A 123,925-nucleotide genomic window follows, 5' to 3' on the forward strand; every position below is an offset into this window, starting at 1 on the left:
CTGCTCCTATGTTTTCAAGCTGGTAGAATTGAGTGCAATGATATGCACTCTGACTGGTGGCATTACTTGTTTTTTTGAAAACAAAACACCAAGGGAATAGAGGGTACAGAAAGAACGAAAATCTCCCATGGAGGAAGTATTTCATTGTTTTTTTTTGCTGCAACTTCATCAGTTCTGCAAGGCTGGTGCAGGAGAAGCACAGAGGTGTCGAACCTCGGAGGAAATGACTCATTTCCTTCCTGCTCTTGCTGGAGGGCACCTAGACCAGAAAACCTTTCACAGAGCTGCACTCCCCCTTTCCATGCGAGGGAGGCCCAATTCGTGCATCTGCAAGCAGATGTGCCGGTGGAAACAATACACGGAAGTTAAAAAACTGAACGACAGAAGCACTATTAGCATGAACTACTAGGATGTCGTCTGCTCAGAGTCTGTGGTCTGCAGAACAACCAAAGACAATCCTGGAGCTGTCATCTGGGCCTTGCCTTTGACTTTGTGGCACAGGAGACACCTCCCTAAGGTCCCCCCCATCCACCTAGTCCAAATTATGCTGCCAGTTACCCTTTGCCCACCTCATCATCTTTTAATCCTGAATAATTCATGCTCTCCCATCCTCTTACCCAAAACTATCCTTGACTGAGAGGCTAGTGGAGCAGAAGATATGACTCCCTATGGACAACTCATTCCTGCAAAAATTCACTCAGATCTGACACATTTCAGCTTATATTAGCCATAAACCTCATCTCCCTTTAGATCAAAGGTGAAAAGGGCTGCTCTGCAGAAGCAGGAGACAACCCAACAAACCAGTCTTGGATGCTCATTGAAGTTTCAGCTGAAAAGTGTTGCAATAGCGTGGTGTCTCAGCACATGAAAATTGTGTTGCCAGTTTGACATGATGAGACATGTTCTCTGCTCTACACCTTACAGTCTTCACCCCCACTGAGGAAGCAGACCTGGCCCTTATAATTTAAAGGTGTCAGCTGCAGCCTAGGCTGGAATGGGTTTTTGAAGCATTTTGCTGTCTTCCTAGTGCACCAGGAAAAATGCTGGTACTTTGGAACTTGCAGGTGTGTATATTTTTAAGGCCAACTGCATTTAAGGAAAGGATTTGCCATTTTTGCTGAGCATAAAAAATGAAGATGAATTCTCCCAAAGCTACCATTTTTTTTCTTGTATTTCAAAACTGGTTGTTTCAGATCAAAACACTCTAATAGATTCCTTACTAAGCTGTAGTACCAAGGGTCAGGTCATGCTTCGGTTGCTAACATGTCATTGATACTCTTGGGGAAAAAAAAAAAAGTGCTGCTGCTTGAACTTAAGGACTTTAAGAGCAGTTCTCAGCTGCCTAAACAGACACATCTAGTGTCATTTCAAGACAAGTGTGATGTCCTATCTGGTCTTCAGCTTCCAATTCATAAGATTGGAAGCTGAAGAGATTGGCTTTTGTTTTCAAGAGATCCTGTGTCAGTATCTGCCTGGCCTTTGCAGATGTCCTGTATATACTTGGGCTTACCTGACAGGCACCTATGCATAAGCAATTGTAGGGAATGCTGTCCTAAGAAAAAAATCTTTCCTTTGAGAGATCTTTCCTTACCTGGAACCTTAAGGGTGCTCCTATGTTAGAAACAAGCTGAGAAATGTTCAAAGACTATTTAACTAATTCCTAGAATAACTTGCCTATAGATATTTTATCATAAAAAGGCAAGTAAGAAGCTTGATGGAAGAGTTATTAGGTGCAGTTTAAAGCAGGGCATACTGGGGACGCCAATAGTCATTCTGTGACCTTCCCAATGGTTAAAAGTCCTTGTCTCGATGGCCTAGGAGGGCCATTTAGATGTCAGTGTTTGAGAGTAAACAGAAACACACCTCTTGCTTCATGACTCTCTGGGCACAGTTAAAGGTGCCCTGCCAGCCTGGGCAGAAAAGAAGATGCTGATTTTCTAGGCAGGTATCAGATCATCTGGCCAGAGGCCAGCAACATTCATCACAAGCTCCAGTCTCCCATGCCAGTGGGACAGATTTTCTTGCAGAGCATCCCTTGTTTCCCAGGTCACACTCCTACAGACACCCTTTGCAGTTAGAGTCTTCCCAGTCTACAGGAGCTAGGGCACAGTCTGGACCTCACTCGGGCAGCATGAGGACAGCTTGTCCTGAAGAAATCAAAGCCGCGTCCTTGCCATTTCCATTGCTAGGGTCAGCTCATGGTAGCCAGGAGGTCTAAGGCTGCTTCTCTGGAGGACCGTGATCACTGACTGGGCATGAGACTGTGTTCAAAAAATGAGGGTGAAGGAATTACTGAGCCCTAAAGAACAGTTTCATTCTTCGCTCTCAAAATTTTTGGAGCAAGGATAAAAGAGGACCTGGTTCCCTCTTTTTACTCAAGTCTGTTGGCAGGAGGAAAGGGAATGCTTGCCTAGTGTGTCTCTGCTTGCCTGCAGTGTGGTTTTGGATAAGATTATATAAGTGCAGTCCCGGAAGCTTCCTATTGCCCAACACCACTCCAACATCTTGCAACAGAAGACACGTTGTTATCTCTGATCTGTTTTCTTATGTCCTATTCAACTCATGGAAAAGCTCTGGAAATATATTTGGTGCAAAATATTTATGCTGCCCCATAGTGAGCAGTCTCTTTGAGATGACCTTCTGGGACTAAAGAAAGATGTTGTTGAACAGCCAAAAAACAGTCAAATTTCAGCTGGCCTTTGTCTGTGCCCAGGTTTCTGAGGATAAAGGGACATGAAAAACCACTCACTCCCCACCCTGAAACATCATAGCCAAGAAAGAGACTGTCTGGGGCTTGGCCTAAATCAGTAGTTTTCAGAAGGGTGAAAATAAATGAATGCTAAAGAAATGTCTAAGAGGCAGCTCTACTCAGGTTCATCTGAGAAACTTGCTTTTTACTTGGCTTGACGACCCCATAAACTTCATTCCCAATGTTCTCAAGTGGCTGCTTCTAGCCTCCAAAGCACCTACAGAGAGGGAGTACTAGATTTAATAGTTATGTTAAATGTAAGCTGTTTGAATCTGGACCAGTCAGGATCACCATCTGCTTCAAACTTCTTTTGCTCATGCTCTTTTTAAAACAAAACCAAGAGCTGAGACCAAACCTAGATGCAAACCCATAAATGTAGGCGTGTTTGGGCTTGGGGTAGCTCTCTTTGTTATAAAGGAAGATTTCCTTTTCCTTCTGGAATAGTTCCTCATAGGCCAGGGCCAGAACTTTGTTCCTTGCTCTTCAGCGCATAGCAGGTGTGTATTTTTTTTCTCACCTTCTACTCCAGAGTTTCAGGCCTAGCCCCATCCTCTACCAGGTCAGGGCCTTGCCTTCAAGACAAGCAGGGAAAATACTGAGGCACTGGAACAGCAAGAGACAGTCCCTGTTTTCTGACAGATATGATTTGACTCAACAAGGCTGGTCGGTTAAGCCCCAAGTGGGCAAAAGTCAAGTAGAATGATCTCAAAAGAGGGGATCCCAAGGGCAGAGAGCAAAGCAGATCTGACAGATCCCAAATTTCTCCTCCTTCAAGATTTCTTTGTTTCTATAGAAACCCTTACTGTTGGGTATGGAGAAGGACAACCTCCAAAGGGGAGGTTCAACCCCAGAAGGGAATGAAGGAAAGACAAAACCAAGCTTCTGATTAAAGAAATCTATCAGCAGATTATGTAGTGCTGTAAATTACTCCTTGAGGATTTCTGTCCTGCCATACTGGATTGATTCCAGGACAAAAATTAGCTCATACAAGGCTAGTCCACGTGTCTATGCAATCATGGAATTTGCAGTATAGACACACAGTAGAGACATGTGATGAAGAACAATATTAAGCATCAGTCAAATATTGTTGTTACTGTAAAATCTTTAAGCGCTTAAGTGTTGACATCTGTGGTCCACCATGTAGCTGATGTGCCAAGAAACTGACTCATTTACCAAAAACAGCACTTAAAAGTGTTTTTATGAACATGCAAAAATAAATTGGCAAGGGAAAAGGATAACTTCTTTTCTTTAATTTGGAGAAGAAAGGCACATCATACAGCAGATGCCAGATTTTGGATTACAAATTGAACCAGAGATTGGTTTTGTTGTCAGTTTTCATAGATTATACCTCTCCAAAAAAAAAAAAGAAAAAGAAAAAGAAAAAGAAAAAAAGAAAAGAAAAAAAAAAGAAGGAAAAAAAAAAAGAAAAAAAAAAAAGTGGTGTCCCAGCTCTGTTCAGGGAGCCCAGAATGAAAACTACTAATTTTAACAAAATGCAAGCTACTCTTTGGTGAAATGCAATCACTTGCGACACAAGGAGGTCAGACTGCATGGTCCAATAATCCTCACTAACTCCTGAGATATGTGAACATGTCTGTGGACCTGGACCATGAACCCCTTGTTCTGTCCTTCTTGAAAGCCCTGGTGTCACACCGGGACAGAGCAGTCGGGCTGGATCCCCGTGGAGAGGCGTAGCCCATTTCCAGTTCAATTAGAGAGTGAGGTATCTGCCCAAACAGTGTTGGAAAGGAATGAATGACTCCTTTGTGCATACATTCTCCACATGCATGTTGGGTGTGTCTGTCTTGTAAGATCCCATGTGACTTGAAAGAAATTATGAGCATTTTAGCAGACATAGAGCAATACCCACTGACATGTTTCAGTGAGGGACAGTTTAAGTTCAAAGAAGGACAAAAACTGGAAGGAAACGAATGGGTTGACTCTTGCTAGAACACAGACATGCAATAACACCACAGATGATATTAGGAGAGGAAATAATGAAGAATATCCATGTGGAACTACCAGTGATTTCTAAGTGTCTCAAAGAGAATTGGAAATGATCTAAATAAGCTAAGCAAGACAAGCTCTCTAAGAAGACAGTCTTTTATTAAACTAAATACTATATCTGAAGAGAAGCCCAACTTTGGTAGGACAAGGAAGTACTGCGATGTGAGATATCAACTTTCAGAATCTGAATTATTTGGCATGTGAACCTAAAAAAAACCACAACAGATTGTTTTTCTAGTTGCCATGTCTGGAAGTTTTGCTGGGTTTTAAAGGCAGACTGTGAATGATATTTCATCTTCACAATACACATGGTGACACTTGAAGGTAACCTGTATTAAGATGAAACTTGCTTGGCTGAATTTGGCTCTGCAGTACTTAGAAGGGGAAATAATGTTGTTTTACCAAAGTACAGAATAAATACCCTTCACCCAGTATATGTATAAAAGAATATGCTAGATGTATTTATTATTTGAAGTATCTTTAACTTCTCAGTTATCTCATCAGAGGGTTAATAAAGTGCTTGTTCCCCAAATACATGGAAATCTTAATATGACCATTGGAGGGCAGCAATGTCAAAGTGAATGGCATCCCCAGAATACTTATGGCAATTGTGTTGTGAACGCCCAGGCCTAAGGAAGAAACTATTATTTCTGCTACCTCAGTGGGAGTCTGCAAAGAGTCTTACCCAGCAAAAGGCAGTACCTTACTCTCCTGCATCTAAAAAATATCATGTGAAGCCTACATGACATGACCTCTCTCCAGAAAATCCTAAAAATGTTTGCAGACTTGAGCGTTCTTATGGTTTAGATTTTTTCTTAATCAATATATAACCCAGGGCATTTTATAAATATACATATAAACATGCATACATATATATGTATATAAAAATACACATGCATATGTATATAAAAAATATAGGGATTATATCTGCGTTTGGGAGATATACATAGATCAATTCCAAATGAATCCATAGTGTTCCACTAACATAGTGGGAATAGCACTTTCAACAGAATTTTAACTTTGTTCTTTATTTTTAAGAGTCCTAAATTTTCTAATTTCAAAGAAAACTTTCAAATATCAGGTGAATGTTATCACGTTAGTGAGTCCTCCCTCTGTAAGGAAATCCACCAATATTAGTAGAGGTTTGGGGATTGTTATGAAGATTAACATAAGAATTTTTCTGTAAGTTGTTTTATTCAGTGAAAACACACTATGCTTACTCCAGAAGGCTAAACCTTCTGTTTGGTGACTTTTTACTATTTCCTACATACATGATTCTCCATTCAGCCTTTGCAAGTTAAATATATTAGAAGAGTGATAAAGAAGATGAGATATATGCAAATTGTTCTTAACTTTTAAAGTGATTATATGGAAATGTGAGTATCTTGAGTGCATTAAACAGCTGAATGATGGGAATAGTTGTATCTGTTTTTTAAGCTTAAATGGATTGAGGATGACAGCAGAAAAAGATTGGATCAAAAATATATCAGTGTTATGTATTAGGGAAAGTGAACTGCGTACAGCTCCGGAACAGCTTTTAAATCTTCTCTTCCGATTTTGGATTTGACTGTGGAGCAAGCAGGTCTCACTCTCATTTTCTGATTTCATGGTACATTTGCTGGACTGCAAATGGAAGAAGAAGGCATCCACTTTCCAACTTGGATGATCTGCCTGTTGAAAAGCAGTAAAGATAAAAGAACAGAAAGCTTTATCCACAGTCAGTTTTCCTATACATATCTATACTGCTTTAAACGGAAACATCTGCTTTACTGCCACTACTCCAAGGCTATCTTAAACTCTGGGAAAGAATATTTAAGAAAAACACTGAGTTTTATGGGCATTCTAGTTAGCAGACAAAAAACTTGGCATCCTGATCACGGAATCAACTCAAAATCTGAGATACTCCAAACAGATAAAGGCAAGAAAACACCGGTACCTGCTCTAGCTCCCATTGGAGGAGAGCGATTGCTCCCACTTTAGGCTCTTCCATGGGATATTATGGACACACTGGGAGTTTTCCCAGGGGAAGTTTCATTTTTTTGCAGGGAAACAAAAATGCAGCAAGACGCATTGTCGGGGAGGGGGAATATAACAAATAAAAGGAGCCTGGAGAAATGCAGAAAGGCTATGCCGGGAATGCAGCGGGGACGAGCGCCGTTTCCAAGGCCAACATCCCCCTCCTCGGCCAAGGAAGGCGGCTGTTGTTAGCAACCGGCGTACACAGAGGCCGCGCGCGGGGTGAGGGGGAAGCGGCGGCCTTGGCGTCCCGCCGCCGCCACAAGCCGGGCCCCTGCGCCCGCCGCCGGTCTCTTGGGGATGGCGGCGCGAGCACCCGTCCTCCCCTCGGCTGCCGGGGCACTCGGCAGCGCTGTTTAGTCGGCGCCTTATGAAGGAGGTTGCGGCTGGGGAGTGTTTTCGACGCCCGGGGTAGACGTGGCCGCCCAGCGCCACAGCCCGCGCTGCGATCGCCTGGAGGCAGGAGCGGCAGGAGGCCTGAGGCGACGGTGAGGGGTGACCAGGCCGGTCCGGGCTGCAGGGACCCGGCCATGGCTCAGCGAGGCCTCTGCCCCGGGTCGCAGGTAACACGGGGCCCGTGGGCACGTCCCTTGCACGCTCTCTGTGTGCGTCCATCATGCAGCAGCTACCTGAGTCACTTCGAGCGCTTTCCTGGAGCCCGGAGAGGCCCCGTCCCAGCTCTTCTGGCAGCAGGAGGAGACCTTTAGGTAGTCCTGGCATCAAAGCTGCCATTTAGTGATGCCAACACAACCTGCCTTGGGATTTCTTCACCTCAAGGCAGGCTTATTCCACAGGAATTTAAAAAATTACTAAACTTAGAATGAGTTCTGCAGAACTGAATAGTTATTTAATCAGTCTTGCGTACTAGCCTGTGTCCCCTGGGATTTGCTTTGTTCCTATCTCTATATTTAGGCATTAACAGCCTCGTTTTCTTTCTTCAGGACATTTCCCATTTGTTGAGCAGCACTTTCAAGGAGCTGTACACTGGAGACGTGATAGGGGCAGACATGGAGACAAGTCTGATCAAGTCCCGCGGGGGAGATGACGTTTATCACGAGGCTTTTGCGGAGGAGCTGCAGAAGGTACAAGTCAAAACCAAGTCAGAGCTCAGAGCTGTGTCCACATTTACTACACATATATGTTCATTGCTGTTTTAGTTTGTAGGTATTTGGGGTGAAAAAGGTTTTTATTTTTATTTTTTTTCTTTTTCCTAGAGTTGACATTTTTATGGACAGTCTTTTAGGTACAGAAACTTGCTTGAAAATGTTTTTTCCTCAGGATCATTCCCTTAAATTGGCATGATCTAACCAACTACACATACTATTCTCTGTTCTAGAAGCTTCCTCAAACACAAAGTAAAACCAATCACCCTTTAAAAGCCTATTCTGCAACTTAACTCCTCCATATAATTGAAAGTTAATGTATTAGACATCCTATCTTACAGTAATCTATCATTGTGTGTTGCATTTTGAAAACAGATGCTGCAGAGATGCTTAAATATAGCTTTCCCACCTTAGTGGTGCACTATGATACATAGGTCATTAGAGTTTTTAAAGCTATTTGGAAATCTTGGATGAAAACAAGAGTATATATATAAAAATTTTTATTAATCATACTGCTTTGGTAGCTGTCGTCAGTGTGTGAGATGAGGCTATTTCTAGGGAGATCTGAGCAATGTCTGTTTTGTTTCATTTTATTTTCCTTTTTGAGTCATACTCAAACTTTTACTGATAACTGATACTGATACTGATAACATACTGATAACTTTTGAGTTATCAGACCTGGAAAAAATGAAGTTTTATATTTCTTCTGAATCATTTATCAATATATCACTGGACACAGGATGTTCTGAGTAATAAAATGTGAATGCTATCTCCTGAAAAATAAGATTCACCTGAACTGGCAGTATATATCTCTAATGTGTATGTTACAACTGAACTAGCCACCCAAAGCTCTCTGTATCATCACAGAAGAATAATAGGCCCTTTTTAGGGCATGATTCATCTGATGCATTTTAGGTATCTGCTTTGGCATGTCATGGAGTCATGTCCTAGATTCTGTTGATGGTGGAAAGGACCTGATGAGCAGGACGGGAAGAAGCATTGAATTGTAGCTGGGACGCATCTTGCCCATCCTATTTAAAAATGTTTCAACCATAAGATTAAACCACGTTACAAAAAAATTCTTCAAAAGCTCAGTGATGGGCTACAAATGTTCTGAGACAAACATCTCTAGTTTTCACTTGACACTGCTCCTGTCTATCTCTGTGCTCTGCTGCAATACCTCTGATCTGCAAGATCTTCTTTTGGAGTTGTGCTTGTAAATCACCTAAATCTAAAATATGTATGAAGTAAAGTCTCACTACTGAGATAGTTTGGTATTTTGGAAACCATCCTAATGTGTAGGAGGGAATATTTGCTTTAAAAGTAATCCTGTGCTTTAGGCAAAATGCATGCAGCAGCCATTGTCCCACAGAAGGTGAAAGACAGAGTTTTCTCTTGCTCCAAGAAGCTCGTCTCATATTTCACAACATTCTTCCTGTTGGCACAGAAAAACTGGGTAGTGCCTCTAACACAGCACAAGCTAAATGAGAGAAATGAAGGTGTTTCAGCATGTCATTTTATTCCTGTAAACTAATGATGTTTTACCAAGCACTCTTTATTTGCTTCTCAAAGGCAAAATGAAAACATTTATCTATAGGGAGATCTTTGATAGTCTGTGACAGCTCAAACTACAGCTATTTCTCTGCATTCCCTGTGTCCATGACAGCTTCTTGCTGAGTATAATTACCGACTGGCAGAAGCTGACACAGTAGAAGAGAACATCATTCAAGCACAAGAGCGAGCAATAGCCGAAGAAGAAAGAGCCCTAAACGTGCTGAAGGCAGGTGCTGGGGAAGACTTCCACAAAATAGGATTGCCACCAGGTAAGGATTATGGAAATGTTACCTCCTCCCAGTACATGCTCATGGAGGCCGAGCCAACATTCGTCTAATTTGATAAGTTCATTTAAGCTTGATAGGGCTGACACTGACCTCACTGACCTTTTAGCTTGACCTTACAGCAAAAGAGCAACTATGGGGGATTTTGTGCAGCGAATCAAAAGGAGTTACATCCACTTAACATGAAAAGAAACTATTTGGCCTGGTCACTCTCAAGTTTAGCCTGAAATTATAGTTGTCTAGTTATAGTATGGTGACCTATGGGTGTATAACCTATAGCTGGTTGAATAAGTAGTTTTATTGATGAAGACCAGACTATCTTAAGGAGCTAAGATTTTTTTTTCCTTTTACTCTTGCAGTGGCATCCTCTTTCAGGTGGATGGTGGATAATAAACTTCTCAGAAAACATCATTTCACCTGCCCTGAAGATTATATCACTGATAGAATGCCTGTTACCAGAGCACCAAAAGGTAACTTTTAAAGAAGAGAATAATTTAGGATTTCAGCTCTCTAAGAACTGGAGCACTGAAGAAAGTAGTAGATCTGAGCATACTTCTGCTGTTTTCTGTCAAAGCAGAACTCTAGTATTATAACCATAAAATCTCATATCTCAGGGATATTGTCAAAGTAAACCTGGAAAATTAAAAATTCTTCCCCTGGAATTAACAGATTGTTGGATTTAAACTTGTTTAAATAACAAATGTAATGGCAGCTGCACATGTTTGTTTGCTTTTCATTCCTTTTGACTCAAGCACAATACTGATTTGGACTCCTCTACTGCTATTCAGTTTCTTCTTTTATGGATGCAATGGCCAAGATTAAAGGTTTTGGTCATCAAAATGAAATATTTCAGGCGAGTCAAAAAAAGCTCTTCTGAATAATAAAAAACAAAGCCAAAAATCTAAAATTAGAGAGTAACCTTTAAGGTGGGAATTTCATTGTTCAACTACAGCAATGTGGAGCTAGATGGGACCTTCTATTTAGGTCAATTTTCTGACCTTTGCAGATTGATAAAAAGTTTTTGTAAGCTGACAAGGACATTCTAAAGTTCCACTCTCTTGAAAGATTAATATAACTCTCAGTGTTTTTTTATTAACTTTCTGTGCTTATTTAATTAATATTTGTAAAAACTTTGTTACTAAAACGCTTTGCATCATTTGGGCAAAATAAACTGTGAATATCAGTGAAATTCTAGGGGATTAACAGTGTGTTATTTACCATCAAAAAAGACTAAAATAAAGTCACCTATCTGTATTAAAGTAAGTGTTTATAATTAATTCTTTCTCATATAGAAATATGTTTTCTTTGACCTGTAGGAAAATCAGAACCTGGCTATATAAAAGAAACATTTAGTTTTAAACAGCACATTTCTTCGAATTCAGAGGACTGGATGCCTACAGAGATTGCACACCTCCATAAAAAACCTGGTAGCCTGCCAGATGTATCATTATCCACATTAACACTGCCTTCGACTCCAGAGCCTAACTACCCGACTAAAAAGATGAGTAAGGTATATTTTACAGAATTACTGAGTTTAGTCTGCCAGAACTGTAGGATCTGTTGCTATTCTTATAACAGAAGGTGAGTTTCAGTGCATTGCCAGATTGACTCCTTTGGTCTGATAAGAAAAGAGAAATATAGTATTTTTATATGAATTTTCAATGTTGTATTACTGTTTGTTCGTGTACAGATTTGTTCATCATCCTCAAAATTGCTGTGCTAATTTTGAGCCGTGGTCTCTTTGTTTTTCAAAGAAATCTAGAGCCTTGCAGAAGCCAGCCAGGAAAGACAGTAAACATGGAGCAGACAGAGGAAGCAAACATGGTCACATTGCCAGACTTGAGGAGAGACACAACTACCTGAAGAACCCCCGCTTTTTCCCACTGAATGCTCTTTGTGGAGGCAAATCTCTTGTCATTTCTCAGGAAAAGGTGGACCGAATCATGGCCCTAAGAAAAGCTCAGGATAAGAAAGGGTATGTAGTGTAGATAGTTCTTTGATTCTGAGCTGGAGCCCAGAAAGAGTTCAACTTTAGAACTATTATATGCAGGTATTTTGAGCTATATGTCTTTATATAGTTTCTCAGGAAGCAAGATATCCCACTGACATTTTGCTTTTGCTTAAGTGTTCATTTTACCATTTCTTATTTTATCAGTAATTAAAGAACTATGTAGTAACTTACAACATTGTATCTTTTTTCTTCCTTTCAGTGATACCTCATTTGTTCCTGCGTTTCTTGCTAATCCACCTACTGTTTTGTTTTCTGATTATGAAGTTGGTCAGGCTTATGAGGTAAGAATTTACCTCTTTGTAGAGAGTTAATTCTGCCACTGAGAAACATAATTTCTCAGCACGATCTACATCTTTCACCCAACCTCATCACCTTCTGTAGTTTAATAAAAGTCTAAGTTTCATTTTCATATTCATGTAATGGCGCTTCAGTTTCATTCCAGATACACTTTCACACCTTCCACTGGCAGTCTAAGTAGTGAAGGCTGCAAAGGACCCTTTTCAACCTCTGCTTGATTTTGGAAGTATTTGTTTTAACCTTTAGTAAATAAGCTGAGAGAAATTACTATTTTCGCACATCTGTGGTATTCCTGATTTTAAGGCCTATTGTAATGACAAACAGCTGCTACTGGCAAAGCAAATAGATAATTGCAATCACTGTAATGAATATTGAAAATTATGATGCGGTATTATATTTTCTTTTTAAATGAAGATGACAATAGAGCTACAGAACATCACTTCAACATGTCACCATCTAAGACTTATCCCTCCCTCTACTTCAGCATTTGCCGTTGGACCAGGTGAGTGTTTTTTACTACCTTTGAGATGTTAGTACACAAGAAATCTTTTAGATTTTTTAGGAGACTATGTTTTGTTCTGCTATCTACAATGCTGTGGGTAGGACAGTAATAACACTCAGTCCTCAAGAAACTGAAGATTCTGCTACATTTCTAGGACCACTCACATGCAACTTATAGGCAGATTCAAATTTTTAATGAAGGATTCGAGAAGACTAGTTAATATTAAAATATTTGCAGTTAGATTGAAATGCATCCACAGAATACCAACACTGAGTCTTGCCCCAAATTCTCCTAGGAACAAACTCAGTATCCATTGAAATCAGTAGGGTCCAAGGGCGAGAAATAATGCACTTAAATTGCATCAAGGAAGATGAAGTTAGATGGAAGGTAAGACATAAATCTTTCCTACAGTAGGAGAATCAGGCACTGGAATAGACTGTAAGGAAATTGTGGAATCTCAGTCAAAATACTGCAGGAATTTTTAGGACAAGTTATACATACACATGTAAACATTGCCCAAGGTAGAGGAAAAACACATAATTTCTGCAGGTCTCTCCACATTCTATTTTCTGTAATTATGAGAAAAATAATATGTTTCAGACAACAAGTCCTTCTTTTTCAGTTCAGTAGAAGGTGTGCAAATACACTGGGTATACAGGCAAGGCCTTTTTTTTATTCATTTTTGACAGCTTGACTTAGGCAATGCATGTGGACAGTTTATTACAAGTCCTTTTTCAGAAGGAGTTGCAATTATCAATACATACTGCAAACTTAGCGGGTTGACTTTTGAATTTCCTTCATTTTTTTTCCTCCCAGGAAAATTCCCAGGAAAAGGAGGAATAGTTGCTCCTGGGATGTCATGCCAGTATACAATCCAATTTGTTCCTGAATATTTAGGAGATTATGAAGACTGTATAACAGTGGAGACCCAAGCATCAGAACCTCTTCTAATACCAATCCTAGCTAAAAGACCACCTCCAGTGCTCACATGTCAGTAACATCCTGTATTTCGCTTAAGCTAAGTTAATTCTCTACGTTTCTCCTAAGCTTAATGGCTTTGATTAGACTCTCTCCAGTTGTATGGTGCAAAAAAAATGTGGAGAAGGAAGGCGGTGCATTTGCTACATTTTGAATCATAATGTATTAAATAACTATTGAAATGTAATCCTGACAATTTTTTCTTCAATTATTTGTGTCTGCCACACTGAGCTCTTTTCACTACAAATAGGAGAGATCAGGATCCACTTGTTCAGGTTTGTACCTTGTCAGTTCCTGAACTACTACCTGTGAATACCAATCCTAAATATTAAGTATTTAGTATTTAGTTATAATCATTGGATGCAATTGATTAATATTCATTAAATATTACATTTGTTATATATCGTTATGATGTATTGGCGAAGTTCGCCTCTCAGATATCTACAACATTCTTGCAACAACCAAAACTATTTGCATGAATTTTGCTTTCATTTTTCATAGCTTCACCTTTCTTGTAACACAGGTTTTTTTGCAAAAGTATCTTTCTTATTGTCATTATTCAGTGAAGTCTTCATGTGGGAAGCACTGTTTAAATTTAAAATGCTATTTATCTTCCAAATGACAAGAACCTGGGGCTTTTTAGAATTGTAATACCTCTTATTTCTATACAGCAGTATCTGCCTTCAAAGAATTATAATGGAACTAACTGGCATTGCCAAACTTCATTGTCTATGTAGTTTGATTTTCTGTGTTATTCATTGCAGTACCTCACATTATAGACTGTGGTTCCTGTCTTGTTGGAGGAATAAAAATCACACAGATTTTGTGCAGAAATGATGGATTCAGCACTGGCAGGTTCTGTATAATGCCCAAAACAGCTTGGCCATCTTCTAATTTCAGGGTGAGTGGTTAGAAAGGAGTATCTGATACAGCACAGGAGTTTTGACACATTAGACCTTGAGAGCTAGTCATGCTACATTTGCACAGAAGTCATAAGGGTTCCACTGGGTACATCTGTACTCTCATATTCCCTTGGAGATTCCCATGTATCCTCAAACTGAGTCTTCCTGGCTATCCATGCTTCTTACTCGTGTTCTGGCTTACCTCTGAAAGGAGTTATCTGGCTTTGGCAAGGTAAACTTAAGCACAACTTGGGGGAAGGGGGACAGCTATCTTGAATTTTAACCTTACCCATACAGGAATTAGAAATGCAGTCAGCTCAAGCTCTGCTTTAGCTATTTTCCTCCCTCTCCTCACCAAAGAGTTCCCTTATTGACCTTGCTACACTTGCACATCTTTGCGTCACAACAGGAGGAGCATCACACTCCTTCTGCCTTTAACTTCCCATCACAAAATATGCTCTATGTGACACAAATGAAGAAGATGAGTTGCATCTGGTAGATTGGCCTTTATCTGTTGGAGGAAAGGCTAATGGGAGTACCTCATATGCCAGGTTGTGCTCCCTGAAATGCTTTGCAAAGCTCATTCGAAGTGAGCCAGAGGCACAGAAAGACAGACACAGCTCCTGTGCTCGGACTTGTTTCCTCTGTGAACATTAGGATAAGGTTTCCTGACAGTTTCATTTGTCCTTGAAGACAGGATCTTCCATCTGTCTGCCTTCAGTAAGGTAATTATAAATCATGGAGCATTTCTTCTAGATAAACCATATTGCTTTTGAAATCCGTGAACAAACAGCAGTTACGGGAAGTGATAAATTAGTGATGCTGTAGCATATCACTTGTTTTAGGTTGCTCCATATTAAAAAAAAAACAATGTATTTAACTTGTAAATATTTCTTTTTCTATTCCTAGGCTGTTGCAACTGTTGGTTTTGTGACACAGGGTCCATTTGGGATCCGTCCTGCATTTTTTGAGCTAACTCCAGGGCAGAGTACAATGATAGAGGTTGGTAGCTGCTGCTATATAAAATACTTGTGCTTCACCAAACACATGAGCCAAACAAGACTTTCAGAATATCAAGTGTATTTCTGAGCTTGTGAATTTTGTTTTACATGACTGAAAATGTTTAAATCTCTCTGTGCAGTTATGTCAGAATTGCAGTTGTGAATGTTTCTGGAGGGTCTTTCATTGTAACTCTAAGTCTTGCTTACCCCACACAGAGACCAGTCAGGTCTTCCCTATGCAAAGAATCATGTTAGAGAAAATGGGAGTTTGAGAACAAGAGAGTCTTTATGTGATGCTAACTGGGGCTTCAAATCCAAGACAATTTGGCTTGTGAGATTCCTTGGAAATAACATTTTGGAAAAACAAAATCTGTCACTGTAGAGTGATGAAGAGACCACACGCACTCTCCAGCCTTTCCTTTCTTTACCTGCTGCTGCCACCAGGAGTAGTGGGTTGTGTATGTGGGGGTGAAGGAGGAGGGTTCCCTTCCTTTCTCTCTCCCTAGTGATTCCTTCAGGACCAGGCACATGTAGGAGAGGGAGGAGAAGAGGTGCATGGAGCATGGGGCTGGACTTGAAGGCAATCCTGGATAACAGGCAGGAGAGCCATGGTCCATGTTACTGGGGGCAAGGGTTGCATCGTTTTGGTCCCCTGCACAATTTTTGCTGAGACAGAGCTCCAAAATGGCACACAGCAGCTGACCCTGTTGTAGCTTTACAAGCAATATAGTGGCAATGATTAAGAAGTGAGACAGGGCACATCTGATTCTTGTGTCAGTTCATTCGAGTAAACTGGTATAGTGCTTACATGTCTAATGATGACAAAGGTAACCTCGGTGACCAACCAGCCCCACACACGTAGGTTTAGTCACCCTGAAAACACATATTTATCTCTGGTGTGTATTAAGGGAAAGTGATACTGTTGCTGTATGCATAAGGTAACTCTGTCACTAGGACTGTTCTTTAGTGACCAATTATGAACTGAAGTGTATGACTTCCTGGGGAGAAATCCATACAGCAATCTGTTTACCTTCTATCTTCCAGGTAATGTTTTTTCCCTCTTCTCCAGAAGCCTCACAGCAAATATACACCATTGTTTGTGACAACTGTCAGGTCAACGATGTTACAGTCACAGGTTTGGTTCTAACACCTTTCAGAGATCATGTTTCCAACACTGCTGATATGGTGTATGTTGCAGTTCAACACACTTTCAAGTTCACAGTTTCAAAGTGGTAGTCAATGGATTAAACAAGTACTTTGCATGTTCCTAGAGTTAAATGACATACCTAGAAAGCACTGAGTTCTCAACCCACTGTAGTTAAAAGAGAACTTTACAGAAGTAAAATGTCACCAAGTAGCAGAAAAAAACAACCGCGATCAGATACAAATCAGGCTTTTGTATCAATAAAATAACATGTCAAACTATAAAGAATCAGCTGTAACAGGGCAGAAATGTATTTGGGTCTGAAGCAGATGCGTGGCACATCTTGTATGTGATCAGGAGCCACATGGTCTTTCTGTTAACTAATGAAACCAGCTGAAATTCTGGGGTGTAAATGTTAGCTGTTGTCTTGAGATGGAGTTGTGAATGCAGAACTCTGCATAGCTTGAAGTCCATGTAAGCACTTTATTATGCCTATTTCCTTTGGAAATTTTTCAGTAATGCTTTTGCTGCTTGTTTTTGTTTTTAATATACTGCTATGAAAGTCTGGAACCCACATTATCAACCATTGCAAACACGAATCTCTGCTGACTTCATTGAAACAGCACAAATGTATAACAACCTCATGCTAGAGTGAATGAGCTGAGGTCATGGCTCTGAAATCTGAATCAGTTAAATTTATACAGAGGACTTCTCTGTTGGTATATGGTAATAATAATAACAAAAAAGGAAAGTATCATACGATTAATACGTTAGAGTTCTGAAACTTGAGGAAATACTAGTTATAATCACTACAAGCCATTTCCATGCAACTGTGGTGTTAATGAGTGGTATGAAAAAAGTTAATAGCCACAGCATTAATTCCGTTTATTTCTTCAAGGCGTTGGACAGCTGATAGCTCTGGAGCTTTTGTTTGTCACGGGTGGAGAAAGCAACCCTGAACTTGGTGAAGTTACTGATGTGACAGCACAGCATCACATACGATTTGACCCTCAAAACCCACACACCTCTGTGGAGAAGATTTTGATTATAAGAAATTCTACGTATGTAACTACTATTAATAGAGTAACACTCTGCAGTCCAAACATACTATTAATGATGTCATTTGTGATACCACATTCTCTCAGATTGGAGAAATCTTCACTTGATAAATGTTGCCATGTTTCTTTTTGCTCCATTGTTAAGTAATTAAGCTTAAAGGATATGCTTGTAAAGAACAGAAGCAATATATGCAGAACAGACTTAGTAGCAGCTACTATCCATATTCCTTGGCCCATGTCAAGGTCAATGTAATTACCTCTATACAGATACATCCACAATTCCAGAAGATTTTGCACAAATACGCACAAATATGCATGGTTACAGGAAGTATTTAACTCGGTCATCCAGATGGGATTAGTTTCATAGGACTTTACCTGTCTACAATGTTTATTTGTACATGCAAACTAGACACTCTGACACCCTTTCATAACACAGGGAAATAGGTATTTTTTAGAACACAATCCTGACTTGTCTCTAGATATCTCCCATAGAACAGGACCTATCACATCTTGAACACCATTGCCTGGATTTCACAGATGAAAAAGGGAGACCATCGTGACGAGCTCGGATTAAAACTTTTAAGTTTTGTCAGGTGAATTGTACTATCGGGTTCTAATGGATTTAAATCCAAACTCTATCTGTGTTAAGGAACATGTCCCTGTGTGTGTTTATATTCCATTGAGCATGCTGAGATCCTGTTTTTGATCAAATTTGTTCAAACAGTAGCAGAAGTGGACCCATGTGCCTGCTTAAAGCAGAGCTGGGGGATGCAGGTCATCAAAGGAAGGAGTTAAATACTGCTCCTAGATGTATTCAAGTAAATTGCAACTCGCTGCAGTGACTCTTTCAGAGTTTGCTATCTGGCCTAAAACCCACGCATGCAGAATGCTGGTACAGAATGCTGTTTGGGTTTGGAAAGTGTGATTCAGTCAGCTGGATGCTGTAATTTGACCAAAGCTTGGCATTATAATAATGACAGCTGGCCATTCACTTCTGCTGTTATTGCTGGTGTGAAACAAAGTTGGGCAGGCTGAGGTTGACCTCCAAGGAAACTTTCTACTACCTTAGAAAGTACTATAGGAAATTGCAGCTGTTTAATTTTATGTCACTATTACTCATTTTGATACTCCAGTGTTCCTGTGTCCCTTCGCTAATGCCGAGTTTTTGAGGCCAAAATAAACAAGCTTTTAAAGCCTATGCACAGATTTCATGGAGTACACTTACGCTGAAGCAACCCAGCTGAGCAAGTTTTTTCTGAAAACTGGGTTATGAAGAACATTGCAGAGTCATGATTATAATCTTTACTTGGATGGAGATGCTGTGTTTGTTGACATGTTAAAGACTAAGGTTTATACTTAGATTAAATTCAGAATGACATGTAGATCATCACCAGCAGTCCAATGCAAGCATACTAGTATCAGTAGGAAAAGTCTGTTGTCCTCAGATTTTTGAAAGAAAAATTATAGAGTATCTTAAAATTTGTATTACATGACAAGTTAGATAAGGCAAGAAATTCTTAGCATTTCTTACAAATATGTTTTATTTCTAAATATTAGCGTGTTCTCACCAAAGTATATACACTCTTTGCTGCCTCATCTTTGTAGCTCACAAAGACTAGTAAATCAATTGCCTCCTAATCTTTAAGAAGAGAAATTATCTATATGGAAGAACTGATCTTTTTCTCTCAATATCTTACTCAAAAATCTTTTTAATTATCGCTTTTTGCTGTTTACTGGTCTCTTTGCAGCCATGTAGAACTTCCTTTCTACTGGCAGATAATAAAACCCAATCTGCAGCCATTAATGCCAGGAAGAGCTGTGGACTTCACGAAGCTCAAATATAATCGAGACACAGACTCAGCCTTCTCCCTGGATCCTAAGCAGGGAGTTTTGCTTCCCCATGCTGATCACCAGTTTATTCTCACTTACGCTCCACAGGAGGTAACGACCTGTGATTTCTTCCTATCTACAGACTCCAGCTGGGTATTTTTATGAAGGTCATAAAACCTTTGCTGTGCAGCTTTCTGAATTAAGTTTAATTAGCTGGTACCATACTCTGATAAACAGTATTCAAAAATGTAAAGAGCTTCTAAAAGAAAACATGTTTTGATTGCAAAATATGAGCCAGCTTCTGATCTCATGTCATTTTGGGCACTGATTGAACCCTAACTTCACAGTGAACGTGTGGACACATCCTCCTTTTGCTGCAGCTGGGCTGGTTGAAGACGTTACCACTCAACCAGCTCTTCTACCTCCTACCCCTTCCTATCTGCTGGCCAAACTGCTTGGGGGGATCCACCCCACAACCTTTCCACCCCATACAAGCTTGGTTAGCAAACAGGGATTATTTAAACTGTTTCCAATTGAAACTCATTTGGAATGAAATGGTCCTAAGAGCAGCTATGGGTAAATTTAAAGGGTAGTAATCTTTGGCAGGAGGGTGATGATATGCAGCTGTGGTAAAGAGAAGTGTAGTGATCTTTGGATGCAGCTGTGCCATTGGATTTGGGACTGTTATCTTAGCTTTTGCTCTCCTGTCAGGGTAAATAAGAAGTATGAGCTCACTGTATTTAAAGAAACCTGATCCAAAGCTCAAGAGTGGGAATATCCAGTACTGTGGAGACTGGCAAATATAGAAATGTTTCCAATAAATGTGGAAGACAAATTGTTTTAATGCTTTTAAACAGGTTAATTGAAAAATATATTAATGATGTTTGATGATATTATTTTCCTAACAGTATGTATTGAAATAATTTATACGTTTAGGTTAATATCTCTCTATAAACAAATGAATCCTTTGCAAGGCCCCTTAAGGCTGTGTTATTCTCTCCCTGCTCTTCTCTCCACCCCTTTCCCCCAGCTGGAGTATAGAAGGCAGCCTCTTCCAGCAGGGGAAATAGCTGTTCTTACTCAAAATCAGATTGCTGATCAATTAGGCTAATTGCCCTGGTGTGGCTATAACAACCTTTAACTTACCACAGCAATAGTCCTCTTAGCTTGTAGAGCCTTTATACATGCTTGTGAGCAGTATGCAATATATTGGGGAATAACAACAGGCATGTAAAAAATGAGTGTTTTTCTTGGAGCATTATCCTATGAGATCAGAATCTGGCTTAATATTTTGCAGTCAAACATGTTTTCTTTTAGTAACTACAGATTTTCAATACTGTTGATCAGTGCCTACTACTCTGATGGTGATTGCTCATCCTTTAAATAGGAACTATTTGATGTCTGTTTTCTTTTCTTTTTTTTTTTTTTTTAGTTCTCAATTTTAGTGATTACTTGGCAATAAAATCCTTTGCGTTCTCGTTTGACAGCTGAAGAGCTATCACAGTGTGATTCAGATGGTACTGAGGGACATCCCACCATCACGCTGGTAAGCTGAGAAACACTGTTTCCCTGTAACAAGTGTAGTAATAGTTTAGCTATGATACTATATTAAGTTACTGGGATTCTTTATCACTTTAGTGATGATAATACAGAATAATAATAATAACAAAAATCACTGCACAGACAGTTATTAAGGATTTTAACTGCACAACTAATGGTAGTCCAGAGCGTCTCCCTGCAAATGTCCTTCTTGATTAAACACATGCCTTAGCTCTGCCTGGGGCTGCAGCTGTCTTGGAAAAATATAATACTGTCTTCATGTCTGTTAATTTCCCAGGGTTTCTGCTGAGATGTCCAGTGCTTTCTGTTGTTTGTCACAACAGTTGATTACCTAAATAGTTTTTTATGAACAAACTAGGATGGCCAGAGAATGTCACTGGAATTTTTCCACATTTTATTTACCCCCAGCCTTGGCTCGCTGAACATCAGCGGTCTATAGCTGAGAAGATTTGATGATTCATACTTCCTGTTTATTCATTGTATTTTTATTGTCTTGTTTATAAGTTTTATTGCAGTTATCATTGATTATTGGTTAATAACCCAAGATAAATTATCCAAAAACATTATGTACATTTTTAAATTGTTGATTAAAAGTTGGGTCCACAGTGCATACTACGTTCATGTGTCTAGCTAGGTTGGGCCAGTTTTCGTTATACTTTTACTTGATAGCTTCATAAGAGTAATGCCTGATGTACAGCAGTATAAGATAACTGTTAATTCTATTATATTCCCTCCCATAGTTTAGTGGCAGAATCGGTGCTTCAAAACAACCCAGAATATAAAGCAGAAGATGTAATAACAATGGAAATAGAAGTTAAAGGTTCAACAGAATCTTTCCAGCTCCTTCTGGAACCGTATGTCATTATCATCCCTGGAGAAAGTTTTATTGGTGTAAATGTGAAGAAAGCATTTAAGGTTTGTTTGCTTTGGCTTTGTCTGCTTGGTGTCACTGGATATCACAGGTGCTGTTATAACATAGGTAACAAGCCATGTTACCTCAGATTTTTAAAATATTTTTCAAGGAAGCCATGACTACAGGAGGAGCTGCACTAGAAATCCACAGCAGGCCTCCTTGTCCCACACTCCAGGCAGCAGATGTTGGGGTTTTTCCCCCTCTTTCTTGGGTGATGCCCTAGATTTCAGCCCTTCTTAAATGACTTTCTGAATCACAAACTTTTTGCTTATCATTTTGTTGTTCCTGTAGTGCAAGAATTTTCCACTTGGGGGGGTTAGCCAGCAGCTGAATAAATCAGTTCATAACAGAGACACTGTTTATTCGAAGGACTGCAGCAAGAAGAGACAAGAGTTAAAGCTACAGAAGTCACATATACCTGCAACTTATCAGACCTCCTCAATTTTTACCTTACGGGTTCAAATAATTTCATATTGCCCATTAAAAAAGGAGTCCTGCTGCAACTGTCCACTCACTTATGCTCCCCAGTATAGGCTGGAATCCTTTTGATCTTAGATTTACCTGGGGAGAACAGGCTTCATGGCAAGAGCCAGGCAGGAAGACATTTCCCCATTACGAGTCTCCCCATTTTTTTCCTTAAAGATATTTGGTTTCCTGCTTACTCCTCCTAGAAGGTTTGTTGTTTTTTTTTACAACTTAAGGCAGTCACTTCAGACGTTCTAGGAACCCAGAAAAACTATACATGTCACACTTCTTTTTTTAAATCTTAAAAAGGTAGAAAGTGGAAATGTATTTAGAGATAAATGTGATGCAGAGGGCAAAGTTATTTGCTGTGATGAAGAAATAACATCCAAATAGATCCAAAGAGCAGGCCAGAGAGTTCCAGAGCTTGCATGTCCCTTTCAAACACATTCACAGATGGTTGAGGTTGGAAGGGACCTCTAGAGATCATCTAGTCCAACCTCCCCTCACAAGCAGGGACAAATTCTTTGCCAAATAAGGCTGTTCTCAAAAGAAGAATTTGAAGCTTCAGCTTTGAAGGTCTGTTTCATTTTTGTGAAGGAAAAAAAATCACCTAAAGGCTTCAAATATTATAATGTCCTCCTTGGAAAGAACAGTTAATGGCAAACTCTTCAATTTTGGAAAGCAATAAGTACTAGTGTGAAAATAGTCATTGAAGTTCATCTGACTAAATACAGTTTTTAGGCATAGATATCCATGTTTGAGCTACCTGCTCTGGGCTTTCCTAGTCTTTGGTCAGCAGCATCCAGGAGGGGATTCATGTCATCCTAAAGGCTAAAATGACTCAGAGTTGCTCCCAGCGCTGCCTAATTGGCTTTATTGGCACTAAAGGAACTTTTAGGAGATGAAAGCAGATGTAGATGAGATCTATACTACAGATATCTGAAATCCAATCAGATGAATCCTACTTCTTTTTGTTTCTGTTTCAGAACACAGAGGAGAAAGGAAAGGAAGGTGACAGCATATTATGAAAAAACAGTAATTAGTTCAAACACGGGGTTAGTGTTGTTCAAATTAGAATAGATGAGGGTCTGTGCCTTCCAACTCTGCGTGTGCTCAGTTTATTCAAGATTGATGTGGAGTCCTGATGTGTTGGAGCTGGACCAGAGATGTATTAATATGTGCGAGTGCTTCTTGGTGATCAGGGTATGACTGGTGTTTACAATGAAAGTTGAGTATATGGTCATCAGACTTGCAGTACCTCATGTGCAGTGCATCAGTGCTATCAGCACATTGACATGTCATTATGAAAGCTTAAAGTGCATTGTTTAGCTCATTGATTTTAATTGTTTTAGATGTGGAATTACAGCAAATCATCAATCAAGTATACATGGGAGAAAATCATTGCATGTGATATAGTGGAAGTTGAACCTTACACTGGATTCATAGGTAAAGTTTCTGTGACTTTCATGTGTCAGTTGATGATAAAAAATATTTAAAATTTCACTAGCAGAAAAGTCCTAGAGCTCTATGAAGCATGCTGCAAAATAGGACCTGACCACAGCGCACTGGAGCCCTGAGAGACCAGCGTTGGCTCCAGGAGCTTCAGTAATAGAATTTCAGCAGGTTGCTCCTTTTGGAGACTTTGAGGCAGAACCCTGAATTTTTCTTTTCTAGATATGAATGAGTGCTGTGACTTTGAGCTGGCAATTACTGGAGGGAAACCAGGCTGTGTCAGCCATAACCTGCTTTGTAAAATCCAACACTCTTCTGAGCCCGTGGTGCTACATGTTGAGGCCGCTTTTAAGGTGAGTGATGAATTCAGTGTTGCAGGATGACAGGCTGTAGGGCCTGGCTATTGACCACCTAAAGGTTTTTGCCTCTTGAAGGTCTAACCAATCTTGGACATTTTAAAACAGAAGGTATTTTTATTGTCTAGTAGCTATTAAGGCAATGTTGATACTCTCATGACCATAACTATTTTCCTGTATTACATGCAATACATTTGCCTTCTGCTATTTTATGTGAAGTCAGACATTAATCTTAGCTACTGTATGCTTTTTAATCAGGCAGTTTTGGCAGAAATGTCCATTTTGACATCTGTTTCCTGGTGTCCTAGGGCCCGCTTCTTTCTATTAATATTCCATCGCTCCAGTTAGGTTTGATTAAATGGGGTGAGAGTGTGTTAAGAACCTTTGAGATTCAAAATCTGTGTCAGCTGCCAGCACGGTGGAGAATGCAAGAAAGCCAGGCTTGTCTAGCTGAAAGGAATGAAGAGGTAAGTGATTGCCGTAACTGCCTATGCTCTCTCTTTAGTCCTTTCTTTCTCATTTTAGCAGCTGTAATGTTCATTCCAGAGATGTGAAAAACGCAAGTGTGTCCCCAAAACAACTTTTTAGCACTGTCAATACTAGAACTATAGTATTTTCTAGACTATGATGTCCTGTCCTTGACTTCAGAGCTCATTCTATCACTTAGTATGAAATAAGCAGAGCAGCTTGGAGTTAATGCTGGTGGCAAAGAACTGACTCAGAGCTGACATCTGCTGCTTGTAGCATATTCCTGAATATTTTACTTTATTGTTATTATTTTATTTTTATTATTTCTGGCACGTGGTGAGCTTTGCAACTAGATTTTTGTTTGGTGTTATACATTAAAGGGAAGTGAGGAAATCTGGACCATGGGATAAGTGCTTTTTGTTGTAATAAAAGGCCAAAATCTGCCTGTAGGGCTCTTCATGTGATTGCCTGGGCAGGCAATGGAGTTTGCTTGTTTCAAGGCAAAATTGGTCTAAACAGTGTTTGGAAGTTCCGTTTTTTCTGTACAGACTGTGTCAATTTTGCAACTGAAAGAAGAACTTGGATAGAACTTTTTGTTGAGCACCCCAAGAGATGGAAGCCCACAGGAAGGATTTGGAGGTTTTTTTTTGCTTTGTTTTGTTTTTTAATACATCAAGCAATCACCAACTTTGTGTGAGCGTTGACAGCAAAAAGAAAGAGGATTTATGAGTGGTTGTTATGCAGCCCTGCAGAACAGTGCATCTGCCTGGCCCTTTCCCTTTGGGACAGTTACAGGTGGAAGTGCTGGATTAGGGATAGGAATTTGCTCTAGTGAAGCCTTCCAGACCTCAAACCCTTCCTTCTCCCTTCTTTATTCCTCTGTCTCTTGACACTCCACAGGATCCCAGAGAGATTTTAGAGACATAATCCCTTCTCTTCATTATCCCAGAGTCCCATTCTTGCCCCAGGAAATACCAGAGATCAACTCTGATCTCACTCCCAGGCTTTTGATTTCCTTCCCATCTTCTATCCAAGAATCCCCCCAGCTCGTGGCAGTCTGCATAGTTGCCCTTCAGCCCCATGCTTGGGAGAGGCTCCTGTTGTCTACTCATCTGTTTGTCTCCTCTCTTTCACAGGTGTCCTCCTTCACCATCCATCCATCTGCTGGAGAAGTACCCCCTTTGGGTATGTGCAGCATCTCAGTTCAGTTCACATCGTTGCTGTGTCAGCGTCTCCATACAGTATTAGAGCTAGAGGTGGAAAACGGAGTAGGAAGGTAAGGGGAAAAAGTAGCGGTTTGGTTTGTTTTTCCTGAGCTTCGTGTGTGGTTTTCACCTTAGGTAGTTTTATCTGCTAAAATAAAAATACGTAGCAGAAACTCAGAGTTGGATTGTTTAACCTATCAATGAACTATGCAATCACAAATATTGCTAGATAAACATAACCATCATTCTTTCCAGCATGCTGTTGTATGTCTAGCACATTTCATTAACGATAACAATAGACCATCTGTGTGTTTATTTCCAGTCATCTTCCTGTTTTTGTTGAAGTGCAGACCCCCCAGGCATGCCTCATGTCTAGTCATCTAGTGTTCACTGAAATTTATATTGGAGTTCCTGCCAAAGCAACCATCAAGCTTTTTAACCAGACACTGCTGCCAGCAAAATACTTATGGGGAGAGGTAAATATATTTCTATTTTGACAGAAATTACGATATCAGTCCCTGATGTATCCTTCATTTAGTAGGAAGGTACCTGGTGTGTCCTTTGAGCAGTGATTCCTTTTTACTGGAGTATGAGCGAGATTTAGACATCTTTTCTCCACAGCATGAGTCTTTACAAGATTAACTACCAGTTGATGTTAATAAGCTCTTAGTGTCTGTTGCTTGTCCCTGGGAGAGTAGGTGGGTGGAGATTTGAGGGAAATGGGATATAAGCTACCGAGTATTAAACAAAGTGTCATGACAGTTCAGGATTTGCATTTAATTCAGTAGAGCAGAGCCAATGGTGCTTTTGAATTTTAAGTGCCTGCATTATGTTTAAATTCCACATTACGAGTGGGATTTGGCTCACAGATTGAGGCACCTAAATGTAATGTCCATATGCAAGTTACTGTGTAAATTCTGTTTTCAGCTGATGGAAATCAGGAGAAGTCGGTCACCAGATATTGGTGCTCAAGTTGCATTTATACGTGTACACATGGGTGACTTACCTGTAAACTGAATCACATCTCTAGTGGTTTAGTCCTTCAGATCCGCCCTGAGATCCACTCAGGATTTAATTCAGTTACCCACACAAAATCATTCAGCGCTATTTGAGATGTCCTAAGCTGTTCAAGGCATCCTAACAGGGCTTGCAGATGCCATATAGGACGTGATAGACATGATAGAAGAGTATCTGCAGTGTTTCAAACAGTATTTGATGTCTCTGTGAGATGCTGAGTTTACCCCTGGAGCTGTCAACAAGCTGTCAACACTAGGCTTGTCTCTGTAGGCCACCTCCATAGTCAACAGGGAGAGGCAGGACAACACATCTAGCACCCAGCTCTGCTCCGAGGCAGGTTCACCCAGCCCTGGAAAGGCTGTAGACTCCTTCATAGTCACTTAGGAGGGACAAGCAACTCTGCTCCCAGTTCAGGTGCCTCAGTTGAACAAGTCATTGGTAATTAGTCTAGGGAAGAGTATCTAACCAACCATGGGGAAATTGTAAACCAAGCCGCACCTCAACAAACTGTATATGTTGCTGAAAATGCCCTAAACCTTTCAATAACTTTCTGTAGTTCTCTTCAATCCGAAGAGAAAACATGGAAGACTCAAGAGTTAATGAATTAAGAGTTAACTCAGTGCCTCTCCTCTCCGTTGGGTAGCTCATTGGAAGTCAGACCGCTTTCTGCTCTGCCACTGTCTCCCCACCCAGTGGCACTTTAGGCCCAAATGAAGAAAAGGAATTGTGCCTAGAGATGACCGCCAATATCATGGTAAGTTTAAAATCTGATGCAGTTTCATCCAAACAACAACACTGGTAGTATTACTGCACTTCCATCTGGCAAAAGAAACATTTGTGTACACAAAGTACAATGCTCCTTTTCATACAATAGCTCTGAAATTGTTTTGCTTTAGAAATAACTGTGCTTGAAGGCAAAAATGAAACCAGTTTACATGGCACACAATTTTGTTTTATTTCTTTCTTGCATGCCTTTTTCAATTTCTCTTAATGTTTATTACTTTTCTGACAGTGTACAGATCCTTACTTATATGCTTATCCCAAATGAAATGTAGCAGATTGTAGCATATTCAGCATACATTGAGTTTTCCACATGGGTTCATGACATTTTGGTGACAGAAATTATAGACAAAAAAGGGGGTGATGGGACAGCAAAGTTAGAAGGCCCTGAAGTTCACAAACTGCAGTAATTCAGCCACAGACTTTATGGGGGCATCCAAAAAATGTGATCTAAGTCTCTAAATTATCTAAATCCGTATAAGTAGTGTATTAGATCCCATGACAGTCCCTGGAGATCTAGAAAAGTCCTGCTTTAAACTCGGGTAGAAATAAAATCTCTTCTCTGGAAGGTTTTTTAAGCATGACTGAAAGTGCTTAATGCTTTAGCACGAGAAAGCTTTGTGCTCTCATTAAATCCCAGGCGGTTCATATAGGCTTATATTAAGGTACATATAAGTTATGCAAAGAGAAGGTAAGGTAAAAAGAAGGGAGAAAAACTGTAAGCACCATAAGTATCTTGCAAACCCACCTGCCTTTTTCCTGTAGCACAGGGATAAAATGACTTTTTTTTTTGTTGTTATGATATCTTTAACTCTGAAAATAACATGCTAGACTAGGCACCTTAGGGTATAATTGTAAAAATGTCTTCTTCCATTTATTTACGATCAGTGACCATTTTGTCATTCTAACTATTCTTGATGTATAGAAAGCTAATGGAACAGGTCAAAAATCATACACGATTATACAATGGAATCCACTTGCACAAGGTTTTTATTTTCAAAAAAAAAATGTGTTAAACCAAAAACTGCTCTATGGGTGATTTTATGGTCTAATCCTGGTACAAGGCCAAAAAATATCTACAAATTTAACTTTTTATCTGCATCTAAGAAAATCTGATGCTGCCAGAAAATTCATTTAAAGCAATTCAGTAAAACTCTTTAAGTTTTTGCTGTGGTCCTCTTTTTAATCCAGTAAGATTTGTATGTGTTTTTGAAATTTACTTCAAAATGAGATTGTCTATCTTCTGTGGGCCTTGCTCCAATCATAAGGAAATACAATTCTTTTCCTATCAGGGTGAGTTGAAAGACCTTGCCCTTCCCTGTAGCATAGAAGACATGACTGAACCCCTCTTCCTGAGCATTTCTGGAGAGGTGAGAGGACTGCATGTCAGCTACTCCATTCCTGGTGAAAATGGAGCTGCCAGGTAAATGAAGACATTATTAAAATCAACGGTTTCAGTAGAGGCAAAGCAGTACTGTATCTGTAGAGTAATTGCTTATAGAAAGATGTTCAATTGCAGAAAAAAGCACTTAAAGAATGCCACTGGGAGACTAACATTTGGTAAATTCACCTCTCTACTTCTATAGCAGCTAGGTACAATACAGCTTCATACCAATGACAGTGTTTGAAGGAAAACAAAATAGAATTTTCATGACAGCCCAAAGACCTTGAACTTTTCTATATACATATCCCTTTGCAAGGTCTTAGTGCTGTCATTTCATGAAGTGGGGAAAACAACCATATCTTAAAGAAGATTACAGCAACACACCCTAATTTTATGTCCAAAATATTTTTTTCCATTTTTAAGGGCAGTACATGTTTTTGCATGTGCTTCACTGTGTGAAGCTTAAGCACATCTTTCTCTGCCTTAGGCTTCTAGATTAAATTAAAAAAATCACAAAGCAAATAGAGACTGGAGGAAAAACAATAAGCACAGTGTTGTCTGTGTGGACTTTATTCCTCCTCCTGCTGTGCATAGGCAGCAAAATTCATTAATAAGTTGTAAAGTAGCCTAAAATTAATTGCACTTCAGTGAAATTCCTGTTCATGTGCTGTATGTAGTCTTCTGTGTGATCCTGGCACTCATGACCTGACAGTAGCTGTGATTCTTCTCTATATAGAGAGCAGGAAAATTAGTTTCTCCCTGCTAAGAACAGTGAGAAGCCTCTGCTGCCTGTCCAATGTTTGTGAGGAACAACTATTCTTTGTAATATCAAAAAATGATACATCGAACTTATAGATGTGTGTTTTGAACAACAGAATTATACCCGAGATCATATGTTTTGCACCATTAATTCTTGTTGCAAAGAAAAATGAATATACTTTGAAATTTTTTGAGGTAGCATTTTAGAATATGCTTCATCTTTATACATTTTTTTTATATAAGTAAAAACGATTCCTTATTTGTAGGTAAGCCTGCTATACAGTATTAAATTTCTACCTTAAACAAATCCTTCCAAGGCAGAAATGATAAAACATAAAGCAGTGAATGATGATGACAATCTCAGGTGGCAAAGTCCTTTTACAGTGGTCATCCATCAACACATTGCATATTGCACACTTGCAAATGTATAGCATAAGAAAATGTTTTAATACTGATGTAATTTCTTTTGACAGTGAGGAAAAACAAATGCTACAGAGCCCATGTGATCTTCTTTTGGACTTTGGATCTGAAGTTGCTTTTAAAGACATAGTGAAGCGTCAGTTAATTCTTACCAATCACACTGGAATCAGTGCTCCTTTCAAACTAGAAGCCGAGTATTTTACTGGCTATTCACTTACTCCAGAACAAGGGCTCTGCCAGTAAGTCTTGGCTTTCTACAGAATGTTTCAAATACTAATGCACATCTGATTTAAAATTGAAATCAGGGTACAGTGCTATTGTCTCTGCCACAAGAACCAATTTATTGCAAAGCTCCGGTGAGTGTGATAATGAAACTTGCTTGTGAGATTTCCTGCAGAAATGGGTAGCTGGCAATGACAGGAGAGAAGATTTAGGTGATGTAAATAGCAAAAGACTATGTGTGCCTGTGGACATGAACTCTGTTGTGCTGGACTGTAAAATGAGCTGTACAGCTTTAATAGATTCACTCTTAGGGATGTTACTTCCAAGAAATACTTTCTAAATTGTCCCTCTCTAAGCCATAATGGCAACTGATGTAGGAGTCAGGCAGAGCTGGCTATCATTTCAGCAGACATCTGCTCATATTATAGATTTGTCATACAGATCTTTATTTATTTATTTTTATTTATTTTTTTTTTCAAGCTCTCCAGGGTACCTGGTGAAAAGGAGAGGGCCCATCACAAGACATGCAGCCAAAAGAGCACAGTCAGGTATGGGAATCACTGTTTCTCCCTCACTGAAGAGAAGGCAAATGCCAACTAACATATTCAGCACTAAACATGCCAGTTAGGTACACTTCATTCTTGGAGTATCTGGTTAAGTCTACACTGCCAAGTAACTGGATGTCCCAGGTTACTCTTGAGTATGAATATCCACATGACATAAACATTAGGCCAATCCTAAACTAAACTTTGTAATAAACCAACCATCTGAAATCAAGATGGGTTGTTCTGGTGATAGTTCACCCCAAGGACTACATTCCCAGCAAAGTAGGGACAAGACTCCATAAGATTTGGCGCTCTCCTTCCTGCTCATTCCACAAATGCTACTGCAGCAGGTTTTGCTCCCTCAAACCCTTTTGTATACCCTCATCACTGAAAAGCTGCAGCACAGCTCACCCATCACTTCAGGTACCTTGTATTAAAAATAATAATGTCTGGAGCCATCTGGGATCTCAGGGGAAGGGTAGTCATGGCGAAGTGCAATATAGTGTGGATCTGTCTTCCGTATCCAAAATAAGCCTTGTACATACTGGCAGCTTGTCGTAGTGTTTGGTGTCTGTTATGAGCACAGAGCTTTTTCAGCTGTTGAATTAGTCTTTAAAATTTGGGGAAAAAAAAAAAAAAATCTGGTCTGACAGATTCCGTGCAAACTTATTGGTTTGGAAGGTGAGATGACTCCGTGTGTGGAAAAACTTTGTTCCTTGTAACTCATTCTTTGTAATAAAGAGCACACAGATGTAAAAATGCAGCTGCTAATAGGAAGATAACCAGTTAGACAAATCCCAGCTTATTTTTCTCAAACTGAGGGGTGTGTTTTCATGTAACCAATTACTGCCTTGCATGTCCCAGAGATTGCTGGCTCAGGCTGTTGGAAGGGAGTCATCTATGAAATAATCTCTGTAAGAACTAAACCATGTAAAAAACAGGTTAGGACCCACTGCAGAAGGAAAGTGGAGCAAAAGTGATTTATCAGCATGGGCTGTGTAAATGATCCCAGTGTCACTGAAGCCAGTGGGGCTAGGCTGATGAACACCAGCTGAAGATCTGGTACTGCATTTTTGTTGAAAGACTAACGTCGTTCCATTTCCTAGAACTTTATTGAATGCTTCTTATTGTGCTTCTTCAGCGTTTGCAGCAGCAGTGCTGTCTCATGGGAAGGGAGTAGCTTTCCATATACAACCTTCCACAGGAACTCTGGAAGCCTTCCAGCAGCTAATCATAGAAATAACAGCTTATAACAACATGTGGGGCGAGTACCGTGATGAGCTAGTCTGCAAGGTAGGTGGGGCTCTGGGTTTAGGTGAAGTATTGCTGTGGCAGGCTTGGCACCAATTACATTTCACAAATTTCTTTCCTTGCAATCTCCTTGCAAAGGCATTTTCAGTTTGTCAGGATTTCAGCTGAAATTCAGGGTAGAAATTTCCAGACCTCCAACATATGTAACAATTGCTTGCAATTACAGTGCATGTTTTAGCTTCGGGGTAACATTTTTCTTTCTTGGAAGTTTTTATTTTGTTTTTGTGCTTCTTTAAAATGACTGGAACAGTTTTGATGTATAAAATCTGTTTGGTAACCAGCCAGTGCACTGCTCTGCTTTACCAGTACAATATACTGTGTTGTATGGAATGGCCCAAGGGACACAGATTAGTGAATGAGGTATTGCATTCTCCTGCAGAGAAAAGCTTTTAATAAGTTATGTGCTTTCAAGAGAAATCAGTCAAAGTATTTCAAAATCCAATTGGGTTTCAAGACATAATTTTGTAACCCGGCTACCAAAGCTTTGTTTTGATTCTAATAGTAAACATTCATTTTTAATAGGTGGGAGACTTGCAGCCTACATTAATTCCTTTACAAATGACTGTGAAAGGCTGTCCAATTTTCCTGCAGATGACAGGACCACAAACAGACCAGCCCATAATCAGGTATAGTCCGAAATACTGAGAAGTGCGACAGTTAAATACCACTGGGCTATGGCCAACATATACATCTGTGCCCATCTTTTTGTGGTGCAATGGGAAGGACAGCCAAGTGACTGTCACAGTACAGTATCTGCATCTGTAACAACAATATTCTTGCCTCTCCCAGTATGATTAGAAAAGTATCTGCAATCTTTCTTCTAGTCTTGTAAATGGGAGGAGTTTCTATTCCAATTTTATGGGCATGGAAATGAGTAAATGGTGGCAGTCCTTCCTAGCATCCCCAGGACAGTTTTCCCTGCCCATTTGTGTGGGGCTGAAATACATCCCCAAGCTGAATGGGGACAGGGGGAGGTTGAAACCCTTCCCTGCAGTGAGCTGCATCTCCACATCTGGATAAGAGCTGGTATATGATGAGGACTGGGGCCCGACATGTATAACCAGCTGCTGCACAACTGTCATATCGCTGTGTTTGGAGGAATTGGAGTTGAATGGCACAATGTGGCAAGAGGGTCAGCACATGGAAAAAGGGGATTATCATCTACCATTAAAACCTTTATGCCCCTGGAAATCTCTGTGACTTGGGTTCCATGCAGCAAGGCTGCTCCCCCTAAAGTGAAAAGGAGCACTCGGAAGAAGCGGCGGGTGATCGTCGTGGGTGACTCCACGCTGCAGGGCACGGAGGCACCGATATGTAGACCGGACCCCTCATCCAGAGAGGTCTGCTGCTTACCTGGGGCCAAAATAAAGGATATCACAGAAAGGCTCCCAAGAATTGTTCAGGAGTCAGACTATTATCCTCTACTATTGATTCATGTGGGTGCTAATGATGCCATGGGGAAAATGAGGGACGTCAAGCAAGACTTCAGAGCCCTAGGGATGGCCATCAAAGGTACAGGTGCCCAGGTGGTGTTCTCCTCCATTCTGCCAACGAGGGGAATGGACTCAAGGAGGAGAAGGCGAATATGGCAGCTTAACAACTGGCTGCGCCGCTGGACCTGGCAACAGGGTTACGGCTTCTACGACCATGGGTCTCTGTTTGATGACCAACAGCTAGTGGGGAACGATGGTACTCATCTTAGCAAGAGGGGCACACGTCTCTTTGCAAAAAGGCTGGCCAACCTGGTTAGGAGGGCTTTAAACTAGGCAAGAAGGGGGAAGGGGAGTGGCACACTGATGCGGCAAGCAGTACCGCACAGCCCAGGTCAGATGGCGTCCAGCGGGAGTATGGTAGTGGGGAAGTGAGGATAGGAAATGATCACAGAGGGTCCTCTTTCACCCCTCCTGGGAAACCTGTGGCCTCTGTTGCTTCCCTGAAATGCCTGTATACCAATGCGCGAAGCATGGGGAATAAGCAGGATGAACTGGAGATCTGTGTGCGGTCCCAGCGTCATGATCTCATCGGAATCACAGAGACGTGGTGGGATAGCTCGCACGACTGGAGCGCTGCCATGGAAGGCTATGTGCTCTTTAGGAAGGACAGGCTGGGAAGGCGAGGTGGTGGAGTTGCTCTTTATGTGAGAGAGCAACTGGAATGCATGGAGCTCAACCTGGGAGTCGAGGATGAGCGAGTTGAGAGCTTGTGGGTAAGGATTAGAGGGCAGGCTAATGTGGGAGACACTGTGGTGGGTGTCTGCTACCGGCCACCTGACCAAGACGAGGAGGTTGATGAGGCCTTCTATAGGCAGCTGGATGTTGCCTCACGGTCACAGGCCCTGGTTCTCATGGGGGACTTCAACTACCCCGACATCAACTGGGAGGACAACACAGCCAGGCATAAGCAGTCCTGGAGGTTCCTGCAGAGCGTCGACGATAACTTTTTGACGCAGGTTGTGGAGGAGCCGACGAGGAGAGGTGGGCTACTGGACCTCGTGCTATCAAATAGGGAGGGCCTAGTAGGACATGTGAAGGTGGGGGGTAGCCTCGGCTGCAGTGACCATGAGTTGGTGGAGTTCAGGATTCAACGAGGAGGAGGAAGGGCTGTAAGTAGCCTTGCGACGATGGACTTCAGGAGGGCCAACTTTAGCCTCTTCAGAGACCTCCTCGGTAGAATCCCATGGGCTAGTGCTCTAGAAGGCAGGGGGGCCCAAGAGAGCTGGTTAGTTTTCAAGCGGCACTTTCTCCACGTCCAGCAACAGTGCATCCCTGTGTGTAGGAAGGGAGGCAGAGGGGGCAGGCGACCTGCGTGGATGAGCCGGGAGCTTGTGGCAATGCTCAAGCAGAAGGCAGCGGTATACAGAATGTGGAAAAAAGGACAGGCCCCCTGGGAGAAATACAGGAACGTAGTCAGGGAGTGCAGAGATGCGACAAGGAAAGCTAAGGCACGTCTGGAAGGCAAGCTGGCAAGGGACGTTAAAAATAACAAAAAAAAATTCTTCAAATACATTAACAGCAAAAGGAAGATCAGGGAAAACGTGGGTCCGCTGGAGGACGGGATGGGCACCTTGGTTACAAATAACACAGAAAAAGCAGAGTTGCTCAATGCCTTCTTTGCTTCGGTGTTTACCAAGGGCAGCCCTTTAGAGCCCCAGGCCCTAGAGGCAAGAGAAGAAGCTGGTGGAGAGGAAGACTTGCCCTGGGTAGAGGAAGATTGGGTCAGAGAGCACCTAAGGAACCTCGATACCCACAAATCCATGGGCCCTGATGGGATGCACCCCAGAGTGCTGCGGGAGCTGGCAGATGCCATAGCTAAGCCGCTCTCCATCATCTTTGAAAGATCCTGGAGAACGGGGGAGGTGCCGGAAGACTGGAAGAAGGCCAATGTCACGCCAGTCTTCAAAAAAGGCAAGAAGGAGGACCCAGGCAACTACAGGCCAGTCAGCCTCACCTCCGTCCCCGGAAAAGTGATGGAACGGCTCATACTGGCCGTTGTCTCCAAGCACATGGAGGACAAGAAGGTGCTCAAGAGTAGTCAGCATGGATTCACCAAGGGAAAATCTTGCCTGACTAACCTGATAGCCTTCTATGATGAAATGACCGGCTGGATAGACGAGGGGAGAGCGGTGGATGTCGTCTATCTCGACTTCACCAAGGCTTTTGACACCGTCCCTCACAACATCCTCCTGGGCAAGCTCCGGAAGTGTGGGATAGATGAGTGGACAGTGAGATGGATTAGGAACTGGCTGGATGGCAGGGCCCAGAGAGTGGTGGTCAGCGGTGCAGAGTCTAGTTGGAGGCCTGTGGCTAGTGGGGTCCCCCAGGGGTCAGTCCTTGGTCCAGTCCTGTTCAATTTATTCATCAATGACCTGGATGAAGGCACAGAGTGCTCCCTCAGCAAGTTTGCTGATGATACCAAACTGGGAGGAGTAGCCGATACCCCAGAGGGCTGTGCTGCCATCCAGAGGGACCTGGACAGACTGGACAACTGGGCGGTGAAAAACCTCATGCAATTCAACAAGGCCAAGTGCAAGGTCCTGCACCTGGGGAGGAATAACCCCAGACACCAGTACAGGCTGGGGACCGACCTTCTGGAGAGCAGCTCTGCAGAGAGGGACCTGGGTGTCATGGTGGACGACAAGTTGACCATGAGGCAGCAGTGTGCCCTCGTGGCCAAGAAGGCCAATGGGATCCTGGGCTGCATTAAGAAGAGCATCTCTAGCAGGTCGAGGGAGGTGATCCTGCCCCTCTACTCAGCCCTGGTGAGGCCGCATCTGGAGTACTGTGTCCAGTTCTGGGCTCCACAGTACAAGAGGGATGTGGAGCTGCTGGAGAGAGTCCAGCGCAGGGCTACAAGGATGATCAGGGGCCTGGAACATCTGCCCTATGAGGAAAGACTGAGAGAGCTGGGCCTGTTCAGCCTGGAGAAGAGAAGGCTGAGAGGGGATCTAATCAGTGTATATAAATACCTCAAGGGAGGGAGTGCAGAGGACGGGGATGGTCTCTTTTCAGTGGTGGCCACTGATAGGACTAGAGGAAATGGCCGGAAACTGAAACATCAAAAATTCCATAGGAACTTAAGGAAAAATTTCTTAACAGTGAGGGTGACAGAGCATTGGAACAGGCTGCCCAGAGAGGTTGTGGAGTCTCCTTCTCTGGAGATCTTCAAAACCCGCTTGGATGCAGTCCTGTGCCACGTGCTTTAGGTGTCCCTGCGTATGCAGGGGGGTTGGACTAGATGATCTCTAGAGGTCCCTTCCAACCCTAAGCATTCTATGATTCTATGATTCTATGATTGGGTTGCACAATACAGCCATTTGCTGCTTCTACCAGAGTCTTTCATGAAAGCCAACCTCACACATACACCCCGAAACATCTGAGACAGCTAACAAAATTGGAAGAGAGTCTGATTACATAAAATAACACTGTGCTTCCAAATATTAGCCATACCTTACCAGTGCAGCCAAATATTTTTCCACTATTAAACTAACTCTTAATGAAAATAAAAAAACTCACTTATTTTCTGCACCTACTAACAGTGAAGTTCCCCTCCTCAGGTTTGGCACTCAGGTCTCTGGAGGGGATCCTGTCACCCGCAATGTCCGGCTCAACAACCCCACTCCCTTTGGTAAGATGGATTTTGGACAGCAAACATTGACACTTGCATTGCACTAATTCCCATAATTAAAACACAGCAGCCCATTAACATGTTAATTGAGTGACCTTCTTGTTTCTTAATCAGATGGTTCTTGTAAAGACAATAATAATACAAAGGAAAGTATCTCAGCTGCTTTCTAGTTTAGCTGGTACAGAACAATAGCAGATGCTGTCAGGCCTTTATCTGTCTTTATCATTAAGGCCTGGCATTATTGTCATGCATATTAGCTTGTTTCTGCAGCAGCAAAGCTCCAGCCACAGGGTGGTGGCAGGGTATCACTGACTTGATGTCAATGCTACAGTGAAACAGCAGCACACCCTGTCCTGAGTATCTGGGTTTTCATTCTCTATTAATGGACATTCAGAGTTTCCCATCCTATTCTGTAAAACTCTTAAAGCGCCAACCCTGTCAAGCAGATATCTGTTTCTTAGTGGTATCATTTGTCTTTTCTCTTTTTAGTCTTTTTATCTCTGAGTTAGATTTTAAGCTCTTCAGAGCAAGGGTCAGATTATGCCACAAAACATGTTTGCTTGACTAAGAGAATACTCATAATTTATTTTAATATTAATAAAAGTACAGTTTGGGGCCTAGAGCTTTGCCAAGCTGTAATAATGATATAACACACATGCTGGTCCTCAGGGAACCAGCAAACATATCAAAGCTTAAGATGTATTCTGAGATAAACCTAGTTGCTGGACAGCAAATTCTTGATGGGATCTTCTGATTCTGCAGTCACAGCGAAGATACGAGCCTTATGAGTGACCAGAATTAATTGTCCTTTCTCCTTTTGGATTAGACATTCGCATGGACTGGGAAATTTACAATCAAGAGAAAGACGATGAAAAGCTGATAGACCTCTTGGTGATCTTTGGAGACCCTTTTCCTCTTAAGGACATAGGTAAAAGTGAGAGTGCATCAGTTGGTAGCAATCCCGAGGCAGAAATCACGTGGAAGCTGGACCAACCCGCCGTCCGTTGTGAAATCACTTCTTCAGCTTCACAAACCACAGATGAGGTCAGCTATTAGTAGTCTGTGTTTTATATTGCTGCTGAGATACATGATGGGTTTCTTGGCACGAAAGGCTGAAAACAATAACATGCAATACAGCATGTAACTGAGATTTGGTTGCTAAAAGGAATGTCAGCTCTCATGGTCAAAAAAACTAATACATGTTCAGGTGGCTATCAGTATCAGCAATGAGTTACTAAAATGGGCTAGAAGCTTTTGGCTTCTCCATGTTTTACAGTTGTTAGAAAAGCTCATTTAAAAATGTACCTGACATTTTTAAATGGTCATTGACAAACTAGCAACATTTTTACACTGAAACGGTTAAGTTCACTAAAACTCCTCATGTTGGCAACGTCTGCTCTGGTCAGACAGCAGAATCTAATTGGCAAAGATTAAACTGCAGGTGATGTTCTGGTGGAATTTAGCCCCCTGCCAAACTAGACTGGTTCTCTTATGATGTGGTGACATCTCTTAGGTGTGAAGCTTCCTCTAATATTTTAGTTTAATATAAGTAAACTAATAAGTTTACTGTCCTGCAAGGCTAGGAGTGACAGGGCGGATATGTCATGCAGGGTATGCATGTTTCCATTACAAAGTAAAAGTTTTACAGAAAAGGTATTAATGACATTATCCCTCTGTTTCCCCTCAGAACAACTGTGCCATCTGAGGAATAATGTCATTAACACCTTTTCTGTAAAGCTTTTACTTTGTAATATTGCTACTGCACTAGAATGCTGGTTTATATGATGGGCCAGAGATCTTTCAGTTCAATGCTTCTCTCAGCTAAGCAGGACTCAAGCGAGCACATTTTCCAAGGATTTCAGGCACAGTTTGGGAAGAACAAAACCCTGCATGAAAAAAACTTACAAACAGGACACATTCACATATCCAGTTTTTGTGCCAGAAAGAATTACACTGACTGACCTACGAAGTAGTGCAGCAGGTCACTGTAGACTTCACTGTAGGCTTCTTTATAGCGTAACAGTTTTAACCCTTTCCTGCTGTTCTGTCCCTGCAGTCTTCAGACACAGACATCAGAGAAGAGGAAATCCTCACTGAAGAGCCTACATCAACAAAAATCATCTCTGTGCTTTTGCGACCTCATGAAGGGATTCCTGCGGATAACCCCTTCTCCATAACTCCAAGACAAATAGTAAGCTGCACATTTTGCTTGTGCTTAGATTTAGTAGATTTTGTGTAGGACAGGGGAAACAGAGGCAAGAGGAGAAAGCTTTGGATTGGCCTAGATTTTGCTGAACAGTGCATTTGATTATGTCCCTGATCTCACATAAATAAAAAATTGCATGACGAGTAACCTGAATGTAAAATACTCATAACTCACATTTCTGAGTCTTCAGAAAATGTTTACTTTGTCTCAGAGTGCTGTCAGTTGGGAGAATCCACCTTGTTGTGCACGAAGAAAGATTGAGAATAAATTGGCAGGCTAATTATTATTCTTTTTTAAAATGCACACGAAATTCTGTGTGTATTCTTCAGGGCAGTTGGTCTGTGACGCTACATAAATTGTGCGGCCCTTAAAGAGTGGTTACCCAGCGATTTGCAACCGAAATAATTAAATCAAGCTTGTTTTCACATGTCATTTCAGTGCAAGTCTGGGCACGGCCCATCCCCAGGAGCTTTGGGCTGTTTGGGAAACTCGGTCAGTTGTAGCTGCCGAGCTCTGAGGGTGCTTGTGCAACCCCAGCAGCTCCTGGTGCTGCTGAGCAGCCGTGTCCTCGCTGCAGGTGGTTCCAGGAGGTGGCAGCACATCCGTGCACATCTGCTTCACGCCGCGGGTCCTCGCGGCGAGCGCCAGCCAAGTGCAGTGCGACGCGTTTGCGCTGGGGTTCATGAGCCTCGACAGCAAGGTAACCTGCTCACAGCAAGGCTGAAGGGGACTCCAAAACGACCCGTCCCCTTTCTGTAACATCGTGTCCTGGCTGCTGTGCACCCAGCCAGTCTATATAAACAGTCTTGTTCCTGCTGCCCTGTGCATCCTTCCTCAGCTGGGGTTTTCACCTGTTGCATTTGCCTTTCGGTCTGGAAGCCTTTGGGGGTTGGAATGTCACCATATTCTTACATAGTCCCATGCAGCAGACCCAGCTGAAGGTCCAGGATTTGAAACACTGTCACAACGTCAGGTTTTATTGATAGCAGGAGTTAACAATGGGCCTGAGACTCGGGACTGCTGAGTCCTGTTCCTGGCGCTGTGTCTACCTTCCCGTGTGCCTTTGGACAGTGTGTTTCTCCACTGGGAAACTTCCTCTTCAAAAACTGCAAGCGCAGCTCCCAGGCTAGTGTGAGGGGTGAATAGTGTGTTAGGCATCACTCTGAGATTCTCTGACTTGGGTCATTACAAAGGTGCAAAATGTGACGAATGAATGGTAATAAAATGTTTAATCCCAACTTCCCTAATAGCTAGAGGAAGCATCATCTGCTCCTGTATTAACCACAGCCATTTGGCGTGCAGAGCACTGCTCAGCTGTGGCTGCTTCTTGCACGTTGCCATCATGTCTTGCAGACAGGCCATGTGTTGGCAAGCAGAATTTCTTTCTAACATCTTCTCAGGCTAAAAGTTAGGGTTTGGGGTTTTGCTACGAGCATTTATGCTCCATTTCTGTTTCATTCCGTTGTCAGATTGCACAGACAGTGCCCAACAAAGCACGTCGTAAGCACGGCTACGAAGCTCCACCGTTACGAATAGACCTGCAAGCTTTCCTTGGGCACGCGGTGTAAGTACATCCCAGTGACAGCTCCTGCATTCCCAGAACATACCAGCCCTCAGAGGAGTTCTGACCACCTCTGATCCTTGTTTTCAGGTTAAAAGTAGACATGGATCATGATGAAGGAATGGTGTTTTACCCTAAGGCCAGTGATCTTATACCAGCTCAGCCTCTGTTAGGAGTAAGTACTTCATGCATTGATGTATTCAGCTCTTTGCTGCTGCTGTGCCACCATGAGAACTTGCAGCAGTGTGCATGTGGTCTTTCCAATATATTTTAAACACCAATGACCTTATAGTGCAGTTTTTGACATTACATATAGGAAATTAAAACTAGAGGACTACAGGCACAAGCTAGAAATAAATGAAACTCAGTTCAGGGAATAGCTGTTTCATAGTTTGGTTCTGTAGAGGAAATACTAAGTAGAAAAATAAGCATTTATTTGCAGGACACAAAGGTCTGATACCAGAATGAGTCACTTAAAATGGATGGTGTGATCAGTTTCTGGGACCCTTGACAGTTGAGGGCATTTTTAACTGTATTGCATTGTTTGTAATTTGGGTTTTTACTGAAATGATTTTGAAAAACACAAGTAGAAAAGATTGGACTGCTTTGGAATAGTGTCTCCCTGATGCTGCTGAATGACCAGACAGACAAGAGCAGACATCTCAAGGGAGTTTAAACCGACCAGTTTTTGAATCATTTCTCCACTAGGTTTTGACAGATTCGGTAATGACTCAGAGTTTGAAACTCATCAATTGCACCAAGGTTCCTCTCTACTTCAGGCTGCTTCTGTCTACGCCCTTCAGCCTGTCTAGCCCAGATCCCCAAAAGAGCACCAAAACATCCCACAGCAGCAAGGAAGAAAAAGAGCAACAACTGCAGCTTGCACTTCATCCGCAGCAAAACATGTTGGTAGGCTCAAAAATAATAATCCTGTGCCAGAATGGAGAGTTTAGTAATTGGTGTGGTTAGCATGGGCCAGATGAGCTGGAGAGAAAACAGAGCCAGGGTAGAAATCTGCTCATTTCAAGTGAAATGGTGATATATTGGCAAATGCTAATTACTGCAGTTTTGCCTGCAGGTACAAAATATTTTCCCACCATTGTCCTGCTGTGGTTTTCTCGCTGTCTCTGACTTATTGCAGGCCCTTGCACAAAAGCCTGTGTGGTTTCTGGAGCTCCCCTAAAGCAATGGCTAAATATATGCTGGAATAAATGTAAGGTCTCCAAAGCCTGCATGCCCTTGTTCCAGATGCACAGATAAGGTGCAAGGAATGTAGACAGAATAATCTGGTTGATTTTGGGTGTACATGATGACAGTGAAGGAAGTAAAGGCTTGGATTCAAGAACTAGCTACTGTGCAAAGAATGGCCAACTCTGATCTACATCTTTGAAGCATATTTCTCATTTTCCAGGGTTCATTTTAACTTAAGGCTTAATTTCCGATGCAGAAAGAAAGAAGACTTGTATTTTTAAGCCAGTTTGGGGAATATATTTGTAGTGTCCGGATTTTAGCATTTCTGTCTTGCTATGGACTGTCTCTCTCCTGAGGTTCAGCATTTGGCTGTTCACCTTTCCACTTAATCTCTGTGTATGGCATAAAGATAAAACAGAGCCATTTCCTCTGACTGTCCATTGAAATGCTGTGTTCCAGTGGGACTTTGGTCCCTGGTGTAACACCTTTGGGTTCCAATGGGGAAATGTGTGCACGGGCCTTTGAGCAGTATTTATTTTGGATTTCCTGCACGCAGTGTGCTCCTGTGTAAGGATTATCCAAATTCCTCTTCCCACAGGTGAAAGTGTCATTTCACACGACTCTGGAGTTACTCACGTATCAACACCTGCCAGCCAGCCAGCTGCTTCCTGGATTCCAAGTGCTCCAGTTTGAGAATGGAGACAGGAAGCTGAAGTTTGATCAAAATCTGGTCATTGAATACAGTAACCGCACAACGCAGGTAAGATACGACACCGAGACACTGAGGGGGGTTATGTTTTAGAAGCATCTTTGACTCAAAAGGAATGTGCCTTAAGACTTGCTCAGCCCTGCAAGGCAGCCACCTGTAAATTGTGTCATGCAGTCATTGTGAATGGCCACCATTTTGCAAAAGGAGACAGAAGGCTTTCTACTAAACTACAGGTGACTTGCAGATCACAGAATCCCAGAATGGTTGAGCTTGGAAGGAACCTCTAGAGATCACCTGGTCCAACCCTTCTGCTCCAGCAGGGACACCCAGAGCACGGGACACAGGGTGGCATCCAGGCGGGTTTGAAGATCTCCAGAGCAGGAGACTCCACAGCCTCCCTGGGCAGCCTGTGCCAGGGCTCTGGCACCCCCACAGGAAAGAAGTTCTTCCTCACATGGAGATGGAATTGCCTGTGTTTTCAACTTGTACCCATTACCCCTTGTCCTGTCACTGGCCACCGTCGAGAAGACTTTGGCCCCATCCTCCCTACATTCACCCCTCAGGTATTTGTATGTATTGATAAAATCCCCTCTCAGTCTTCTCCAGGCTAAACAGGCCCAGCTCGCTTAGTCTTTCCTCATAAGATAGATGCTCCAGTCCCTTAATCATCTTTGTGGCTCTACGCTGGACCCTCTCTAGAAGCCCCATGTCTCTCTTGTCCTGGGGAGCCCGGAACTGCACCCAGTGCTCCAGGTGTGACCTCACCAGAGCTGAGCAGAGGGGCAGGATCCCTTTCCTTGACCTGCTGGCAACGCTCCTCCTGATGCAGCCAGGATCCCATTGGCCTTCTTGGCCACGAGAGCACGTTGCCATCAGATTGACGGAGCAGTCTTGTATCAGCAGTCTGGCCAGCTTATGGCCAGTCAGCTCATGCTTTCTGCAAGAGCTCTGTGTGACTGCTGAGCATGGAGGCTCCGATGACACATCTTGACAAAAGGGCAGCACACCCGATCACAGTGTGACTCTCAATATCCTTCTGAGACATGGACGTGTCTCAGTGGACACGCCAGGGGCTGAGTCACCAAGCACTGCCTCCCACAGTACCCAAGTGTTCCTGAAAGCATCCGAATATGTGGTATGATCACAGCCCCCCATACACACTTTAAGACTGATTTATTCCACATGGAAAGCTATAAACGAAAATTCCAATCTTCAGCAGTTCCAGTACACTCCAGGTATTTTTCTTTTATCCCAGGTATTTCTGAGGATTGATCTGTAAGACCCAAACACCATATCTAAGATACAGTCCACTTCATCTTGGGCACAAACCCCATGACTCACACTGGGCCATATATACTCCCAAGGGATCACAAGATGCTGTAATGTCTGCATCTCCATAGAAAACCCAAGTGATAAATCAGAATATTCGCTGTGTGTTAGTTCATGATGATCATTATGTCTGATTTGAAAACCTATCTCAAAATGGTAAAATGAGCAACAACTTAAATTTAGTCAAAGCTGTAGAAGGGAGAATTGATAGTGTCACAGAAGAAAACAGAATGTATGCTGTGACGGAAGCAGTCTTGATTCATTGCTTAAGGCAAGAAAGATTCAGTTGTAGCAGATATTGGTAATGCACTACAAAACAAGATCTTTTTTCCTCTCTTCCTTTTCTTTCTTGCTCTTTTGCAGTTGGTCCCAGTGACTGCCTATCTCACTGTTCCCGTGCTGGAGCTTTCTTGCGACACACTGGATTTTGAGACCTGCTTTGTTGCACGATCCAAGACTGAACACGTCTTCCTGTGTAACAGGAGTGGCTGCAGAAGTTACTGGACCGCTTTGCTAGGTATTCCAGTTTTGAAATTTGATTTCCTTTGCTGTGTAGTTTCATTATTTAGTAAGACCACATGCACTCAGTCAGCTTGTAGTCATATAATGACATTGACTCCAACATAGTAGGTCTCCTTCTGATCTCTCTTGTGTGATTTTTCTTTAAATTGGTGTGTATCTCTGCTGATTTCAACAGTTACACCAGATTTAACCAAAAGATTGAATCACAGCCATCACAGTGTATGTGCTTTGCTCATTTATAATACAGTCCCAGGAGGTGGTAACAAGAGGCAGCAAGACCACAGGAGTTCAGCTGTAGTCGGTGCCTAATGAGGTTAACAACAGATGCACTTCAAAGGAAAACAGATCAGGACCTTATTATTCTGCCATAGAGGCCATTGATCACTCCCCTTGATTAAAGGATGAAAATAGAAACTACCCACATGCACAGAAAACAGCTCGTGAGAGTGCATCGCTCCCTGATTTATGAGTTGGCAAGCAAGGAGATGCACTGTTTTCTTACATATAGCTATAAAACTATACAAGGGGTCTTCCACTTCTTCCTTTGATATTTGCCCTCTTCCCTGCAGATGAGCAGGAAAGGCTTAATGACCCAGGGGTATTTTGTATCTCCCCTGCTAATGGCATTTTGGAGGCACGTGAAGGAGACCTACCCACCAAGGACCTTTTGCAGATCCGCTTCACTGCAAGGTACAGTAAGAGAGCTGAAATCCTGCTGTATTCCCAGAAAGCCCATGTAGAAGGTGTGCTCAGTTTTTCACTTCTAGCAATTCCCACTCCTGTGCTGACAAGTTGGTGCTTTTTTCCATCTAACCATACTCCCTGCACTATTCCCACATCTGGGTTTTCTTTTGGAATTATAAGCCCGATTTTCAGACTGTAGACTTGATCCAGCTGAAAAGGAGCTCTCACAACCTTGGCTTGACACAATGGCCAGGTACCACTTGGTAAAAGCCCCTTGAGGCTTCTTTGGAATAATGTCCTTGAGAAAAGGCAAACCTCAGGCCTGAAAATCAGTACAGAGCCAGATAATAACGTTGAGTCCATTATGCATCCAGCACTTTATTAGGACAGAGGGAGAAATGTGCCTGGAATAGTTCAAAATTCTAGTAAAAACATCTGTTCATCTCACACACAAGCACTATGCTATGTCCTTTTCAAGCTTGTGGATGCTACGTGGCCTCTCCCTAGAATAACTTGTTGAATTCCTTTAATTCCATATATGCATTCAGAGTACCTGCTGATAAAGCAAATAAAGCAAAATAGCATTCCAGCGCAGTGATGCAATCTGTTCTCCCCTTGCTTAAAGTAGACCAGTTCAATGTTTACTAGAGGAGCTATGGTGATGGTTCATGGAGAAAAAAAAAAAGCACACACCCAAAAATCCATTTTCTGCAGCTTCTTGTCCAAAAGTTGTTCTACACAACAACAAAAGATAACGTGTGCAGGCAGGTGCTAGAAAAGCCCGAAGAGGGCAAGGTTTAGCAGGGCAGCAGTGACCTAAAACTTACAATTTCTTTGACCTTATTAGCAACTCCCCTGGTGGTCAGAGGAAAGCTCCAGCAAGATTCCCCTCCCTCCCACCTCCCCAAAAAGCCAAGTAAGTAAGAGGTTATTTAAGCCTGAGACACTCTGCATGTCATCCTATCATAGCAGAAACTTTTGACCCAATTAGGCCAGTTTACGCACGTGACTCCACCACGGGGAGGTCGATGGACCTTCCCTGTCAACAGGCTGCAGCGTTCAAAAGCAAACGGCAGGTGATAAGGGCTGGTGTTGTAACTTTAGCAGCCTGGAACAGGTTGTGAAACCTCCGCCACTGGAGCTAGGGAAGTCTCAGTGGGATGAGGCCTTGAGCAATCTGCTGGATTTTGGCCTGCGTCGAGCAGGGCTTATGGCCAGAGACCTCCAGAGAGTCCTGCCAGCCCAAAACCTTCCACGTTGCCCAAAGCCTTTTCTTTTGTTTGACAGCAGCTATATTAATCAGCATGCCAGAAACTACCAGAAAGCAAAGATGTTGCTGTGTAGCAGCCAGCTCTTTGGTTCAGCTCCAGATGATGAATTTCCATCACCTCAGCGCTCAGGAACAGCACGGCGCTAGTAAAATAATTATATGCAATATATGAAATTATTTTAATAAGTCACCTCCCTATTTCAGTGGTCTTCCCCTAGGGGGATTTTGTTTTAGAAGGGAGACTAAAAGTTACCTGGCAGAAAATGCTCTTTCCTCAGGTCTTTACAAAAGCCACCTTGTAGAGCCTGGGAGGTGCTTCAGCAGATTGTCTCTAGAGTGCTGGGCAGGTTGCCTTAGGCAGAGTATGTCATAAGGCCTCTGCTTACTGGAAGTAATAAATCCACACTCACTCTAAGCTTTTTGATATTCAGATATCAAAACTGTGGTGATCAGCGGTGCAGAGTCTAGTTGGAGGCCTGTAGCTAGCAGGGTCCCCCAGGTGTCAGTCCTCGGTCCAGTCCTGTTCAATTTATTCATCAATGACCTGGATGAAGGCACAGAGTGCTCCCTCAGCAAGTTTGCTGATGATACCAAACTGGGAGGAGTAGCCGATACCCCAGAGGGCTGCGCTGCCATCCAGAGGGACCTGGACAGACTGGACAACTGGGCGGTGAAAAACCTCATGCAATTCAACAAGGCCAAGTGCAAGGTCCTGCACCTGGGGAGGAATAACCCCAGACACCAGTACAGGCTGGGGACCGACCTTCTGGAGAGCAGCTCTGCAGAGAAAGACCTGGATGTCATGGTGGAGGACAAGTTGACCATGAGGCAGCAGTGTGCCCTCGTGGCCAAGAAGGCCAATGGGATCCTGGGCTGCATTAAGAAGAGCGTCTCCAGCAGGTCGAGGGAGGTGATCCTGCCCCTCTACTCAGCCCTGGTGAGGCCACATCTGGAGTATTGTGTCCAGTTCTGGGCTCCACAGGACAAGAGGGATGTGGAGCTGCTGGAAAGAGTCCAACGCAGGGCCACAAGGATGATCAGGGGCCTGGAACATCTGCCCTACGAGGAGAGGATGAGGGAGCTGGGCCTGTTCAGCCTGGAGAAGAGAAGGCTGAGAGGGGACCTGAGCAGTGTCTAGAAGTACCTCAAGGGAGGCAGTGAGGAGGATGGGGCGGCCTCTTTTCAGTGGTGGCCACCGACAGATCTAGAGGTAATGGCCACAAACTGAAACACCAAAAGTTCCACAGGAACTTAAGGAAAAATTTCTTACCAGTGAGGGTGCCAGAGCACTGGAACAGGCTGCCCAGAGAGGTTGTGGTCTCCTTCTCTGGAGATCTTCCAAACCCGCTTGGACGCAGTCCTGTGCCACGTGCTCTAGGTGACCCTGCGTGTGCAGGGGGTTGGACTAGATGACCTCGAGAGGTCCCTTCCAACCTTAGGCATTCTATGATTCTATGCTAAAACCAGAATTCAGCTGATCATTCCATTAGGATAAGAGATAAACATAAATGTTTTGGTTTCCAACTTGACTGTTGCAGGGTGGGGGGGCTGTCGCATCAAGATCGTGCAGGCACCTGCTCCCAAATAACGCTAACCCCCAAGAGAATGCTAAATTTTGTTTCATTTATTTTTTAAATTTCACAGCTAGGAAGATGCTGCAGTTCTTTGAAATATGAAGTTAGTAACTCCACCTCTTTACCTGAGTTGAAGACTAGCAGTCTTTTAGCATATCCTCTGTGTTGCTCTTTTTTCCCTCCACCAAGTATCCGGTTTCATCCTTAAAAAAGACAATTGTGGCCAGCTGTAACTGAACCATCTTTTCCCTTTGCATTTTAGGAGCAACATTGAATATGAAGCTACTGTGACCATTACTGGAATGCTAGGAGAGAAGCCTTGCAAGCTACAGCTCAGGGGACAAGGGACAAATGATGAAAAGTATGAAGATCTGTATATGACCTAGGCCAGACATTGTGGGATAAATGTTGAGGTAATGGGTCAGATATTGAGCTGGTATTTTGGCTACTTCAGTTTTGAAATATGAGCTTTTATAAAATTAACTTTGATGTTATGAAGACTAAAAGTTCACAACCCTTCAAAATAGTTACAACCGCATCCTTTGCCATTATCCCACTATCCCACAAGAGCCAGCTCTACAAAATAATCAATTTAAAATTGTAATGCAGATATGCTACCAGTTAGGCCACAGCCACTTTGCAGATGCTCAAATTTGAATCAAAAGACTGTTGATACCTTTAAAAGGCAGCTTTGCTTTGGGGCTCCTTTTTCCCTCCCCCCATTTAAATGGCCATTGATGAATAATAACAGCAAGAGGCCCTGATTAAGGCCAGCATTCTTCCTGGGTGCCTGCTCAGTGCCTTGCATAGAAAGGGGGAACACCAACTTTCCCTAAACTCTGTGGAAAAGTCACCCCTGTGCTTGTTTCATCCCACTTGGGTACTGCAAACAGCCCCTTCAGTGAGGGAGGAACCCATCTTGCTTTTAATTCTTTCCCCCCATATGGTTCCCTGAAATCCCCACTTCTGAGCCTGTTCAGTTTTCCAGTCCACTCCTGTAAAAGGCATTTATCAGAGGCAGGCTGCAATGTGTAGTGAACAAATGATGATGATGAGCAGCTGCCTTCAGCTGTGCCAGCAGCAAGAAGTCAGTGTAGCCCAAGGAGGCTCAGGGTGCAGAATGGAAGATGGAAAGGGGCTCTCTGCCCCCCTGGGTAGTTCCATATTTTTGCTCTAAAACAGCATGCAGAATTGCTGAGTGAGACTGGCTGCAAAACAGGAGTGTGAGAATAGAAAAGAGCTCTACTTAATCATACTGTTCATCTAACAACCATAGCAAAAACAAATACAACTCATTGCAAGAACATGATTGTATTTATTAAGTGCAAAAACAAGAGCCATGACAAAGTACTCCAGTCTATGTTAAAATTTTATCTTTGACATGTTAGAAAAGCTTAAGAATACATTTCCTTCTCAAGCACTTTGAGCTTTAATGATCTTTCTGCTCATAAGAGGGAGAACACAGCTAGGAGAACTTTGCAGTATGCAAGGTATATATTTGTACTGCATGGAAGTACTGAGCATGTTGCTGATGGTAACAGTGTTTGCAGTCAGTGATGTGCTGAAATCTCTTCCTTGTTAGATAATTAAATATCATTAAACATAACCTTGTCCTCCAAGTTAAAAATTACACAAGTTAGTGTAAAAATAAATGTTTTAAGGGATAGAATGGCCAGTTTCAGCTTTCTAGCTTCTAGCTCTTGAATCAAACCTTTAATCACTTGTTTGACAAGAAAAGCCTGGGTTATAAATGTACTACTTAAGCCTCCCATGTTGCCCCACCATAGATTTCACACCAGTTTTGTTTAAAAGAATGCTAAAGCACACCCCTCAGCATAGGGGCAGTTTAAGACATAGCCTGCCTACAACTTGTATACAACAGTTAGAAAGTAAAAGATATTAGCCATCTTTGCACTGCTTACAAAAATGAACCTTTCTAGAACTTACAAGACTGATTTATATAAAGATCTTTAAAAAAAATCTTGGAAAAGCCATAAAATGAAAGTGGCAATGCATGTAAGTGAATGTTGTGAAAATTTGTCAAACAAGGTGACTGATGATCTACTACTCTGATAATATTCACAGAATAAAAGGATCAGGTAGATTAGAAATATTAATTCATAAGCATCCCAGCTAGGTCTGTAGTTGAAGTTCAGGTGATCCATTTCTCATGTTAGGATGCATTTCAACTCAAGTGAATGCCAGATGAAAATATTTATTTGGCTTAATTTGTGGCTAAGATCCATAGGGCTAGTCAGGAATCCCTGAATCCACTTGATTTTGCAGTGCAAATCATTTGCTATAACTAGAAAGGCAGAGAATCAGGTGCTGCACTGGGTCTTCAGGGCACTGGAGTTTAGTTCCCTGGATACTCGAATACTGCTGCAGCTCCCATGCCAGTTCCCATGCACATGGATACAACACCATACGCTCTGAAACAGAAGAGACAGGTTAAGGTTAGATTATCTATGAGGAAAAGTACAAGATATTTGAGCTAACCAGAGCTCTCCAAAGTCACCAAGATGATTTTAACTTGGGAGCAAAGCACACAGACACACATTTATCTGCCTGCTGTCTCAGTGTGCCAGGAACAAGCACCACAGGCTGATGGTTCCTTGGATATGTTTGAAGTGTTCAACACTTCTCCAGGACTCACCTCTTCCCTCTGCGCTTCAGCTCATTGAGCAAAGTGACAACTTGGCGAGTGCCAGTACAGCCCAGCGGGTGGCCCAGAGCTATGGCTCCTCCCAGGGGGTTGACCTTCTCCAAGGGAATTCCCAGCTTTTCAATGCAGTACACAGCCTGGAAAGACACAGGGAATCATCTCAGGGATTTTCTTCCTTTTCTTAGTTCTCAGCCTTGCTGTGCTAGCCAGAACACTTGGTTTATGCAAAGGGATGGCAACCAGATGGGCAGACAACACTGCCCAAGCCCAGGGACTTCAAAAAATTTGTACCTGATCAACTTAGCTCAAGTCATGTTTTCCATTGCACAGATTGCCAGATCAGCTGCTATGAAAACATTTCAGTTGTTTAAACATTACATAATATATCAATCAGAAGAGGGGCTAGCTCTTCAGGTAGAGCATGTTTCCCAGGGGAACACAGGGCTACACTGCATAGCCAAAGCACGTGAACAGAGCTAGACTGATAATGTCATCTCAGACTGAACTCACACACTTTCTGATGGGTATATCATATTTTAAGACGACACAGCAAGCTTCTACCTTTTACTAAGCACCACCAAACGGACAAGACTGCAACACATTTCTACTGAAACCACCCTACAACAAATTGCATCTCATGTGAAACTGCACATTTTGCAAGCTGGTATAAGGACACAATAGCAAAGATTCTCATTCAGTGGACAAATTTGCCCTCTAAGAAATATTTTAAGCAACATCCTGCTTGCATTTATTTGAAGAAAAGTGGAAAATAGTCTGTGCATGTTATTAATGATGCATTGGACATGTAATGGGTAGAACAAACTGAAGCTGAAATTGAGACCAAGCTGAAACATCCTCTGCTACCAAGCAATATAGCAAGTTGAACAAGATGATCACTCACCTGGCTAGCAAAGGCTTCATTAATTTCATATATATCAATATCATTCAGAGTCAAACCTATGGTTCAGAAAAGTCAGGATTTAAAAGGAGGTATTTTTGCCTTATGAGTGTAAAGAGCAATTCATTTCAAGCCTCCCTTCATGAAATCTGGTTCTACTCCAGTACTGACAAGAGGGCAACCTTTGCTCTGTGGGGCATGTATGTTTACATGCATGTGCAAGCACAATGATTTCTATAGCCTGCAAGTCACCACATTCCTGGCTATCTGAGCTTGCCAAACTTCCTTAGATTAAAGGTGGTTTCTCTGTAGAGGGATTAAAGATCAAAAGGGTATTTTGAGACAGATAAAACTGTAGCTGAGCACATGCCTACTGTTGTGCCTGCCTGTTGTCACCGTGGTCATGAGTATATGAGCTCTTGAGGAGCTGGGAGGGTAGTAAGACCCCTCAGGAAAGCCTCATGCACTGGTCAGACCTCACAGTTGTAACTTTTGACCAGCTAAATGGAAGAGAGAACCCAAAAGTGTTTAAGCTTTCAGGATTCATCACTAGCAAGACTGATTTGTTGGCAGGAATTCACAAAACACCACCCCACTCTATTAAGGAAAATGGCATCAAATGAGCTCTGAAGCACTCAGCACGTGTTAACCATTTGCTGGGATGGTGCAGGTGTTTCACTCTGGGCTTCTAGGAGTGAGTGAACAACAATTTCCACATCAGTACAAGTAAACAGTACTGCAGTAACCCCTGGCAGGATCTTTGGAAGGTTTAAATTAAGCTCCCTGTTCCCATTGCACACAGCTGCACATCCTAAAGTTCCCCCATTCCAGATGTCCTTCCCCAGAGTCTGCTTTGCCACATGTGGAACCATGTCCTCAGCAGGCAGTTCCTTACCCGCCTTCTCCAGAGCCACAGGGATGGCGTAGGCCGGTCCGATGCCCATGATGTCCGGCGGGACTCCAACCACGGCGAAGGATTTGAGCACCCCCAGGACGGGCAGCCCCAGCTGCTCCGCTTTGGAGCGTTTCGCCAGGAGGACAGCGGCGGCTCCATCACTCACCTGGCTGGCATTGCCTGTTGGGAGGGATCTGTGAGGGCCTCCTTCGGCTCTGCGCCTTTTAGCGCGAGGACAGCAAGGAGCAGCAACAGCCACAGGAATTCATTAACAGAGCTCACCTGGTGTGGTGCTGCCGTTCGCCTTGAAGGAAGGCTTCAGCTTTGCCAAGCCTTCCAGGGTAGTAGAGGGCCTGATGCCTTCGTCCTGGGACACGGTGATGGTTCTCTGGTTGCCCTTGTCATCTACAACCGTGGTTGTCACTGGAACAATCTCAGCTCTAAACAGCCCCAGCTGCTGAGCTCTTGCTGCTCTGTTGGAGACAGAAGTTTAAAGTAGTCCATAGCCAGACTGCACCAAGCCACTCAGGGAAAACACAAATTAAAACATGACTTGCTTTACAGATACATCCCTACTGAGAAGATTACGGGTAGATACTGTGAATACTTATTTCCACTCAATATTAAGACAAACTTCTTATCTGTACATCCCAGGAAATATCCCTAACAAAGGGGAATCTCCTCAGGCACAGGTGACAGGACCACACACTTCTGAGCAGGATCACAGCAGTTTCTCTAGCACCTGACTCTGCTGGCCACCACCTGCACATGGAGCTGCACTTGCCTAGCAGCACAGGCACAGCACAACCAGGAGAAAGTGAGTAAATCTTGACATTCAGCATTCAATTCTTAGAGTTTAAAATTGGACAAGTCCTCTAGGGCTCTACAAACACAGACCATTGCCAACAAGTTAAAGAATGGCTTAAGCTTCACTCCCTCCTTTGTCCTATTAAAGACAAGTTGAACTTTAGACTCTGGGCTGTAGTGCAGTCTGACACCTAAATATCACCTTTCAGCTCAAAACAATTCCAACTTATCATGCACAGCTTGTGACCACATAGCAGGGAGTCCCTTCATTCAGCATCAAAGGTGCTGAATGGGTCACAGTGACAGAAGGAAGGGATCACAGTGACAGCAGCACTGCAGGAAGGAACAAGGACATAAGGAAGAATGCAATTTGCCTAACTAGAATCAATTTAGGAAACAGATTCAATTCTTACAGGCATAAAAGACTTATCTTTTATACTAAAAAGGTATATAAAACCTGCCACTGTAGGGCTCATACAGAAGATGAGCCTGCCAGCAGCACAGCACCCTTTACAGGGAACAAGAGTGGGACTTGTCACCCCTTCACTGCTTTACATTAATTCATAAAATGAAAATAATATTCCCAAGTAAATGAAAGTAAGAGTGAAAGGCTGTAGGATGATCAGATCCTGAGACTGAGGCCAGAAAAATGACTCCTTTCCTCAGGAGAGGCAGGACCACATTCACATGCCCTTTTGCGTTATCAGCTCAATGTCAGTGAGAAAGGCTGGCATGCCAAGTTCCCTAGAAACAGGGCCAGAATTTAAAGGTTAACTGGCCTGTGCAGTGGCTTCCTGTATTAGATAAATAATTGGACTGGGACAATGCAAGGACAGACCTCCAAAAGTTAATTTAACTCTTTGGAGCCAGCAACTTCAGTGTCTCCTCTAATGAACTTGATAATGCACTTCCATGGATCCAAAGGATAGTTTACTTTGGCAGTAATTTTTGACCCAAAAAGAACATTATTAGAGGTAGAACTGGACTCAGTTGAAGCCAAACACCTGCAGCAAAACAAGCAACTCTTCTCGTAAACTCAGCAGTTCCTTAGAAATGATCACTTTCAAATAAATCCTTTTAGGAAAGTTTCCCTCTAATGCAACACCCAAAACTCCATTTAAAAATAACATAGAGCTGTACATTGGTTTCAGAAAGTTCATGAAAGTTGTATCCTTTGGATGCTGAAAAACACAGGGGCACTCAGTGCCTAAAGCTGGCATTTCCAGAGGTATGTGCACAAGGGTTAGTCATGCACCTCACCGAGTCCAGGAGTCAGATTTCCTATCACACCACCAAGGATCCACTCATCTTCACTCTGACCATCAAGTTTCCTTCCTCACTGCTACATTTTGGAAAGCAATAAAGGCTGCACTTATTCACTAAGGGGAAATAGCAATGTTTTTTTTCCCCAGCTCTCTGTATTTATTCCTTAACCAAAAGATGAAAAGAAAAAAAGAAAAAGAGTATTTACTTTTGTTGGGAAGCCAAGGCAAAGGCATCTTGCTTCTTTCGGGAAATTCCAAACTTTTCTGCCACATTCTCTGAGGTTATTCTGGGGAAAAACATCACAGAATTAGTCTAATGACACATACAGTGGAATTGCAATCAGATTCTAAGACACACAAGCAGCAACTTCATTCCTCAAGTCAACTGCTGCCTTCTCAAGGCAGACCTGCTTGGCAGAAGCAGACCCTGCTTGAAATCCACCACCACCCCACAGTTCAAATCCCCTCTCCCATCAGAGGGGAGGAATCCCAGGGATTCCCCTCTGGGCCCCCATCTTCACCCAAGTGTGATCAAGTCAAGGAAGGATGCTGCTGGCAGGTCGAGCGTGAGAGGAAAGTTCAAGACAGCTGTTATCCTCCACCTTTATCACTGCACATAGCAGCAATATGTTAATTTATTAAGACCTGGCTGCTTCTTTGTGTGTGAAAGTTCACATCATGAAGTTCAACAGCATTTCCAGACAGCCTAGACAGTTATTTGCACTCTTAAGCCACTGAGCTTTCCAGTAAGACGAGGAGAATGTTCGTCAGAACAGACCATTTTCACCTCACACAACGAGTCTTTCACTACAGCAGAGGATGCTGACACGTACAGATCCCAATTCACTGTATCCAGAAGCTCATCCATTTAAAATAGATCAGTTCCTAAAGAGACAGAGAATTTATAACCCTAACCCTTAAACCTTGGGAAGGGAAACACTCACCCCATAGGAGTAAGGCAGTCCCGAGCTTTGCTGTTTTCCATCGTACGAGAACTGATATCACCAGGGTTGTCTGCAGTTCTGAGGGACATGGATTCCACGCTAGACAGAGGAATAATTTGAATTTGTCAACACTTTCATACTGCATTTGCAATAATTATTCAATAGATGAAAATTCGCTATCTTGACTACATTATTACACCTATTGTCTAGGTAATGCAGACAGCAATTAAAACCTGGCTCAGATGCAAGCTTCACCACCAATATAAGTATTAACAGGAAATGAAAACAGATTGCTAGATTAAATTGTTCCTTGCTTTACTAGAACAGGATGCCATTGTCAACAGCTAATTCCTTGTGTTTTTACAGCCTAGGAAGGAATCACTAACTATTTTGGCACTCTCATCACCCAATGTAATAAGAAACCTAAGGTTCTTGGGCTGGAGTTTCCAGGGAAATCAACAGTAAAAAGATGCCAGTTACAGCTTAAAAACTGCTTGGCAGTATATTAGTGTAAGCATTATGCAAACCAGAAAAAAAAAAAGCAGCTTAGCAAGTTATGTCATTTGTATTTTGCAACAGAAAGAATTTGAACTCTTAGAAGCTGCAATCTTTGGCCTACAAATGAATTAACACATTCAATATAAAAGATTTACTACATGAACCATCACTTCACATTAGTAAGCTTTGGTAAACTCCGAGTAGACCAAGAAATCCAAGTCAGAAGAATTTACTTATACCCTGCACCATGCACATGTACATTAATACAGAAAAAAATCATTAACAGAGAAGAAACTCCTGGAAAATGAAAGGACAAGGCTTTTCTCCCAAGCAAGTAAATAGCTGGCAGCACATGCCAACTCTAACACAGGGCACTGCATTGCTCGAGTTCAACTGCAGCTACTCCCAGGTGGAAGGGACAGAATCAAACTTTAATTGGATCAAGCCTCACCTAAGGTATTTTGGGTTGGAAGTCATGCAGTGTCTCCATATTCAGAAGACAAGCAAGTCTGCTCAGGTTGGGAGCATGACTTGGGATTAAAAAAAAAAACTCACAAAAAGTATTTGTAATGTTCTAGGTCTTCAAGGAGCTATTGCAATTGCATAACCATTCAGGATCTCCAAGTGTTCCTTGGCAGTATCCACCAAAACGATACTTTTTGCACCTAGGCAGCCAAGGGAAGAGCAGAAAGCATCACTCAGTCAACCAGAGTGACTCCATGGACACCACATGCTCAGCAGGCATCAGAGAACCCACCCATCTGGCTGTGCCATTCATTTCATAACAGTCCAAGAGGGAAAAAGGGGTTCTTGGCATCAGATCTTGCTCAGCCAGGTGTGTGCAGTTGTCAAGACATTATAAAAAGAGACTTTTCTAAAAGCTACAGCATGACTGTGTGTGGGAATAATCCAGGAGAAACACTGAGGCAAAAATGTGAAAGCAACCTCAGAATTACCAAACACCTTTCTTTAACTCATTTTTCTGAGGCAAAGGTACATGTGGTCACTAGAATTTCTCTAAAGCCAACCTAATGTTTGTATCATCTTCTGAAAAACTTTATATAATTTTTAGACAGAAGCACTCCCATTCAGGACAGCAGAACATCTCCTGAAAGACTGTGCAAGAGTTATGAGCATGAGCAGGCCATTTATTTCTTTGTCCAATATAGCTCCTGGTATTCTTAAGTTAATAAGGAGTTAATTGAAATGCTAATTACAGGGCTCTTTCGGGCTGCAAGAGCTTTGCATACAAATGGCACCCTACAGCAGGGACATAATAAATAGGATAAAAAGGGGTTTTGCATGCTTGGAAGAAATAATTAAGCCAAGCCAAGATTGATCAGCCTATAATTGCAAACCAGAGAGTTAAAGGATTTTCAAATACCCGCCCTCAGACTCTTTAGGATGAGCAATTCCCTAAAAACTTCTCAGAAGCACCTGCAAATATATGGATCACATCTGTGTGACTTCAGGCTCTAATTTTGTAGTTAATTCAGCCATTTGCTAAGGGAGTATCTATATCCCAGGGGAGGCAGTTCGAGGGGGGCAGGAAGACAGATCTCCTTGGAAAGAATTTCCAATTCCTCATGCCAAAGCTGAGGCAGAAGGATACTACTGCATGAGGTGCTAAGCAGAAGTTCTGCTTTCAAGAAGCCTAAGTAAGGGCCATAAAAAGATGATCTTACCCACAGGCCAGGCCAATGTCATACGCCCCATTTCGGATGCCACCTGCAATGGTATTGCACAAGCATTTTTACTATCATTAGGAAAAAAAACCACCTTCCCTCCAGCTGCAGTTTCACCACACCTGATGCACACGCTGAAGTCAAAGGAGCTTTTGCTCCTCACTCCCATCTGCTGGAATGTGAGCCAGGGCTGGGAACGCATCTGGCTGAAGACTAGTTCTGTCCCAACGTGCAAATGGAGAGGATGGAACTGGCCCTACCAGAAGCTGCCCAATGAGTAGAACTCACCCTCAGAGAAATCAAGGTTACTCCTCTAGGTGTAAACTCAGACTTTTTTGGATAAGTTGCAGAGGAGACCATTATGAGCTTAGATAATGTATTTTAACTACCATTTTGACAAGAAAATACCAGTGAATCTTAATAGGTGTTCCTTCTGATTTCAAGGATATAAATGTGTTCAACCAAAACCACATTGAAGATTTCTGACAGAAGAAATTTTCACTATTTTTACTGCTCGGAGGTTTGGCATCCAGTCCCTCTAACAGGAGAGATAAGTGTTGATGAGGACAGTGATTTCAATCGAATGGCTATAACACTTAATACCCACTTACCAGCTATATTGATAAGAGCCTGCAGCCCAGAGGAGCACTGCCTGTTAACAGCTGAGCAAGGTACAGTCTCCGGGATACCGCTAGAACAGACAACAGCGTTGGCAAAGATTCAGTAATAAAAACTGCACAACAAGCTGCATATGTAAAGAGAACGTTAAGCCACTAAATTAAACTTTAACCCTGAGATTTAGACAAAGACAAACAATCCCATTTGACCTACTTGGTCTTGCACCAAGTGGAAGTAAAGGTCATGTAACTTCCAAATAATTTGCACGTTCATTAGTGTGCTGTTTCCCTACAGGTCCATCCTCAGCACAGTTTTTCCCTGTAAGTAGCTCCCCTTTTCACATCTAAAGGCCAAGCTATGTAAAAGCTCTAAGTGGGTACAAAAACTTGAAAGCTCCTGCAGCAGTCACACTGTCTCTGCACCCCTCTGTCCTGGTGGTCATAAATCAATCTGAGGGGAATGTCACTTAGCAATATGAACCAGCTGGAACATTTGGAAGTTGGAACCAGCCACAAACTTATCACACTGGGATAGGAAACAAGTAGAAATTGCTGAGACAACTCCTTCATTTTGATTTGCTCCATGCAGGCCTGAACATGGTACAGAAGAACAGCAGGTACAGCCAGGGACCCAAAAACAAGGGCTCCTGCTCAGAGAGACAGCACAAATAGAGGATCTGCCTCAACTCTGCCCCACTGGGAAGGCTGCCAGGTGCCAGGGGAGCATTTGCACCTCCTTGTTGGCCCTGCTGTACTGATGAGGAGATTAGGGGAGCAACCCAACAAGCAGGTGGAGCAATGGTTGTTTGGAAGGAAAATCAACTCCTCACCATACTGCAACCCTGCTTCTCCCTTCAGGGATAGGGCAGTCAGACTTAAGAAGCAGAGTGGTCAAATTAGGTCACAACCACAGCATTAGTGCATCCAAACAAGAGCCATGGCTCGCTCACAAACAGTTCTGCATTAATGCATCGATGGCCATATAGTTTTTCTGCTCCTGTTCAGTGATCTGTGAACCCTCAATCCAAGTCTTAAGGCTAATCACCTTTTGCCTAGAAGTTAACTTCCTAGAAGTGCACAGGCCCTATTGCAACCTCTGACCAGCGCTGCTGCACAGCCAAGGCCTGAGAAGACAAGAAGGAGCCGCCACATGGCAGAGACTTTACCTTAGGAACTGTGCAATCCTCACGGTCAAAGCGCCGGCTCCAGGCTGCAGCACGTTCCCTGCGTGCAAAGACACAATTCCAGTCAATCAGTTGCATTTCCCCAGCAAGTTCATTCAGTGGGAATCTTTACGGGATGTGAAGACCACCACGGGCTGGTATTATCTGGTATCTACATCACAACCCGACCACTTAACAGCAGAGCCATAAAGGATGCACTCATTTCTTAAAGGTAGCATCAACCCTTTGCAAACCTCCAACTACCCACTTGGTCTCCTAAGGGACACAAGGCACCGCTTGTCCCAGAGCACTGCCCACAGCCTAGGGCTTTAGGAGGGCACAGAAGCAGTTCCCTCACCCATGCAGATATCGCCCAGGGCCTCAGGAGGAAGGTTGAGGTCTTGCAGGATGGCTGTCATAACAGCAGACAGCAGCTCATCGGGAGTAGTGTCCTAAAAGCACAGGAGATTGGTGTCACCTAAACAGCATCCATGAAACCAGGACCATTTTTACCCCAGGTATTTTGGCAGCCCTGTAGCAACATGCTGCTTTCTCACCTAGCTGGGTCTTACAAGACACCTTGCAGGGCTTTCAAAGCCAAACAAGTTTAATAACTAATACGTGAGAAGGCTTCAGCAGAGCAGAGCGTTGAGGTTCACCAGCCTCAGCCGCTACTTCCCACCAGCCCAGCACTTCAGAGCATCCCAGCACCCTGGTGACAACAACTATGAGACCCCAGGGCTGTGGGGGGAGCTCAGCAACCTGGCTGGGAGCAGGGGCCCCAAAAACAGGGGGCACACAGGGGGTGGCAGCACCAGGGAAGGGGGCTCAGCACCCCAAAAGGGGACAGGATGGGGTCCAGCACCCAGCACAGGGGAAACAGCCTTGAGGGGGCCAGGGGGGATCATTGAGGGGGGCCGAGCACCCGGGGGAGGGCACTTGAGGAGGAAACAACCTGGAGGGGGTTCGTGGTGGTTCGTCAGGGGTCCCCCCGGCCGTACCTTGAAGCCGCCGCGCTTGGAGCGCCCGATGGGCGTCCTGCGCCCGTGCACCACCACCACGTCGTCGGGGCTGCCGAGCGCCGCGTAGCCGGCGCAGGGGGCGGCCTGCAGCCCCGCGCCGGGGCCGGAGGGGCCCGCGGGGGGCCCGGCGAGGTGGCCCAGCACGATCCCGACCCTGCGCATGGCGCCGCGCTGCGCTCCCTGCGCCGCCATGGCCGCCTAAGAGCGCGCGGGGCGGCGCCGCCCTCGCCCGAGGCCACGCCCCTCCGCACGGACACGCCCCCTCACCTCAGGGAAGCGCCGCGCCGCGAGGGGCGGTTCGGCCGCCGCCACCCCCTTCCCGCCCTCGTTCGAGTCGGGCCGCGGGTTCGAGTCTCCGCCCCGGCTTCAGCCCTTTGCCCCGACCTTGAGCACTTGCTACGCGTTCTGGCTTCCTGCTTCAACCCTTGCCCGCCCATTTCAACTCCCAGGTTCAGCTTTCCCCTCTTGCCCGCCCATTTCAACTCCCAGGTTCAGCTTTCCCCCACCTTAACCCTTAAAATCCAGCCGCAACCCCCCTAGCTACCCCTCTCCTCAGCCCACAACCCCCGTCCCCACAGTGGCGCACGCGGACAAAGCCACACACACAGCCTGCAGCTCCGAGAACCACATAGATTCATTATTTCTGCTCCAAGCCCGTCATCGTTAGCTTAATTTCATCTGTGTCCCCTTCCCTCCCCGTCCCGCCACACGCGGTCACACAAGGCCGGGCTGCCGGCCTGGTCACGCGCCCTAAGGTTCTTTAACAAAAACAAAAATTTACATGGCGTAATATTACATTCTCTTTTCCTAGGTTTCATTTTGTACATCAGAACACTGCGAGGGTTTTCTTAAAAAAAAAAAAAAGAAAAAAAAAGAAATAACAATAAAGGCAAAGGCACCTGAGGAGCGAATCACACGTACACAAACACATGCACACGTGGCGGAGAGGAGCCGGGAAGCGGCACCCCGGAGAGCTGAAGACACTGTTGCATTTGGTCCTTCAATACCCCTCTTTGTGGGATACGATTCCCCATTTCCTCCTGGAATGGCCCACTTTGACCCACTGGCACTAAAATCCGTCCCTGGCTTCCCCAAAATTCAGTCCTGCTGATAACCGTCCCCCTCCAGCTTTGTAGGGCAGTTTACAGGGAACATCTGCTCCTCACTGACACTGTTGCTTTTTTCCCACTGAAATAACTCTAAGTAACCTGAGTAGAGACTTTTTCCTTCCTTTTTTTTCCACTCGCTGCCCAAGGAAACGCTCCCGCCGCTTCCCCGGCAGCATGAAGGCCGATCGCTTCCGCACGGGAGAATTCGAGGATGTGCAAAACCACAGCCCCGACCCTGCTCTCCGCTTCCCCTCCCTTCCAAGCAACACTTTTCACTTTCATTGGAAAAATAAACCTGCGCTTGCCATCCTGGAGCTGCTGACACCCTGCTGAATGCTTATTTAACCCCTACGAAGCCACCAGGAAACAGCTAGTGCGGCGAGGAAGGGGCACGTGGGGCTGTGCAATTAATTTGCTCCAAATGAGCGATATCCCAGAATCCCAGAATGGTCGAGGCTGGAAGAGACCTCTAGAGATCATCTAGTCCAACCTCCTGCTCCAACAGGGACACCCAGAGCACGGGGCACAGGGTGGCATCCAGGTGGGTTTGGAAGATCTCCAGAGCAGGAGACTCCACAGCCTCTCTGGGCAGCCTGTGCCAGGGCTCTGACACCCTCACGGGAAAGAATCTCTTCCTCACATGGAGATGGAACTTCCTATGCTTTAACTTGCACCCGTTACCCCTTGTCCAGTCACCAGCTACCATGGAGAAGAACCTGGCCCCATCCTCCCTACATCGAATGATGCAACTTGCTTCCGGGGCCTCGCTTCCAGCTCAACTTACTCCCAGTTTCTTTGTGTCAGGTTCATGTTGACCAAGGAGGCTTCAAGCCCAGTCACATGTTGACCTTGGCTGGTTCCCCACTGTATAAACCAGGGCAACTTTCTGTCCGTGCTTGGAGCTGCCCTCAACTGAGGCATCTCCGAGGTCCCACGTTGGGGCTGGGTAGTTACGGAGCTCATCCCTGGGGCATCATCCTGGCCCATCTACGTTCCTCCCACAGCCCCATTCCTACAACTCAGCTACAACACCCAGGGCTGGGGTATCAGCGCTAGGATGATGAGTTGCCCCCCTCTAGCCCCAGGCAAAATCCTCATGGTTTCCACAGGGAAGAGGTGGAAGAAGCAGCTTGTGCTCAGCTCTGCGCGGCGCTGGCATCAACATCATTTAAGCATCATCACCCACCGCACACCGGAGGTCCTCAGGAACCGTCAGCAGCCGTACCCTGGGGAGACTCTCCTCGTCTCAAGAAGATCCCCTCTTTCAGACCGTTGCACACACACACACACACACACACACACACTCACACACACACGCACACAAAGTCAACTCGGCTGCTGCATATTGGCGCCCTGCTCCGTACGTAGGGCCGAGTCGAGCTTCACTCCTTGATTGTAACCGCTTAAGGCACAGAATAGTATTAAGTGCAGCCCCCCCGGAGATGCCGGCTGGTCGGCCAACCCCTCGCTCCCTCCAGGATAGTTCCCCTTCCCCTGCTTAACGGGAACGTCCCCCCGGCTCCACGGTCTGAGGATTATCTCCTCCAGCGTGGCTGATGCCCGTGTCATCCCCGAGCAACTCTCTCCTCCTCCGGTCCGTCCTGGGGATGCTGTCAGTGTCCCTGTGGTGCCGGAGGTGACACCCCATTGGCCTCACTTTCCCCCAGATGAGTATCATGGCAAACGGGGAAGCTCTCAGCACCCGTTGACAGCAGGGTGACTGGGTGTGAGACACATGGGGCAACAAGGGCACTCGCTGGCAGCCGATGATGGCAGCACCTCCAGGCTCCGATGGCCCCGAGCGCAGCTTCAAAATCAACCACGCAGCGGCCACCGAGCTGATGATGAGGCAGGACGGGGCCGTGGGGCCACCGCGAGGAGCCGCGCAGGGCCGAGGTCTGCTGAGTCTGGGGCCGTGGGCCTGCTGGCCGCCCCCGTCCCCGCAGCCTCGGGGCTAGAGCCCACAGTTGACGAAGGGGTGTCGCAGCAGGTCCTCGGCCGTGGGCCGCCGCTTCTCCTCCACAAAGATCTGCCTGAGGAAGTTGCGGCAGGAGTTCGAGACGCCGTCGGGGAGCTGGGGGTTGGTCGGCTGCGTCGCGATTTTAAAGATAGCCGCCATGGCCTCGAACTCTGCCCACGGTGGCTTCTCCGTTAGCATCTCCACCACGGTACAGGCCACGCTCCTGCAACGAGGCCATGCAGGGAATGAGGTAAAAAGTGACCAGTGTGGCTGCTGCACCCCTCAGCCACGTCGTGTTTGGGTTTTGAAGGAAAACTGAACTTTAGGGCCCAAAAAACTCTCCTTCCTGGAACAGGCTCTGTCCCAGCACGTGTCTTGATACACAGGGTCACCCTTGACGCTCACGGCGCAGACAGCCCTTTGCACAGAGCTCTCTGCTCCCCTTGGCAAGAGCAAACTCCAGGTTTTCTGCCTACATTTACTGGCAGGCATTTGTCTAGCTCCATGCATGCACTTTACCCTAGTTTCCTAAGGGGAGAGGCTCACCTGATCTTAGTTGATGACCCCGTAACATCTGCCTTCATGCACCCATGTTGGAGAAGTCTGACAGACAACTAAGCTTCATAAAAACGTGCGGTTGGGAACACACGGGAACTCGTCTGAACCTCCCCAGACAACAGTTCAGATGCCACAGTCTGAGTAATACGTAACATGTCTGAGCCACATGGAAACATCAAGGGGCAGATTTTGAGCACCTGACAAGGTCCCACTAAACCTCTGAGACAGATTTAAAGAGTCCCCTGAACCAGCACCACCAAAACTCAACAGCTCTTTTGGCAAACTTCATATCAGGCTGCTTTCCAGAATTAAACAGCAGTCAGAGGGTTGAGCTGCATATGGTCCTCACGCATGGTGAGGCATCCCAAAGCAAGCAGTGAGTTTGGGTGCTCCTGCTTTGGGACATTCACTTAAGACTAAGCCCCTCTGGGTATCTGCGTGGGTGATCCCAACATTCAGCTCCCATTTCTGTCCTTGCACTGTTCTGTCTTCATAATGCTGGCCATGCTAGTTGCTCCCATTGCATCTTCCCCAAAGGATCACTGACTATAGCCAGCAGTGGTGGGAGCTTTTTGCCATATTCCTTACCACACATCAGCTTTCCTTCCGTAGCCTTCTCCACTGATGACCTCTGGGCTCATCCAGTATGGTGTTCCCGTGACAGATTTAATCCCCGTCCCAGACATGCAGATGGTCTGGATGCGCTTGCTGGCTCCAAAATCTCCAAGTTTCACATTTCCAGCAGAATCTCGCAAAATATTGGCACCTAGGGGTGAAAGGCAAACAAGAATCCAAGAGATGAAGCACTGCAGGAGCCCAGAGGGTCCTGCTCAGCTGGATTCATGCGAGAACCCTCTCTCCCAAGGCTGTTGCTTTTGAGGAGGGCTGATTCCCACCAGCCCTCCTGGATAACCCCATTCCCAAAGGTGATCCCTGAACAGGAGGTGAGCAGTGACCTGCACCGTGCACCAGGAGACAAACAGAGCCTCAGTGCCCCTGATCTCCAGCACCTCAGTTCTTGGGCTAGAACTTTAGAGGTGCAGAGACCTGATGTCTATAAGCACACAATGATAATCCCTATTAAGAGTCCTTAATACGGATATCTCAGGCAGGAAGAAACACATGGGATTTTTTTGTGTGTTTGTTTTCATCTTTGGTACTCAAGATTCTCATAGCTCAAGGAACTTGATGAAGACAAGAGGCAAAGCCAAGGCAACACAGCCCTAACTCCCGCCTCCCCGTGCTCCGTTCTGCACGGGGGGTTTCATGAAGGAAGGGAAGGGGCTACCAGATGTGGGTAAGCAGGAAGGCTCCCTGCATTAGCTGCTCACCTTTAATGTCTCTGTGGACAATCATGTTGCTGTGCAAGTAGAAGACTCCCTGCAGGATCTGCCTGGTGTACTTGCGCGTGACGTTCTCGGTCAGGGCCCCATACGCTTTGAGCTGATCCTTTATGGAACCCTATTCCAAAGAAACAAAACCCTAAGGACCAGCAGAGCTGCATCACTGCATGCTGCTTTTGTAAACTGTCCTGTTATGTCCCATCTCATAAAAAAATAAAAAAAAGCAAAAAAAGGACAAAAGCTCTGCTGAAGAAATGGCAAAATAAACCCCGCACTGGGGGATTTGAATAAAGACTCGTCGCTCATGTACCAGGTGCCAGCAGAGAAAGATGAAGCACCAATATCCAGTGGATATCCATGGACATGGGTGCTACCCTCTGCCAACAGCACAGATCTTTTTCCCCCTCTAGTGGCTGGACTTTATCAACAGCTACTGGGGAAGGAGCACATTGATGAGGGGCTACCACCCATGGTGAGAAGGTTCCTCAAGACAGAGCTGACAGTTCAGTCTTCTGTGGAGCCTTTCCCTCAGCAGATGAGGCAAGGCCAACTTCTTTCAGGAAGGATTATCCATTGATCATCGACTCATCGTGGTCAAGTTCAACCCCACATAGGGCTGTTTTCCAGATGCCCCAGCATGGATGTGGTGCAGGAGCCTTGCAATTGTGACCCTGGCGTGTAGGCTCCTAGCAATTCACTTTTACTGATCAGAGAGGGAAGGGAGCAGCAGTGCAGACAACCCATCCTCTGTGGGGGGCTACCCCGCTGGCTTCTAGCTGTGTTTTCTGGACGCTTGGATGTTCCTAACTACCTGTTTAGCCTGGAGAGGAGAAGACTGAGAGGGGATGTGACCAATAAGCACAAGTACCTGAGGGGGGAATGTAGGGAGGATTGGGCCAAACTCTTCTCAGTGGAGGCCAGTGACAGGACAAGGGTTAATGGGCATAAATTAAAACACAGGAAGTTCCACCTCCATGTGAGGAATAACTTCTTTCCTGTGAGGGTGACAGAGCCCTGGCACAGGCTGCCCAGAGAGGCTGTGGAGTCTCCTTCTCTGGAGATCTTCAAACCCGCCTGGATGCCACCCTGTGCCACGTGCTCTGGGTGTCCCTGCTGGACCAGGGGGGGTTGGACTAGGTGATCTCTAGAGGTGCCTTCCAATCTCAACCATTCTGGGATTAGAGCTGGTTCTTCATAGCAAGGAATGGAGACACATTTGTATTTCAAGCACAGAGGTCCAACCATGCAGCTCTACCTCCAGCTAGGCTGGCTGGAAAGCACAGGGGAAACTCATCTCGTTTCTGCCCATTCTGGGGCTGATCCAAGAGCTGCCAGAGAAGTTATCTTCTGGGAAGAGCGGGACACGCTGCTCCAGGCAGCTCGCTCAGACTGTCCTGGCTCTTTCACATCCACCCACCTCTGTTATTGCTCACCCAGCCAATATTTTGTCCCTCCTCCTGTCTTTCAAAGCCGGTGCTGATCCTGTGGACAGGTTCCCTCTTCATGGCACTGCTCAAGTATTTTGGGATTCTCTGAAATTACCCCCTTGTGCAACTTGCTTGCAGGGTTGTTCCCTCACCCACAACCCTGCAAGGGCTCTGCTGCTGGCCAGCTTCACCCTGATGGGATGATCAGGAAGGTGAAAGAGGACCTTCCAAATAGATCACTGCTTTTTTGCCCAAATTCTAAAATACAGGAGGGACGGGGAAGGAAAATAAATGGCTGTCAGCTATTTAATGTGGGTAATTATAAAAATGTCAGGTTAACAGTGCATCGAAATTTGGCTCCTTTGGGAAGATTTTGTCCCACAAGTTGTGTTAAATCAGAAGCCTGCCCAGGCCCAGCATTTCAGAGCTGCTGCCCTGAGCAGTTTGGGACCTCATTTACTGCCACTGCCATTAGACACTGAAGCCTTGAGCTGCTTTTGTGAAATGACCCATAGCTCCAGCATAAAAGTCAATCTGTATTTGGTCAGAACTCTGGTTTATCACAAGAAAAACAAACATTCAACTTCCAGTCTTGCTGGACACTGCCCCAGCATCAAATGTTGGTTTCCTGGCTGCTAGCAAACATCAGCACGCTGCAGAACACGCAGCAAAAGGACTGCTGAAACTCCCGGGCCTTACGGTTCGGGGTCCTTGCTCTGTGGTTGTTCAGCAAGGCCTGAGGGCAGAGACGCCTGCACACAGGGACGGAGAGGATGGTGCTTGGATGGGATTCAACCGTGTGGAAATCCACCTGATTACTCATGTGCAAGATGTGTCAGTAGAACCTCTAACAGATTTATTAATGACCAAAATTATTTATGACCAGATGACTTAATAGTCCCTTCTGACCTCACAAATCTCTGTATAAACAAGGGTTTATTCTCCCACAGTGTAGGGAATGAATCCAGCTGGACTGGCTGGACTTAGGAGAATGGATCCTCCAGCAACATAAATAGAGCTGTGCTGGTTTATACCAGCTGATGAGCCTGTCTAGATACAACTGCTGATACAACTTGTGTGCCTGCAGATGGAGAAGAATCCGAGCACATCCTCCAGCCTTTGAATGGACTCTCTAAAGCTTCTTGATACTTTTCCTAGGAATATTTTATCCTATATCAGCAAAGTCACAAAATGATACTACCTCAGCACGACAAAATAATGATGATGCTGACAGCAGGTTGTGTCCTGAACAGGAGAAGGCTCACAACTGAGTAACGCTGTTTTTAACATACACGTGCTGAAAGCCATAAATAATTGGTGACAGCTGTGGGTGGACAGCTGTACTATTAACTTTTCCTGAAGGGATTTGTGATAAATGCTTTCGGATGGGCTGAAGACACAGTGTTTGGAGCCAGATCTGGATGAGGTCCCGCATTCACCAAGTTCAGATTCCAGGCTGTGAACACACCCTGCTTTGAGATTCAAACCCCAAACCTGCGTCCAGGGCTTTTGATTTGACCCGCTGCACATGGAGGGGCTTGACCGTGACGTCTGACTCACAACCTGAGCGTTCTCAAGCCCGAGGGATGCTGAGCTCCACGGCTTGGATTTGCCTCAACAGATACAGAGCAGCTCGGCTGCAGAGATGAACTTCACCTGGAGAGATTGATCCAAACCTCCCCGAACTCCAGGACAATCCTGAGCAGGAAGCACACCTACCCCTGGCATGTACTCCACAAAGATGGACAGCTTCCTCTCCTCGGGGTCCCGCAAGCACCCGTAGTACTGCACTATCCTGTCGTGCCGCAGAGTCTTCAGCAGCTGGATCTCACATTCCAAGGCATTGACCTCCTGCAGCGGAACAGGCACGCTCCATGGGCAAACAGGCACCCCAGCAGAGCAGGAACGCTGCCCGGCTCCGGGACACGGCCCTCCCGCAGCCCTCCATGCGCTGCAGGACGGGTCCTGCCCTCAGACCCACCTTACTCGTCTCCTGACTGTCGGGGTCGAAAGGCACCTGCTTCACTGAGAGCTCCCGGCCGGTGTCAGCGTCGTAGCACAGATAAACTTCCCCAAAAGCTCCTCTTCCAAGCAGCTTCCCCAGCCTCCAGTTCACGGGTGCCTGCAGGGCTACAAGGGAGTTGAGCAATGAGAGCAGCACAGGGACATCTAAACCCACCAAGCGCAGGTCACCTGCAATAACAGCACCTTTCTTTAGAGCCTCTTCTCCAGAACCTGCTTTGTTGAGTAAAGCTGAACCTTTTTCTCCCTATCTATAAGGGTGGTGAGCTGGATAACAGCCCAGCTGAGCTGCAGGCCAGGCAGGGAACGGCAGTTCTGTCTCATTAGGCTGCAACCCATCACTACGAACATACCAATTCCCACAGCATGGGCAGCCTTGCAGGGTCAGACTGGCCTGCAGCACCACCTTTGGGTGCTGGGGTGACAGCACCCTGGGACCACGAACAGGGAGCTGATCTGTCCCACATCCCAGGTCTCCTGGAAGCTTCCTCCGTGCAAGCACATGGAGAGTTCAGTGCACAAATGACTGGTGAAGCTCAACACACAAGCGCCAGCTGAGCCCATATGTCCTCTTAATGCAAAGCCAAGGTAAAGCAGCAGGGTATATTAAGTCTTTCTCACTGAAATGCAGGTGAGTGCAGTCTGCCCTTGCTGGGGACAGACCCGGAGCGCGTTCTCAGCCACAGCAGCCTCAGTGCCTTGAGGTAACTCGATTTTGTGTTGAGGGAAAGGAGAGCCCGCTCCGATGCACTTACAGTTCCTCGCTTTAGGAGGGGAGGTGCTGAACACCTGCAGGCCTTTCTCACACGTGCTCCACCACTTGGGCCGGTACTCGCTGTGCTGCTGGGCACTCAGCTTGCCGTCCCCGTTGAAGCTCTTGGTGCGGCTAGAAGGGACGAGCTGGAAGAGGTTCTCCTGCGGGAAATAGCTCCTGGGGAAGGTCCTGCGGCCTGGGGGATAAGAGGGGACAGTCAGAGCAGGACGACACGTGGCAGCTCCCGTCTGCCTGTCGCCACCTTCCACACGGCTGCCCAGCTGCAGCGATGCACCTCTGCAGACGAGGCACAACGAGCTTCGTGGAACTGCAACAAAACCCTGTGAACGGTTTTAATTCAATTTAAAAGCTGTTAACAGCAGGCAGGATTACATTTAATGCAAAATGTTTCCAGAGGGGTTTGCAGCAGTTTAATTAAATTAGGGTTTTGTTTGTTTTTAATCACAGTGAAGCTCTGAACAGACAGGGATTTACACTGCAAGCTCCCCCTGGCATTCCCTAAGACCACAACACGGACGACTGCACAAGCAGTGCCAGATTGCACGGGAGCTACTTGCACAAGGAGGTGTCAGCAGGAGATGCCGTTTGCTCTGGGAGGCATCCATGCCGTTTCCATGCCCTCAGTATCCTTTTCCCAAGGGAATTTGATCCTCATCAGTTTTGCTTCCCACCACTTGCATCATGCACAGCGAAAGCAGCGGCAGCAGTGAGGTGAGGGGGTGTCCCTGGAGCTCAGCAGGACAAGGGGCAATGGGTACACATTGAAACACAGCAAGTTCCACCTCCATGTGAGGAAGAACTTTCCTGTGAGGGGGACAGAGCCCTGGCACAGGCTGCCCAGAGAGGCTGTGGAGTCTCCTTCTCTGGAGATCTTCAAACCCACCTGGATGCCACCCTGTGCCCCTGCTCTGAGTGTCCCTGCTGGAGCAGGGGGTTGGACTAGATGGTCTCTAGAGGTCCCTTCCAACCTCAACCATTCTGGGACTCTGTGATCAGTTTGAAACAGAGACCACGAACAGGCCCCACCACCCCGATCAGCCAGGGGGTTTGTGACAGCCCCACAAGGAGCCCGCAGGGAAGGACACGAAGCAGCAGCCCCATGAGCAGGCGGCCGAGGGCAGGAAGGTGCCTGACCACCAGTGCAGGGAGTCCACGATGCTGCCATCGGCGGCCAAGAGAGACCTTCGAGCTCTCCTAGAAGATGCAGAAGCAGCAAGCAAGGCCCACACGACTTGGTTCCTAACCCTTTGCTGGAGACGCCTCCTCCCCAGATTTCTGCAGCCCCGGGCACTGCTGCAAGCCAAGGCCACGCTGCAGGGCTGCTGTCCCTCCTCCCTGCCCCGCTCCCTTACCATCGCTGTAGTCCTTGCGGCTTTGGGAGAGGTGGTACTGCCGAGGGAAGGTCCCGCCTTTCCCAAACCTCTCGCAGAACGGGACGTCGAAATCTGACAGGAGGGAAGAAGAGACGCGGTTCTCAGCCCGGCCCAGCACCCAATGCCCGGAGCGTTTCCTGCAGGGAAGCGTCCTGCTCTCCAGGCCGGACCGCAGGGAAGAACGAGGGAACAAGCTGCTCGTTTGCACAGCAAGGCATTCGCCAAAGCCTGCTCTGAAATCCGCCTGCAGGCACCACTGCTAGTGGAAAAGCAGGGCCAGATGTTCCAGCCTTGGTCCCCCTAAAGCCAGCAGAGGTTTAACCACTGGCCGTGTGGACTCTGGCCCACAGCAAGGCAGGGGGGTAACACAGAGCACGTCTGGTTTCCAGGACTGAGCGCTGAACGTCTCATTTCCACGTGGAAATTCAAAAGTTAGTGAAGAAACTGAAAGACCAGCCAAGGGCAGGCTCAAATCTAATCCAAAATCTCTGCTCAGCAGCTATTTCCAAGGAAATGCAAAAATCCAGTGCTCGGCTGGCCAATCCCTTTCATCCTACTCTAATGCAAATCTTGATCTCTAAAACCTGGAGACTGGTTTAAAGCCCTAGCACCCTGGATGTCTACATTTATTCCATTTAAAGGCCAGAAAGGTAGGTTTGAAACATATAGGAATGATTTGAGGGCATCAGAGTGAGATTACACAGGAGCTCACATACGAGAGAGAGGGATGGATATGTAGGAGATAAATACACATTGCAAAAAAATAACAAATCTAGAAGCACTGGAAGCCATCGCTGGTAGCACCAAACAACTTGAGATTAAAATATCTGTAATTTCCCCCCATCTTCCACCTCCCACTTCCCCTCCATCCAGCTGTAAGGACACAGCCCGTTCCAAGTGCTTGTTTGTCGCTGCTCCGAGAGCCCTCCTGGTCTCGGCGCGATTCCCCATCACCCCAGAGGAGCCTGGAACACCATCAGCAAGGAAAGCCACAAGGACAGGGCAGCCACTTCAGGGCAAAACGCCTTGCCTGACCCCCGGGACGTATGAAAGTCCCAGCAACACGGCCTGACCGCAGCTTCGGCTCGAGAGCTCAATCTAGAAACGCTGCCCCTGGCCAGGAACGTGTTATCATGCTGCAGGCTGGCTGCCATTTATTCATTTTTAATAGCAAAAGTCATTAGAATATTACAGAGTTTCCATGACTTAACCAGCTGGATGTTTATATGTGATTAAGCAGGAACCTATGATCCTTGCGAGTACCAATGCACTTTCCCTGTCAGAATTACTAGGTCTGTCTGTTATTAATGCGAATGGAGGAGGTTAAAATTCCCTGAGGAGGTTTGGGAGCCACATTTTGCAACGCAGGGAGTCAGGGCCCTGACAGTGCCACTCACGGGAACCTTATTAGAAATCAAAGGTGATGCCACGAGGCCCGTCCCTGCTTTTTCAACAGCTTTGTGCACTTGCCTCCAGTCACTTTATCCCGTCACTTTACCAGCTGCACTTTGAAGTGGACACAAACCTCCCCAAGCGCTTACCCAGGCAATCGAGACTGTCCTTGGGATGGCTCTTCCTTCCAGGAACAGGGGTTTGGGTGAAGGGAGGGCTGCAAAGAAGAAGAAAAGAGTCACCCAAAAGGCTGCGGGTTGGAAGTTGCTGCGTGCAGAAAGCACCAAATTTATAGGGATTTGTCGGGATTCCGTCCACTCAGCTGAACTCCCATCCTTCACCCTGCACAAGGCTGAGCGCTGTGTTTTGCACATGCTGGACATCTCCGAACCATGCTGAGAGGTGAGAGCCAAATTTCACTCTAGCCTCTCGGAGCCTGAATTTCCCTTTTAATAAAAGGGACGTTGTGGTAGAAATCTGCATTGTGAAGTGCTCTGAACTCTACTAATGTCACAGCTGATCATGACTGACTTCCTATGGGGAAATTCATTGTGTTATTTCAGCAGTGCCCAGCACCTTCCTCTGCTTGCTTGAGGCTAACGTGACCTCAAGCAGTTGGTGGCAAGGCCCCAGCTGCATCTTTTCAAAAAATACTCATATTTATCCATTTTCCTGCCTTGGAGAAGTCTAGCTCTCTTCCTCATGCCTGCTTTTGTACGTGGATCAGCTATCAGCTGCAGAAATGCCTGGGATTCACTTCTCTGCTCCTAATAAAGTGTTTTAGCCAGGCTGTGCTTCTCCTTGTGTTGTTATTTCTAGCGAAGCCTACGCAAAACTGAAGCTGGGCCGTGAAGGCAGGGAGTGCAGGGAGTGCAGCTCCAGCGCTTCCGTACCCGGGAGCAAACGCATCACAGGAAACTATTCAAACCCACAGAAAGGAAACGGACCTTGAGGCTCAGGCAGCCCCACAGAGCGGCAACGCGAAGCCAAACGCAGCCCCGGAGCCGTGCGGCGGAACGAGTGAGGAGGAGAAAAACTGGCTAAAAACGGGCTAAAAATTAACAAGAAAAATAAATGGCTTCCCCAAAGACCCCTGCATCTCCCGGAGGGGCTGCCGCGTAGCACGCACGTGCGGGCCGGCCCCGCGCTGGCTCCCGAGCCGCCGCCGCCGCCGCCTGCTGCAGGACGACGTGTCCTGGTTGCTTCCTGCCGGGAGGCTAAACTTAGCGGGAGCGTCTGGTGTCCTCAGCACCGCGGCCACCCGCAGCCGCTGGGTTTGCGCGGGGGACAGGGCAGGGTTGACGTGGTGGCCGCGGGTCACCCGTCCGTGTCCCTGCGCTGGCATCTCCTCCTTGGTGAGTGGGACGGAGCTGTTTTGGTCTGGGGTACGGGGCTCTGAATGTGGCACCGCCACCAACTCACCTGTCCACGGACCTGTCCAGCGACTGGCAGCTCCCGGACAGCGAATCCTCAGGGCTGATGAAAGCTTCGAGCATCTGGAGAGGGGAAAAAGAGGGGAAGGGATAAACCCGCGGGCTGTAATCCTGCGAGCTGCAGGCTCTGCTGTGCTGAGTTCTCTGGAGAGCATCCGTGCAGGACAACACGGCTCCACCGAAAGCGACCGGCTTCAACGACGGGGACGTCGCACGAGCAGCGAGCCCCGAGCAGCAGGGGTTAAGCACCACGTGGAGGCACTGAGCCCATCCACCTGCCCCGGCTGCAGGAACGGCCTCCTTTTCCCTGCGCACTTCCAGAGGGCAGGGAACCCCCCAGGCTTCCAGAGGCACCAGCCGATGCACCCTGGGCACACGGGCAGCACCCGGGTAGGGCTAACGTGGGCTCCCACTGACGGACACCCTGGGGGGTTCATGAGGAACGTGGCGGCTGATCCCACCAAACGCGCCCACAAGCCGTGCAAAAACAACACGGAGAGACGGGATTTGGCCGCAAGGAGCACGAGCTACAGCTGCAGGGCAGCGCTGCCAGGACTCACCCGCAGCGGCCTCGTATCTTATTAATGGCTGCATGATAAACCATTGAAAAGGAAAAGAAACCCACAGTTTTGCCATGGAAATGCTGGCAGGGGCCGGTGGGTGCTAGTGGGGCACAGGAAAGACCCTCCGCATCCCAACAGCGATCCCGGCCCCGTGCTCCCAAGAGGGAGGAGGAGGGAGGTATTCCTCATGCTGGGCTTAGGAACAAGCTGCTCTTTTCATTACTGTGGGATTGCCACCTGCAAACCCTTTAGTACAGGAGGAGAAGGAAAGGGGAGGAAAGATGGGCGGAAGGTGCGGAGACGACCCGCAGTGCCGCGAGTGGAGCAGAGGGGCAGCAAGAGCTGCTGCCGCCCGTCTCCCCCTTCCTGCTCCCCGGGAAAGGGTGTCCCGAGCACCTCACCTGGGGATTTCGGGGCTGCCCGCGGGTCCCACTTACGTTCTGGTCCATGGTCTCGGGGATGAACTCGCCCTCGCTGTTGATGCTGGTGTAGGATCCCTGGCGGGCGATCTGCTGCTGCTCCTCGGGGACGCTGCCCGGCGGCGGGGAGCTGCGCCCGGTGTGCAGGGAGCCTAGGGCAAAGACAGAGCTTGGGAATCGCCTCCGGCTCCTCCCGGGGAGCCTCAGCCTCCGGGAGATGCCGCTGGGCTCTGGGAAGGGAGCAGAGGAGCTGGAGATGCGATGCAAGATGGAGACCCATGGGTCCATCACGCTCATCTGAGTACCCCCCACATCCACGCGGACCGATTCCCTGAGCCTTTTTTAGGATTCAGGGAGCGCTGCCCTCGCTTGGCCCGGCCGCATGGGCTTGGCTCCCCTCGTCCCTCCGCTCCATCCCTGAGCTCCATCACTCCATGGCAAGGAATTGCTGACCACGGTCCGCGCCGCTCCATGCTGGAGCGCTAACGGGGCAGCATTGTGCAACACGAGCGACACAACAACTTGTTTTGCCTTAAGAAAACCTCTACAAGGCACTGTCTTTAATGAGCTGAAAAGCACGTGGTAACTTACCACGACATGCCCTGGGCTGACTGCAATATTCCTAGAGAAACGGGTTGCAAAAGGGCCTGCCCCATCACGAAAAGCCATCGCCGACCCAACAAGCAAACGCTTGGGCTGCTGTTCTGCATCACGCCGGGTTCTGGCCTAACTCCATGAGCCCCACGAGCCTGTGGGTCGCCACCTTCCAGCCGACCCGCTGGGGAGCTGCTATCATTAACACTGCGTTAAAAATAAGAATCATACGGCCTTGGGTTGCCTTTTTTTTTCTTCTTCCTATTTGCTCCCTCACAGATTTCCTGCAGGATAAGACGGCAGCGAAAAGAGTCTAACTGAAGTAATGCCAAGCTCAAGGAAAGACTCTCCCAAGTGCTGCAGCGCTCAGTGAACTGGCTTCCCACCAGCCCCAGAAACAAAACCATTTGGGAAGTACAGCATCCTCTCTTGGAATATAAACACACACATGTAACCATTTAACAATTTGAGCACCCTGAATAAACCACTGCATTATTGTTCCCTCGTTGCTTAGCAGATGCCAATGCAGAGCTGTGCACAGAGACGGCTGGAGCCCGGAGCACCACAAAGGGAGCTGGGTGGATGGACACGGTGCAACTGTGGCAGCTTGGAGCTTCTGAGCATCTTATTGCTGCTCCAAGCCATGGGTCTGCTTGTGCAGGGCTGGGATCCCTTGCTGCCATAACGCAAAATCTTCCCAGGAAGTCTTAGGTGGATAAACCCCTAGGGGAGCCGTGCTGAGGAGCTCACCAAATTCCCAGGCCATTTCACGGCCCCAGACGGGAGTAAATGTCCTAGATGATCCGCAGCTCCTGGCTGGCAAGCCAAGCTCCTGGCCGGAGCTCCGCATCCCCGAACTCGGAGCAGCTCCGCAGCCGGGCGCCCGCCGCGCATCTGACCTCGGCTGCCCTTCGGAGCCGGCTTCTTCGGGAAGGGATTCCCGCTCCCGTGTAAAGCCGCCTCCTGGAGAGCACAGCACGTCCCGGGCCCGCGCGGAGCCTCGCGCTCGCTGCTGGCATCTGCCGGGGTCTGTCGTGTTCCCATCTGTTATTTTTATTGCGGCGGCGCCTTCCATGCAGGATGTGCCGCGCGCGCGGCGCTGCGTGTACAGCCAGCTCCCCGGTGCCAGCCCCGGCCTCCCTCCACCTCCGCCTTCCCAATCCCACAAGGATTATCCAAAACCTTCTCCCACAGCTGCTGGGACACCAAGGAGGGCGCTGAGAAGCCCCCTGCTCCAGCAAAGCCCAGGCAGGGGTGTCCCCATAGGGCTCCCTCCCTCGGGGGCCACCACGTTGCCCTCTGGGCACGGCAGAGCCTGGGGATCAGATGCAAACGCCTCAGCGTGCAGTACATAATTAACCAAACAAACAAGAAAATAAGAAATAAGTAAATAAATGAAATCTTTGGCTTTGAAATGCTGACGCTGGAATGGGGTTCCTGGCTATGCTGGGGGTGATGTTGCAAAACAGGGGTTTCTTCAAAGCAATTTAAAAAAAAAAGCCGCTGTCTCAGAAAATGCAGAACCCCAATAGGTTTGAGCACAAGTTTTCTGGCACTCAGCTGAATGTTTTCAGATCCTGGTCACCAGCAGCCTGGAACATTTTCCACTTCCAAAAAAAAAATGCAGAGGGAGGGGAGATTTCCACTGAGAATGTTTATGAAAATAAATATAAATATATATATATTTTGACTTTGCCTAAGGTTTTTCAAGGACAAGGAGTGAAGAAGTTTTCTGTCCAGCAGACGTAAAAATAGCCAGTTCTTCCCCAGAACATCTACCCTATTCCAATCTGCTCGTGCCAGTAACATACAGCTTTATTATTTTTTGCTCCCACTAACATGGCAAAGTCAGCAGAAAAACACAAGACATGTCAGAACCCCTGAGAACGTGACCCCAAGCCACCTTTTTCATCAAGTCACTTTAAACCTCCTTGTAAATGTGGTAAGAGGAAAGCTGAACTGAGATGCTCACTTGACAGCGATCGCTTTGGCAACAGCACGAGCAAACGCTGAAATATTTTGCATCTGCAAGCAAAAAAGAGTTTCTTCTACTGCAGTCCCTGCCTCTGAGTTGCCTTTTGCCTGTTCACCAAGTTTAGCAAAATCCCTCACTGCAGAATCACAGCACAGATCATCTCTGTCTATTTAACCCCCGGTTTTAAGCCCCGTCGGAAGCGATGTCCTCCCTTGCACCTCTCCAGAACATCCTCACAGCTACCCAGTTACCCAGTTCTGGCTCATAAGGGTAAAAAGAAAAAGAAAATAAATAAACCTGCCGGATTGCAAGGGCCTATGCAGGGCTGCAGCCCCTTCATGCAGACATCAGCTAACGCCAAACATGCCTGGCGTGCTGTCAACATGGGTTGTTCCTACCTCTGTAGCTGATTTAGAGCAAGCATTGACACCAGTAAGAAAGGCTCCTTTGCCAGAGCCTGTTTTCACCCCAACATAGCTACACATGGGATCATTCTGCCCATGACACTTGGTTCACCCACCAGTGACAGCTCCCAGCGCCACCACTCTCTACTTGCTGCATGGAGAAGAGGCTGGAAGTGCTCACTGCTATATGTGCATGAGCATCCTCGCAGGATCAAGCATTTCTTTCTGTTGACTTGTATAGGAGGGCCCTGCTTCATTCAAGGTTCCGACACTGGCATTTCTACACTTCTCAGATGAAGGGAAGAAAGCAATAGGGCTCTGTAGAAATCACCCCGTGACCTGCTCCCGCAGACGTAGCAGAGAACATGCAGTGCAAGACAAAGCCATGAAGCCGGCCTAGAGGGTGTCACATGAGGTATGTACCCTGCTACGCGGCCCTAAGGACTGCTGCACCGGCTCTGTACACAGCACCCTCTTCACAAGGATCCAAAAAGGTTCTTCATATAAGGGTCTTACAAACACCGGTCATCAAGAGTACCCATCATTTCAAATATTTTATATTTTATACATACCAAAAAAAGCAAAAAAAGAACCCCAAACCCCACAAACGGAAGTGCAGAAAACCAAAGGAAAGCCACATGCAAGGCTAACAAATGCCAGTCCCCGCAGGGCATTTGCCAACCTGCCTTTGGAGAGGGCAGGTGTCTCCTCCTAGCACTTCTAAAGCGCAGGGATGGTCCCCTGCATTTGAAAGGTGACCACCACAAAACACGTGGAGAGTAAGGACTGCAGAAGGGTACAGGAATAGGGACGTCAATGGCCATCAGGGTGGCAGAGCAGACTGTGACAGCCACAGGGCTGGCGGGGAGGGAGCGGGAGGGGAGCAGAGAGGAGGCTCACCAACCTGTGGAGTATTTCCGCGTCCTCTCGGAGTCTTTGTACAGGGATCCCATGATGTCGCCCATGGACCTGGAGATCCTCATTTCGTGCTGTTTGCTGTTGTTGGGCTGCAGGAGCTGGGAATCGGACAAGGGGAATAATCAGAGTCTGCCAGGGGCCAGGGCCCTTCCAGACATGCCAGGGAAAAGCCTATATTTGGCTTCCCAGTCCCACCATTCTCCCCCAAAACCAACCAAAAGACACGTAAGTGGAATCTAGTGTATTCTTAAACAATTCATAAACAGTTCACCTCCATTATTAAAATACCCTAGTAACAAAAAAAGTCCCAGCTGACAGTGATAAAATGACAAAAAAAAAAAAAAAAAAAAAAGATTTATAAAAGACTTCCTGAGTAGAGCTGCATTGCATTATTTCTAAGCAGGAAAGAGGGACTGATCCCTGCTCTGATCCAGGTTTGCTATCACAAAACCAGAGCCTCTCCTCCGCACTCCCTAATCTTCAGCAGCAGCTGAAGACTATTTACATTGTATTTATCATCCTATTTATATTGTATTTGTCGTCCTATTTATATTGTATTTGTTGTCCTTTTTATATTGTATTTGTTGTCCTTTTTATATTGCATTTAAAATCCTAAGCTTGTACAGGTTCTTCTGCAACACAGTACATGCAGGATCAGGAAGATGGGAGAGGGGGAGAGCAAAGGAGAATCATGTGTGCAGCTGGTAACTTCACTGGCAGCAGCCACATCTTACTGAGATAACATGCTACCACGCACCACGGTTTTGTGATCATTTTAGAATTATCACAAATTATCGACTGTCCCATTTCTGCTCAGGACTTCTGAACCCCCAAGTGACTGTTCAGTTTTCCTTGGGGTCTCCTGGCCCTGCACTTCTGAAAGGCTCCCAAAGAGAGCAGGGACACTGCAGGAGCTAGGAGCATCAGTAGCAGCATAAGGACATGATGTTTGAGACTTGCAGTCTCCCTCTCCATACTTCTAGGAAATGAAAGGAAGAAAATGTTGCAACATCTGCAAATCCCTTGCTTTATGGCTTGTGCTTGGGGCAGCACGACATGTGCTTTGGCAAGACGCTCCGTGCACGCGAGGTCAAGCTAACAGGCTTAACTGTAAAGCCACGGAGCTCAGGAAAAAAAAAGAAAAGAAAAAGAGATTTTAAAAAATAAATTAGTTATGCAAGAGGTTGAAGGATTCACTAGTTTGCTCTCCCTGGCTTTTAGGGCTTCAGCATCAAGACATTGGCCCCCACGCCGCTGCCTCGTGCAGCAAGGACCAGCACACGCATCCTTCACCTTGTTCCAGCACCCGAGCAGTATTTAACCCCTCCTGGGTTGCAGGGGGAGCTGAGCAGCTGCTCCCACTCGGGGCTGCAGAGCACACGACCGTCACGTGCCACCCGATCGAGAGCAGAGAAGGTGCCGACTCACGTTGGCTTTCTTTGGAGCGCTCACGAGGATCCGCAGGCTCTTCAGGGAAGGGCTGAGCTCCAAGAGCTCCATCGCTTTGTCCAAATCTTCCTGGGATTTCAGCGGGATCAGGAGCTGGAAGGGATTGAACAAACCAGCATGGGGGAGTGTCGCACATTTGGGTAAGCAGAGGAAGCCAGACTGTCAGAGCAAGCAGCGTGGGGACTGGGGGAATAGAAAGTAGAGCTCTCACACTGCCCATCGTGTGGAGATGTCATGTTGTCTTCCAAGCCCTTGTCCACCAAGGGACAGACCCAAAACCAGAACAAAACATGTTTGCAAGGAGAGCACTCAAAGGTCACATCACCAGGTCAGGGTGAAGGATAGGGCTGAGATCAATCCTCACACTGGTTACCCACTATTCCAGCCACACAACAGCGCTCCAAGAAAGCGGTGAGCTGCGCCCAAGCACTGACCCCGGGAGACCCTCGGTGGCCTCCCTGCTGCTGCAACCTGTGCTCGTGTGCACTGACACGGTTTCCCTAGCGCTGGAGCACCACGTGAGATCGGGGAACATCTCACAAGTAGGATCTTAGCTCTTTGGTGTGGGAAGTGTGTGTTGCCCTTCCTCCAGGAACCACATCCTTGACTTGCGGCAGGACAAACTGACCTTTCTGCTCTTTCTATGTTGAATAGACTGAGAACCAGACAGTGCCCTGTCTGTAGGGCACCTGAAGGTCCTGGTGTTTTCTCTGTAAGGGGTAAACTCTTGCCCTCACGTCTCCAGAGGGAATTTCCCCGCCTGGCATCGCTGTGTGGTGTACCGCGTCGTGCAGCTGGGCCTCAAAACTTCCAATGTTTGACACAGCTGCGCTTAAGAGAGGCTCTGTGGCATTCTGCTGCCCTGGGCTATGACCAAAAACACAAGTATTTGCCCCGTCACCTGGCACACGCTGCCTAACATCACCCAAACAGGCCTCAGCCTCTGTAGGTCGCCTGGGCACTGGCAGTGAGTCCAGTCAATGTTCTCCATGGTGCCAAAGTGCACAGCTCTCCCACCCACCAAAGGGACCAAGTGGCCACAGCTCCCAGTAAGTTCCCAGTGACTTTGCTGGGAGCCACAGCCGTGGCCCAGCTCTCCAGACGACCAGAGGTCAGGCCCGTAGCCACTGCAAAAAGCTTCAGTGCCCAGAGACAACAGTCAAAAGCCGCCTGTGTCTCCCCTTTGGATTAGGGGTGTTACCAAAGGTTTGGCTGTTGGCCCCTGGGTAAATACACCACAGACCTGCATCCAGGTCAGGGCTGCAGGAGTGACCAGGTCAAGGGAAGACTGTGGGCCCTGGCCAGGAGAGATGAGCTTTCATATGGGGAAAGTGCTACCTTATCCATCCAAGGACCACAGTCTAGCCCTGCCAGGCTCTATTTTAGGTGTCTGTATGGCTGCTCTATCTGAACCCCTCAGGGTTTAAATCAAGTTTGTTCTCTCCTGTGTGATAGGAAGGCCATCATCCGCCCCCATTTTGCAGGCAGGGAACTGAGGCCATAGGCAGGCCACTGTTTTCAGATGTTTAGCATCAGGTGGAGCATTATCCTTCCCACCAAGAGGGCCTACCTCCAGCAGCAAAGAGATCCTCCAAAGGTATAGAGACATTCCTATGAAAAGCCAGAAGAAGAGACAGCAGAGAAAAGCATTTAGTATTTTCACCCAGGAGGGAAGGAAAATCAGGTTGTGTAGCCTTTGTTCAAAGGCTCCTTAGATATTTAAGTGTGGAAAAAGACTTCAAGAGGCTTTTCAGAAGGCCTCACCTCAAAATGTCCTACAGCCTGTCAAGGGGGTCAAGCCCTCAGCCAAATTAGATGAGAAAGAGAAAGACATTTTTGGAAAGATGTGAGGAGAAAGTACCCACCCAGTAGCTTCAGGGCTTTCAGGGCTTTAGGGAGGGCCATAGACTTAGGCCATGAATAAACTTTGGGATCTGAATGAATCACTCACAGCCACGGCAGCTATCAGGCAAAGCTGGCATTGAAGGCATGACTCTGTCCACAGAGAGCCCTTTCCTTAAGCAGTAGAGACTAAGAGATACTCTCTCAGTACATTGCCTAACCCTCTTGAAGATCAAAAGGGCAATGCAGGTGTATGAAGCAGGCAAAGTCTTCCTTCTTCTGCTCAGCCATACCAAAACAAGAACGGTGAAATGCTGTTTTCCCTTGCTTCACTCACAAGTAGAATTTGACTCTGAACCATTAGTCCCACTTCTCATCCATCCCTTTACGGTGTTCCTCACAAGTGTTCAGAACAGCAGGCCCTCGGCCTCTGTTTTGAACAAAATGTTCTGCAGGTCACTCCTCCTCACTCCAACATCACAATATTAACACGTTTGCATGCCTGCTTCAGAGGAGCCAAAAACATCAGGCAGAAATTGTCCTCTCCTAAAAGGGACTGCAGCCAGTATTTAGCTTGGCTTTACTTATTACCCACATCTGTCAAGTGGATTTTGCTCCACTTGGCTTCCACGCTGTGGTACACATGTGGGCATCAAGCACAGTTATCTACTAAACATCGAACTCAACACAGATCCATGCTGAAGCACAGAAGCAATCACCAGGGAGCATTTCCAATAACTGGGTTCATTCTGCATACAGCAAGTAACCATTACAAACAGCAAAGTTCATCTATATAGAAAATTCACCAAATGTAGCTTATTAGATTTTCTTTCGTGCTTTTAAATAGCGCACTCTACTAGGGACTAATGTTGTCATATGGGACTTGGCAGCCAATCCATTGCAATCTCACAAGTCGAAGAAAAGTGAGTGCAAAGAACGAGTTTTCACTGACTAGAACACTACTGCTAAATCTCACTGTTTAAGACACACTAGAAAGCCAAAGAATAGTAAGAAACAGGGCAGGGGAAAGTCTTAGAGGTCATTCATCCTCCTGCCTAGTGAAGGACCAAGTGGCATCAACAGTTCTTAACAAAGGTTTGTTTAATCTGCCTCCCAGAAATGGCAGTTCCACCATTTCCCTAGGCTTTAATATTCCTTAACCTTCCCAAATGATGACAAGAGACAGCTCTTGCCTCAGAGGAGATGAGCAAAGGGAGGTCAGAAGAGAACTAGTGGCACATCAAGGTCCAGGGTTCTGCCCAGGGTCACATCACAAGCTGGCAGTGAAGATGGGACAAGTGACGAGGTGACACACAACCACACTTGGTGCCACGGGGCAGGTTAGCTGTGCAAACAGATAAAATTCAGACAGAGCATTTGCCGTAGCAGCTAGCGTCGAAGCCACAGCACTGCCATAACAAGCCTCCACATCAAGGAGCAAGGTTTTGCGCTCCTGCTCATCAGAAAGACGAGCCCAGCCCAGCAGTAACATGTAGACATGCCCATACACCGTGCTGTATGCCCGTGGTCAGGCCCCTGCTCTTATCTATACCAGCCCAAACCCGTTGCTTCCATGGCCCACCAGGATGTGATTCATGCTCCACCCAGCCAGCATGCTCATCTCGTTGTACTCTGCTTCAGGAGTCCTGCTTCCCTGGGATGGGGACTGCCATTTGGTATGGGTTTGGCAAGGGCAGTTGGTCTTAGTGTAATTTTGATCTACAAGGTGCTACAGGAACATCTAATAGCAGCAAGCAAAGAATTACGGCACAGCCTCCTTTGGGTATAAGAAAGGGTGAAACATCTTCTTGTAACAAGTCTGTGGCCAAGCAGTCTCAGAGACTTGCTGTCACCAGACTAAAAAACCTGTCTCACAACATACTAGGAGCCAAACCCCAGGTTGTCACTACGTGGACACATAGGTTACCTTCCTGAAGGTCAGGCTGGTGTTTATAGTGGTGTTTATAGTCATCCAAAGTAACAACTCGAAATTGCCACTGCTCATACCTTTTCTCATAGGTGCAGGTTCTCACAAGGAGGAATTTTTACGCACAGAAAGACAAAATATTGAATCCCTATGACAATGAGGAGTACCCAAAGGCCTGCTTGTGGTCTTGCTATATGTTGTACACATGCCCAGGAAGACAGTCTCTAGCACAGGATAAACTACATTATCTAGGCTTCTATTTGCTGCTGTTGGAAAAAATACCTCTTCCAGTGGAAAGAAACCTGGAATGAAGTGAGTCATTCCTAGAGAATTCAATGTCCGGCTTTTCCCGGGAGGGCTGCTGGAGAATGCCCAAGATTAGAAAACTGACCACATTCAAAGCTACAGACCAGTGGACAGCTTGGTATCAGGAGGTAACTATTATAGGAAAATAGCAACCTTTTTGTGGTCAAACTTCCACCAACAGGGAAGATAAAGAAAAGAGAAAGCTTTCTTCACATCCTCGTTCCCCACTCGTACTTTAATGAAAGGTCCCTAATCATTTGCAATTAACATTCTAATAAGTAAGTTGTCCGTGAAGTTGCATTAGAATTAGTGTTTCCAAGCCCACCTATTCGTCATCTGCCCAGCGTGAACCCAACTGGAGAGTCCAGGGGCTCCAGCTCCGTGTAAAGCTCAGGCCAAGATACCTCACAAGAAACCATTAAACACTCAAAAAGCAGATACCAAGGACCTCCTCTTTCCAGGCAATGCCCTTCATCAGCAGTTTCCATAACGCTTCTTTCAGACACAGTGCTGGGCTCCAAGAACAAGTCATCAAAACACAATCACCTGTGTTATGAGGAAGGTCAGGCTAGAAGGCGCCTCAGCCCTTGAAGGACAAGGAGGATGGAGCAAGGGCACTTTGTGTGGCATATCAAGAGTTTAAGGACAAAACACAGTCCTCTTCGGAAGTGCAGCCACACAGACTCTCCCTTATCAACAAGGAGCACAGTACCTCGTTATTCACACACACCAGGTCCATCGTCTGTCCAAAAGCATCTGTGACTTTCTGCACCACATCTTTGAACTTGACTGGTCTTGGAAACTGGATAATCCTGCATATGCAAACAAATGCAACAGTAATCCCAAATTAGTGAAACTAAACTGGAATTTCAGATTAGACTGACACCTTAGCTAGGAAAAGACCTACACCCTTCTGTCATCAAGTGCAAACCTCACACCTTGTTCTTATGCTCATACAAATGTCATTTGTCTGTGTGTCCAAGAGGAGACTTGGCACACCCTCCAAGAATATCTACCTAAATTCTTAATATATACACTCTGCTGCTTAATATATATTCCCCCTGATGTGAGATATGGATTGGTAAGGAGGTAGGTTACATTACTGCCCTGGAGAAGCCCCAGGCTGATGCACTCCTCAGTGACTTATCATCTGTTTCAGCAAGTGGTTCTGCAGAGGGAGGAGGGATGGCAGAGGTGATGCTGCAGTTTGATGTCCTATGACCCTCACATGCATCAGTTCTACACAGACATATCAGTAGATACGGTCTAGTGCTACTTCCTTAGATTTTCTTTGGCTTTAACATTCACCTTGGAACATCAGCCTGCAAGTTTCCAGCCCTGTGTCCTGCCCTGCCACAGTCACTTGGTATCATACAGAGGTGATCCCATGAAAATGTCAAGCAGGGAAGGGCGGGCAAGCTTTAACTCCCAGCTCTATTTTCATGGGCCCCATGCCCAAAATGTGGTTATCTTAAGTGTCATAGGCTACTAATCAAAGGACATATTTCTGTAGATTTGTAGCTGGGCTGTGGCTCAGCAGGGCTCAAGAATTAGAAGGTGAGAAGGATCCAACCGTGTACCCTCTGTGCCTGGTAAAAAGCACTTAATGATTTCCAGCTCGGAACCACGCTGCCTGCGTGCAAATCCCAGAAGGTATTTGTGGCAGGAGGGATGACTAGGCAAGTCATATAAAATTGCAGTTGATTTCAGGGGGATGAATCCTGCTGTGAGCTCATCTGCAGCTGGCTGAGCCCGCAGGACTTGGCTGGGCTAAAAAAAGGGTAATTTGCGCCTGCACCTGGAAGGGGACCGGGCTGGATTCGTACCTTTTCTCTCCCTCATATTCAAACTTGATCCTGATGTTTCGCTGCTGAAAGAAAGAGGAGAAAACAGTTAGTTCCCAAAGGGCATCCCAGATGGAGTCGCAGATCCAAAGCTCCCAGCAACACACTGGAAAACTCCCCTAGTTGCAGTCTGTTTAGGGCCTTTGAACTCACGGACGTCAGGGAAGCTCCACGCTGCTGATAAAAGAACTTGCCAAAAAAAAAGAAAAAAGAAACACTCTTGTGGAAATGAGGGGACACTCCCTCATCTGTAACTGCGAGTTTTAATACACTGAATTAATACCATTTAATATTTAACATTATATGTAATTAGTATACATAATTAATGCAATGCCCAAGACTACAGGAGCATTTTCACTCACGCGGCTCCTCAGACCCAGTGTTTTAGCCAAGTGCCCTCTTGGCTCTTGTGCCAAGAGCTCCCAGGGGTCTCAAGGCTGCTCAAAACCCTCCTGATTTCCCAGGCCGACTCCGGTGGCTCCAGTTAATGGGTCTCTGTCCCGCCAGTGCCACAAGTCCCCTCCATAGGTGCCTTTCTCCCTGCGCAGGACTCGGGTTCGTGCCGCCGGCGTCTCCGAGGGACGGTCCCCGGCCGGGTGGGTGACAGCCCTTCCGCAGCCCTTATCTCCCGGCCGGGATTCCAGGGTGAAGACACTCTTTCCACCCGAGCCGCGGCACCACCGCTTGGCCCCAGCGAGGAAAAGGAGCTGGCCGGGAGTCCACAGGGTTATTTTTAATCCGACGGCTCCCTGGGTGCTGTAAAAACCTGCCGGCGTTGAGGAAGCTGGGGCTGCAAGGGGCCGGGCAGACAAAAAGCCTAAAACCCCTGGGGGTAACACGCTGCATCACCCAAAACTCAGCGTTTTCGGCTCTTCTCCCCCTGACACACACTGGGTTTGGGGCAGGATGGGATGAACTAGAGCCGGGCGCCGCATCCGCCACCAGATCTCCTGACCCACAAAACCTGGGTGAGCTCCAGCCTCGCTTCTAGAATGAGGTCTGACCCATAAAAATGCCCAACTAGCTCTCCAACAGCCCAAAATTCAAAAGAAGAGGTGACCAAACCCAAAGGCCCAGAAGGTTTTGGAGGGCCAGGCAAATCCGGGTGTTATTGCTCCCTCCAGTTATCTGCTGGAGAGAAAAAGCCAGGCCTTCTAATGCCAGTTTTTATTTGCAACATCCACCTGCAAACAGGGTCAGGACTCGCTGCACGTACTCCATTGTGTCCCTCTCCAAGAGGAGAGAAAACCAGGGCAAGAAGCTTTCGAGGTTTCTCCTTCCAAAGGAGCAGGACACGTAAAGGGAAAAGCTCCTGCTGCTCTGGCCTCGCTGCCGGAAACCTTTCAAATGAGTAAGTTCAAGATGATAAAGTTTCAGCAAGCAGCCAGCGGCTGGGAAAGGCTGGAACACTTGTATAAAACTCCACGGAGAGAAGAAAAGGGGAGGGAAAAGGAGAGGAATAGGAAGAGACCACATCCCTGCTGCATCCTTTTCTTCAGCGGCTTGTAGAAAACCCACTAAATGCTCCTTTCTGTCAAAGAAACCAAGCTCTTAAATGTGTAAGCATTTGAAAAAAAAAAAGGAGGAAAAATGACATACATATAGATCAATACGCAAAAACGTGTATTATGGGGAGCTGGTTACAATTTTATTTGCAATCTTCCCTTGCCTTCCTCAAGTTTTCATCTCACAGATACAGCCAAAGCAGTGAGACAGGGGACCAGCGCCCTGGTTTCGATTAAGGGAGATGTTGGGCAATGGAAAAAAAAAAAGAGAGAAAAAGGCACTTCCAAGTGAGGTGATTCACACTCTTCTGCACAGATTCCCCCAAGAGCCAACTGCTGTTTGCAATAAAAACGCACGTGGAGCACAGCAAAGCCCGCGGCGTCCCTGTGCCTCCTTCCACCCAAGCCGAAGGGGCTCTTCCCTGCTCTCCCAAAGCCACGGCCCTCGGGTGGCCGCTCTGCCTCAGTTTCCCCACTGGACAGAGCAGGGGCAAGGAGCGGGACGCGCTGCTGGAGGAGCAGATGAACGGGGATTCGCGCCGCTGCTCTTCGGGACGGGCCGTCCCTTCCGAGGCAGACGCTGGCCCGCGTCCCCGAACCGCAGCAGGAGATGAGTAACGAGGAGGGATCGCGCCGGAACCCCCCACGCGCCGCGGCCCTCGGGCAACGCGGCCCCGCGCGCGGCTCCTCCGGGATCGCCCCCTTCTCCCGGAGCCATCGGCAGCTCCGAGGTCTCCAGGCACCCACGGTCCTCACAGCCCTTTTCCTCCCCAAAACAGAGCCCAGGACACAGAGGCCAGTGGAAAAAATGATGCCCAGGGGATTCACTGCTCCCTAATGGTTTTGTTTTACGGAGCAGCACAAAGTGTTGATCCTGCCTGGCAAGGCAGAGCTTTCTCCCAGGTGGAGTTTCTCCCCAAGTGTTATAACTTTAGCACTCAAATCATCATCTTACTCAAATTCCTGAGCTTCCCTTGCCTCTGTGAGCTCCAGTGCTGCTCTAGGTCCCTTGCCTCTCCCCCACAGGGACAATCCTGTTTGGAGATGTACCGATGAAGAGCCCTAAAACACAAGCCCTATTTCATTCTAGCGGTCAGTGTGCCTTGTCCTGCATTCAGCTCGCAGGGAAAAGACAAGTCGAGAGCTAATTTACTGCAAGAACAACTTCTGGGTCAGTCTGACATGTGTTGTCCTGTGCCTGCGAAAACGTTCCTCCCCAAAGCTGGGCTTTACAGCCAGGGGAGGGCTTGTGATCCAAACTAGCCGAGGAAACGGGAGCTGCCATCGACAGCAATAGGGGCCCCGCCGACCCTCATCACCGCCACGAGGCACCACACGGGCCACCGGCTTCGTGCTGCTGGTTGCCAAGTGTTATTCACGTAAAATAAATGCATGCACATGTAAATCACCAGGCATAAAATAGATGTGCAAAATCACTGCTTCCCTCTCCTCCGTGCTTTTGCTTGGGCTTTCCAGTTCCTTGTGGTCTCGCTCCCTATCCTGCTCATTCGTTTCCGAAGCGAGTGCAATGCACATCACACACATCTTTCTCGTCCCATCTCCTCCTCCCTCTCTCTCCCACCACGTAAGAGCAGAGCGACTGCTGTACCCAACTCCTTGGTGCCCCCAGGAGCATCCCAAAGGAATCCTTCCAACGATGTCAGAGGATGCAAAGGGAACAACGTCAGGGCAATCTCTCTGTTCCTGGAGAATGACATGTCCCTTTTGAAGATGACCATAGAATCACAGAATCATCATGGTTGGAAAAGACCTTCAGGATCACTGGGTCCAACCAGAAGCCCTTCACCACCAGGCCACAATGGCTCAGACGTGGCAGGATGACGGTGCCCAACTCATCTGACCAGGGCTGGGGAGACTCGAGCTCAGCTACCACATCTGCTGCCTATCTATGGGACAATCCAAGAGAAGAAACTGTCCTCACCACACACTATCCTCATTCCTGGCTTATTCTGGCTATGATGCAGCACTGGATATGCAGGAATGCAGTCTCAGTCCAAACCACATTTGCAAGGAAAGTACACTAAGAACAAACAAACAAACACTGTTTTTTAAACAATTTGTCTAGGGATAAGTTCACTTCAAAAAAAAAATCTGAGACAGAGCTGGCAGTATTTTTGGGGATGAAATATAATGTAGGACACATCGACTCCTTTCCTGTGTGGCCCAGTGCTGCATGACAGGCTGGGAAGTTCATCCACCATCAGGAGGGCTGCAGGGAGCCCTGGGAGAGGCAGAGGAGGCAGCGCTTCTTGTGGAGCTTCTCAGTGGACCAAAAAAATGCCGCAAGCCACAGAAGGACAGTTAGTCAACACATTGCTGCTTAAAATGTTCTCCAGCGGGAAACTGGAGCACTGATTAAAGGATTCCCCTGCCTCAGAAAAGTCTTTTTTTTCTTTCTTTTCAGAAAAAGTTGTCTTAAAAAAAAAAAAACACTAAAAATTCGATGCCCAGAACCCAAGTATTTCAGGGTGAATGTGTTGCTGCAGTGTGGCATGGAAATCTCATTGCTGATGTCCCTTAGGAGGGGAATTTAGGCATGCAAATGCCCCCCGGCGCTGCCCCGCTCTCCATGGAGTCTGTGCCGTGCATCCTTCAGCCCGGGCAGGCAACCTGGTCAAGCAGAAAAACGGGAACACCGAGTACCAGCAACAAGCAGCCCCGGGAGAACAGCAGCACCGCCAAAGCAACCTTTTCCCCCGCCAAATTCTTCACTGAAAACAAGGGAAAACAAGCATCCCAAAACAAGTCAATTAAAGCTTTCGGAGCTGCTAATCCCACCTCCTTTGGCCACTCCCCACCTCGCGGACAAGACTTGGTCATCCCGCCTCGTTCCAGCAAGTCCAACTAGTGAAGCAACCACCTCGGCGCACTCCAACGCCCTTCATCCCGTGGGGCCGGCTGGTCCAGGGCCTGGATGCGAGAGGAGCCGGACGCTGCCTCCTCGCGCCTCCCCATCCCGGAGCTCCGAGGAGCCCCGAGCACGCGGGGGTCTGGGTACGGGCAGGAGGAGAACCGTGAAGGAGGGAACGCTCGCCCAAGCACCAAGGCCGTAGCTGGGACAAACACTTAGATCCCTAGGGTAAAAATCAAGTGCAAGTGGCAGCCAACAGCCCTGAAGCTTTTGCCAGAGAACTACATAATCCCACCGGCGACCTAAGGATAGGGACTGGATGGGTTGAAATGCAAGATTCTTCTACAGTTTTAGGTAACTTCTATACTTAGCAATTCACCCGATGAAAACTCACTTTCCTTGTATCCAACCGACTGTGTATCTATAGCATTTATAGCTAAACGCTATCTATAGCATTTACAGCTTTCAGAAGCGAGAGTGGGATTTTTCTCCTTTTGCAAGAAAAAGCAAATACGCTATTTAAGACGAGTCTCAAAAGCTTCGCCCTCCCCAGCGCGCTCGGAGATGCCTTGGAAGGGTCCCCACCCATCCACGAGCAGCAAAGGCTCCCCCACGAGCCAGCCCCGGCCGCGCCGCGCTGTCCCATCCGCCTGCAGCTGCAAAAAGCCGGCTCCGAATTTCTGCGGTCAGTTTTGTAAACACGTTGGCCGTGTTTCAGCATGAGCTGAGCGCCGCTGCAGCGCTCCAACTTGGCCAGCTGCTGCCGCCAGGACACTCGCTTCCAAAGCGACGTGCAACGTGCGCATGTGCTTTCGTCCGCGTGTGTCTAAGAAACCTAGAGGGACTCGGGAGAAGCATTTTGCGCTCTGGCATCCAGAATTCCTTGTTACTAGCACAAGTGCCACTACAATACACCCCACAGCTGTAAACGACAACTTGTTTCCTACCTTGCTAGGCCCTCAGCGACTGCAAAGTTGATCACAAGCTTATTCTAAGCCATAGCACTAGAAATGGAATTCCAAGTGGATTTGCTTGACTATGTCTCCAACAGCTTCCTGGCCACCTTTTTTCCTTTTTTTTTTTGACCTGGTATTTTGACAACTGAATTCTTTCTATGCAATCTTAGTATCTTATGGCATTTATTCCACACGCAAATAGGATATTAAATCCATCCTCGGCTCTTATGTCAGTGTCAGTGGATAACTCTTCGCATTGCCCAAGGGGCATATTTTCGCTCAACAAATCAAAACTGTATGTGTAGCAGGGCCAAAATGTTTGGGATTAGGAGCATAAAGATAAACATCGGTAATTAATATTTAAACACTTTACGTAAGAGTGACATTCTTCCTCCCAAAAGAGGCTGGGTGTCTACAGCTCAAAGCTGGCAGTCTACCCTTAAACTATCCGATGTGGAACGCGTGCGTGATAAATATTATAACTCGTCAACACCGTCGATATGTAATTGAGTAATCCAAATGTTCAAGCTGCAAACCTCAAGCTCTGCTGCTCTTTGTGGAGCACTCCAGAGACGTCTCACCTGTTTGCCGGAGTGGACACTGTTTTTATTCCTGTTGTTGTCCAGCAGCCCTCCACACTTGCCCAGCGCTGCCAGATCCTTCATAATAGAGTTCAGAGCTTCTTCGGCGTCTGCAAAAGAAGGAGACAATTGAAGTGGGACAGGCAGCCTCATCCTGGAGGGTGCTGAGGCAAGAGGATGGAGCAGACACGCACTGTGAGCACGTCCGGCCTGTCTGACCTGCTGCAACATGAAGAAATTTGGTTGAAAACAGTCCCTCCTCTTTAGCACTTCCACATCTATGGTCATGGTCTCTTAAGGCAGCTATGAACTACTGCATTGAGAAATAGCAATTACAAGTGCAATTCCACCCTCCCTCCCTTTTTTTCCTTTCCATTGAAAACAGGCAGGTGAGGGGAGGGAGTTCAACCTGAAATGCTACGGAAACATTCAAAAAATGTAAAAAAAAACAAAAACAAACATGCAAACAAAAACCCCAACTAACAAACAACCCCCCCCTCACCACTTTCATTTCTAGTTCAGGAAAGAACAAAAGTCTTGAATTCCCCCCCCCCCTTTTTTTTTTTCCTAAAAGGGTCCTCTGGGGAAAGGAATATTTTTCCAGAGAGATTTTTGTAGTAGAAAAAAAAAAAACGTTTTTTTTTTAATTCTTTTTGTGGAGGAGAACATATTAAAAAAAATACACATACACACACAAACAAAAAAAAAAGGCCCCACATATTGCCCTCCAGGAATTTTCCACCAAAATCATCACCACCAAAAATAAAATAAAATAAAATAAAATAAAATAAAATAAAATAAAATAAAATAAAATAAAATAAAATAAAATAAAATAAAATAAAATAAAATAAAATAAAATAAAATAAAATCCTTGCATTTTTCCCATTCCAGCCCAAGTGAGAACACGGCTCTCCTGAACCCGCTGCCCTGGTGCAGCGCCCGCAGCCCCAGGGGCTGCTGCTGGCAAGAGCCCTTGTCCAACCGCTGCTCCCCCAGGCCTGGGGACATCCCCAGATGGGCCCAGAAAGGCCTGCACAGACCCCCCTTTTGGGCCAAGCCGTGGATGCTCTGCAACCAAATCCCAACAGACAGGACCAGGGAAGCCCTGTAACCCAGGACATTCATCCACTTTGTCCCTAGTCTTTCTTTAGGGACACAGGGACTCTTGGGAGCACAGACACAAGTGGAGATGCTGCATAAGCAGCTGGAGATCTGCTCACAGCATCATCGTGGGGATTTCTGTTTAGCTGGAAAACCCAGAGGGGTTTCTGATGCTCAGTAAGTTCATAGTGCATTTTCCTCAGCCTTGCAACTGTATTCTTCCTTCGGTCCCTACCCATCAATTGCATCAATTTTATCCAAACTTTTAGCGTTGCGAGTTTGCCAGGCTTAGGTTTAAAAACTACTGCTGTGATGTCCCCACCAAGACGGTGAAAGTCTTCTATGAAAAGCACAAGATAAGAACCCACCAGCAGCTTTCTCTGCCCACCCAGCGCCGCAGAGCAAGAAGCCTCCACTCGCTTTCAGGAACCGGCTAAAATTAACCCATTTGCAGAAAGCCTCAACCATCCACGGAAGCAGGATACAACCAGGAGCATCAAAAATGGGCCCTGCCTGTCCTGAACCAGGCCTCAGACAGAGGAAGAAGGAACAAGAAGATATTTCTCACATCTAGGGTGTCAACTCAGCCTCTTTGCTCCTCCATCTATTAAAAAGCAGGTGCCAAAGCGCATTCTGAAGCGCATTTTTTGCCCACTTGCCAAAAACAGGATGTACCAATCCAAGCCACGAGAACTGCTAAAAAGTGAGATAAAAATAAACTGCTTCCTATACAAGCATGAAAGGCAGCTTTTTGCCATTGCAGCATGAACTATCTGCATATCAGAGCAGTTTTTCAGCACAAATAAATAATAAAGTACATTTTTTTCACTAGAAATGACTGATAAGTGTGTGTTTGCTAGTCCAGGGGAGCTGCAAGGGCAGAGCGACTAGCGCCGCAGCACGAGGCTGCTCCAGCCTCGCTCCGTGCTCCGAGGCGCCGTCGGAGCAGGGACGCAGTTTGCGTCGTCGCTCGCAGCACGGACGCTTCCGCGCGGCTCTTCCCGACGGCTTCGCGCAGGGCCTGATGCTTTCCAGACGAGCTCTCTTGCCCATCCTCGCTGCTGCTCTCGGGGTCTCCGAGCGGACTCCCTGGAAGGGTGGAGGACTCTGTTCCATGGAAACGAGCAACCAGCGCAGCCAGTCCAAGTCCAAATTCAAGCAAGCCCCAAAGCTCGCTGGATAATTAGATCCAAATGCTGCTCCCAAGGCTCTTCAGCAAGAGGGGCGCCCGACGACGCTTGCTCCCCGCTCGCTTTGGTTCGGGTGAGCGGAGGGCACAAGCTGGATGGCTCTTTCCATGGAGAACCACCTGGAGCCCTGCCCAAGGGACGCGCAAGATCAGGTTCTCCCGATCTGCTCTTGGGAGGCGGCGTTGAGGCAGTGCAGCCAACGCGTCTTCCCTGGATTTTGTCACATCTCCAGAGCAAAACAACAACTGCGAGTTGCACAACACCAGCGAAGTCGCCCACAGAGCTCGGAGGGATTCCAAGACTCAGGGAAAGCTTCAACTTCGCACAGCGCAGGCAGGTTCTTACCCCGCACAACCTTCCGGCCCTGCATCGTTCCCATCCCTGTACTGCACAAATGCACCTAGCAGAGCTGCAGGTTGATGGCAAAAATTGCTTGTAAAATGAACCAACTCTTTGCCCAGCAAGGCATGTCCATACAAACACTCCTGCTACAGAAGAGCTGGGCAAATTAAAAGTCATGACAGAGCCAACAACACTGTGACATCTGCTTGGCAAAAATCTGGTTTAATTTCTGTGTTGCCCTAAAGCAGTGTGGAGGCTTTTAATCCCCACCACACGAGAAGGTGTGTTCTTTCTCCATCACAGCATGACACAGGTGATTTGTGCCATTAAAAAAAGAAAGATTTTTTTTAAATAGCAAATAACACCAAAGTGAAGTTGATGAACCCAAGCAGTTTCAGTCAACAAACAACTTGAAGTAAAACTGCAGCCAAAGAAGTTCAAGGACTGTGCTTATGATTCAGTGATCACAATCACTTTTACCTAAGAGGCTGAGCAGCTACATCTCCAATTACTGCATCCCCCTCCCAAACTGTCTCCTTCTACCCACATGCACGGTTCTTCCCCAAGAAGAAGGTCTGCTTTGTCCTTTCAGTGGCAAGCAAAAGACGGAGGGAGAGCGGAGATCAGGATATTCAGCATTGGCAGAAGTCAACCACAAAGTAAAATCCATTCCATTCAAAAAGCCGCACTGTGACACATCCCTCTGCCCTCCATACATGTTTCCAGAGCTGCCACCCAGCTTCGGTTCCAGCGTGCGTGCAGAAGAGAGGAACCTGGAGTTTCACTCTTAGTAGAGCTTTCAGTCTCACTAGAGCCGGCTTCCTTCTGAATGAGAAAAATAAGGCAGAAATAATGAGCCTGAAGGTCAACCCGGACCACCCAAAACAATTCGAGAGTCCAGAGAGAAAGCAAGTGAAGAAGGGACAAAGGAATGATTTAGCTGTGCTCAGATGGTCTAGACAGTGCTGTTATTGTTGGCTTCGCTCATAGGTCATTACTAAGAGGCGGCGTACGGTAGTTCCATGAGGCTGCTGCCATCGACCATGCACAAAAATAAAAAGCACCAGCTGTAGGAAGCATATGAGAAAAGGCTGCAAAAGTGAGATGGAGTCTGGTAAAACATCGCCCAGTCTGATTTCAGCCCCTCTCACAGGGCTTCAGCTGGGGAAAGTCAGGGAAAAACCCTGGGTGTTGGGGAAGGCAGAACATCATCTTCTGAGTCAGCACAGAGCCAGGGCCGTGGCATGTAGCTCAGGGGCTGCATGCTGGCACATGTGCTTCTGCTTGGAGCAAACGTAAAACCGCAGCTGTGACCGCTTGTGGTCACTGAAGATGCCACTGTGCTTTTCGCAGCCATGGTGGTGACAGCCCGGTTCGGTCACGGCCCGTGTAAATTCCAGCGGTGCCATCGCTAGCGTCCACCTCTCCAGAAGAGAGCAACCACTGGGTATATTCTGATTTGAGACATCCAGGCCTTAATCATTTACCAAAACGATGTATAAGATCCATTACCTCAACACCACGCAGTGCCCTGCAAAGGTCAGTCCTTGTCCTGATGGGCTTTCAGCTAAACCATCAGAGAAGAAGAGAGATGAACTGTCATTTAGGTTGCACTGTAAGATGAGAAACAGAGATGGACGAGTCTTGACGAAGACTGTACAAGTTTGCAGCCAGAACTGAACGTGTGAATGGATTTTAAGCCCAGAAAGGACCTAACTTGCCCTAACCTTCCTGACTGCACATAAAGGCCACAGAAATTCATTGAGCAGTGTCTAAAACATGGTCTTGACCTGGGATCAAGCAAAACGTTTTCTTTTGAAAAGCTGCCCAAAAAGATCTCTTTGAAGATTGCTTCAAGTATTATCTCCAATACCCTCACTATAACACATACTTTTTTAAACTCCAGCTAGATGGCTTCATATTCTACTTGTTTGCCTTGATATACCTGTACCTTTTATAAAGATCTGCTAGCAGAAACCTTCCCCCACATCATCTGCAGGCACTGAGACTGAGATCCCATCCCTTTTTAACCCCTCTTCGTTTAACTAAATGAATTGGGAACGCATCAGTTCTTACATTTGAGCAGCCCTTAGTTCATTCCTGTAGCTCCTTTTCTTTACTTACAGTTGCACTGTGAGAAGGGAACAGTCTTGACCCACATATTGCAGCACTTGGACCACAAACAACCCGGACTGTCTTCACCAGAAAGTACATGTTCTACCAGGCCCACCTTGGCTTTTCTGCATCAGGGAACCAGACAGTACTAACTTCCTACATGAAGAAGGTTTCAAACAACCTGCTTGCGAAGACAAACGCTGCCCTTCCTCAAAGCAGGGGCCATGAAAAGGCTTTTACTGGGGAAAAAACAGCATCCCAGACGGGGAAAGGACTCAGACCATAGGGTTTCCTCAGCGGCTAAACATCTTCAGCAGATACGGACTGCCACCAACGTGGTGAATACCTGAAGGGATCCTATCACAGTGACCATCCTAGTCAGTACTAGGAAGATGACAGGGACGTCCTGAGCTGGAAGCACAAGGTCAAGGTATAAACCACAGAACACGGCTTGGACCGTAGCAAGCCCCTAGGCAGGTACAGGAATGCGATCCCACCTGCTACAAACACCACTCTGCAAAGCATCCCCCTTAAAAGCACTATCTTAAAGCCCTAAAAATATCCTATCCCTAAAAATAACTTGTGGCAAAACAGATTGCTCTGTGCATCCATCTAGTGACAGATGCAGATGAGCCCCAATTTAAATGAAACCCAAATGCCTCTAAGTAGAGCAGCAGTGTTTAGGATCTGCTTATCTTATTACAATATTTAATTATTCCATAACTTTTACCCAGTTCAGATTGCAATACACCGTAGCAGCCACCAGCACCTTCCCTTTGCAAGTCAAAGGCTTGAAGCACCAGGATCCTGTTCTCCAGGGAAGGAGAACCAAGGAAGGATGATGCCAAAGGCTGCACCTTCCGATACAAGTGTTTACTAAATTGTTGGTGGTTTTAGGGCACAGTCAGACCATCCCTGCCTCCTACTCAGATGCCACATGCTCAGGTGACCCTTACAACCACTGTAAAGCTGCATGGTCCCAAAGGTCCTACCTGGGATAGAAGCGCCTCTTCTCCTCCCATCACCATGAAAAAAGGGGGCAGGAACAAGTGGCCAGGAATGAGCTTGCAGGGGGAAGGCAAAAATCTGGTTAAAACAGCTAAACCAGTTGTCATGTGCAACAGTGACATTTTTACACATGAAACACCAAACACAGGACTCTGTAGTCCCTATTCTGGGGGGGGAAGACAGTTTGGCCACAAGCAAGGCAGCACTATGAGTCCACAGAGCCAGGAATTTTGTTGACCAATGGTTTTTTTTTTTTGACTAGCAGCCCATGCCACCAGCTATCAAGGAGCATGAAAAGGCCTAAAGCCCCCAGAAACTGAGGAGAAACTTAATTCAACCTTGTTGGCTCCAGCTGTGGAACATGTCCTAGCCCTGCAGCAGGAGGGTGGCTCCCAGGGCAGCTGCAAGCAGGGTACAGATGCTTAAAATGTAGAATCACCACATTTAAGAAGGCTTTGGTTACCTATAACTCCACTGATTTTTTTTTCTGAAAAAGGTCTTTTTTGTTCAACGGCACAGGGCATTTTCTGCTGCAACATCTGCATTGCAAGCTCCTCACCACTTCACAGGTACCAACCACAGGCACCCTTCCTCCCACAACATTTCCCTTCTTTTTGCTCTTTTTGCTCTTTTTTAACCCTCCTCTCTTCTCCCCGGACACTAGTTACATTTTCCTCTCCCCCTGCCTAGTAGTTTAACTTAATTAAACGCAGGGCACTTTTCCCGGCTGCCTTTAGCTTGAAATTTTCACCGCTTCTGAGAAAGGGCTAATGTGCCCAAAGGGCGGCCTGTTTCTTTTTATTTTTTTTTCCCAGTTCTATCAGTTTGGTCTAATAAAAAGATATTAGCTTTTGCCACAAGCCACCCCTCTCTGGAGCCTCGTTGAAAGGCGAAACGTGGGTTATTTCCCTGGCTGCCTCCGAAGCCTTTGAAGGTTATTTGAGTGCCCGTAACGACCTCCAGCCACCTCCGACGCTCAGAGCCACCGTCCCCAGGCCGCAAATTTGCAGTCTGTGGCTGCAGCGGCCTCGACACGGCGATGCACGTGTGGTCCTGCTTCTCCCGGTGCCCAAAGCACCCGGTTTGACCCCAAATAGGATCCTGGAAGGCCACGGCAGCAGGGAGGGAGAAAGAGTTCATTGAACTCCGACACATCTATGAAGATGACAAAACCTAAGCTAAGAAGCTCAATGTGCTCTGCAAGAAGACAAACTGCTGCGGTTCAACGTCCTTTTTTTTAATAGCTCTTAGCCTTCCAAGAGCAAGAGAACTCCACTTGATACAGACTCAGGAATGAGGAAAACAAGACATGGAGGAGGTGAGAGAAACCACCATCTGCAAACAGGGGGATGTGCAGAGCTGGTGTCTTCTCTAGCCATGGAACTGGGGTAGTTTTCCTATTTCAGCAGCCTCAGAAAAACACTGAATTGGGGTTAAGAAACTGAATAGGGGACAAGCCCATGACTACCCAGAAGAGCCCCCTTCTCCTTAAGCCTCCTGCTTTGTCTTCTCCCAGGCCATCCTACGGCCAGGGTACTCATCACCAGCCTCGTGCCAAGACAGTGCTGAAAACAAGGACCATCTCCCCTCCCCAGCACATCGGATTGCCTCTCTGCTGCAGCAGGAATCAGACTTCCTCCAGAAAAAAAGGTACATGACCCCCAAACCTTAGGGTTATATGGACAAATGTGGAATGGGAGAGACTGAGAGCCCCACATTTTTAGCCTTAGAAACACACAGCACACACAGCATTTCGTAACCAGAATTAAGAATGCTTGCATTATTTTTAAACAACAAAATTACACAATAAAAGGTTGTGGTTTATTTTCCCTGTTGCTTTTACTGTGATGTAGTGTTTAAACAAAGCAGTTTATAACCTCCATTGACTGCAGTCCCATTGGAGACACGGAGATCTTTATAGGCTTCACACCCATGCACTGCTGACCAGGTATATTTTGTTCACGTGACAGAGGCCATGGAGCCTTCCCAAAGCTGCTTCCACATACAATCCGTGGCTCCATCCTGCTCTTCTCACTGCCCTCCTTTTCCATGCAGGGAAAGGTCAAATGCTTCAGTACAAAAGTTGCACATCTGGGGTAAGGAGCCCCATAGAGATGCTCACCAGGACTCCATGCTGTTTAAAGCCAAAGCATGAAGCAAAACCAGATCAGTTCTGCCCCAGATTTCTAGCCCATAACCAGTTGTCTTTGCCCTTGGACACTGCAGCCTTCTGTCCCACCTGCAGGAGAGACCTCCAAGTACTTCAAGACAGCACTAAAAGAACAGATACTAGCATCAAGTAGACACAGCCATGACTATGTCTACACACCTTAAGAGGACACAGTGCCAAGGAGCCCTGCACAAGCTGGTCGCAAGCCAGCGCGCGCAGAGATACGTCCTGGACCCACGATGGCAGAGCAACCTCTCCACAGCCCTACGATGCCACCACTATGGAGAGGTAGGTCAAGCAGCCCTGCATCACGCGTGGGGTAATGTCAGAGCCGGAGCCCGTGGAGAAGACAGAAGTTCCCACTTCCATCCTACGGTTTCCACATGAGGTCATGAAACTTCACATGTCCAGGAGTGAAAAGTGCTACCCTGAAGTCTGAGCCACTGACAGGACTGCAAGTGTGATCCGAGGGAGCAGGGCAGACCTGGAAAGAGCCTCAAGAGATCACCTAATCCAACACATCTATGTGTCACCTAATCCAACACATCTATGTGCTCTACCAGAAAGGAAGCAATGAAACAACTCCGTATTTCCTGCTCTTCCCTGGAAAACACTCCAACTTCCCACTGCGTAGAAAGGAAGCAAGCTCACACATAAAATGGGGAAATGAAAGTTAAATGCTCTAAATCTAGGTAAATCTTTCATGCACCAGCAAGACTGATGCAACGATCCTTCAACCAACAGACACCACTCGGTAACACTAATCAGGTCTCTCTGACTCAAAACAGGGTCAACTCCATGAAGCACTGTCCTTCACCTCTAAAAATGATCATCTTTGCAAGGGATCTGCTACAAAAATCCACAAAAATTCTCTCAGAGAGTCCTGCTGGGCCATCACAGAACGCCCACACACAAGGGTGAGCACAACTGTGGATGTGCCCCACAGACCCCTCTATATTCAGCCTGCACACCCCAAAACACAGTGACAGGATTAGAAAAGGGTGCTCCTTCCACTGGAGGAGCCACCGCAGTGACAGCTCTATGCAAATGCATGCAAGGTAGCTACTTCGAAGCTGGTTTGAGGACTTTTCATCAGCACTTGCTGCTGCAGAGACTCAGGCCTACAAGGCTCAAGTTCCCCTTCCAGCTAGAGACACCAGGGAAACAAAAATAAAAAGAAGTTCCCAAGTCAACTGCCTGCTAAGAACTACACTGGAGTCACCAATTCAGAGCAAGTGAGAACTTTCCTTCTTTAAGAAAAAAAATTGCTTTGACAAAACAGTGGCTTTAACCTTCTAAGTGAAAATTTCTCTAAAATGTTTGGGGTTTTCCCACTAGTGCTTTCTAAGTGAAATTTGTCATTCTTTCAGGTTTGGACTTTCTTCTCCCTTCTGTTTTGCTTTACTTTGCTTCAAACGAGTGCTCTTGCTCCCTTTTCCCAATGTATTTTGCTAGGGAAAAGAGAACAGCAAATTACATTTCTCCCAGTCTCATTTTTTTGGCATCAGATGTGTGCTGAGCAGATTACAGGCCCTCGAGCAGGACATGGTTGTTTCTCTGCAGCTGTTGTAGGACTTTGCAAGAGTAACGCAGGGAGCCTGATGGCCCAAGGGCACTTGAACCTCACATGTATTACGTGCAGGAGACACCACCACCTCTCTGGTTATTCATGTGCTAAAATTGAGCTAGAACAACTTTCAAGAGGTTCCAATTTCTGTTATAACAAAGCTTTCTTTAGCAGAAGAGAAGGTCAAAACTATGATGTACCTCCAGAACCATAGGTAATCCTCACTTAACACATCTCTCTCACTACTGCAGGGCCCCTGATATACTACTGTGTTACTCCAGGAGAAAAGAGAAAAGGTGCAAGTAAATCAGATCATCATTCAGATAAGCAATATATGGGGGCTCTGTTTGCAACTGAAGCATTCTTGGAGAAGTGATACAGGGAATGAAAATACAGGGGTACATGGAATGCTCAGAAATACACAGTAGAGTTGGAAAAAGACTCCAGTTTCCCCCTAGAACCAATTTGTGCAATTCTGTCAACACTGAAATAGAAAAAAAATAAAACAAGATAATTTTTAACCAAGGCATCACATCAGCATCTCCCACCACGTTGTCATGCCAGGCAACCCCAACCAAAATAATCAGGCTGTAGCAAATTAATTGCTTTAAGGGAATCCAGTTCTTACCCATCTTTCCATCTACATCAGGCCTCCATTCCAGCGGTCCCAGACGCTTGCAGCTTATCCTCCACTCTCAAGCATCCACCCTGAAACAAGAAGCATGCACAGAGTTTACATGTGAACATGACAACTGGGATGGATAGAGACCAAAAGGGACCGCCCTTAAAAACATACACGTTTGCACATCACTACCTTGGAGTAATGAGATTACACGTGTGACAGGTAGAGAAGGACAAAGAAAACTTGCCCGTTTAAAGAATAAAAAGGGTTTGCAGTGGGAAGCAACACGCTCACATCAACGCTGTTGTTGCAACAGTGTCCTTAGCCCGTTTCATTTTGCAGCAAGCCCACGGGGTGCCGCTTGTTCGGAGGACGGACGGAGAGCTGGAGCAGAAGGGCAGTCTCGGAGGCAGCCGGGATCAAAGCAACACCCTAAATTTAGGCTTTCCCAATTGCAGCCAAGCTTCCTGAAGGCTGGAGCAGCGAGACGCCCTTGCTCTGCAGCCGCTGCAGGCAACCCTGCCCTGCAGTCAATGAGCATGGCATGTGCCAAGGCACCTACACACGCGCCGCAGCGCTCATGTGCCACGTGTTGCACAGAAATGGCACAAAAAGGCCGTCCCCACGAGAGCCCAGCTCGGCCAAATCCATGCACGGAGCGAACGCAAACGCTGATGTGAGCCACGACCGCCTGCAAACGCGGATTCAGGTTTTCTGCAGCGCCAGAGCCTCCGGCGCACAGGAGGATATTTATCCAACCTATTTTGAGAGAGACGAGCAGGAAGGGAAACCGATAAGCAAGCAGTGCTGGCAGAGAAGTGCATGTGCCACTGAGTGCACTGTTCCTTCTGCTGCTGCAGCTTCCTCCCCAAAGAGCAGCATTTAACCCAAAAGTGCAACCCCGCGGGGCGCACGGCTCCATCCGCAGCGCAAGGAAGCTGCTAACAGGCTGGAAAAGGTTTAAAATCCCGTCTTGCAAAAGATGGGATGATCTGCACGGGTTGATCTGCGCAGGAGGGAACAGAAAGCCACAAAAGCAGGGTAAAAAACTCCAGCTGATTGCAGCGAGAAACAGGAAACGGCCGAAAGCCTCGCTGCTTTTGCTTTCAAAATGAATGCGACACTTCCAGCAATTAGGACGTGCGCAGATGGTTGCACGAAGGGCCACAGGCAGATAGCCTAAATTTGACCCGAAATTCCCGGGCTAGCCTGGGTTAACTTTCCCAATGGCTCTCTGGAGCCTTTTCAAAGACTCTAATGACAAGGCAGAGGCCCTCGGCAGAACTCAGGCAAGTGAAATACGGCCCTCGGTTGCAACCCGTGAACTTGCATCTCTGTAAACCAAAGCGACCAGACAGACCCGCAACTGGTTACCAGTTTGGGGATCTGCATCTAGCCACAAAAGCACATGCCCAAAAGAAGCAGAGAGACAAATTCCAGGGGAAAAAAAAAAAGTGATTTTTTTCCTCCTGCAGAACCCCATTTCCTTCTTTCTACGACATCTCCACCAGACCAAACTCCCAGGAGCTCATTGCCCATCTCCCATCCCGAAAGCAGCCCTCACGGGCAGTGCAGAGAATCTTCACAACCACAGAGAGGAAAAAGTTACTGTATTTTAAGCAAGTTTCTAAATCCCAGAGGCAGCCAGCCTTCAAACTGGATCATGAACGCTGCTGATTTCCGTGGCTTCCCAAAAATACATACTAGCGGCTTCCTGTTAGAGAAGGACAAATTCCTGTTTCTAGTACAAATTCTGCCCTTTTATTATCTCCCTGGAAAAAAAAAAAAGAAAAAAAAGGAAAAAGCCTGTTTCTACTCCGATGCACTTCAAAGCAGCATCTCCCCACTCCTCCCACCACGCTCTCCTGTGGAAAAAAAGAAGCTTTGATTGCACCAAGCTGGACTTGCTTCTGCAGCCCAAACGGCTCAACATCACTTGGCTACTGCAGTGCGGATTGTTTATCCACCCAGGAGCCATGGACAAGCTTCCCGCTTCAAAATCCATATCGGAATTTAATCCCAGTTCCTTAATCCCCATACTCCAAGGTTCCCATGTAAAATACAGCCTCTGAGACGGGGTGTCTCGTCACTACGAACAAGTCGCGTCTCCCACTGCGGAGCGTCACCCACAGGCTTCCAAAAACCTATTCCAGGCCGAGCACCACTTGCATTTCACTTTGACGGTGCAGGACAGGCCACCACGACAGGAAAAGAAGCCACAGTTGCCCCTGAACCACGGCTCGGCTGGAAAGCTACTCAATCCAGCGTTGCTAAAATTGGGACTTTCCTTGTTTTTTCAAGCAGCAGGGAACAACATGTTGGGCTCAGAGAGTTTAACAAGCAAGAGTCAAGCGGAAAAAATCTCTCTTTTTTAAGGGTTGACCACATTAACTTTCAGCAAGTTTCCGGGAGTGCTGCCAAGGTGCTGGAGTTTTGTATACTACGGAACTGTTAAAAATATTATTGTAAATGTTATTTTCAAAAAAGCTTCAGAGGCCAGGGCTGGGGGAGTGTTAAAAACAACAGCAAAGCAAGTGAGATTGTTTTAACTGTGACAATAGGACATACGCACACCGATAGCCTGGGCAAACAGCCTGCAGGTTTGTCTTGGCCAAGATGCCTCCGAATGCACAAAATGAACGTCTGGAATATTACAGGTTGGCTGTCATCATCTCAACCTCATCCTTATAGCTTTGTTCTAGAAACCACAGGGCATTCAATGCTGTGCTCATACAGGTGCCCTGCACAAGGCATTAATATCAGGAGCTACTCGAAAAAACAGATAAATTTGGGTTATACTTTAGAGATGCACAAATCACCCCAGTACACGTAAGGGGCCAGCCAATGCCCCCAAAACTATATTTGTTGAAAGCCAACAAGTGGCTGTGTAGGAACACATGTGAATATACAACAGCGTTGGTTTTGGGCAGAGATCACAAACTTCCGGACACTCACAAACAAAGAAACAAGCTGAAGGGTTAGAAAGGACTCTCTATCAGCAACAAGCAGGTAACACAACCCTTTGGGGCCAAGGCTTATCTGTTTTACATATACATAAAAGGGAAGTCAAGCAGAGTTCCAGAGAACACATGTGGTATGTGCTGGTATGTAAAATCCACCATATGAATATGAACTTGCACCAAGGTTTACATCTCCCCTGCAATTGCAACTTGTTACAGAGAAACAGCTTCTTCCAGCCACTAGCAGAGCTGAAGCAAAGTGCCAATACCCTGATGACACCCTGATTAAGCCCAGCTCTTAGAAGATTCCCTCTAAAAGCAGCTCTACTCTTCAGTGTGCCCAAATTCAAGATTTAGACCCCCAGTCCTCTCTGCTGAGGATGAAGCTCTCCAGCACTGCTCTGCATCCTTCGCCTTTTCACAAGGCAAAATCCTGTTCTCCAACAATTTTTTTGTGCACTTGTGAAGCAAAGACACAAACTGTGACACAGGATATACCAACAGAAACCCCTTTTGGTTTCCCTGAGCATAGCCCCTAAGCAGACAGCAACACAGAAGAAGTATCTCTAGATATATAAGATAAAAGCCAAGGCAGAGAAGCATTAAGATTTCTTCCATCACACTTTTTTTCCTCCCCTTTTTTGGGGTGATTATTTTTATGTTTCAGCAAAAATGACAAGAGGCTTTCTGGGGAAAAAAAAATTCAATCAGAAAAAGTATTTCTGAAAAAAGCGAAGTTTCCGACTTCTTTCTCTATGTCCCTGGAAGAAAAAGAGGAAGAAAAAGGAGCAGAAACCAGAAAGGGGGAAGAGATACAAAAACATTCAGATGAAGTATGCCCTCAGAAAAGCTTTTCTCTCAGGGTGAAATTTTTCCTGGAAAAAGGAAATGGCAGAAAGAGGTCTACACAGCACTGACTCCCGCTATCTGGCATCAGTAACGAAGCATCTTCACAAATGAAGTCCTGCTCCGGGAGCTGTAAAACCAATGTGCAATGGAGAATCCCTCCCAAGAGTTGGAGACTGCTGGACTTTTGCTCCGGGGACTCAGACATCAAATTCCCTCCAAAGTTGAGGACAGCCAGGAACCAACACCATGCCTGTGACTTGGCTCCCTAAGAGCACCAATGTCGTTACACACTTCATGACTGGTCCAACGTGCTCGAATGTGGAGGTTCTCACTGACAGAGCAAGCTGTGGACCAGCAAAGATGGAGGTCCATCCCACTGCCTATGCTGGCAGCCGGCACAGGCCGCACGGTGCCAGCTCTGCTGGGATGGTCCCCAGGCCTTTGCAGACACCGAGCTGCCTGTCACCACTAGCCTGCTTGTTCCCTGACCCACTTTCTCTCGCTCGCAGCGCCCCATGGCGCGCCGTGCGGCCTAGCCTTGTCCCGAGCAGCCTCGCGCCGCCGCGCGTCCCGCCGCCCCGATCAATAGTTCTCCTCGCAGCCCTCCCGCCTCGCATCCTCTCTAACGAGCGCAGCTGAGCCCGATTCATCAACACACAACTCCCCGATCGAGTGCGAAGGCCGCTGCCGCACACCTATTGACCGCTTCCCGCTCAGCACCTTCCCAAGCAGCTACCGGGTTATTTTAGTTCTCCCTGCGGACACAACGCATGAGGCCCATGGCTCACACTGAGACCAGGACCTGAGGAGCCACCAATTTGAGGTCCTTTTCTTGCCCGTGCCACTCCTGCCATACAATTCTGCACTAATACTGAACCAAGGGAGGACGTAAGGCTCAGCGAGTGCTGGGGGACCAGCTACGATAAAATTCACCCTGTGTTTTCAAGGAATAGGACTGTGTTTCTGCACAGCCTCAGGTGGCCGTTGCCTTCACAAGCTGCTGGCGGACGTGTCCATCACCAGCAGAGGTTCGGAAACAGCAACACGTGGCTCTGGTTCAGCTCTGCTCCTTGCCCTCCTGACATGCAGTATCACATGAAGTCAAGTGCATTCTCTGTCATATATGGCCGAACACAGAAGCAAGACAACAGTGCATGAGCCACACAGGGCAACTCACATGTCCCAACAGGCACGTAGGGCAGGTAGGATGTGCCCAAAGCACCGATCCCCAGAGCCTCCTGGGTCTGCCCTGCCATCACACAAGGGTGACCCTCACACGAGGCAGCAGAGAACGGCGCCAGCTCAAGACACTGCACGGCCTAGACCACGAGAGCAGCACTTGCTTGGCTGCTCCAAAACCAGGTCACTTACGAGGCACAGTGGGGAAACAGCCAACTACTTTAACAGCAGAGCTCTGGAGAAACACAGTTTTCTCAGCAAAGTTCAATATTGATTCCCACGGCCCTGTTGCAGACAGACAGAATTAATCTCCAGGACGGAAAGAAACATATGCCTGAATATCACAACAAAACACAGAAGCCTTTCCAGTTCTTCAGTCGCATTTCAATGGAAACCAGAAGGCTGTCATGATGGAAAGATTTTAGTTTTCTAATTAATCCTCCCTGCTGAGCATTTAATGCTGCTAATTGATGAGGAGAGGTGGTGTCCAGACAGCATCTGCAAGTGCTTCTTGCGTCTCCAGATGGAGATTTCTCCAAGTTAAGGAATAATAAGGCAGATTTGCTCCCTGCGTGCACTGTGCCCTGATCCAGCTCCCTCCTCTCCATGAGATGTCTGGAAGTGGGGAGGGAGGCGAAGTGCAACTCAGAGCTCATTTTCAGGCTCTGGAAGTTTTCCTGGAAAATGTCATCTGCAACACTGTCACTCCCACAGAACATGCAAAAAGAAGGACTACCACTGCCAGGGACACGGCCTGTACCATGGAACACGCAGCCCATATCTCCTGCGGATTAAGGGGTAGCTTCTGAGCAAACAGAGCAGTCTGTTTGGTGAGATCCTGTAATATTACCCCCAAATTGCACAAAACACACTGCAATATCAGGAAATGGATCATGAGGCCAAAGCACAGCCCCAAGGGCCAACACAGTGTCACCACCAGCAAAAAGCACCTTGCTGAGGTTCTGGTGCCTGCTTGCTCACTCGCACCAAGGACACGACTTAATTTCTAAACCCAAATGCTGCCTAAACCAGGAGACAACCTTGGGAACAGTGGAGTCATCAGAAATGCAAAAGAAAACTCAGCAGTCCCAAGCCAGGAGGGTTGCAGGTCAGCACATGTCCCAGGAGGAAATTCCTGCTCCCGTCTCCCAGCCATGTTCAGCACATGCCCCAATTCCTCCGCAAATCAGGACCCAAGTGAGGATGGAATTGGTTCCTTTGCACCCAAGAGTCAGCAGTTTCAGTCCTGGGAGATGCCAAGCACTCTCAGCCACAAATTAAATCAGCAGAAGGATTAAAAAAATATTATATATACATATATATGCATGAGGCATGAGGCCATGCTTTGGTTGCACGTTCTAAGGAATGATAAATGAAGAAGTGTTGATGGTCCCCGAGCTGCTGCCTGACATTCCAGCACTGCTCTGCTTGCCAAAGTGACAGCGATTCCACCTGCATCGTCCTGACACGTCCTCCAAGAGGCCCCATCATCACAGATCCCGGCACACCGAGGCCGGGCCAGATGTGCAGGTGTCCAGCTGGTCAACCTCTCTGTACCAAAAGGCTTCTCTCTTTCTTCTGTTAGGATTGGGTTTCAAACCACCTACTCCATCATAAATATAAAGGCAACATTAGCTTCCTCCTAGAGCATTTACAGAAAAGACCAGCTGACGCCTGCAGAAACAGGTCCAGAAAGTCACCAGGAAAGCTCCGAGCACATGAGGAATGTCGAGTCAATGGCTTTTGGCTCTTTAACTATAAAACCCTGCTGTTGCAAGTAACTGTGCGTGGCAGGTTGAGTCACACACACGTTCCTCACCTGCACAAGCTGCCTGCTAGCCCTACGTCGTGTCCTGGGTCCGCTGCTTCCTGCTGCTCTACGGCACATTCGGAAGTATCCTCCAGGGAGCAAGGACCGGTGCCAGCAGGGAGGTGGACTGGATGATCTAATAGGACCTTTTCCATCGCTCAACTTTTGTGCTTACTCACAGAATAAATATCTCCCACGTTGCGAAGAAACATGCTGGCTCTGCTCGCTTGTTTAGGCTGGGAAAGCGTTGCCCTCTTGAAGACATTTTGTTTTCCTGCTCTTGCTTCACTGGCGCTAACAGGACTTGCCCAAGAGAGTCAAGCAAAGAACTGGCTTTTGCCTGGCTTTTGGTGCCGAGGAGCTCAAAGGCAGCCAACCAAGTCACCCAAATCCTGTGCTAGCAGCCACAAGCAGCTGAGGAACCTCATTCCTGTATCATTGTAGTATTCGTGCTTCTCTGAACATTTAGACCTGATCTGGCTGAAGAAATCAGGCTGGCAGGAGAACAGACCATTCCCCCATCAACCAGCTGGGGCTGATCTCCTGAAACAGCTAGAAACCCAACTCAAAAAGATAAAGAGGGCTGCCAAGAGGAGAATGCAATGCAGCTTAGATAACAGCTTCCATTGCAACTTGCATTGGCCTTCACTCATCAGGACAGCCCTTTCTTAGCTTTAAAACGCAAAAATAGGGCAGTCGGGCAGGGAACAGCAATCTGGCAGACGAGTTGCATCACCATTTCCAAAACATTTTCAAGCAAAGCATACACTGAACAGCCCAAAGAGCAACTGAAAACATCAAGAAACTTCATCAGGGAAGAAAACGAAATAAAAACCCCAAACAAATAAACAAAAACACCCCAAACTACCACCTTACACTAGGCAAAGAAAAAGGGAAGGGAAGGGAAGGGAAGGGAAGGGAAGGGAAGGGAAGGGAAGGGAAGGGAAGGGAAGGGAAGGGAAGGGAAGGGAAGGGAAGGGAAGGGAAGGGAAGGGAAGCGAAGGGAAGCGAAGGGAAGCGAAGGGAAGCGAAGGGAAGCGAAGGGAAGCGAAGGGAAAGGACTGCACACAACCTGTATCTCCTTTTGCAACAAGGCAGAGATCCACCACTGGGAAAGCAACATTCATTCACTGGTCAAAACACTGGAAAGGGGAGTCGGGTCTAGCTGGTTCTGCTTCTAGTTCTCGTTTTTTCCCCCTGGCTGCTGGACCGCAGCCTGACCCAGAGCGCTGCCTGTTCTCCCATCACTGGGTACTTTTCATGAAGAACCCAGCTCCTGGAGTCACATGATTACATCAGAAACCCACTTCCTTTTTTTCTTTCTTTTCCAGTTAAAAAAAAGAGACTATTAGATGTGAAAATTGAAGAAATAAGTGTAAAAGCCACAAAGTCTAAAAATGCTCAAATGGAAAAATAAATGTTATATTTAAAATTTAATTAGTAACATTTTGGAGGAAGGAATGTGATGACAAACTCTTAGCCCAGTGATATACACAAGGGGTCTTAGGCCGGGGGATATGACTTGGTTGTGGGGTGGGAAGGCTTCGATGTGCCCCTCTAAGTTACGGAGGAGAAAATCCAACTCTTCTTAGCAATTCCTGCCTAAAAACTACACGGCCCTTGGAGGTACCCAAGGTGGTGGCCCGGGTGGTGGCCAAACTCGGGTGAGGAGGAGATGCTCCATCTTCAAGGCAGGTCTTCTGCAGAGGCTGGAGAGCACTTGGGGACCTTCTCCTTATCCTAGGTTACCACGCAGGTATTAAAGACGTGGTTCTCCTCCAGCTAATGTCCAGCTGGCACCTTCACCCCCTCCAAGCAAAACATTTTAGGTTAAATAGGCATAACTAGAATGTAACTGGAGGGTCTCAGAGGTCACACTTGTCAGACACCAAATCCTTGCAAACACTCTGCCTCTGCAGCACTGCACGTCCAAAGAACCCTCTCCTTGAGCAAACGTTCACAACAAAAAGACCTACAGACTTATGGATTTGTTTGCATTTGTTTGCATTTTCCTCTGCGTCTCCCTCTCCTCCCCCAAAAGGATGTGCTTGGGAAGAAAAATGCCACCCATAATGTTTCTCTGCTTGTTTATTTTAGAGGAAAATACAGTGCACGCTCCTCTGCAATGTTGTGAGTTCTTCCCTCCGTAAGGCAAAACAAGAGAGGCTGCAAAATCTAAACAGAGACGAACGTCACACATCCTTTTTTTCCTCCCCTTTTTAAATGAAGTGGGTATTTTATTCTAGGAGAGCTCAAAAACCCGTCTGGCACATACAAAGAAACGAGTTTGGAAATCCCCTCCCTCCACCCCCACTGCTATTTGCTAAGGAAACCAGATGCTCAGAGCTGGCCAAAAAAATGATCTCAGCCATTCTTCAGAGAGCCTCCGGTGCATTTTCATGAGTCATGGAAAGCAACAACGCGTTGCTTTGGTAATGCAAGGTAAGCAACCGCTCACCCGTCCCGAGCCGCGCTCGCGGGAGCCAGAGCGCGGCCCGTTCCTTGAGAGATTACATCAGATACGGGCCCAAAATAGAGCGCCGCAGCGAGAGCGGCTCTCCGTAGGTTGCACAGGACGTGCCACTGGAATGGGATTTACCCTGGAACCGCTGCAGTCCGGATCCGAGTGGAGCGGGGATGTCAGGAATGCCCCGTGGTCCCGCAGGCTGCAAGAGGCCAACCCTGGAGGCTGTGGTGACTATTCACACATGCAACCATGCACATGCGGACACAGGCATGAGAAAAGCCTCCTTAGCTTCCATTAATCCCCCATCAAAATGTTTGCTCTTCTCATTTCTGAAGGTTTGTGAGCTAATAAAGAGGCTAAGCGCAACACCAAGACTCAAGCAATAAATACAAGCAAGCAAAATGAAAGCCAGTCCATCTCCAACTTTAAAGCACCATATCCACCAACCTCTGGGTAAGGGAGGCTGGTGCAGAGGCATCGAGTGACACTCCTTGGTGGCACTCCTGAATGTGGCCACAAGGACAGCAGCAATGGTGACCCTGGGCCCTGGCACCATATCTGTGGTGACTCTCCATGAAGAGCCAGGGCCGAGTCCTTCAGAAATCCAGCGCAGGACATGTTGGGAGGCGGGGAAGAAGGGCACTTTCCATGGCACCCAGTCAGCCCTTGCGTTACCCCCAGCAGCGTCACACCTCGGCCACCTCCCCTCAAATCCCTGCAGCAGATCCACAGCCACCACGGCCCGAGAAGCTCCTGCGGAGACGAGGCCTGGCAAGGCTCACACAGAGGCGTGTGGGCTCCCGTGCAACGAGGAGCTGCTTGCAGAAGGTCTCGCTCGTCCTTTTGAAGTCCCCAACCTCCATGGCGCTCAGCAGGGTTGAGGACGAAGAGCACAGCTCACTATGCTGCCTCACGGGACAGCAGTGCTCGTTTGCCCAAAGGGTCGTTCTCCTGCGCTGTGTTTCCTACACACGGGCCGAGACCGAAACAAGCACATCCCTGTCCTTCCCTGGGGAGAGGACGGCGTTTGCCACGTCCAGCGCTTCCACACCAGCCCCCAAAGCCAATCATTTGATTTCGTCTCCTCCCACACAAACTGCAAACACAAACCCCACGGAACCGCGTGTTTTCACCCCGCGCCATCGCATCCTGAAGGTGGCACCTGATGCCACCAAGGCCCTGACACGCTGCAGTGACAAAGATCTCTCCTTCTCTTGAGTCTTCAGCCAGGTAACGCAGTGAAGCAGACACAGATACTGAGGGGGGCTCGTCAGCATTTCAGGGCTATGGGGAGAGCAGTAGGGAAGGCCCCAGTGAGCAAAGCACTCGGTCTCCCCACCCCCAGCGATAATAGGCAAGAGTGGGCGTAGTTCCCCAAATCCTTCATGCTTAAAGGTGAGGCCAAGCCAGGGTGCAGATGGAGACCTTCACCACTCAGTTCTGCAGAAAGCATCACAGCGGTGCCTTCATTGGAGCCAGAGCGCTCCACAGCCCCAGAACGACTGCACTGCACAGAGGGAGCAAGCAGATACCAACCCCGGCCCACCAGGGAAGCAGGTTCTCCCCGCCAGCACAAAGCTGAGGACATGGGGATGCAGAGAGCCCTGAGCAGCCCCGACGCCGTCCCCCGACAGCCACAACACCCCGTGGGACGCAAGAGGAGAAGGGGCTGCCTGAGGCTGCCGCCGTCGGACAAGGAGCAGCTCCTCGGGATACGCAGGAGCCGAGGGCGGCGTTTTTGAGCACCGGGCCACAGGAGAAGCAGGGCAGGACCTGCCCCGTCACTCTGCTTCAAAGCCACCGCAACCGGAGCCCTGCGGCCACCAAGGAAACAGGGCTCGTATCCAGAGCCGGCTCCTGGGAGCGACACCGGAGCGAGGGCATCTCACCACTAACCCACCCCGCGGTGCACGGAGAACCAGGATCCAGTGTTCCCAGCCCTCTCCTGGCCCTCTCCCAGCTTTTCCACGCGGGCACCTCTTTGCAGAGTCTCCCAAAGCACCGTCGGGAAGGAATACAGCGGGAGAGCCGTAAGGAAAAGCCCCTTTCCCTTCCCAAAGGCCGGCGCCGCTCGGGAGCGGCCGGAACTGCTGGGTTTTCCCAAGCAGCAACAGCTCTCGGTGCTGGACCTTGAACCCGTCACTAAAACCAACGATGCAAGAAGCGAAGCACAGCTCAATGCCGGCTCTGTGTACCCCTACCGGCACCCTCCGACCAGAAATAACTGAAATATCTGGCATATTTCTCAGATGACTCCTGCTGCTCGGTGAGCGCCGGCATTGAAGGGATAAGACCAAGAAGCAGCAAGTAAATTCCTCGGGTTTAGTAACCGGTCACCTAGGCTTTCCAAAAGGCATTCGGCAAACTGGAATCCAGCAAAGGGACTGCAATGGAGGCTTCAATGACATATTTCTGCAGAAACACCCCAACAGAAGATGTCAAGGTGCCATCTGCCCTGTCATCGCAGTGACACCGCGTGGAGCCAGCAGGCAGGAACAGGACCGTCTCCTGCACCCAGGCCACTCTCGGATGGTGACAGTGAGGAAGAAGTGAGATACTGGTGGAAAAAGAATAAGACAGGGCTTTTCTGCATACCAACAGCCATTTCCTTCAGCCCATCTTTCCCACTAGCTTAAATGGACCTCACTCCGCATCTTCTCCCCAGAGAAGCTAGTTTTTCTACCCACAAAATCTGATGTTTGGGCAAACCATGACTGTTACATGCAAGAAATTTAATAGCTCCTTGAGGATTTATGGGCATTTGGAAGCCTCTGTGCACGAAATACCTGCAGGTGGATGAGACAGCCATAAAAATGCCATTGCTCCAGGGCAGCCGTAGCTCTAGGTGTAGAGCAGGAGCACCCAGAGCATCTCAGAGGTCACCAATACCCTTCAGACTGCTGGACTCGAGACTTTCCTCCCTCCACAAAGACTTTTCACCTCCCAGACACTCTTCCAGGGCATTTCTTCCCAGTCTTTTTAAGGGAACCGCACAGCCACAAAGCGGCGTTACGCAGCAAGGAGGCTCCTGCCCATCGTGGATTTGCGCAGCACGTCGGGTTCTTCCCCTAAAGAACCACGTTTTCGAGCTATTCCGTCTTCACGCGCTACCTGAACTCCATCCAGCCATCCAAACACCCCTCCGGGCTGTCTGCAGAGCATCCCACGCGGAAGGCCGGCCGGATCCGTCGCCAGTCCGGAGCGGACGGGATGGGGGAGCTTCCACTGGAGTGATAAATCCCGCTGCCCTTCTGCAGGTGAGGTCTGCTCCTCCGGAATCCTTCTGCCAAAGTGTCCATGAAGGGGCGGGAAACAGAAGCCAAGGTGGATTTTAACCCGGGAGAGCAGGACGAGCTCCAGCCCGCTGCAGGTTCTTGAGTCCAGAGTCACTTGGTCTGCACCAATATTTATTTGGGAATCTCCCAGGAAAGGAGGAAGCGTTTCAGGAATGGGCTTTGGAGCTTAATTCCCCTTTTCTTGGCAGGACAACACACCTTTCAGCCTTGACTTGTAAAAGACCTGGAAATCAGGTCGAACGCTCCAGGTAGCCTCATTGCTGCTCGCCAGCCCCACCAGCAGCCTCCCCAGCTGCACGAAGATGCCTCAACCTCCAGCTGGCACCTGAGACCTGACGCAGCGATGACAGGCAACAGCTCACGCTCGCCCTCCCTTCCCAGGCATCCGCGGAAACTGCCTGAAAACTTGTGTCACCTCGCGGTGCTTAAGCGGGAAAAGCAAATAACACAGGCTGGGGATTGGCTGGGATCCCCAGCTTCGGGATCAGGAGCCCGTTTACAGCTTTTCCCAGAAAACGGCGCCTGCAGGCTAGTGGAATTTTTTTTTTTTCTCCCATATTCCTCTGCAAAATGCGTTTTCCGTCTCCCAGAGCAAAGATGAGACCCACGTCCCTCTCCCAGGTCAGGTCTCAGGATGTAGGAGGGTCTCGGGCTACACAGCCTTGATTTGGGAAGATCCATCAAACGCACCAAGCCCAAGGAGTCGCGGAAGCCACCGGCATCGTTAAGCACTAAGGATATTTCGGAGGGGATGGGAAAGGAGAGCATCCCCCAGGAAAAACCTCCACAAAGCAAGGACAGTGCCTGGCTGCAGAGGGAGGCCTGGATTCTCGGGAAAACCGGGATAGCCCCATTATAACGAATTCCAAACTCGGGGTCTGTAAAACTTTGGGCACCGCTGCGCCAAGGCGGACAGGCCGCGAGCGGAGCCGATGTCCTGCACAAGGAGGAGCCTCCCCGGCGCGGCGCTCCCTCGGGCGGCACGCGCCGCGCTGGGAAAACTTCCCACCACGAAAGGGAATTCTGCCCAACGGCTCCCAGGCCGCAAGGAGGAGATCCCTGGGATCACCCCCACGCGGCACAAATCCGGATAACACCCTCCTGCTCTCCCGGATCCCTGTTGCCAGCCCCTCAATCTGTGCACGGATGCATTCCATACGCTCCCGGGCTTGCTCTGAACCAGAACCAGATCCACACAAATAAAATATATCTAAAAAAAAAACTCGTTGGAATCTCTTCCTGCTCCGAGAGGGCCAGGATGCTTCCCCATCTCCCGCCGCGCACCTGCACAGGGTGCAGCCTTCCTGTGGGCGGCATCGCCGGACTTTGCTCGCCCATGGCAAGGGCTTCCCGGGCGCTTCCCGGGCGCTCCGCATCCCGACGGCCCCGAGCATCCACCCAGGATAACATAACCACGTTATGCCTGGCATTAGTTACATATACTCCCTATATACACCGTATCTATGTATACGCATACACACACACATATATGTATAGATATGCACACACATATATGTTTATATATATGTGCGTCTGCGCGCTTGGGGGCAGACCCGCCGGGGGGTGTCCTGGTGGGGGGGTGAGAGGAGCACGGTGGAGCTAAACTCCGGTAGGAATAAATAAAATAAAATAAAGTAAAGTAAAATAAAATAAAATAAAATAAAATAAAGTAAAATAAAATAAAATAAAATAAAATAAAATAAAATAAAATAAAATAAAATAAAATAAAATAAAATAAAATAAAATAAAATAAAATAGTGGGCGGGAGCAGAGGCACCCGAACCCCGCAGAAGCCGCCCGCTCCCCGCGGCGCTCGGTCCTTACCCCGTGCGGCGGCTACCGGCGCGGCGCCATGGGCAGCGATGGGCTCCCACTGAGCGGGCTTGGACCGGACCGGACCGGACCGGCTCAGCACCGACACACTGGGCTCGGCTCGGCCAGCACGGACCGGCTGAGCTCGGCACGGACCAGTTGGGCTCCGCGCGGTTCGGTGTTGCTCGGACCAGACGGGACGGGACGGCTCGGGCTCCCCTCGGTTCAACGCTGCTCGGACTGGACCGGACGGGACAGGATGGGATGGGTCGGGTCGGGCTCCGCTCGGTTCGGCGCTGCTCGGACCCGACCAGATCGGACGGGACGGGATGGGTCTGGTCGGGCTCCGCTCGGTTCGGCGCTGCTGGACCGGACCGGACGGGTCGGTCGGGCTCCGCTCGGTTCGGCGCTGCTGGACCAGACCGGACTGGATGGGTCGGCTCGGGCTCCGCGCGGTTCGGCGCTGCTGGACCGGACCGGACGGGTCGGCTCGGTCTCCGCTCGGTTCGGCACTGCTGGACCGGACTGGACCGGACGGGTCGGGCTCCGCGCGGTTCGGCACTGCTGGACCGGACTGGACCGGACGGGTCGGGCTCCGCGCGGTTCGGCGCTGCTGGACCGGACCGGACCGGACGGGTCGGCTCGGGCTCCGCGCGGTTCGGCGCCAGGCGCGGGTCGCGGCGGCGGGGGCGGGCGCACAAAAGCGGCAGGAAGCGGGTGACGCGCGGCGCCGCCGCGGCCAATGGGCGCCCGGGAGCCGCCGCCGCGGCTGCTCCTGCCGCCGCCGCTGGGGGGCGCCGCAGCGCCCGCGCCGCGGGGGCCCGCGCGCCGCCCCGGCCGGACCCGCGGGTCTCGCGCCGCGGCGGGACCGGGGGGCCCCGTCAGCGTTGAGGACCCCCATCCTGCAGCCCAGCTCGGACCAGGGGTCTCGTAGCCCGGACGGGACCAGGGGAACCCCCCGTCCCACGGCCCGGATCGGACCCAGGGGTTCTCGCAGTCAAAACTGGACTAGAGGGTCCCGCAGCACAGATGGGAGCTCAGGGATCTCCAACCCACCGCCTGCATCGGACCTGGGCGGTCCTGCTGCCCGAATATGACCCAGGAGGTCCTGCGGTCCAGATGGGACCAGGGCAACCTCCCGTGCTGCAGCCTAGAGCCGGAGGGATTCCCCATCCTGCATCCCAGACCAGACCTAAGGGCAGATCCCACAGCCGGGATCAGCCCTGTGACAGCCGTCCCCATCCTGGCTGGTGATGGCATGAAGGGATCCCTGCGACCGCTCCTTTTGCTTCTGTCCTTTTCAGGAGGGACTGAACCCAAACTAAGACTGTTAGGACACAAGGGTGGCCGGAGGCTGCCGGCTGCTCCCGGGCTCCAACCCATTGCCAAGATCTGCTCAGGGCTTGGTGGGCAGCTCCTGGAGGGGTAGAGCATTGACTAAACGTGTTGTGGAGAGGAGCGGGGACGAGCTCACTTGGAGATTTGGGGGCGGAAAGGAAAAAAATAGCAGGATCCTAAACGCAGAGCCGCTCCCCTCCAGCTTTTACGGACTTGCTGCTGCGAGAAAGTTGGAGCTGTTGCCTGTGCAGGCAGCAGAAACCCCCACCAGGGACCCCTCCAGAGAGATTCGCATCTCACATCTCCGTATATGATCGCGTGACCTATTAATAAAATCCATAGAAACCGATTCTGTGTACCAAATAACAGCAGATGGCTCCAGCCCAAACCGCTCCGGGTTCCCTCACTCCATAAATGATTTTACTAGACCAGTCACGAGCTCGGTGTAATTGAATAGGTTTCACTCTCTTCCCTGCCCCTTCCCAGAATATTTGTGCAGCTTTTGGAGAGGCATCCGGGGGGACCGAGCTGTTGCTGGAAGGAACCGCTGACTCCAGCTTGCCTCATCAGTTTGGGAAGCAGCGTAAGTCTATCCTAAGCCACCTGGCTTTGGGAAGGAGGTTGCCTTGCTCTGCACCGTCCCCTCCAGCTCTTGCAGCTTTTAATAACATTCGGGTAACTTGGCACGTTGGAAACGTTTTGGCTCCTACCCATCGGGGATGGATGTAATGAATTTTGTGCTGCAGATGCGTGGAGGAAATAAATCACACGTGTTTACCTTGGGAACCAGGCGCAGAGCCCCAAGACTTCAGATTCAAGTTCTGAAGCCACAAAGCAGCAAGCAGCTCCTTTAAAACCTCAGGGTTTTAATGACAATCAGGGAGGCAAGTACCGGTTTGCTTCGGAAAGCACCATCCAAGCATCTCTTGCCTGAGGCTCTTTGATGCGGCAGAAATCCAGCAAGGGGGATTTCATTCCCGACGGGTACCCAAACAACGCATGCACGATCACCAGCGTATGGGACCCGCGTTCCCACTGATGTCTCACTTTGCCCGTGCACGTGCTGAGGGTCCGACCTACGTTCTGCCTGCCCGAGCGGCTCCCAAAGGCATTTGTAGAACCTGGGAGAGGGGTGAAGGGAGACGTGTGGCTTTGTGCGTAGCCTCACGTTGTCGTGGTGCACGTGGGCTGTAGCAACCCTTGCCATGCTGCTGGGGAGAAGGGAAGACCGAGCTGAGAGCCACAGAAAAACCAACGTGATGCAGACGGTGGTGGCTGGGGGTACCCATGAAACGGGGAATAAACAGCCCCAGGGTTATTCTCCGTCCCTGAAAACGCCGGGCATGGCATACCCTCCTTCCCTACAGCCCAAATCCCCTTTTTTCCAGATCCGCATGCCCAAACCGCCAGCAGAAAACCTTGGTGCATGCAGTCCCCCAAGCCGTGCCGTGGCAGGGGCTGGGCTGGCTGCCCGCACGGACACTGTGCCACATGCCACAAGTACAGAACGCCCAGCCCACGCTTGAGTTCTTCCTAGCTCATGGGTGCATGCACAGGGCTATATCATCCAGATCCTGTCATCAGCGGAAAGCTTAATGACCCAAGTGGCTAGTAGCGATCTCTAAAAGGTGTTGATGGGTCATGCACAGACCAAAACCTGCACTCATAGCCCTAGGCCTCTCTGCGTATGCTTCTCTTTCTCCGATGTAGTGTTTGCTGTGGGGTGAAAAAGGGGAAGGCGCTCGGCCTTTACCTAGCTGCTACTGTTCTGGGCTATGTTAGGGTTCCTGCAGGGAGCGAAAGCAGGTCCCAGGGATTCAATTCAGAAGTGACCAGGTGCTCTCCATCTAACCCGCAGTTCTCCCATACCTTCTGTTTGATATAATGTCCTTTCTTGCCTCCTGTCCAAGCTGCCGTGTGCCGCGAGGCACCTCGGCCCGTTTCTCCCATACAGACAGTGGTTTATCAGCAGCTGTGCTCAGGCTGCAACCTACGTCTGCAACGTGGTCCGCAAGCACTGATGCCATCTCAATGTGAAGAACTATTCAGGGTGGGGAAAGAAAAGGGGTTGGGGGCTGCAGCCATCCTATGTCTGTCTTAGTGATTCCACCATGTTTATTCTACATAAATATTCTCCCATTTTCCACCTGTTTTGGATTGCTGCTGCAAAGCCAACAGATATGCCTGGGCAGCACCTATAGACTGCCTGTGACCGTGTCATCATTCCCAGAAGGTCTTCCCAGGCTCGGCAAGAAGGATATTTGTAGCACCCACGCTGGCACAAAAGGTAGGGAAGGTGGCAGCAGCAGCAACGATCCCTTATTTGGTTTAGACTCCTACACTTGGAAGGGAACAGCTTCATGCTGGAGGAGGGATGGACCATATGGGAATATGCGGTCCATCCCGGGGGCTGGGAAGTCGCTGTGTGATGGAGTCAGAGTCGCTGCCTTCTCCGTGGCTGGGAGCTTCAGTGCAGGATGTGTCTGTGTCCATCCACCCCATCGTATCTGGCTGACACGGGAGATTTCGAACATCTTAAGCAACAAGCACTGAAGGCTGAGTGTGACACACAGAGGAAATCAGCAGCATGCAGCAGCCAGCAGCCTCAAATCAACCGAAAGGCTCAGATTTTAACTCATAATTCATCCAAATTGGGTGTGACTGCAGGGAGATTAGTTGTAGGGATGATTTTTTTTCCTGGTACTTGTTGCAGTCTCTTTAATAGCTAAATGTAACTTTCCACGCTGTCTTTGTTCCATGACTCACCTTCTCGGCCCAAACAAGGGGAAAAACAGCTCCAAAAGCTGCAAAGTGGAAGTGGAGAGTGCAGGTTGTTAAGCAAACATCACTGGAGAGCACTGGTCTGTGATAGATTTGCACGTATGCAAGGAGCCGAGACCTGGTGTCCTCCAAGGAGCTGAGACCTGGTGTCCTCCAAGGAGCTGAGACCTGGTGTTCTCCAAACAATATTTGCAAGGTGGTGCTACCTATCCCCCTGGTGAGAGGTGTGGAGCTGAAATCCCTGGGGAGTTATCACATCTGTCTGCAAGTAGATTCCATTTAAGACTTTCTCAGGTAAGATCAGAACTATCCCAGAATATTTATGGACCCACCTGGTGTCTGAAACAAGGTGGGAAATAGCATGAGAAATGCTGTCCTTGCTTCCATCCTGAGTTTCCATCCCCAGATTCCCCAGAAACCCAGAGAAAACTTCGATAGTTTCCTGGACAGAACCAGGACTCTCCACCCTGCCCTTGGCCTCTCCCTAGTAAAGTCTGGAAGATAAGAGGACTGAAAGAGCACAGTTCAGACTTGGGTTTAGCTGCATGTATCCAGCCTGACCTGTTCTTTGACTCCGCTGACTTCATTAGGGTTTCGTTCCCTGGGAATATGACCGAAAGTTCACTAATCCCTCTCCTGATTTGAGAGGTAATCAGTCTCCTGAGATGTTGTCAAAGGCACTCATTGCAGTCACAGCTGCCATTGCAATCAGTATTTTTACTGCTTGCTGTGTTCTTGGTGAAGAAGCTCCCACCAGAAGCCTCCAGGAATATTGGTGCTCCTACAACTGAATCACTGAGTTTCTTTGCATTTCTTCAAACACACACACATGCACATGGAGCTGGATTTTGGCCAACAGAAATCCAGGGAAGCAGAGACTGATTTACTGCAACTGGGATTTGTCCCATTAACTTATCTGCACACATCAAGTGGAAACCTACAGTTTTTCCTTTACATCTGTCACGAGGGGGAAGAAATCGCAGCAACAATCAAAACCCGACTGTTTACACATGTTTTGTTTTATAAATGGACTTGTATAGAAAGTTGCAGCGCCGCTGCACAGACAGCTCACATAAATCTCTTATCACAAAAGCCATATGTCCTCATTTCCTCATCTGCGGTAAAATACAGGCAGCAGCACTTCGATAATTAGGAAGCTGGAGGTAAACCGCTCAGCATCCAGCACGGGGAGAGCCTATTTGGGTGAAGGTTACAACAAACAAAACAGTCGCTCTGGAGCAGTGTGGCTTGTCCGGAGAACTTTCCGTTGCGCCATCGTAGCCCGTGCGGTAGCAACGCGGTTCCTCCTGGAGGGCACTCTGGAGAAGTTGGGGATATCTGGGACATCCTGGGGGTTCCAGCATCAGGCTGGCTTGGACTGCTGGCCTGATCATTCAGTTGTAATAAGCACTAATCCGTCCCTTGAAAATGGCTTAAAAGCTGGTCACAAAATGTGCTGTAGTGACCTGCTCCCGTTTAGCTCGCTTTGATAATCTCCTGGAAAGTGGAAGTGGAGAAAGCTGGAGAAAACTTTCCTATCGGAAAAGGAGCCGCTGCTCCCTGCATGGAGCTCAAATTGTTCCACCTGGGAAGAAGCAGTGATGAGGGAAGCCCAGATGGATCCCATAGGACCCCTTGGACATTTTGGGCCTCTCCTTCACCCAAAATTAGGGCAGTTGTCACCTGTGGCCCTTGTTCAGCATTGGTAGGCAAACAAGCCAGGGTCACTCACTAGCTTCACTTCACGCACGTGTTTCCATGAAACTACCCTAAAATGGCTAAAACTTTATGGAGTGCATCCAATTAGCTCATTGCCACGGCACAGCTGCCATTATGGCATATCTGAGTCCTTCCAATCTTTTTTTTTTTTTTCCAAAAGGGAGACATTTCCTAAATTTCAGATCAGCCAGTGATCGTGAAGTGCCCTTTCGCCCAGCTTGGTGTGCTTTGTGTCAGGAGTATTTATTTAATCCATCTGAAACTACATGAGAAAGGAGAGAAATATCCTGGCAGTGAGATAAGATGATTATCTTCCTGGCAAACAATAGGAACACGGTCAAAATTAAAAATAATTTGATTGCAAATAGGAAGCCTAGTAAAGCAGCAGGAATAGAGGAAACATGACTAATTTTTTTTAGCTTGTCTGAACTCACACAGCACAGTTTTGCAAGAGCCATAACTTTGAAATATAGATCTATAGAAAACCCAAGGGGGCAGGATGGCAGCAGTCCAACTGCAATAGTACAATAGGGGCAAGTTAATGCTGCTGGTAGATCCAACTTAAATAGCTAAATAGCAACAGACACGAGTTATTTTAGGTATAGTTTGGTGGGGACCGTAATAACTCTGATTTGGGGAGGAGTGACAAAAGTGAAGGCTTTTTTCTTGACTCCTTTTTTTTTGTTGTTTGCTTCCATTCATTTGTCACTCTCATTAACACATGGCCAAATCACAATGCCGGTGTCTCCTGCCTCAGAGCCAGCCCTTGACGTCCTTGCTCCGCGCTGGTTCTTCCTGTCTCCAGGAAAGAATCCTACTTTCCGCAAGGGAAGGAGGACGTGGCTGCAAGACTACGATGACCTTGGGATCTGTCTCCAAGAAAATATCCTATTAGGTGTGAAAATTACACAGGGGTCCTAATAAAGGCATTTCCTCCAGAAAATGTTTACCTTGAAAAAGTCGTATGATTTCCAGAAATACTGAGCACAGAACTGCGGCTGCCTCAAAATGAAATCCAACACACACCAACTTTTATCCAGTGGGATGTGAAGAAGAAAATGTGTATGGGTTGACTTCTCCTCAGAAAGAGGCTCTATTATCTTCTTCTGGCCCAGAAAGTGTCACGTCTG

General features: G+C 47.1%; 3 protein-coding genes across 3 annotated transcripts; 1 reads left to right on the forward strand and 2 right to left on the reverse strand.

The window, feature by feature from the left end:
• Positions 1-7,302: 7,302 nt before the first annotated feature.
• Positions 7,303-48,849, forward strand: DLEC1 (DLEC1 cilia and flagella associated protein). The gene is made up of 38 exons (XM_010225851.2): positions 7,303-7,335; positions 7,714-7,854; positions 9,542-9,698; positions 10,073-10,183; positions 11,030-11,223; positions 11,468-11,688; positions 11,924-12,005; positions 12,436-12,523; positions 13,340-13,513; positions 14,266-14,402; positions 15,313-15,405; positions 16,449-16,539; positions 17,447-17,609; positions 19,355-19,547; positions 20,924-20,982; positions 21,737-21,911; positions 23,727-23,820; positions 24,049-24,179; positions 24,491-24,649; positions 25,787-25,926; positions 26,178-26,331; positions 27,516-27,626; positions 28,945-29,075; positions 30,269-30,454; positions 30,918-30,985; positions 32,124-32,275; positions 32,816-32,919; positions 37,347-37,417; positions 38,244-38,461; positions 39,474-39,608; positions 40,201-40,323; positions 41,093-41,187; positions 41,275-41,359; positions 41,893-42,093; positions 42,974-43,135; positions 44,777-44,930; positions 45,505-45,625; positions 48,726-48,849. Exons 1-38 carry the CDS (start codon positions 7,303-7,305, stop codon positions 48,847-48,849), a joined length of 5,031 nt encoding a protein of 1,676 aa, XP_010224153.2.
• Positions 48,850-50,685: 1,836 nt separating this feature from the next.
• On the reverse strand, positions 50,686-61,114 carry ACAA1 (acetyl-CoA acyltransferase 1). The gene is made up of 12 exons (XM_010225850.2): positions 60,902-61,114; positions 60,259-60,352; positions 59,904-59,961; positions 58,732-58,811; positions 58,121-58,163; positions 55,938-56,036; positions 55,200-55,280; positions 53,204-53,394; positions 52,922-53,101; positions 52,030-52,085; positions 51,120-51,265; positions 50,686-50,895 (listed from the first exon to the last, which is right to left on the reverse strand). Exons 1-12 carry the CDS (start codon positions 61,112-61,114, stop codon positions 50,820-50,822), a joined length of 1,317 nt encoding a protein of 438 aa, XP_010224152.2. The 3' UTR covers positions 50,686-50,819.
• A 2,871-nt stretch (positions 61,115-63,985) lies between these two features.
• LOC104578294 (mitogen-activated protein kinase kinase kinase 3) lies at positions 63,986-117,044 on the reverse strand. Its single transcript, XM_088534783.1, has 17 exons — positions 116,970-117,044; positions 102,591-102,670; positions 92,470-92,579; positions 86,538-86,581; positions 85,424-85,523; positions 80,616-80,729; positions 79,174-79,285; positions 75,315-75,448; positions 74,304-74,377; positions 73,031-73,098; positions 71,469-71,561; positions 70,097-70,291; positions 69,301-69,449; positions 69,039-69,170; positions 65,881-66,010; positions 65,138-65,315; positions 63,986-64,214 (listed from the first exon to the last, which is right to left on the reverse strand). The coding sequence occupies exons 2-17, from the start codon at positions 102,592-102,594 to the stop codon at positions 63,986-63,988; spliced, it is 1,866 nt and encodes a 621-aa protein (XP_088390909.1). The 5' UTR covers positions 102,595-102,670; positions 116,970-117,044.
• Between the last annotated feature and the right edge of the window lie 6,881 nt (positions 117,045-123,925).

Source organism: Tinamus guttatus, unplaced genomic scaffold (genome assembly GCF_059628265.1).
Source record: "Tinamus guttatus ecotype Peru unplaced genomic scaffold, ASM5962826v1 Tinamus_guttatus_pri_ptg000599l, whole genome shotgun sequence".
Taxonomy (NCBI): domain Eukaryota; kingdom Metazoa; phylum Chordata; class Aves; order Tinamiformes; family Tinamidae; genus Tinamus; species Tinamus guttatus.

Excerpts from the sequence above, each read along its gene's own strand:
- ACAA1 (XM_010225850.2), bottom strand. The coding sequence starts at position 61,114 with ATGGCGGCGCAGGGAGCGCAGCGCGGCGCCATGCGCAGGGTCGGGATC. Across the intron at positions 58,812-59,903 it reads AGGATTGCACAGTTCCTAAG|CGGTATCCCGGAGACTGTAC; the intron begins GTAAAGTCTCTG and ends TGTCTGTTCTAG. Across the intron at positions 53,395-55,199 it reads GCCTTGGCTTCCCAACAAAA|AGCAGCAAGAGCTCAGCAGC; the intron begins GTAAATACTCTT and ends TGTCTCCAACAG.
- DLEC1 (XM_010225851.2), top strand. The coding sequence starts at position 7,303 with ATGGCTCAGCGAGGCCTCTGCCCCGGGTCGCAG. Across the intron at positions 7,336-7,713 it reads GCCTCTGCCCCGGGTCGCAG|GACATTTCCCATTTGTTGAG; the intron begins GTAACACGGGGC and ends TTCTTTCTTCAG. Across the intron at positions 41,360-41,892 it reads CAGCTCAGCCTCTGTTAGGA|GTTTTGACAGATTCGGTAAT; the intron begins GTAAGTACTTCA and ends TTTCTCCACTAG.
- LOC104578294 (XM_088534783.1), bottom strand. Across the intron at positions 80,730-85,423 it reads TGGTGTGTGTGAATAACGAG|CTCCTGATCCCGCTGAAATC; the intron begins GTACTGTGCTCC and ends AATCCCTTCCAG. Across the intron at positions 71,562-73,030 it reads GGACAGTCTCGATTGCCTGG|ATTTCGACGTCCCGTTCTGC; the intron begins GTAAGCGCTTGG and ends CCCTCCTGTCAG.